Here is a 144,179-nt window from a genome sequence, read left to right on the forward strand (position 1 = left end):
TCGCGGAGCTGGATACTTATCTTCTGAGACATATCTGTGTGTGTGTGTGTTTTCGGGATGATTATGTAAAAGAAAACTCGAGCTCGGCTTAGCAGGATTCCGAAGAGGAAAGCAGATAGCAGAGGTCTTACAGATCAGTCGAACGATTCAACAATCATTATATAGAGAAAGAGAGCGGCAGCTTCATTCAACGATCATAAGGTGCGGTGGAGCTTCAGTGCTTCTCAAGCTTCTAGAGGAAACTACAGCAGAAGCTCGTCTCGTGTGCACTGCGATCGCTTGTGGTCTCGTTGAACCTACAGATAACCTGCAATAAGGAAGGCCTCCAGCTTGGTCTCGTTGAACCTGCAATAAGGAAGGCCTCCATGGTCTCGTTGAACCTGCTATAAGGAAGGCTTCCTTGGTCGGTTTTAGGTAGATTTCGGGGAACCTACACCCGTGGGTGTCCGCTGGCTGTGGCCCCGGTCAAATGGGGTGCCACGTATTGAGGCACCCCCAAATCTACCAGGTACCCCGAAATCTACCTAGAGCCTCCTTGGTCTCGCTGAAGCCACAAGAAACGTAGCTTGTGAAGCGAGTAGCGTAGAGAGCCGGCAATCGCAATGCCGACCTCCTCAAGAGGTCCTTCAAGAGGTCGCGTTTTCATGAGTGAGTGGAAGCTTGTCAAACTTGATCATGTCACGATGTTGCGGCCTTGCTTCTATGGATTTTCATCAAGCTTTCCTACAAGCCTTCACTAACGCCACATATTTGTTTCAGTCCTAAAGTCTTAATGTGGTGTTTCATCAAAGTTTCTTGACAAACGCCATATTTTATTTTTTAGTCGTAAAATTAAACAGAAATACATGCAATTAAAAAAATACAGCGGAATTACAAACATTTGTCAACAAAAAAATTATACATTTACATTAAATTGTCATACAAGGCAATGGATGGATAATTTTTACGGACCCTTCATTGGGTGTAGATAAGTGTATGCTTTGACCTTTTTTGAATACGAAAGTTACGTATAAGTGTCCTTTTTCATTTAACGCTATTTATATGTATATATACTATGTGCATTGTTGGGAATGCCCTAGTGTGTTCCATTTTCCAACGTATCGTGGTATATCCAAGCTACATTCACTCCTTATGGTGGCATTTATTATTATTTTTAAACCAAATATCTTGATGTGGGAACAATAAGCGTTAAGACGAATAAGCACTAGTGTAGAAATTTATGGGAACACAATGTACCACAATGTAGATGTGTGTGTATATGTATGTATGTGTGTATGTGTATACATATATATACATAAGTCTTTTTTGGATTAACTAGACACTATGTACCATAGATGAGAGTGAGGAATAAATTGTCATGAAAAGGCACTATAAAAGTTGTAGTCTTTATGAAAAAGTTGGCCACACAAAAACTCAAAGAGTTAACTTAGGGTATTTGGGATTAATTTGAACAAGAAAAGAAAATAAAACTATCCAAGTGTGTGGGACCATTCAGAGTTGTAGAGATTACTTCTCACAAGGCGGCTCGATGAGAATTGAGACCCTTAATGGTGTTGAATTAAAAGGATACATAAATGGGAGTAAGTGAAAAAGGTCCTTTATTCTTTTCAAAAGTTCTCCCTCTCCTTTCTCCACGTAAAGTATTAGGTTTATTTTTGTTACTTAGAGGTTCATATTCACGTTCACGCTCCATGTGCAGGTTGTAAATGTCTCTTTTCTTTGTATTCCTCCTTGCTCTTGATCCCTCTGCCATCCTCTTGATCCTCTCCATGTTCCTCCTTGCTCTTGATTAGTAGGAAAATCTGAATGAAAAGAGAAATGTGCTAAAATAGTAAAAAGCAGTAAAGAGTCAAACTAATTTGCAAGAAAAACGTTGATTTTGAAGGTACTAATACCTACAAACTTTGATATGTGAAACCTTCGAAATTTGAGGTAAAGTTTCTAGCAGAGGGAACTTGAAAATCTTTAAAATTTGAGGTGAAATTTCTTTCAAGGAAGGAACTCGAACTATTTTTGGACGATCCTTGGTTTAAATTTCAAGAAATATTCTATTTGGCTTGTACATAGAGATTTTGAGATATAAGCCATTAAACCTGGAGAATTTACCAATTTATTATTCACGTAGTAGTACATATAGTACATGAACAGATTGAAGACTTCGAGAACTAGCAATATTCTATCATTTTTATGTACATTTAAAAATAGAAATATATCTATTATATGTCAAGAAAATACCAAGAGAAAATACGCCAAAATCAATTTCACCTTATTTCTTAGGCTTTTTGGATTATCTCTGTCTAAGCTTTGTTGGCTCTTCTTGGAGGGCCCAAAGTTCAGTCCAAAATTTCCCTAATGCTTAACCCAACCAAATGGTCAAGACGGTAAATGAAAACAGGACCGACATGGACACGAAGTTGTATTCAACATTATGGACATTGAGAAGAGCCTACAAGAATGCAACGGGACATATACCAATCAACATAGTGTATGGACTAGAAATAGTACTTAGTGTCCATGGAGTTCCTCAATCAAAGCCTCAAGAAAGTCGTGGCAAAAATACTCTCTCGTGAAGAGTCATAAGTGCACAGCATTGAGCAACTCCATCTTGATGAAAGGAGACTGCATAGTGCGTGGATGACCGAGATCGCGAAGATGAGAAAACTCTAGTTGGATAGATACAAAAAGTTTAAGATCTTTGAAGAAGGAGACGTAGTCCTGCTACTCTCGTCAAGCATGGGACCTCACCTAGGATAGATGAAGATGAGATGGACAAGCCCATTCAGAATTGTCAAGAAACCTTTGAGCTAGAAAGTCTAGACGGTGAAAGGCTAAAGAAACTAGTGACAAAATATAGGCTGATCCTCAGCAGGAAAAGCGTGTCCAGATCCGGAGAATGTCCAACAAGAAGAATCTGAGCTGTCACGATGAGGAATTAGAAGTGGGAAACAATTCTTGAGACAATGGAAATGGAAAAGAAAAAATTCTAAAAATAGGAATTGTCTATGTAAATATGATCTCAGTGCACACATAGAACAAGGAGCTAGCTGGCGACATGGAGGTGGCAAGAAATCGATGTCACCACCCCAAAACATGATGCATGGATGGAAAGAAAGAGGTGTCACATCACTTTCACCCCCCCTCAACCCGGCCACATTCATGACCTCGTGGCTTGTGCATTAGGCACACATAGATAGAATTTTAAAAGAATTAGAGAGAATCATGGAGTTTTGGCCGTACGAATGAGGGACATATGCCACGACAATGACAAAGCATCATCGCAATTTCTTTATCAAACGACTAATTCACATGTTTGTATTGTGCAAAAACTCTCTTCTACACTTCACTTCCAATTATCTGCTTGATAAGCTTAGTTGTCACCCTTACCTTTCGTCTCTCAACCCCAAATATCGTGTGTCTTAGAGGATGGTGAAATTTGAGTATCTCTCATCCACCCTGTATAAGGAGACAAATAAGCATGCCCACCAATAGATGGAGAGGATGGGATTGAAGCAATTCACGAAGCTACCCTGGGAGGAGCTCTAGTGCAATTTTAGAGTCGAGGACCAAATGGCACAGCTCCAAAATTGAACGTTATCACACTACCCTTAAGAGAATAAAGAAATCGGTCCTCTATATGTGTCTGAGTTGCAACTTGCTGGGGTGAGGGAGAAGTGGAGATCAATTTGATGGACGATGATGACTTGATCAAGGAATTGAGCCTGCTAGAGGGAAGAGTCAAGGTATATAAATTGCATGTCTAGAAAGACCTTTGGATGGTGAAAGGCGTTGAAGCTAGAACGAGGGTCGCCTGGGCTAAATGTTTGTGTCATAACCTAAAGGAACAGATACGAAAGCTCACCAGGCCTAATACAAAGAGGAAGATTGGCCCATACTTGGGTGACGAGTTTAGAGGACACCAAGAGCTAAGAAGGACAAGGACGAGGGCCCTAAGGGAGATGCACAAGAGAGAGCTCAGAAGGAGAAGTAGAAGGGTCCTAAGGGAGATGCACCAAGGAAGCTAGAAAGTTTAAAGCTCTCTAGAAAACCTTAGAAAGAGACCTCAGGACAAAGAAAGAACATAATATTTGAAGTTGGAGAGAAAAAGACTAGGAAAAAAAAGGGCAAAATTGCCAAAGAGGGAGCAAATGGAGCAACGGCAGAGTGCGAAGTAGCATACAACTAAAGGAGGACTTGGCCGACATGGGTAATTCATTATTTCCCTGGAAGCTAGAGAAGTAACAAACAGGAGGGTATCTTGACCATCAACCAATAGTTGGATACACAACCTTCACAACTAGGACACTTTGCACCCATGTCTGCCTAAACTTTGCAAATACAAGTAAGCTTTCCAAACACCACTGAAATAGAGTGGGTGCAAGGAGCCCTGCATTACGTTCAACGATGCACAAATGATGCACTTAAATATGGAGAAACTACAATCCATCATCAAGGAAAAGCACAGTACCCGGAGCTATGCATGAGAATAGTGGAAGCGGGATAACTGAAAAAAATGTAGAAATAGATCTAGTATCTCCAGCAGGCCAGTAAAAAAAATGAAGAAGAAATGGAGGAAATGAAGGAGACAATGGCCACCACGACAGACTAGGAGACTATGCAAATGTAGACAGAATTAAATAGGGACATAGAAAACCTAGCCAGAATAGAAGGGAAAGTCACCCTAATCTGAGAAGGAAATGAAGGAGACGATGGCCACCACGACAGACTAGGAGACTATGCAAATGTAGACAGAATTAAATAGGGACATAAAAAACCTAGCCAGAATAGAAGGGAAAGTCACCCTGATCTGAGAAGAACACATTAAAATATAAGAGATGTACAGAGGATAGGGCTAAGAGGGATAAAGTGGAGATGGTTAAGGGAGAAGCCAGACTGGCTATTCTCATAGAATGAGCGAATGGAGAAGTGGGAAGGTCATACAGTGGATGACCTTAATGAGGTGTGGGGAGATTATCTAGAAAAGCTAACATTAGGAATGCAAGCCCCCACACCTTCCTACAAATAATTTTCTCCCCTACTACACGAGTCAAGAGGTGGAAATCCAGATGGAGAGTCTAGAAATCCCGATCCACCCTGACAACAGGCCTAGAACCAACAAAAGATTTGGAAGCATCAGCCATCAATGGAGTAGGCAAAGAAGCTGAAAATAGCAAAGGAGACACCGGTAGAGAAGAGAAGTTGCACAAGGAAAATGAGTAGCTAAGGTAATAAATAGAAGCCTGGAAAGGATATTTGTAGTCTTGAAAGGAGAAGGGAAAAGCTGGGGGCACAACCAAAAGGGAAGGGAAAGGAAATTGTTTTATATATTGCATCAATGATAGATCTCATCCCCAAAATGAATTAAAGAATCATGCATGGGTAGCCACAAAGAAGATGGAAGAAAGTCGAGATAGCCATGCAGCTTCTCTTAGAGTCCAGATAGAAGAGCTAGATGTTTATAATAAATAAAAATATGGCAAGACCATCGAGGGGTGGTTGCAGGATCAGGGTGCCTTGTTTTGTCCACTCAGGCACCCTCTAAACAGTCAAAAAACAGGCATTTGTTTACCTTTAGTGGCTAATCTCTCCTATAGCTAACGAAGGAGTTTCCTTTCAAGTTTTTTTGTTGGAACATCACATGCAAGGTTGGGAATATAGTTGTATAATATGATTAAGCATTAGATAGTTAAAAGTAATTATTTCCTTAGGTACAAAGTCAATATATACACCCCATCCCAAATTTGGACCGATTCAATAAAATGCTAATATCTTTTACATATAAACTCATATGAGATTCCCACTTTGGACCTTAGATCTTCACATATTTTAGAGCTTAACTTGATTTTTTGAGAAAAGTTCAAGCTATTTGTCTATTTTCTTTAAATATTTCAAAGTCTTTAAAGTGTTATAATATATGCCACTTTTCGTACCCACAATAACGACCACTTAAAAAGCTCAATCTTATAGATCAAAAGAGTGGTAGGTAGTGAGGCATTAGTCGAATGTGGTGGTTAGTTAAAATTGCAAATCCAATGGTTAGATTTTTAATGATCTCATTTCCAAAATTCTTCCAAGCTGTCAGAAGGCCTGCAAATATTAATAATCTAATTAGTAAAATTACATTTTTGATGTAAATCATCTAAAAACTATAGGAAGTAGTGTACTTGTTATGGTGCATCTATGGAAAACAAAATGGATTAATTGAAGTATGGAAATATTATTTTTTAGCCATTTTATTATATTTTTAATTAATTTAGATTAATTAGACTAATTTATATTAATTTATGTTATATTGGATTAATTTAAGTGCATGTGTATTTCCATTAGTTGCTTGATCTCATTTGAAGTACCTTGCCCTCCCAAATTTTCTCTCCAATCATTGTCCCAGTCTAGCATAAACTCAACAAAACTGGACACCCTGATCTTGCAACAACCCCGAGGCTCTAAAAAGGGAGATCGAAGAAGCCACACCCACAAGGGTGACTAGATCCAAAGGTCGCAAGATGACCATAAATGATTTGAATGTCACTTTGATGACAACAAATGCTGACCTTAGGAGAAAAACATATTAGAGGGAGGGTATAAAGAAAGCCCATGCTACGAAAGTGCAATTCAAGGACAAAATGCTTCAAGAATTTCAAAGTTGTTGGGCCAAAAGACAAAAAAGGGCAAGGGAGGACATGCGAGAGGATATGCAAAGGTAATTGCAAGAAGAAATATTAGGACATAGGTAAGTCATTATTTTCCCAGAGGAGGCTAGAGAAGCAACTAACAGGAGGGCACCTTAACCACCAACCTACAGTTGGATATGCAACCTCCACATGTCTGCCTAAACTTTGTAAGGACAAGCAAGCTTTACAAAGACCATTGAAATGCAGTGGGTGCAGGGAGCCCAATATTGCGTTCAACGATGCTACACAAATGATGGACTCAAATATGAGGAAGCTACAATCCATCATCAAGGAAAAGGACGTTGCCATACAAATAGTGATAAGCGAGCAAGAACCCCTACAAGAGGAGCTACACATGAGAATAATGGAAGCGGGCTGACTTAATAAAATGTAGAAATAGATCTAGTAGCTCCAATAGGCCAGTAAAAAAATGAAGAAGGAGATGGAGGAAATGAAGGAGACGATGGCCAAGAAAGACTAGGAGACTATGCAAATGGAGAAGGAATTAAACAGGGACATAAAAAATCTAGCCAGAATAGACACCCTAATCTGAGAGGAGCACATCAAAATCATAAGAGATGTCCATGATATGGCTAATAGGGAAAAGTGGAGCTGGTGAAGGTAGAAGCTAGATTGGCACTTCTAGATGCGTAAGAATTTGTAGAATTGTACGTGCTCGACGTGGAGAGAATGGAGCAGTGGAAAGGTGTGGGGAGATGCACAAGAAAGAGCTCAGAAGGACAAGGAGAAGGGACCTAAGGGAGATGCACCAGGGAAGCTAGAAAGTTCAAAACTCTCTAGAAAGTCTTAGGAATAGGCCTCGGGACAAAGAAAGAAGATAATATTTGAATTTGTAGAGAAAAAGACCATGAAAAAAAAGGGGACTTCAGATAATATTTGAATTTGGAGAGAAAAAGACTATGAAAAAAAAGGGGAAGATTGCCAAGGATGGAGACAATGGGGCAAGGATAGTGCGAAGCGGCATACAACTCAAGGAGGACCTGGCCGACATAGGTAAGTCATTATTTTCCTAGAAGCTTGAGAAGCAACAAATAGGAGGGCACCTTGACCACCAACCTATAGTTTGACATGTAACCTCCACAGCTAGGACACTTTGCACCCGTGTCTGCCTAAACTTTTCAAGCACAAGTGAGCTTTCCAAACACCATTGAAATGGAGTGGGTGCAGGGAGCCTTGCATTATGTTCAATGATGCACTCAAATATGAGGAAGCTACAATCCATCAAGAAGGAAAAGCACGCTGCCCTATAAATAGTGATAAGCCAACAAGAACCCCTACTGGAGGAGCTACACATGAGAATAATGGAAGAAGGCTAACTAAATAAAATTCAAAAATAGATCTAGTAGCTCCAACAAGCCAGTAAAAAAATGAATAAGGAGATGGAGGAAATGAAGGAGACGATGGCCAAGAAACACTAGGAGACTTTGCAAATGTAGACAGAATTAACTAAGAACATAGAAAACCTAGCCATAATAGAAGGGCAAGTCACCCCCTGATCTGAGAGGAGCACATCAAAATCCTAAGAGATGTACAGGATAGGGCATATAGGGATAAAGTGGAGATGGTGAAGGTAGAAGCCAGACTCGCAGTTCTTGTAGAATTGTACATGCTAGACATGGAGAGATTGGAGCAATGGGAAGGTCATACGGTGGATGACCTTAAGGAGGTGTGGGGAGATTATCTAGAAAAGCTAACATCAGTAATGCAAGCCCCCACACCTTCCTACAAACAATTGTCTCCCCACTAGTCAAGAGGTGGAAATCTAGATGGAGGGTCCGGAAATCTCGATCTAACCCTGACAACAGGACTAGAACCAGCAAAAGATTTGGAAGCACCAACCATTAATGGAGTAGGGAAAGAAGTTCAACATAGCAAAGGAGGCACCGGTAGAGAAGAGGAGTTGCATAAGGAAAATGAGCAGCTTAGGCAATAAATGGGATTTGTAGTCTTGAAAGTAGAAGGGAAAAAGCTAGGGGCGCAACCAGAAGGGAGATTGTTTTATATATTGCATCAACGATGAGTGTCTAGTTAATCCAAAATAGACTTATGTATATATATGTATACACCCACATACGTACATACACACAGACAGGCTTCCACGGTGACCTGTTGAAGGACGGCAAAGTTACCCTGTGGAGGTCGGCGTTGCGATTGCCGGCTCTCTACGCTACTCGCTTCATAGGCGACGTTTCTTGTGGCTTCCGCGAGACCAAGGAGGTCTTCCTTATAGCACCTTCTCTGTAGGTTCAACAAAACCAAGCTGGAGGCCTTCCTTATTGCAGGTTCAACGAGAACACAAGCGATCGCAGTGCACACGAGAAGAGCTTCTGCTGTAGTTTCCTCTAGAAGCTTGAGAAGCACTCAAGCTCCACCGCTCTCTTTCTCTTTATAATGATCGTTGAATCGTTCGAGTGATGTGCAAGACCTCTGCTATCTGCTTTCCTCTTCGGAATCCTGCTAAGCCAACCTCGAGTTTTCTTTTACATAATCATTCGGAACACACACACACACGCACAGATATGTCTCAGAAGATAAGTATCCGCAACAGCAACTCCGCGAGCATTGAAGTAAAGGCGAAGACGCATGGCGTCATCAATGACTCTCCCAGCATCTCACCGGGAGGGCAGGAGAGCATGGTCGTGAAGGATTTTTCTCCCACGCTCAAGGTACTGGCGGCCAACAGACAAGTGCTGAGCATTGGGAGCACGGTTATTAGCAAGTATTGAGAGATCTCTGTCTCCGGCTCACGCGAAGCAGGCTTCACATACTCCGAGACAACCCTACGACGCTAAGAAGCATAAGTCTGCCTCATAATTCTTTTGTCAAGACTCGATAAAGTTATTACATATTCTATCACCACTGATATCATTCTAAAACTATCCAGATCATGTCAATGGAACAAACAAATAGGTAGTGGCCTTTCAATCATTAGCTCTTTCCTAGCTTCTCCTGTTTACATAGGATAAATATGGTATCCTTTACATTTTGTATGTGGGTAAAATTTTCCTTTTACATTAGGTTTTAATATACGAAAACAGTATGTAGCATTTTATCTCAAGAGTAAACAATACTATCTATTTTTGCTAACTATGTGTAAAAGTGCAATTTCCTCCATATGTTTCTCTACTCCGATCTCTCTCAATATATTGCTAGGAAAAAGCGACATGCTATCCCCTTCCTCCATGTATCCACTTCCACTTTATTATATCAGCTCGTCATCCTCTCTTGTCTAACCTTTTAGCCTCCACCCCTCCACTCAAAAAATGTAACATACTCATATGTACATATTTTTGCGTCCAGTTGACCTGGTGATTTTTAGCATCTATATTTAATGTTTAAAAGTGAGATATACTTGGAGGACATAAAAGATTAATTTTGGCCAAAAATTGAGTGATTTTAGAGATGCCAATTTTTGGTCAATTTTGGGGTTTTCGTGTTGTCATTTGTAAGTGATTTCTATAGCATACCTAACCATGTTAGATAATGTATAATAGGATCACATTGGGTAGTTTAGATTAAAGGAAACTCATATAGGGGTTTACATAGTAAGTATAGCCACAATAGGTGCCAAAAACAGGGCCCTCACACCAAATTGACCCTTAATTTTTGGTAATGGCTTCGCATGAGGGTGTAGATAACTTTATTTTTTAGAGAGAAGAATCAAAAAAAGATAGATCATCATAAGAGCAACAAAGTGTCGTACCATTTGAAGATTTCGCATGGTTTGGCCGGAATTCGCGAAATGAATCTGATACGACTTTCCAGTGTTTTTAAAAAAAGATTGATATCTTTATCATTTTCATACATGGTCATTTAACTTACTCTCGTGGGATGGTTTTTCGGCTATTCTTTCAAAGCCTCGAGGTGATTCTATGCAAGAAGCGAGAGAGAGATTTTGAGATTCGGGCCGATCGGTATTGTCTACCTGCTAGGCATATAGGATACATTACAAATAAATTACCCTAAGACCTATCCTGACCATCTAAGTTTCTTGTCTTGTCTCTCTAACCTTGGCCTTAGCCTCTCTTCTATTGCATTTGAGCCTCCACATTTTCAACGTGTCATCTAACAAGGACCCAAGATACATTGGGAGCTAAAAGATACAAAGGTGTGGTGACATGCATCTCTTGGTGAAAGAGTCTTTTTGTCTTTATCCAAACCCATGCACCTCCCCACCTTGTGTTTAAAAGATTCAAAAAGATCCTATATTATGGATGCATCCTTTTAAAAGATTAAAAAAGATCCTATATTATAGATGCATCCTTTTAACCCATTCAATACCATCTCGCATCCTATATTGTATATTTTAGATGCATGTACATACCATTAAGAAGAAGAAGATTCATGTTATGTTTCTTCTTCTTCTTTTTCTTCATATTCACATAAAACTTTGCAACAAGAAGAAAATTACAAAAAAGAAGTGGTCTTATTCTTGGTCTTCTTCTTAAAATAAGACAAAGAATAAGTGAACTTCTTCTTCATATTTATGTCAACCTTCTTCATGTGCATGCAAAGAATATTAACAAATCCTTTTTATAAGCTTTATGTCTAGAATATTGAGCACACTTGGGGCATCCACAAAAAAAAAATGCAAGGTAGCACAAGAGTTCATTAGAACATAAGAATAAAAAGCATAAATACATGAGGATTGTAATGTTGTAAAAGATACACAAGGAGTGTATGTAGTTATTAAAGACAGAGAAACATCAGGAGCATGATGTAGTATAATGTTGTAAAAGGATACACGAGTAGTGTATCTAGTTATTAAAAACATAGATATAGTATAATGTTGTAAAAGGATACACGAGTAGTGTATCTAGTTATTAAAAACATAGATATAGTATAATGTTGTAAAAACAGTTATTAAAAACATAGATATAGTTATTAACTAGATACACGAGTAGTGTATCTAGATATTAAAAACATAGATATAGTATAATGTTGTAAAAGGATACACGAGTAGTGTATCTAGTTATTAAAAACATAGATATAGTATAATGTTGTAAAAGGATACATGAGTAGTGTATCTAGTTATTAAAACATAGATACATCAGGAGTGTATCTAGTTATCAAAAACATAGATACATAGGAAGTGTAGCTAGGATTGGAGTGTATGTAGAATTGGAATGTTTTAAAGGAGAGTATCTAGAATTGGAAAATCTACAACTAAGGGGATTTTATAAAGTACCCTTAGATACATGTTCTATAGAAGATTTTAAAATAGTCACCCCTCACCATCTCCCCATATGATTTAGCATGAATGTTAACAAAGTGACAAGTAAAGAGAATCAAATACGAGAAAGAAGAAGAATGCAAAGAGATTCTTTTTCCTCTTCTTCATAATCACATCAAGTTTATGTTACCGTAAAAGAAAAAGAAGAAGAGCCCGAGTTCTTCTCCTCCTCCTCCTCCTTCTTTTTCTTCTTCTTATTTTCCAAACTTATGTCAAGATTCTTTACATCAATGTCACGAAAGAAGTAATACAAGGGCCCCACTTCATTATTGTTTTTGCATTCTTTATATTCTTCTTCTTCTTTTAGCTTGTAAAAATAAGTGTTCTCAAATTACAAACATTTAACAAGATTTGCATGGACACCCCGAAATACGAGAAATCTATGACACCCCTAAATAGTACACAACTATTACGATATGCAAATATATAACTAGAATCCACAACATTCATGGAAGTTGTTTTTGTCACTTCAGGCTATGTTTCTAGCATCAATTTGTTTGGAGGGAGAATCTTCTTCAAAACCTAGTTAGAATTAGTTGATACATAAACACCATTGGAAATCAAAGGGATCATTACAATCATTTCTCCTTAAAGATTCCTAACAATATCCCTAAAAGGAGGTTTTCTTAGAAAAACAATATAAATAAGCAATAGAGAAAATAAAGAATGTCATTTTTAAGCTTGATTTTAACTTTCCAAATCTTTTTTGAATGAAGTAATCTTTAGAAAACCAAGAAAAGTAGCCTTTTGTGGAGAAGAAGCTTCATTTCAAATATTTGGTGGTATATGAAACCTTTTAAAACCAATTAAACCAGCAAGTTAGGTAAAATCATATTACAAATCACTGTATTACACATGTAAATCCTATAGAGCTTATCTCACAATTTCACATTTTTTAAATTTAGCTTTTATTTTAATATTTATGCCAAATTTTAAGGTTTATTATGAATTTATGAAAAAATTTAATTTATTTTTAGTACTGGTAACACGTGAATATGTTACTAAGCCTAAAGGGAGTGTGGGAATCCATAAAAGTGAATAGAGTTAACAAATAGATCAAATTAGGAATGAGAATGTGAAACGTATCCATATTTTGTTCCATGATCTAACACAAAATTTCTCAAAACTTACAAAAAAACTGCACATACTTCAGAAAACAAAGAGATTTTCAAGAAACCATAATCGTTTATAAATCCAAAGTAACAATAATATTCATCAATACAAAATCTCTAAATCAGAGAGAGAATCACCAACAAAAGATCTAGCCAATCTAGGGATTTCTCCCCGTCCACCTAACCTCCACACACTGGATATCGCAGCTATCCCGAGTATGCCTCTTTCTGAATCTCATCCTCTCTAGGTTCTACCAAATGGCTCCCAAAAGGCATAAATCTTGTTCTCTATCCGGTGTTCCCTGTCTAGGTCGGCGGCCTGAATCTCGAAATCTCATGTTGAGTCTCATCATACACATGCATATCAATCAGTCATACGCGTGCATATCAATCATCCATCTCAAGACAAAGTAATCATAACTTATACATATCATCTCACACTCATCTCTAGTCCATAATGTTTCAAGGCATGCATATTCAAATCAGTCACAATCAATTTCTAGTATAAAACAAGCTTTTAATTTAAACACTCTTTACCTTCTCTTTATCTTTTAAGTCACATGGGAATCCTTGTTTTTAACATAATCAATTATCATGTTCTAACAAGAGAGGTCTTCTCTAGTCCCTATAGCAAAGTCTTAACTATGCTTATGCTTTAGTCCATCCGATGTATATAGATAAGATAGTCAATCTTCATAGCAATTTCTAAGGCGAAGCCGAATAACCGGTCTCTTCGGGAGAGTAATATCTTCCAATCTATTTCGAATAAGAGAAAAATCAAAACTACAAAATTGTAGGACTTTTAATGCTCTATAAAGCATGTCTCAGTGATGGTTCTACGGTCTCTTTGAGAGCATTCAAAATAGCCAAAGTTGTGTTTTCAGCATAAAACTATCAAAAATAGTAAGTGCTCAACTTTGCACTCTAATACCTTAAAAATAAAAGAGATTTGGCTTTCTATAGTCTCTTACACTCTTGTAGAGTTTCTTATCCACTAAAACTTTTGTGTTTATCTCAAAATTTGATTCTAAACACACGGTTAGATAAGCTCTTTGCAAAATAGCCCCTAATGAAGGTTATAATTTCATCTGGCTCATGAATTTAGCAATGTCATCCCAATTGGAAGGCCTCATGGTACCCACCTCTACTATGCCATTCTGGATGAGATTTTGCATACATCTCAACGCGGTCTTCTTCCAAATATTTAATCTTTTATGTCCTAAAATTTCTTCTTGCACTTACCTTTGCATGTCCTCCCTTGCCCCTTCTTCTCTTTTGGCCCACCAACTTTGAAATTCTTGAAGCATTTTGTCCTTGAATTGCACTTTCATAGCACTTCCCCCTGATGCTCTATTGCTGCATAGATCTGTCCTTTCTCTTCCTCTACTTCCTCAGCTATGGTGACTGATCTGGCTACTGCAGTCTGAGAGACGGAACTCTCTCTCTTTGGTTATTCAAGTTCTGGGAGGGAGTTCGGAGACTGCTTTGCATGGAGGTCATAGGCTGAGTTGGCACTCTTCTTGGGTTACCGAGATTCTTGCGCAGGGGACCCTGATTGCACTGAAATGAAGGAGTCAGTCTCTCTGAACTCTTAGACCCTGGCTTCCTTGGCCCACCAAAGGAGATGGGCAATCCTTGAGCTGGTGCCCAAATCCCTGACATCCGAAGCATTTGAAAATCTTCATTTCTGAAGCTTCTCGTCTCCACATTCTCATTAGGACCTTGGTGTCTCTTTGGAGGCAAAAAGTTGGAAGAACTTCCCGGTGTCTGAAATCTTTTAAAGGATGAGGGAGCTGGCTTTGGCAGGACTTTCATGATGAAGGCTTTGGCAAAGTCCTTCGCCATTCTCACAGCTTCAGCCATGGACACTGGCTTGGCATTCTTGACCAGTGTGTCTAAGGGCTTGTTCATTCCCCGAATGAACCTAGCCATGAGTTGCTCTTCATCTAGAGGTGGTGAATATTTTAGTAGAAGAGCGAAGGTCTAGTGATATTCCTCGATGGTTTTGCTCCCCTGCTTTAGCTCTAAGAATTTGTTTATTTTGGTTTCCAAAAACCCAGGGGGACAAAATCTCTTCCTCAAATAGGTTTTAAGGTAGTATTCCTATGCACGCTTGGTGTCACAATGGTTCCTCCATGCCACCCTGGCTGTTTCCACTATTTTTAGCCTGGCGAGAGCCATTTTGCTTTTCTCATTATGACGTCAAAATATTCTTCCATAGCTTCCATCCATTTCTTCATAGCCTCACCCAAGTTCTCCCCTTCTCCTTTTTGAAGGGTCTTGGCTGAGTTCTATGAAGAGCCTTGCGAATGTCGGGGTCAAGCTTATCATCTTCCGAGAGAGGGTCTGGCTAACGGCCACGGTTTCCTCGTCTCATGATTCTGCCAAAAATGATATATTATTAAATTCCTATTTTGATATCATCCAGAGATCCTAAGACTTAAGGGATTCGGAGAACAATTTCTTAAAAAGGATAAATGATCTTATTGGAGATCTATGACATATGTCTGGTAACAAATTTTTCTTTATCAGTTCGTCCATAAATATTCACTTATACAATAGGGAATCTTTCTCCAGAAAACATTTCTTTATTTATATGAAAGTTGCAATATGTACATAGAGTAGCACGGCTCCAGAAATCAAAATCTCCTCTAGAGACGCATAAGACGGTGGTACTGGGCCATAGCCATGCCCTGATACAACCGTTCTCTTATTGCCAAGGGAGCTATTATCTTCTCCTTAGAGGAATAAAGTGACTAAGGAGTGTAGATTATGCATGAAAGTTTGAAATTCCGAGGCGTTGAATGATCTAGAATGACGCCACGTACCACTATGAGCTTTATTAGAATCATGGCCAATGAGAGGTTCAACCTCAGCGTTGCACACCGGTTGCAAGAGGTGTGGACATACTGCCCTGTAAACCACTTATGCTGCCGTCTCTCCCGCTACGTCAGGAAAATATAAATCCTCGAAATGGTGTGCGAGTCTAACTCGGCTTGTTCGAGTTGTAGCGAAAATAAAACTTTGCAACAAGAAGAACATTTCAAAGAAGAAGTGGTCTTATTCTTGGTCTTCTTCTTAATAAGACAAAGAATAAGTGAACTTCTTCTTCATATTTATGTAAACCTTCTTCATGTGCACGCAAAGAATATTAACAAATCCTTTTTATAAGCTTCATGTCTAGAATATTGAGTACACTTGGGGCATCCGCAAAAAAGAATGCAAGGTAGCACAAGATTTCATTAGAACATAGGAATAAAAAGCATAGATACATGAGGATTGTAATGTTGTAAAAGATACGTGAGGAGTGTATGTAGTTATGAAAGACATAGAAACATCAGGAGCATGATGTAGCATAATGTTGTAAAGGATACACGAGGAGTGTATCTAGTTTTTGAAAACATAGATACATCAGGAGTGTATCTAGTTATCAAAAACATAGATACATAAGAAGTGTATCTAGGATTGGAGCATATGTAGAATTGGAATGTGATCTATTTGTTAATTCTATCCTCTTTTATGGATTCCCACACTCCCGTTAGGCTTAGCAACGTATTCACGGGCTCCCATCAATTTACAAAATATAAAAAATTATGTACTAAAAATAAATTATTTTTTTCCATAAATGGATAATAAACTTTAAAATTTTGCATAAATATTTAAATAAAAGCTAAATTTGGAAAACGTTAAATTGTGTAGATAACCTTTATAGGATTTACATGTGTAATAGAGTGATTTAAATAAAAGCTAAATTTGGAAAACGTTAAATTGTGTAGATAAGCTTTATAGAGTGTAATATGATTTTACCTAATTTACTAATTTAGTTGGTTTTTAAAGATTTCATATACCACCAAATATTTGGAATCAAGATTCTTCCACAAAAGGCTACTTTTCCTGGTTTTCTAAAGATTACTTCATTTAAAAAAATGGAAAGTTAAAATCAAGCTTAAAAATGACATTCTTCATTTTCTCTATTGGTTATTTATATTGTTTTTCTAAAAAACCTCCTTTGTGGGATATTGTTAGGAATCTCTAAGGAGAAATTATTGCAATGATCCATTTGATTTCCAATAGTGCTTATGTATCAACTATTTCTCACTAGGTTTATGAAGAAGATTCTCCCTCCAAAAAACTTAATGCTAGAAACATAGGCTGAAGTGACAAAAATAACTTCCATGAATGTTGTGGATTCTAGTTATATAGATGCATATCGTAATAGTTGCGACATAAACAATACAAAAACAATAATGAAGTGGGGCCCTTGTTTTACTTCTTCACATTGATGTAAATAATCTTGACATAAATTAAGAAAATAAGAAGGAGAAGGAGAAGGAGAAGAATTCGGGCTCTTCTTCTTTTTCTTTACAGTAATGTAAACTTGACGTGATTATGAAGAAGAAGAACAAGAATCTCTTTGCATTCTTCTTCTTTCTCTTATTTGATTCTCTTTAATTTTCACTTTGTTAACATTCATGCTAATTCATAGAGAGAGAGGGTGAGGGGGTGACTATTTTAAAATCTCGTTTAGAGCATGTATAAAAATCCCCTTAGTTGTAGATTTTTCAATTTTACATACGCTCCATTCCTAGATACACTTCTTATATATCTATGTTTTTGATAACTAGATACACTCATGATGTATCTATGTTTTTAATAACTAGATACACTCCTCGTGTATCCTTTAAACATTGGCGGGAAGATGTGACTATAGGAGAGTGAAGGCAAGCAACGAGGATTGGAATGAGGAGAAGCAAAAGCATGCTCAAAATCCCCAATGCTACAAGCAACAAGAGATGCGGCCAAAGCCCGAATGGAGAGCGTAGGAAGCTCTCACCTTGGAAGCTGGTGGTTGGGATGCATTCCATGTCTACTTTATAGGTATCAACATTTATCTTGTATGTTTCATTTGATGTTATGTCTGCTTTGTAAGTATCAACACTTATCTTGTTGTTGTTATGGTACTTTTAGAATCAAGTGGTTGGTTGGCCAGCAACGGGAGAAGAGGAGGACATTGCTCGCTGTGCCATAACACATACTTTCTTTTGGAGAAGCTTAAGCGAGAACGTGCCAACCTCAATTGGGGACGCATTATAGATATGGTGAGTGCGGCAAGCCTTAACCTTATGATTTGTATACTTGCTTTGCCTTGTCATGTTAGATCGTTGTTTTGGTATACCAAAGAAAGCGTCTTGTATGGTTTTTATAGGGAACCATTGCCTGATCTTGAGTGAGGGCTCCGTATAGAGTGGTCTTGCCCATGTCTTTCCCCTTGTACATACACATTTTTGTCAGCTCACATCTTTGTTTGAGCTTGTATAGATTGTATGCAAATTTTGGCTTATCTCATCAGAGCTTGATATGTAAATTTCACATCTTGCAATATACTTTGGCCATTGTTTGCACTTGTGTGAATTGTGTACCTACTTTGTAATGTCGAAAACGTTATGGCACTGTCTCTAACTTTTTCAAAAAATTCGCTTCGATCTTCACATCAGAGTACAGTTGCCTTTGGTACTCTATAAATTTGGCATAATGGTGCATCCAATTACAAGACTGCAGAACTGGATGCACCATTATGCCAAAAAATTTAATACCTACATGCGTCGAAATAAGCGTCGAAATTAGCATCGAAATAGCAGTCAAAATAATCGTCGAAATAGTAGTCGGAATGTTAGTCAAAATAATCAGTGAAAAGGGCATCGAAAAATGTGTGGTAAAATTACTTTTTTCGACTCTTGTTTCGACGCTTATTTCGGCGTCTATTTCGACTCTTGTTTCGATGCTTTTTTTGACGAGTATTTCGACATTTAGGGGATTTTAAGCTTAGTCCTAAAGTGTGGAAAAAAGCATGGATAATGGCTCCACCTCTTGTAGTGTTTACAACATCACGCTCCTAATGTTTCTATGTATTTAATAACTACATATGCTCCTCGTGTATCTTTTACAACATTACACTCCTCATGTATCTATGCTTTTTATTCTTATGTTCCAATGAAATATTGTGCTACCTTGCTTTTTGTTTTTTGCAAATGCCCCAAGTGTACTCAATCTTCTAGACATGAAGCTTACAAAAAGGATTTGTTAATATTATTTACATGCACATGAAGAAGGTAGACATAAATATGAAGAAGAAGTTCACTTATTCTTTGTCTTAAGAAGAAGACAAAGAATAATACCACTTCTTCTTTGTAATTTTCTTCTTATTGTAAATTTTTATGTGAATATGAAGAAAAAGAAACATAACATGAATCTTCTTCTTCTTAATCTCGGGGGGTTCATTATATGTAAACACTCTACAACACATGCGTTCAAGGCCTTATTTAAAAACCCCTTCTCTGCAAATTTTTTATGAATAAAACACACCCTTTTTTCATTCAATGTGTAAATATGACCTTTAAATCGTACCCTTATGTGTGTAAAAAATGTGTTAAAAAAAGGAATTTTATAAACCCCTTCGGTTGAGTTCACGTGCTACGCTTACATATTTATGAGTGACCCCCCCTCCCCCCTCCCCCCCCCCAAGTTCGTAATGGTATGTACATGCATCTAAAACACATAATATAGGATAGGAGATGGTATTGAATACGTTAAAACGATGCATCTATAATATAGGATTTTTTTTTAGCTTTTAAACATAAGGTGGGGAGGTGAAAAGCTTTGGATAAAGACAAAAATAGTCTTTCACCAAGGGATGCATGTCACCACACCTTTGTACTTGTAGCTCCCAATGTAGCTTGGGTCCTTGTTAGATGACCCGTTGAAAATGTGGAGGCCTAAATGCAGTAGAAGAGAGGCCAAGGCCCAGGTTGGGAGACAAGATAAGAAACTTGGAATATAGTCGGGATTGATCTTAGGGCAAGTTTGTTTGTAATCTGCCCTGTATTATGTTCCATTTAATTAATCATAAATATTCACAATATTTCTCAAGTTTTTTAAAAATCCCAACACACTTAAAGAGAAAGATGATATTTTTAATAAATATAATCGTTTTCCAAGTTTGACAATCCAAAAACACATAATAATCGCCAATACAATTACTCAAAATCAGAGAGATAATCACCAACAGAAAATCTAGCCAATCTAAGACTTTTCCTCGACGCCCATATGCCTGGCCGCGCGGATAGACAATACCGATTGGCCCGAAACTCAAAATCTCTCTCTGTCTCTCTCTGTCTCTGTCTCTCTCTCTCTCTCTTTGCATAGAATCACCTTGAGGCTCAGAAAGAATATCCCAAAAACCATCCCACGAGAGTAAGTTAGATTACCATGTACAAAAATGATAAAGATATCAATCTTTTTTTTTAAACACTGGAAGGTTGTATCAGATTCATTTCACGAATTCCAAATGGTCCAAACGTGGACTTTGTTGCTCTTATGATGATCTATCTTTAAATAATTCTTCTCTCTAAAAAAAAAAAGTTATCTACACCCTCATGCGGAGCTGTTACCAAAAATGAAGGTCCAAATTGGTGTCTGGGCCCTGTTTCCGGTGCCTATTGCAGCTATACTTACTATGTAAACCCCTATATGAGTTTCCTTTAATCTAAACTACCCAATGTGACCCTATTATACATTATCTAACATGGGTAGTTATGCTATAGAAATCACTTACAAATGACAACATGAAAACCCCAAAATTGACATCTCTAAAATCACTCAATTTGTGGCCAAAATTAATCTTTTATGTCCTCCAAGTATATCCCACTTTTAAACATTAAATATAGATGCTAAAAATCACTAAGTCAAGTGGACCCAAAAATATGTACATATGAGTATGTTACATTTTTTTGAGTGGAGGTGTGGAGGCTTAAAGGTTAGACAAGAGATAGGATGACGAGCTGATCTAATAAAGTGGAAGTGGATACATGGGAGGAAGGGGATAACATGTCGCTTTTTCCTAGCAATATATTGAGAGAGATCGGAGTAGAGAAACATAGGGAGGAAATTGCACTTATACACATAGTTAGCAAAAAATAGATAGTATTGTTTACTGTTGAGATGAAATGCTACATACTATTTTTTGTATATTAAAACCTAATGTAAAAAGAAAATTTTGCCGACATACAAAAATGTAAGGGATACTATATTTATCCTATGTAAACAAGAGAAGCTAGGAAAGAGCCAATGATTGAAAGGCCAGTACCTATTTGTTTGTTCCATTGACATGATCTCGATAGTTTTAGAATGATATCGCCCTACTGATAGAATACGTAATAACTTTATTGAGTCTTGACAAAAGATTCAATAACTAAGTCCACTGAGGCAGACTTATGCTGCTTACCGTCGGAGGGTTGTCCCGGAGTAAGTGAAGCCTGCTTCGCGGGAGCCGGAGACGGAGATCTCAGCACTTGTCTGTTGGCCTCCTACAGTACCTCGAGCGTGGGAGAGAAATCCTTCACGACCACGCTCTTCTGCCCTCCCGGTGAGATGCTGCGAGAGTCATTGCCGACGCCATGCGTCTTCGCCTTTACTTCAATGCTCGCGGAGCTGCTGTTGCGGATACTTATCTTCTGACACATATCTGTGTGTGTGTGTTTTCTCCGGATGATTAAGTAAAAGAAAACTCGAGCTTGGCTTAGCAGGATTCCGAATAGGAAAGCAGATAGCAGAGGTCTTGCACATCAGTCGAACGATTCAACGATCATTCTATAGAGAAAGAGAGCGGCAGCTTCATTCAACGATCATAAGGTGCGGTGGAGCTTGAGTGCTTCTCAAGCTTCTAGAGGAAACTACAGCAGAAGCTCGTCTCGTGTGCACTGCGATCGCTTGTGGTCTCGTTGAACCTACAGAGAACATGCAATAAGAAAGGCCTCCAGCTTGGTCACCTACAGAGAACCTACAGAGAAGCTTCTATAAGGAAGGCCTCAAGAAACGTCGCCTGTGAAGCGAGTAGCGTAGAGAGCCGGCAATCGCAACGCCGACCTCCACAGGCCGTCCTTCAACAGGTCGCGTTTTCATGGGAGGAAAGCCTGTCAAACGTGATGCTGCAGCCTTGCTTCTGTGGAGTTTCATGAAGCTTTCCTACAAGTCTTGACTAGCGCCACATATTTGTTTCATGAAGCTTTCCTACAATCCTAATGTGGTGTTTCATCAAAGTTTCTTGACAAACGCCATATTTTATTTTTTAGTCCTAAAATTAAACAGAAATACACGCAATCAAAAAATTACACATTTACAATAAATTATCGTATGGATCATTGGTACGGACCCTTCATTGGGTGTAGATAAGTGTATGCTTTGACCTTTTTTTAAATACGGAAGTTACATATAAGTTTTCTTTTTTCATTTAACGCTATTTATATGTATATATACTATGCGCATTCTTGGGGATGCCTTAGTGTGTTCCATTTTCCAAGGTATCGTGGTATATCCAAGCTACATTCACTCCTTATGGTGGCATTTATTATTATTTTAAAACCAAATATCTTGATGTGGGAACATTAAGCGTTAAGACGAATAAGCACTAGTGTAAGAATTTATGGGAACACAATGGACCACGATGTATATGTCTGTGTATATTTATGTATGTGTGTGTGTATACATAAGTCTATTTTGGGTTAACTTGACACTGTCTACCATAGATGAGAGTGAGGAATAACCGCTTTATGAGAAAGTTGGCCACCCAAAAACTCAAAGAGTTAACTTAGTGTATTCGAGGTTAATTTGAACAAGAACAGAAAATAAAACTATCCAGGTGTGTGGGACCATTCAGAGTTGTAGAGATTACTTCGCAAGGCTCGGTGAGAATTGAGACCCTTAATGGTGTTGAATTGAAAGGATACATCAATGGGAGTAAGTGGAAAAGGTACTATGGACCCCTAACCCAAGATATACTAGTCAACATACATAGGAAATATCAAGATAGTAAAAAGGGATAGTCCAAAAATAAGCTGAGATGAAGGTAAATCCTATAATGCCAAGATTAAACTATGGCTTCAAAATAAAATTTTATATATGAGCTTGCATGTACTGACTATTAAAGAAGACGAGGACTTGGGCATCAAACAATTATGGTCAAGGTTCAAATCCCCAACTCTATGAAACCAAGCTTCTAGCATTTCATAACTTGCTTTCATATGAGACATGGAAAACTTTGGATAAAGTACAAGCATAAAGTCATGTTTGGTGCACGCTGAAGGGTTTTTAAAAGTTATTATCTCTATAAAAAATTATCCATTGAACAGAAAAGGTATTTGTGATGTCTACATGAACGACGATGGAAGAACATGTACTATTAGGATGAATCTAGATTAGTACAGCTAATTGCACCATCCAATGGGATGGTAATACTATAATTAACTCAAGAGGCATGATCACACAATCACAATACCAACCTGGAGCCCCATAAAAACCATGGAGCAAGTCATCTGAAACATTACAAGGTAACTATTTCTTCCCAATTCTCCCCACGACGCTCAAGAAATACAAGGGGAACCACTCCCAAGCTTCCTCTGATAAGCCAACACACTCTAGATCCAAATCTTGAAACATCTGAAAGCAATGGGTTGGAGAAAATGTTCTTCAATCTAAAGGGAACTAGAATGAGGAAAGAAGATGTGGATACAAAAACAAGAAGTCATCTCAAACTAGAGAAAAAATAGTAATGAATATAGCAAGCCACAATATCGAGGACCAAACCTACAAAACCAGCCACAAACATTAACCGCACCCCTTAATAAGAATAATTCAAGGTGTATTAAGTACTATTGAGTGCCAATAAAATGGTACCACCATCTCAAGGCCTCTATGAAGGTGTTTTTCACATCTACATACCTAAAAAGGATACCTAGATAAAAAGAAAATCAGATAAGTAGTTGTTCTTGATTCCCCTATATATAAAATGTATAACTAAGGGAAGGGGGATCAAAAACCAACCCGAATGAAAGAATCAGTGATGGAAAGAAGCCTAAAGAATATTAAAAAATATGGAATACAAAACACAAAAATCTTCTTGTATAAATAGCACTAATCTAGAATCAACTATTGTACAACAAGTAATACCTTTAATTGCCTGCTCTGAGGAAAAAAAAAGGTAGCAGAACCATAAGAAACTATTCTCAACAAATGGATGGAACTATAAGAATATGCTAGTACAATCTCTTTGGACATACTTGAACACTAGAGGGTATAAGAACTATATTGTTTATAGTTCTTATAAACAAATGGAACTATAAGAATATGCTAGTACAATCTCTTTGGACATACTTGAACACTAGAGGGTATAAGAACTATATTGTTTATAGAATGAGTGAAAAAGTTGTGGACTACATCTACCATGGAAAATCAAGGTATGATTTGTTGGTACAACTAAGAAAATAAGGAATATTTGTGTATGCTCTCAAAGTTGAAAGTAAGTGTTATCCTACACACCTCAATAAAAATATCTAAACACATAACCATCAAATTTTAAATAAAATAGCACACATCACAAATAAGTATCCACCCCTCTCCATGGTAAGCCTCCTCCACAAATCTAAGGTACAAGCATCCTTGTTTAAGTTACTTCTCACTATTCTAGCTATGTGCCAAACAGCCTAGCACTTTTCTCTATACCATAGGCAAGATGAACATTTTGGAGCATGTGAGAGTAGATGTTCAAGGAACTCACTTCTTTCTAGATTTTGTGGTGATCAAGCTACCACATATTTGGGTTTCTTACTCCCATTTGATTGGAAATCTATGGTTGAGGCAAGATTGAGTGTTGTGTATGATTGGAAAGTAATGTGGGGGAGAGGAAGAGCTTGAGTTCCTTGCAAGAAAAGCACACATACACAAAAGGGAACAAGACACAAGAGAGATAGATGGCTAAGTTTTCTTTTATCTTCTTCTCTTCTTTACAACGGTAACAATACATACTATAAGGGAAAGTTCTCTCCTACTACTATTGCATATAATGGCTTGTCCATAGTGTGAACCTGACTACATAAGCTAGAGTTATAGCATATAAAGGTTGGGTCCATAGTGTGAACCCAACTATACGAGCTGACACTATAACTATGCCATAACTATATGAGCAGAAAGATATAAGAGAGAGATGGATGGATGAATTTTCTTCTATCTTCTTCTCTTATCTTGCAAGCAAACCACACATACAGAGAAGAGATCAAGACATAGATAGTGATGGATGGCAAAATTTTCTTCTATCTTTTTCTCTTCTCTATAACTATTAACATAAAAGAGATAAGAGTCTAGTACTCCAAAGTAGCTATTACACAACCTGTTACATCCACCACTGGCCACAAAATTTTCTTCTCTCTTTTTCTCTTCTCTAAAACTATTAACATAAAAGAGATAAGAGTCTAGTACTCCAAAGTAGATATCACACAACCTGTTATATCCACCACTGGCCTCATATCAACCATAATCTCACCAACTATGTCAGTAGTATAAGTGTGAAAGCTATCATGCAAGTGAGTCATCAATGTCCACAGCACTAGTTGGTCTTGATATTGCAACACTTCGGCTCGAGCTCAAGTCCACAAGTTATACTCCAAGTAACCTCCCAAACCTATGGAAGTTCACTATGCCCAATGCCGTCATGAAGATGTCAACCACTTTATCCTCTATGCTGACATATATCAAATCTATATCACATGCTAATACTTTCTCTCTTATAAAGTGATAATGCACATAGATGTCCTTCCTTCTAGCATGGTATACCAGGTCATTAGCTAGCTATATTCTACTCATATTGTCACACTAAATGATAACAACCCGATCATAGGTTCATGCATGTCACCAAAAATATTCTAAATATAAGTTACCTTACAAGTTACCATGGCATCACTCTTGTACTCTACCTCTATACTCGATAAGGCAACTATTGACTCCAACTAACAGGGGCACTAAAATATAAACATAAAGCCACTGGTAGATCTCTTGTTTGTGATACTAGCCGAGCACAACTAGCATGCGTGTACCCATGTGGATTTATCTCTATACCACCTAGGAGAAACATCCTAATCAATTCTAGACTATATGTACTTTAGAATCCGTTAAGCCACATACAAGTGTGGCTACCTAGGAGCTTATATAAATTGATCACAATCCCAATAGCATAGCTCAATTCTACTAATGGTCATGTAGATTAAGCTATCTAGTATGCATCTAGACATAGTGGGATCCTCCAAAATCTCACCTAGATCTATGAAAAGATTTGTGTTATGCTCCAACGGCAGTGTAATAAGCTTAGAGCCCATCATAACATACTTGGATAACATATCCAAGACATATTTCCTCTTTAATAAAAGGCTACGTGGTGATCACGTTGACAAAGTGATGATTTGTACAACCACAATGTGTATATGTGACATTGGTGGTCTTGTGGTTGGTCTCGTATTATATTGAGAGAAACCATATTCTTCATCATATAATCTGGCAAAAGAATCAGATTTATAATGTCCATTTTTTTGACAATAATTACAATACATGCTAGAACCATATTGTTGATTATAGTGTCCTCCCACGAGAAAAGCGATTTCCACCGTGAGGGAAACCATGAAAAGGGGTGCTTTTTGGAGATAAGAAGAGCAATCTCAGAAGAATATGAGTGGTGTAAGAAGAGCATTTGTAGATGGCTCTGTATGTCATTCATGATGCTGTGAATATTCAATAAGAGATATGGAAGAACTATCAAAATCAATACTATCTTTGTTAGAAAGAATCAAAATAATATTATCATATTTATAATCTTTGATAGTGTGAAGAGCTGGGCAAGAGGTTGAGTTCATGCAATACGAGCACCAGCACCACCAGTAAGTTGATTAACAATTTTTTTTAATTCATAGAGGTAGAAACTTTGTAATCCAACCCATCCAACATATTACGCAGATGAAGAATTTTGGTGATAGCTTTCTTCTCAAAAGTAAAAATAAGATGTTTCCAAATATCATTGGAAGTAGGAAGATTAAATACATTTGACCTAAGAGAATCATGAAGGGTAAAGAAATTATATCATCGAGCAACCTTATCTTTCTTTATCTATTTGGCTGAAAGTATTTGACAATCAATTAATAATTTTCCATCAGTAAAATAAGTGAAGCAGCAACATCATTAGGTTGGCTACGGACATAGAGAATTTCAATTTACAAGGTTAGAAAGATCCTCACCTTGAAGAATTAAAGTAATCTTTGCCTTCTAGCCACAAAAACCATGGCATTAAAAAATAAGAATATAGCATAACCATTAATAAGAATCAAAGTACTCATTTCGGTATGGGTTCAGTGGTACAACCAGGTGCGGATGTCTCTAGAGGATAAGAAGAAAACAACCTTCATGATAGAATGAGGGGCCTTCACCTCCAATGTGATAACTTTTGGGTTGAAGAATGCTCTAGCCACGTTCCAAAGGATGGTTCAAGAAATATTCTATGAATATTTAACCACCTTCATGAGGGTCTTCGTGGATGATTTCAGTGTGTTTGGAAAGAAAGAAGAGCACATAAAGCACCTTAGGTTGTATGAAATCTTTAAAAACCAACTAAATCAATAAATTAGGTAAAATCATATTGCAAATCACTCTATTACACATGTAAATCCTATAAATCTTTCCGGCCTGTTTCATACTCCCTGATTAATTTTGATTTGCATGGTGCACACTTGAAGGAGCTAGCACATGTACATAAGCTGCTTTGAACATCTTCTACTTTTGAAAAAACTCCTTTTGATCAGTTCAACAAGTTGAATGTGCTCACTTTGTGGATAGCATGAGGCTCTTAAGAGAGTCAGATAGACCCACACCTGTCCACCATCAAAACTTCAAAGACACTGTAAGATGAGATGAAGGTAGTTGTCCACAAGCCCTGTACGCAGCTACAGGAATGCTTCAAATTTCTGAGAAGGGCTGCTCATAGAGGGTAAGCCTTACCATCAATCACAAGACACACACAGAGACATGAAGTCGCCATGGAAGCTTGTTCACAGCAGAGAGAGAGAGAGAGAGAGAGAGAGAGAGGACGTGGGGAGTGGTTGACCATAACCGAAAAACGGTTCTTTTTCTTTTTTTAAACAACCCACTTTTTGCTTTGTATTAGATGTTTACTATCAGTGTACTAGCTGTGTCTCGGACATAGGTATTAAGTCCGCCTATTTATGCATACACCCTTTAATGAAATCCAACGGACCACTCTGCCAATCTTGTACATTGTATCCCTTATGTTGTCGGTTAGACAACCTTTTATGGCCACCATAAGTAAGACAAATTGCAAGAACTTGTGCCAATCATTTGATTTTAAGTTGGATAGCTCATTATCCTTTGTAAATGCCCCCTTTAGGCAGTGCATACATCTAGTCAGAGTACGAAACTCCAAAATGCACTTCTTATCTTAAGCTTTATCTTCTTTCGTCAATACCTAAGGAGCTTTATGTAGTAGCAACTTAGCATCACCTATGGTTCATGGCCATAAGCGTCACATATGATCACTTATTTGTAAATCCTCCCTTTGGCCCTTTCTCTCTATGAACCCATTAATACTCTTCCAAAGCACTATGGCTATATTTTAAAAATATGCATAGGGTCAAGCAAATGGTTAATTACAAGACCTTTCCAATATGGTAGTCGGTAAAATGTGGATAGCCTCTTCATTCCAACAGGTGTGGAGACCCTTTGTTGTCCTCCCATCCTCTCTTCTAATCACTTTCCTTTAGTGTAGGAGGAGGCCAACACAAATAGCCATCACGTAGCTCATGGTCCTCTGGTAGATACTTCTTGTGACCCTCATACACCATCTTTCTCAAGCCTCTTGAATAATAAGAATCTAGTCTAGGTCGACACAAAGGGCATTTATTGTATCTAGAGATTGACAATCTTGTAAAATAATATTACCCAACCATCCATATATATATCAATAGCTGTTACATAGTAACAAAATATCTTACCATTGCATTCTCCATAGCCTAGCCAATCATATATAGTCCACATTAGTATTCCTCGTAATAAGAACTCCTTTTGTCCAAACCTCTTTAAAATTTCATGAACATCAATTCCTTTCCACAAACTTTGTAGCTCCTCGATTAACAGGGCTAAGTACACATCCATGTTGGCTACCTTGTACTTCTCAAGGACTATTAATGAGAGAGAAAGATGTCCCTTCTTTATTGCTAACCACGGTGGAAGATTGTAGTTCACAAGACAAACTGGCCATGTGCTCCATGTTGAACTTTTAAGACCAAACGGGTTCACACCATCCGCAGCTAGCTCGAGGCGAATATTACGAGGGTCCTCATTAAAGTTTGGCCATTAATAGTCAATCTGTCTCCATACAGGGAAATCAATGGGCACATGCATAACATCATCTGTGGATCTAGTGGTTCGATGCCACGACATCATAGACACCATGGATTTACACTTGAACATGGTATGAATCCATGAAATGATAGGGAAGTACCTAAGTACTTCAATAGGAACTCTTTCTCCTTGAACATCTTTCCTATACCTCGATTCTCCACATTGTGGACATTGTACAATGCTTGCGTGCTCGTGCAGATGGAGAACACAATCATTTGGATAATCATGGTAATAATTGTAGTCCATACTAATGTATTGTAATATGGATTTTGCATGCATATGGTCCACAGGTATCTCATTGCCTTCTGGTAATATTTGATCTCTCAATGACCTATCATATTGAAAACGATGATTCAAAAAAGGTAAAAAGAAATATATTAAAAATGGAAAGGGTGATAAGTACTTATGTAACAAGTTTTGATACGCTAGTGTTGGACCATCCAAATATTGATTGCAAGTTTAGCATTGTGAGGCATGTACGCAAAAAAATATATATGTGCATCATGATACAGAGGCGTACGAGCCAGCCTACGCAACTCTTGCTCTTCTCTTGAGGCCTTCTCCATACATTGATGGACATCGCCCATCTCTTGTGTTATTTCTCGCTCAATATCCCATGCGTCATGTAGGGCATCTATTATGTCATCCATGTCTTGGTACAAATACGTAAGAGTCTCCACCGTAGTTTCTTCTTTAACATGAGACTGATTAGTACTTTCTTGTGTCATTATCTGTCTAGTACTCCGGTTGGGTTAAAGGCCTAAGAAATTGATATGTTGCTCATTTTTTAGGACCAGGGATTAAATATTCACATGATCACAAGATTTTTTGTGATAATAACACATGTGAACAAGTTATTCACATGTTCTCATGTTACCGTTCACAAAATAACAGGTCACTTGCCATTTGGGAACCAATTAAAAGCTTGGCTACACATGGGAATAAGCTATTCACATGTTTTCATGTTACCATCTTCACATAATAGCACGTTAGTGGCCACCTAAGAAGATTTTTAATGCCCGACAAATATAAAATTTTTAGGCCCTTGTGAAAGCTTTGTGAATATAACATGTGATCACAAGATTTTTTGTGTTATTAACATGTTCACATGTTCTCGTTTATGTCAGTGAAATCCCTGTTGAGGACACACATTTGCAACACCAAGTAATGCATTTAGATGCTCAACTAGAAATATACCGTTTTTCATTACCTGGTCATTGCAAACTCTTCATCATTCAGAGATTTGGTACCCACGTCGTTTGCAAGGGCAACAAACATTTGTCCTCTATGTTCTGGCATTCAGGCGTGTTTGTAGTGTTCGCAGCATCCATGATTGTAAATTTATGTTTTTTGGGAGGGGAGGAATGGCCCTTTATATATTAGGCCATAGTCTAGTCGATCAAAGTTTAAATTCTAATGGGAAAGGTATCGAGGTAGGAAATTTCAAAGGTTATATACATTTTTGCTATATAATATCTTTCGTTGTCGAAAATATTGTCAGTATAGTCTCAGAAACATAAGTTTTGGACACACTGTTCGACTATCATTGCGACATTATTATAGACAATTATACCGACACTTTTATCAGTGTTTTTTCCAATGACTATTTGGACATTGGGAAAAATTACAAAGCTAAAACGTGAACTCTATTTTTCTCATTTTATATTGTCTTCTTTGTGTACACCGGTAAGTTCATCTCCCACTACCCCCTTTTACATGTACTCTCTCTCTCTCTCTCCCTCTCCTAAATCACTACACTCTCCTACGCTACCATCTTGGTTCCTTTGATGATTTGTTGTTATAAATTCAGTGTTCTAATCTCTTTTTTGGGGATTTCTCTCTCTCTCTCTCTCTCTCTCTCTCTCTCTCTCTCTCTCTCCTGCATGTCTGCACTCTCCTACACCACCGTCTTTCTTGCTTTCATGTTTTCTTACACATGCATAGTGTTCTAATCTTTTTTTTAAAGGTTTTTGTTTGTAAATTGTATATCTCTATAATGTATCTCTAATCTCTTAGAGGTAGGCCCCTTTTTTCTCTCCCTAATCTCTCCATATTAATTTGATATTATGCTTTTAAACTGTAGTGGATTAGTGTGGGTTTTATGTTTTTGTGATGCAGGATCTCTAACAACTAATCTCAGAGGTAAGACTTCTTCTAGCCTCTCATTTTAAAAAAAATATATTTGTCACATGTCACATGTTCATATGCTACTGCTTATAACTTGGATATCCACTTGCATAACCATATCCATGCACACATACAGATAGAGGACCATACATATAGTTTAAAAATCAACCCCAACATTACCCCCAACCAAATGTCCCACCTACTCCATGTGTCATGAGCCCTGATGAATTTTTTAACTTCATTGTACAAGCCACTCCTGAGCAAGAAGCCATGGCTAAAGCCTCGTTTACCCATGGCAAGCCCGTGGAGGCCCATCCTCCACCATGACCACAGTCACACCCACACCCATACCATCCTCTATTGAAACCCGCCCACCCTCGGGTTGTTTCTTCAACCGCAATCGCGGTACGCGTCATAGGGGTGGTGGTGGTGGTTGTTGGCGGTAGTGCCACGGATGCATTTACCCCTCCACGAGAGCATCCACCCATACAAAGTGTGGACAACACCCCCATCTCATTGTGTCAATCTAGTTAAACATTTTGGTAGTAGCCCTCCTTAATGCAGATCAACATCTTTACACGGTGTGGGAAGGGAAGGTCATTCTTGATGATGTTGGTCAGGAGATGCAGAGTCGTGTAAGGGAGATATGTAAAATAGTATTTGCCCATGAAACTCTCACCAAATGTCTCCACCTCCCATTGAAGAAGAAAACAAGAATTTTTAATCAACTCAAGCCTATCTTGTAGGCAGCAAGAAAGTACCTAACAAGTGGATCTACGATCTCATTAGAGATTGTATGAAACACAGGAGCTTCAATGTCACCTAAGCGATGAAAACGGGGGGACAAAAGCCTTGGTTCATTGACCAACAGAGATGGGATGAGGATGTGAGGAAAGTTGGGGAGCTCGCACCTTGGGAGCGGTGGATGGGAGTATTTTGTAAGTACCCATGGTTTCTGTATCCTGTCGTTTGTATGTCAACTAGTGTATAGTTGTATGTTTTTATGTTTTGTTTTCATGTATGCAGGAGAGGGTGGTGGACACCAGGATACCGAGATGGAGGACTGCTATATGCATTCAAGCATGGCATTTACGCCTTGCTTGAGCGCATTCAGCACGATGGCAAAAATACAGATTGGACCGATGTGGTTTGGTTAAGTACGTCGTATCATATGCCATTTTGAGGTTTTGGTAAGTTTGTATATGCTAATTCGTGGGGTGGGTATTGAATTGTTTTTTGTAGAGAGCAATACCTAAGCCTCCCCGTTCAGGTTAGCTTGCAGATTGGACACCCACTTTAGCTCGCATAGTTTTAGAATTGTATAGATCTTTTTGGAATTGTACAAATCGTTTTGACACCCCTTTGGGCATGTATAGTTCGCTCGCATATGCGGCAACTTTTTTGTATAAACATTTATCGTATAAGTATTGATATCATGCAATTTGGATCAATGTCTCACTGCGGCTTGACATCAAGTAATGAAACCTGATTTTGTACATCAATGTATCTTTGTTTGTGTTGATTCTTTAAGTGTGAAATTTCACTTCAATGCAATAAAGTCTTTAGATATTTGGCATAATCGTGTATCCAGGTGTAGAACTCTACCTGTATGCACTATTATGCCAGAAAACAATCAAACCTACATCGGTTGGTGTTTTTGTCTGTATGAACATTGGAAATTCCTTACATCCATCGATATAAGCATCAGAAATTCTCTTCATCCATCTGTATTTTTGTGGGTAAATTCTTGCATCCATCAGTATTTCTGTCAGTATACTTGTCGATATATGCATCCAAAAAAGTGGGAAATAAGAGTAATATCGATGTAATTAGCGATAGTTTTTGCTATGTCATTATGGATGGTGTTATCGACGATATTATAGAGGCCAGTTTTGACGTTTTTGTAGCGACGGTTTTTTCAACATGAATATAGACAATCATTGATTTTACAATGCAATTATTTTACGTCAAAAAAAACGTCGATATTTTATTGTCCTCTAGTAGTGGAAATTACACCACATAATCATTTACTTAATCTAATCATCACAACTCATAGTAGTTATAATCAAATATTCAAAAACTTAGATTTCACTTAACCATCAACATAACATTCATTTAACTCATAAAAACGACTCTATTTTACAAGTATACACAAATGAAATCTATCACATTCCATATTTCATATACACACTCTTCTCATTGAAAAAAATTAACTTTCTCTATTCTAATCATACCCAAATTCCTCTTATTTCTTTGTTTGTTAACGCTCCAAATAATTTTTAATTAACCCCATAATAAAGAAAGTATAATCGAAATTCGAGTATTGTTAGAAATCTTTAATATAGTAAAACTTCGTAAAAAGTAAATTGTCACTACTAGACCTTTAGGGCATACCGACGTTAAAATACCGACGCAAATGTCGAACGTCGGTATGCCCGTCGTAATCTTGGAGGAGACAAGTCGGGCAGGCTAATTTCAAATTTTTGTATACCGACGCGTATACCGACGGGTATACCGACGCTTTTACCGTTGCTTATACCGATGCATATACCGAGGTATATACCGGTGCTTTTACCGATGCACATACCGACGCTCGTAAGTTTTTTACAACCGAGAGCATATTGTTCTCTGTTTTCCGTGGCGTTGCAAAGAAGGTATGCGTTTCAGCATCTCCTTCCTTTTTTCCTCTTTTCTCCTCTTCTCCTTCTCCACTTTAACTTATATGCTCTTGCTTTTACTAATATGCTCTTGCTTTTGCTTTTTAATTTAGGATATAGGACCTTTAGGGTTTTGTGTTTTTTTTGACTCTCTATGCATGTTGAGAGCTCTCTATGTATGCATAGATCTCCTAATGCATGCATAGAGCTTTTAGGGTTTTGTATTGCTTTGTATTAGTTCTTATTCTTATGTTTAATTTACTAATTACTTTGTTTAATATTTTGTTTTGCAGCTCTTTCACCAATCTTTCACCAATCCTCTCCTTGAGCTTCGCAAAAAAGAGGTAGACTCTCTTTCGATTTTCCTTGTTTATGCTTTTTTCTACGTATTATTAGACCCCTGTTTTATGGTTTAGGATTAGTTTAGGGTTCTTGCAAGCTTATACATAGGATTATTGCAAGATCTATGCATAAAACCTATCATAAGCTTGCAATCTCTATGCATAGCCTTCTTGCAAGCTTTATGCATTACCTCTATTCATAGAGCTTGCGAGCTTGTGAAATCTCTATGCATAAGCTCTATGCATAGGCTTTATGCATAGAGTTTACAAGCTTATAAAATCTCTATGCATAGGTTTCTTGAAAGCTTGCATGGACATTGTACATAGAGCTTGCATAGCCTTCTTGTTGAAAGCTCTATGCATAGCCTTCTTGTAAAAGCTTAATGCATAAGCTCTATGTATAGGCTTTATACATAGAGGTTGTAAGATTATGAAAGCTCTATACATAGGGCTTGTAAGCTTATGCAAGATCTATACATAGAGTTTATGCATAGAGCTATATGAATCTAGCTGAATGCATGAATTAAGATCTATGCATAAAGCTTAATACATAATGTTTTATGTATAAATCTTATGGATGAGCTTTATGCATAAGGCTTCACATGCTTTATGTTTTTATGCATAAAGCCTTTTTTTATGTAGAGTGCCTTGCATGGATGGAGAGCATAAGCTTTTTGAATGTTTATACTCTCTTATACATATAACATATATTTCTTATGCTCTGTTTTTCTATGCATAAGGTATTCTCTTTATTCATAGAGTTTATATATGTTATCAAGGTAAGATCTCTTATCCATGTAAGACAAGATCATGTTTATTACACCATTGGGTGAGGTTGTTGCAAGATCAGGGTATCCAGTTTTGTCCAGTTTATGCAGAACTGGGACATAGCTTGGAGAGCAAATTTTGGGGGACAAGGTACTTAAAATTAGATCAAGTAAATAATAAAAAATACACTTGTCCTTAAATTAACCTAATATAACTTAAATTAATATAAATTAGTCTAATTAATCAAAATTAATCAAAAATATGATGAAATAATAAACAAATGATCTTTCCATACTTAGAGTGATCCAATTTATTTTTCCATAGATGCACCATTACAAGTACACTAATCCCTATAGGTTTTAGATGATTCACATCAAAAATGTAATTTTACTAATTAGATTATTAATATTTGCAGGCCTTCTGATAGTTTGGAAGAATTTTGAAAAAGAGATCATTAAAAATCCAACCATTGGATTTGTAATTTTTACTAACCACCACATTCTACTAATGTCTCAGTATCTACCCACTCTTTTGATCTACAAGATTGAGGATTTTAAGTGGTAGCTATTGTGGGTACAAAAACAGGCGTATATTATAACACTTTAGAGACCTTGAAATATTTAAAGAAAATAGACAAATATCTTAAAATTTTCTTAAAAAATCAAGTTAAGCTCCATATAATGTGAAGATCTAAGGTACAAAGTGGGAATCTCATATGAGTTTATATGTAAAAGATATTAGCATTTTATGGAATCAGTTCAAATTTGGGACAGGGTGTATACATTGACTTTGTACCTAAGAAAATGAGGACTTTTGACCGTCTAATGCTTAATCAAATTATGCAACTATATTTCCAACTTTGAATATGATGTTCCAAGAAAAGAACTTGAAACGAAATTCTTTCATTTACTAGGAGAGATTAGCCACTAAAGGTAAACAAATGCCTGTTTTTTACTGTTTACAGGGTGCCTGAGTGGACAAAACTGGGCACCCTGATCTTGCAACCACCCGGTGATGGGATTAAGGGTTAGCATAGTGCATAAGGCTTATAGCATAGAGCTTATGCATAAGACTTATGCATATGGCTTATGCATAGAGCTTTTGCATAAGTCTTGCAGCCTTATTATGGAAGCTTATACTTAAGGCTTGCAAGCCTTACTATGCATATGAATGCATAAACCTTATTCATAAAGCTTGCATAAGACTTATGTATAGAGCATTACACATAAGCTTATGTATAGATCATTATGCATAGGCTTTATGCATAAGGCTCTATGCGTTAAGCTTTAGGTGTAGGCTTCTATGCATAGAGCTCAATGTGTAGGCTCTATTTACAGAATCTATGCATATAGATTTTTGCATAAGGCCTTTATAAATAGCTATTTATGAATAGAGATAGTCTCTCTCTCCATCCTTGTTCTAATTACCTTCTTAATTTTGTATGGAGAGAAGATAAGCTAATGTATAAGCTATTTTTAAAATCTCCCTCAACGGCTGGGGAAAAGAAGCCCGTTTGACGCTTTTTTTAATATTTTTAAAGTTTCCCTCAACGGCTGGGAAAAAGAAGCCCGTTTGACGCTTTAAATGTTATTTTTAAAATCTCCCTCAACGGCTGGGGAAAAGAAGCCCTGTTTTATGGTTTACATAATGCTTTGTGTAATGCATAATGATTTGTATTTAATGAGCTACATATACATGTTATCCTGCTAGATGGAGCCTCTCAATCTTGAAGAGAGAATAACGTGTCCATGCATGCGATGTAAGTACCAAATCTTTCGAAAACGATGTAAGTGCCTTGCATGGATGAAGAGCAACCTTTGATTGTGGTGTCACAGCACAGTTTGTTCAAGAAAGTCGTGCAAGTGCAAGTGATGACACAATTACTGGAATGCTTGATTACTTTGGAACCATTCAAGATATATTAAAGGTTGGCTTCAGAAGTTTTGAGTTGTTTATCTTTGATATGAAGTGGTTCAAGGTAATCACGAATGGGACACATGCAACTGTACGTAGAGACAAGAGTGGCCTCATCCAAGTGGACTCCACAAAGGTATGGACCGATCAGCACGATACTTTTGTGCACCCAGAGCATTGTGAGCAGGTTGTCTTTATAGCGGATCCAAAAGATCCACGCTGGCTATTTGTGGTTCAAGTCGCCTCCCGCAGTAAGCAAATTTTTGAAGAATTTGAGCTACAACAGGGTGATGTGGATGCATAGGGTGGTGGAGAGCAGCAAGAACAAGCCGATATCAACAATGAAGAGGAGCAAGCAAATGAAGAGGAGAAACTAGAGCAAGATCCAAATGAAGAGGTGCAAACCAATTTAGAAGCTGAAAAACATGTTGAGGAAGAAGACATAGATGATGAGGACATCCTTCATCATGGGACTTTTAATGATGAGGATGCTGAAATGTACATAGACATAGATCTCTTTGGGGCTACTGATCTTAATGAGGATGATAGAATAGATAATGATTTTTAAAATGATATATCTTAATGATTATGCAAATAGTTATGACATATTTGTAATGATTTTATGACATTGAAGGTCATTGTTTACCATTGTTAATGTTTACCATCATAATCACTACTATAGGTGCAAGTTGATATAGTTTTACCATTGTTGTTTATCATTGTTAATGTTTGTCATATGGTTCTTTCATTGTTTACCGTGTAATTTTCATTTCGCACAAGTTTGTCATATGGTTTTTTGTCCAACAGGCCATGGGTGATGACTCACTGCTGCTCGACTATAATCCTAATTTCTCATTTAATCCTACACCGCAGGGCATGAGTCCCCAGCAGTTATATGGTTTTCTTTCGTCCATGACTCCAAAGCAAAGAGCCATGGCTCAGAGTTATTGGGATTCTGGAGCAGGGACATCCTGCCTCATCATCTGGCTTCCCGACGCGAGTTCCCACACCCGTAGGTACGACAGCAGCTCCCACACCTCATACCACACAGCCTTCCACTCCTCTTACAGCTCGATCTACCACCTCTTCACATAGACGTCGCTCATGTAGTAGGTCTTCAGGGGGAGGTTGTTGTGGTGGTAGTGCCACAGATGATGTGACACCACCACCACGTGAGCGTCGTCCTTCACTCTCATCTGTTGATAGCACATCCATAGGTTCACCTTCCACTCCCTGGGGTGCACATGACCATGACAACAGCAAGATATACACAATTAGGGATGGGGCACCAATAATGAATAGTGCAGGGAAGGCAATGAACACGCATTCGACAATTGTGCACTATACAGTTTCATGACTCTGTCATGAGACTAAATGGGATCAACAAGATAAGGGGAAGAAAAATTATATAAATACAAAGATGAAGCAAGAGTTTCAGCCATCTGACCCTATGAATGTCGTCTCTAATGAGTGGATACAGTATACAGCTCGCATTTTGATGGGGCATCGTAAGTCAGAGGCGAGGGATACATTTAGAGAGGGGAAAGAGAAACCTGTTTGGCTAGATGACAAGGAGTGGGAAGCCATTGCTCAGGAGCTCACAGAGACACCAGAGAGGTTTCAACAACAAAGAGAGGCGGCAAGGGAAAGACTCCAAACAATAGGGGCTTCTCATCTTGGGAGTGGTGGTTTACGAAACCATGAGCCATGAATTCGTAAGTATTTGCAGCAATTTTATTTATGTAAATGTATGTATGTGGGCTAAATGTTGATTTCTAAAAGTTATAATTGTTAATCGTTTGTGTAGGAGTTGGCCATGAATCGCCCACCAAGTAGGCGAGAGGAGAAGTACGCTCACAAACATGGCCTTGTGGCCTTATTTGAGATGCTTGAAGAAGAAGGAGAGACCGTCAATTGGGAGACGTTACCATGATGTAAGATGACCTTCAAACTAATGGTATATAATCAAAAGATTCTTGAGTATTAATGTTTAATTTAATTTTTTGTTTATCGATCTGAAAAATTAAAAAACGAGCACGATTGTTTTTGTGCTCTATTTTAGATAGAATGGTGCTGCCTGTTTGCTGTTGTTGATCTTGTTCATTGCAGGTAGCCAGGTAACAGCCAGGCAACACTATTCTGTCCAAAAAAAAATTCTGCTACAGCATCGGTATATTCCCCGGTATAGACGCTGGTATAGTGACCGGTATATGTGCTCGTATACAGGCCGGTATACATGCCGGTATTATCGTCGGTATAGACGTCGATGAAACGTCAGTATAGACACAGGTATACACCCCGGTATAAGTGCTGGTATAGTGCCTGGTATAAACTCGGGTATAGGCATCGTCGGTATAGGCGTTGGTATTGTTCCCCGACGCTTATACCGACGTCGTCGTTCCGGTGCATATATCGACGTTTATACCGATGACAGAGCTTTTTTAGACCCCGTTCAATGACGTCGGTATAAGCGCCGGTATTAGGCTACCATGTAGTAGTGTGTACTTTTTTGTGAACTTGTCATAAACTTCATTAAAATAAACCATCGTTTTCGTGAACTATCCTCAAACTCATTAATAATTTTGAGTTATTAATGTCCTAAAAAGCATATGAAACAATAACCAAACTTCATATGATTTATTAAAAAAACATATTTTGCACTTCAACAACTTGATCATCATGGTGATATTTCATGACCCGAAACCATACTCTTAATTGTTTTGTATTTGTTTTAACATTATTTACTAATTATTAATACTTATTCAAAATATTTAGAGCTCTCTTAAAATGAGGTAGAACCCTAACTAACAGCACCATACAACAACTAAATATCTTCAAAAAAATTACAATGTTAAAACATGTTTAGTTACATTACTAACCCATTCCAATATTGCTAAATCTTTCATAAACATACTTTCTTTCAAATATTTTTAGCTTCGCTATAGATTTTAAAAATTAAATTAGATACACTCATCCATAATTATAAAAAAATATCATAGCACTCTCTTAACATATTGGTTTTCTATTTGATAATATAGTTAACAAATGACATATAAATGACATTGTCTTCATTGAACACCATGTAATCATAATTAAGAAAAGTGATTAAAATATCCATTAATTATGTGTAATTTTGGACGTACTCAAAAAATTATAGCAAGTTGCATCTCTCTTAATCATCATCAAGCTTTTAATTATACATGAAAACTATTAATATTTCTTAATTATTATTATTTATGCTCATTAACACAATGCATTACCTCAACATAGCAATTGATTTGAACACAAAGGACTCAAGAAATGGACTGATTCAACACTTTAGACTCCCAATCTTCAACTTCTTGCCCCTAATCTATCCTTAATTGCCTAAATACTTAATCACTCATCTCATGAACTCTCTAATTATCCTTAATTAAAATGCTAATAGTGCATAGATTCAACTTCTTACCCCTAATCTATCCTTAATTGCCTAAATACTTAATCACTCATCTCATGAACCCTCTAATTATCCTTAATTAAAATGCTAATAGTGCATAGATTAGGACATAAATATGACAAAAAGTAGTAGCAATCAACTATTCCATCAAGGAAGCAAGAAGGACACACCAAATACTACCCAAAAACTATCCCTTCACATGATTTTTTAGGCTCCTTCACACTCCAGGTCACATGTCTAAGCACCCAAAAATAGACATTTTAGAGTTATCTTGTAACATGCCTATGAGATTAGCCAAGTTATGACTAAAAATAATCTTAATTTTTGGACGCTATACAGATTTCAATAATGAATTCTATTAGGTTTTCAGCAATTTTTTCTAGAGCATGCAAAAATTCCAAGTGTTAAAATTGAGTGAATGTTGCCATATATATAGGTAGTGATGTGTGTGAACACACTTAGGACCGCTGGGGTACTTTTTTTCTCTTTAGGAGGTTTTTTCCCCCGGCTTGTATATACGCCCATCATTCTAGGGCTAACTTATCTTTTGTATATTGATACAATCTAATACTTTGTGTTGTGTGCATTCTTGCTTCTTCTTCTCCAAGCTTTGTGTGCTTTCTTGCAACCCTAATTCCAACAATTGGTATCAGAGCAAGCATCGACTCCCAAGGCTACGCCGCGAGCACCCTCCGACTCACGTTCTCCGATTGAGGTGAGCTTTCACGAGTGCTTCGAGGTCCCTATACTCTACAAATCAGCCCATAGGATTACGAGTTCTCAGAAATCGCATCTGAGGTCATTTCGGGCTCCGTTTTTGCATTTCAAGTTCTACACAGGTGTTTTCGTCATTTTCTGTAAAAATTTCGACAGTGCAGTTTTCTGCAAAAAAACAGGCATACGTACTCTATTATGGACCGTGCTACATAGCACGAGTTGTTTTCTGTTCAGTCTTTGCTTCATTATAGGTAGCTTTTGTATCAGTTTCAGTCAGTGGCCATAGCTGATAACAACAATGATGTATTTCGCATGTTATCTGCTGATGACAAATTGGATGGAGACAGCAACTACCCACTTTGGGCATACATGATGCAGCATGTTTTGGTTGCAAAAGGAGTGTGGAACATTGTGCAGGGTATGGATGTATGTCCAGGTTCTGTGGATATAGGATCTCTTGAGGATGTTGCAGGTTGTAGTAGCTCTACTGTTGCTGCTGTTTTACATTACCCACTGCTGAACAAGCTCGTTGGGATGGTAAAGATGCGCAGGCTCATGCCTTGATTGCACTTTCTATCAAACGTAACATCACCCCATATATTCGTTTAGCTAAAACAGCAAAACAGGCTTGGGATATTCTAGCTGGTTTGTATGCAGGTCGTAAAACGAGGCAAAAATCGCTTACCTGCGTAAAGAGCTAGAATTGAAGATTATGCAAGAAGATGATGACATGAATGTTTTTCTTGCTGAGATTAAAGATCTCAAAGAAAAGTTGATTTCTGTAGGTGAGATTATTCCTGATCATTCTCTTGTGCAGACTGTTCTTGATGCTTTACCTGAGACATATCAGACTTTTGCTTCCACGTGGAGACTTCTTAATGAGGACAGACCTGATGCTGTCAAGTATGATACTTTAGTCAACAAGCTCTTGCAAGAAGCATAGTCCAGGCAAAACAGGGCTAGGCAGCGTGTAGTTGATCAAGCATTTATTGCTGCCCAGCAGAGAAGAAGTGGTAAGGCAGCCCCTTCCACTGTTTCTTCTCCTATTAGTAGGTCTGCAACAACTTCTTCTCCTTCCACAGGTAGCAACAATAAGTCTGAGAAGGCTCTTGATAAAGGTAAGAAAAAGACCAGGTGCAACTATTGTAAGGCAAATGATCATGTCATTAAGAATTGCCCTAGGCTAAAGGCTAAAGAGGCAAAGAAGAAAGAGTCAAATGCAGCCACAATAGCGGATGCTTCTACAAATGCAGATTCTGCAAATGTTGTGCAGGATACAAAATGGACGTTTAGCGTGTATTGCCAGTATGACCCATCTGTACATGATGCATGTTTGGCAGTTTCTGTTGACTCTAATGTATGGTATTTTGACAGTGGTGCTACAAAGCACATTACCTCGCATCGTGATATGCTCACTTGTCTTGAGGCTGTCTCTAATGTGGAATACTGTCACATGTGCCAATAATGCTTCTTACCCAGTGAAGGGCATTGTTAAAATTATGCTTACTATTGCAAATGGCAACGCTTTCACACTTTTAGATGCTTTGTATGTGCAAGGATAAAGAAGAATCTATTGTCTATCTCTGCGCTTGCTAGACTTGGATTTGTAGTCAAATTTGTGGATGACAGATGTACTGTTCATGATTTAACTTTTCTGGTGTGCATCTGGCACCTTGTTTCGTGGGCTGTATAGGCTCAATTCTTATGACAAGTGTGTGGAAGATTCAGCAAATGCAAGGCAGTTTCAGATGCAAAACTATGGCATGCTCGTTTTGGTCATATGAACTTTGCTAGTTTGCTACGTTTGCAGAAATTTGATATGGTTGCTTCATTGCCCCCTCTTGAGGCACCATTGAAACATGTTTGTGAAGGCTGTATTTTGGGCAAAATGCAGCGTTCTGTGTTTCCAAAGGATGGTTCTGTGCGGGCCACTCACAAATTGCAACTTGTACAAAGTGATGTATGTGGGTCTATGCAAACTCTGTCATTTGGTAAACACTTGTACTTCGTGACTTTCATTGATGATTACTCGAGGCATGCATGGGTATATCCACTGAAGGCAAAGTCCGAAGTGTTTTTGTGCTTCAAACAGTTTTTTCTTATGGTTGAAAATGTATCCAATTGTACTGTGGGCACCCTCCGTTCTGATCGAGGGGGGGGAGTACTTGTCTAAAGAGTTTGATGCATTTTTGACTAGTCGTGGGATAAAACACCAATGTACAGTGCCGTATACCCCTCAACAAAATGGTGCTGCTGAGAGGAAAAACAGGTCACTTATGGAGATGGCACGATGTATGGTCAAGAGCCAAGCTTTGCCACATGCGTTTTGGCTTGAGGCCGTCATGTGTGCTACATATGTACTCAACAGGTGACCCACTAAGGCCTTGCAGTCTATTACTTTATACGAAGCTTGGCATGGCAGGAAGCCTTCTATTGGTCACTTACGTGTCTTTGGTTGCTTGGCCTATGCTTTTTTGCCTGTGCAACAACGCAAAAAATTGGATGATAAGGCTGTCAAATGCATTTTTGTTGGTTACAGTGCTAAGAGCAAAGGTTACAGATTGTATCATCCATAGTCAAAGTGTATCTTGATTAGTCGAGATGTTGTTTTTGTGGAAGATGCTGTGCAGCCTTTGTTATCATGTACCAAAGAGACAGGTGTGAGCTCACGGGATGTATTTGATACATTGTTGCCTCTCTTTACAGGTGGGAATTCAAATGTAAGTCCTAATAATGAGGCAAATATTCAGCCTATGCAGATTTCAAACGACATCATAGATCAGCCTATTTCTGATGCAAATTTACAGGATGTCATTCATGAGGATAGGGCTAAAAATGAGCAGGCTAGAGGTATGCCTAAATGGCTGGTGCAAATCTTGCGTGATAGTAAAATTGATGCACCTATGATTAGTCGTACTCATTTAGGTTTTCAGCATGCCTCTTATGCATCATATTGTTATGCTTTGGCTGTGTCTAGTATGTGTGAAGAGGAAGAACCTCTTTCATTTGATGAGGCACAAAAATCAAAAAAATTGGTTGGCTATAATGCAAAGTGAATATGATGCTATAATGAAGAATGGTACATGGTCTTTGTGTGATTTGCCTATTGGTAAAAAGGCCATTGGATGTAAGTGGGTTTTTTAGTTGAAACAAAAGCCAGATGGCAGTGTTGATCGGTATAAGGGTAGACTTATTGCAAAGGGTTATGCTCAAGAAAAGGGCATTGATTTTGATGAGACCTTTGCTCCCACTTGTCGTATGACTACCATTCGTAGCATTTGTGCATTGGCAGCTCATAATGGTTGGAATGTACATCAATTGGACATAAAGACTGCGTTCTTGAATGGAGATTTGCATGAGGAGGTGTATGTATCGCAGCCTCATGGTTTTGTTCAAAGAGGGCAGGAAAACAAAGTGTGCAGGTTGAAAAAGGCTTTATATGGTTTAAAGCAAGCTTCCACGAGCTACATGAAAAGATACATGCATATTTGACTGCACATGGTTTTCAGAATAGCCCAACAGAAAGTACCTTGTATGTTAAATATGTGGATGATGTACATCTAATCATTGCTCTCTATGTCGATGACATGCTGCTCACAGGACCAAATGAGAGTCATATTGCTAATTTAAGGCTGATTTGAATGCCTCTTTGGAGATGTCAGATTTGGGACATTTGCATCATTATTTGGGGATACAATTTAAGCAGTGTGATGGAGGTATTGCTTTGTGTCAGACAAAGTATATTGAGACATTGTTGCGGAGATTTGGCAGGCTTGAAGACTGCAAGCCTATTGCTACTCCAATGGAGATAGGTTTGAAGTTGAGTCTTCATGATGCTGGAGATCACTTTGATGTCACACTCTATCAGACAGCTATTGGTTGCCTCATTTATGTATGCATTACGAGGCCAGACATTCAGTTTGCAATCTCACAGGTGAGTAGGTTTATGCATTGCCCAGGGTCTCAACATTGGAAGGCAGTTAAACGCATCTTTTGCTACTTGAGTGGCACCATACATCTTGCGTTGTTTTATCCCAAGCGGGGATCGTTGCCACCAGATTTACATGCTTTTTCTTCAGACTCAGATTGGGCTGGTTGCTATGACACAAGAGTGTCCACAAGTGGTTTTTGTTTCATGCTCGGTAGCTCATGCATATCTTGGTTGAGCAAGAAGCAACCTATTGTGGCCACTTCTAGTTGTGAAGCTGAGTACAGGGCAGCTTTCAGAGCTACGGTTAAGTGTGTGTGGCTCAGACGGCTCATGGCTAACTTGGGTGTTTCTGCCACCTCTATCTTCACTAATAGTCAGAGTGCATTGGCGCTTGCGAGAAACCCAGTTTTTCATGCTCGCACAAAGCACATTGAGGTGCATTATCACTATGTCAGGGAGAGACTCTCACCAGGAGAGATCAGCTTGGCCTATGTGCCAACACAGGACAACCTCGCCGATCTTTTCACAAAGGCGCTTCCTTGTGAGAAGTTCGAAGCTTTCTGCAAAGCTTTGGGCTTTCTCCCCTTTGTGGATTGATCTACTTCGGGCATGGCACTCCCCTATACATGAGTGCTAGCTCTCGTTCACGCCATCACTCCAAGGGGAGATTTGTTGCCATATATATAGGCAGTGATGTGTGTGAACACACTTAGGACTGTCGGGGTACTTTTTTCCTCTTTAGGAGGTTTTTTCCCCCGGCTTGTATATACGCCCATCATTCTAGGGCTAACTTATCTTTTGTACATTGACACAATCTAATACTTTGTGTTGTGTGCATTCTTGCTTCTTCTTCTCCAAGATTTGTGTGCTTTCCTGCAACCCTAATTCCAACAGTGAAAATTCAAGATTGAGTTTTCAATTAGTTAGTGAGCTCAAAGGAAAATTTTAAGTGTGTATATAGACATGCAAATCAAAATTTGATAAAAAAGTAAAACGTGACCTACTTTGGGAGTCAACTTTCATATACAACTGATTTTGGTGATTCTGCTTGCGTTGGTTTGTAGACTGCACATGTTTTGGTAATTTTAAGTACCTACATGACTAGTTTCTGATAACCATGCGCGAAGTTATACCTATTGCAGGTTGCAGCTCTGATAGCAGATCTGAGAGGCTTGCCAAATCTACAAATAGCTCTATCACAACTTCTAGAGAGTAGACGTGGATTCCTAATCAATCAAGACATCATAAAATATATCAGGGAAGTACACACCACTCTTTCTATTATTTTACTTTAAATTCTCTGGATATGGAATAAATAAATCGAACAGTGTATATGAGAGAATCTGAGTCGATATAGAGCATACTTAGTTATGAGAAATTTTTAACTTTCTTAACTATACATGGTCATCCTGGTCTATGAGACTCATACAATAAACACTTTAGGTGGGTTAAAGAATTAGAAGATAGAATATTTGACTAGTTTATGACTAGATTCTATGAATAACCTTCATTAGGGACTAGAGTTTATCTAACCGTATGTTTAGAATCAAATTTTGAGATAAACAAGAAAGTTTTAGTGGATAAGAAACTCTACAAGAGTGTAAGAGGCTATAGAAAGCCAAATCCCTTTTATTTTTAAGTTATTCGAGTGCAAAGTAGAGCACTTACTATTTTTGGTAGTTTTATGTTGAAAACACAACTTTGGCTGTTTTGAATGCTCTCAAAGAGACCTTAGAACCATCACTAAGACATGCTTTATAGAGCATTAGAAGTCCTAAAATTTTATAGTTTTGATTTTTCTCTTATTCGAAATAGATTGGAAGATATTACTCTCCCGAAGAGACCGGTTATTAGGCTTTGCCTTAGAAATTGCTATCAAGATTGACTATCTTATCTATATACATCGAATGGACTAAAGCATAGGCATAGTTAAGACTTTGCTATAGGGACTAGAGATGACCTCTCTTGTTTAAAACATGATAAATGATTATGTTAAAAACAAGGATTCCCACGTGACTTAAAAGATAAAGAGAAGGTAAAGACTGTTTAAATTAAAAGCTTGTTTTATACTAGAAATTGATTGTGATTGATTGATTTGAATATGCATGCCTTGAAACATTATGGACTAGAGATGAGTGTGAGATGATATGTATAAGTTATGATTGCTTTGTCTTGAGATGGATGATTGATATGCACGCGTATGACTGATTGATATGCATGTGTATTATGAGACTCAACATGAGATTTTGAGATTCGGGCCGACCTAGACAGGAGGGAACACCAGATGGAGAACAAGATTTTTGCCCTCTCGGACTTATTTGGTAGAACCTAGAGAGGATGAGATCCAGAAAGAGGCATACTTGGGATAGCCACGATGTCCAGTGTTGGAGGTTGGGTGGACGGGCATCGAAGAAAGCCCTAGATTGACTAAATCTTTTGTTGGTGATTCTCTCTGATTTAGAGATTTTGTATTGACGAATATTATTGTTACTTTGGATTTATAAACGATTATGGTTTCTTAAAAATCTCTTTGTTTTCTGAAGTATGTGTGATTTTTTTGTAAGTTTTGAGAAATTTTGTGATGAATCATGGAACAAAATATGGGTATGTTTCACATTTTCATTCCTAATTTGATCTATTTGTTAATTCTATCCACTTTTATGGATTCCCACAGTCCCTTTAGGCTTAGTAACATATTCACGCACTACCGTCAATTAAAAAAATATCTAAAATTATGTACTAAAAATAAATTAATTTTTTCCATAAATGGATAATAAACCTTAAAGTTTGGCATAAATATTAAAATAAAAGCTAAATTTAAAAAATGTGAAATTGTGAGATAAGCTCTATAGGATTTACATGTGTAACAGAGTGATCTGTAATATGATTTTACCTAATTTGCTGATTTAATTGGTTTTTAAAGATTTCATATACCACCAAATATTTGGAATGAAGTTTCTTCCAGAAAAGGCTACTTTTCTTGGTTATGTAAAGATTACTTCATTCAAAAAAGATTTGGAAAGTTAAAATCAAGCTTAAAAATGACATTCTTTATTTTCTCTATTGCTTATTTATATTGTTTTTCCAAGAAAACCTCCTTTTAGGGATATTGTTAGGAATCTTTAAGGAGAAATGATTGTAATGATCCCTTTGATTTTCAATAGTGTTTATGTATCAACTAATTCTAACTAGGTTTATTAAGCAGGTTCTCCCTCCAAACAAATTGATGCTAGAAACATAGCCTGAAGTGATAAAAACAACTTCCATGAATGTTGTGGATTCTAGTTATATATATGCATATCCTAATAGTTGTGTACTACTTAGGGGTATCATAGCTTTCTTGTATTTAGGGGTGTCCATGCAAAGCTTGTTAAATGTTTGTAATTTGAGAACACTTATTTTTACAAGCTAAAAGAAGAAGACGAAAATAAAGAATACAAAAACAATAATAAAGTGGGCCCTTGTTTTACTTGTTCACATTGATGTAAAGAATCTTGACATAAGTTTGGAAAATAAGAAGAAGAAGAAGAAGGAGGAGGAGGAGGAGAAGAATTCGGGCTCTCTTCTTTTTCTTTACGGTAACGTAAACTTGATGTAATTATGAAGAAGAAGAACAAGAATCTCTTCGCATTCTTCTTCTTTCTCTTATTTGATTCTCTTTAATCTTCACTTTGTTAACATTCATGCTAATTCATAGAGGGATATGGTGAGGGGGTGACTATTTTAAAATCTTCTATAGAACATGTATCTAAGGGTACTTTATAAAATCCCCTCAGTTGTAGATTTTCCAATTCTAGATACTCTCCTTTAAAACAATCCAATTCTACATACAATCCAATCCTAGATACACTTCCTATGTATCTATGTTTTTGATAACTAGATACACTCCTGATGTATCTATGTTTTTAATAACTAGATACACTACCTCTGATTTTATATTCACGTGATCACAAAATTTTTTTTGTTAATAACATGTGTTAACATGTTATTAACATGTTCACATGTTAACATGTTCTCAAAAAAGCCGGTGGCAAGCGACCTGGTAACTGGAAAAAATCCCGCCGGGCTTTTTCTATACCCGACGGGCCCGTCGGGATAAAGCAAAGCCCGGCGGGTCCCTGCGGGGTCGTCATATAGCCCGGCGGGGTAAAATTTTCTATATATATGGGCCCGGGGGGCCCTTTGGGATTTCATTGCTGACAACATACACAGGTAATGAAAACTTGTGTGTGTGTGTGTATGTGGGTGTGTTCGTGCGGGCAGCCGCCCACTGTCGCAATGCGCGGCAGGATGTGGGTGGTCCGCCACACGAGGGATGTGTGTGTGGGTGAGTTCGTGCGGGCAGCCGCCCATTGTCGCAATGCGCGGCAGGATTTGGGTGGCCCGCCACACGACTGGTGTGTGTGTAAGGCCATTCTTCGGAATGGTGCTTACCCTGGGGCACTTAGTCGGTAACGTGGCTAGTCTGTGTCCTATGGTAAGTATGGCACGCCGTAGCGGTACTAGTCGGTAACGCGGCAAGCATAGTATCGTTATGGCGATGTCACCTTTCCTTCCCTTCCCTTTGTCAAATGCGGACATATGGTCGATAACGCGGCCAGTGTATGTTCGTATCCTATTGGTATTCCCATAGAATCGGGCGGCATTTTGTCGTTAACGCGCCAAGTTGGTGTCGTCCGCTAGTGCATAAAATGTTTTTTGCATATTGCGGCATTTGATCGTTAACGCGGTCGAAAAAGTGTCGTAAATTTGCTTGCATATTTCGGCATATGATCGTTAACGCGGTCGAATAAATGTCGTGAATTTGTTTGATTTGACTTGTATTGTTTTTATTGTGTTTGATCCATGCGATACTTGGTTGCTAACGCGGCATGAGTATTTCATGGATCAAAGTTTACATCATATTGTCTAAACGTTTTATTTTATAATATCGTGATTCGTAACTCGAAAAATATGAATCTCTCTCTTCTTACCCCCCTCTCTCTCTCATGATACACTTCACAACTCTTTCTCTATCTCTCTCATGATTCACTTCACAACACGATAGATATGAAGATAATGTTTTTTTTTATTTCTCTTAAAATATACATAATTCTTAATAATTTCTTTTTTCTCCCTCTATTTACTAAAAAATTAAAACAATACATTATTTTTCTCTTTAAGAACTCACAAAAACATTAAAAATGTCATCTAATGTTTCTTCTCTCTATCTGTCACAACTCTCTCTTCCTCTCCTCTCTCTCTCTCATGATACACTTCACAATTCTCTCTCTCTCTCTCGCAATGATACACTTCACAACTCTCTCTCTCTCTCTCTCATGATACACTTCACATCTCTCTCTCTATCACGATAGGTATGTAGATGAGGAGTGCTTTAGGATTACAAAACATTATTTTTCTCTCTTTAGGAACTCACAAAACTATAAAAAATGTCATTTAATTTTTCCTCTCTCTATCTGTCACACCTCTCTCTCTTCCTCCCTCCCCCTCTCTCTCTCTCATTCGATAATGTATACACTTCGTAAGTAATAATGCGCTTGTTGCAGTTGTCTCACGTTCGATAATGTATTGCATGATGTTGAGTTCAGTAATATTGTTTAATATATTCTGTTTTTGTTTGATCATTGATAAGTAATGATACACTTGTTGCTGTTCTCTCATGTTTGATGATGTATTGGATGATGTTGAGTTCATTAAAATTATTTGATATTCCGTTTTTGTATGAACATTGACGATATTGATATACTTATTGCTGTTCTCTCACGTTTGCTTGATGTCAGTATCAGTAATGTTTGATATTCTGTTTTTTTGTGTTTAGTGATATTTGCTAGATTTACGAAGACAAAAAAACATGCTTTCCCCCGAAGAGCATAAAATCGTTCTGCGAGCAATTCGCATTGAAGCGGTCATCACAGTGTCACAATGTACTGATGATGTCGTCAAAAAGATCAATGAGTCTGAGATACTCATGCGAGATCTAATAGACCAAATATGGGAAAATGCACAGCGTCGGCTTCGAAGCGGAGGCAACGCTAAGTTGCTTGATAGACAGAAGATAGCAGATTTCAACCATCAACACATAACACGAACCATTTTGGGGAGCATGCGTGTAGCATGCAGTGATCTTAGAGATGCTGCCCCGCCTAAAGCCAATATGCAACGTCTACAGTTATGGGACGTTGTATGGAGCGAGCAAAGAGCCAAGAGCAAGCGCATGAAGGACTTGCTCTCATGGTGGAGGGCGCTGGACTGGAGTTAAACCAGGTTAAAGAAAGCTTAGGGGCCCAGCTAGCAGAGAAGGAGAAAGAAGCTGACCGATTAACTCAAGCGTCAACTCCTCCCCCGGCCAATAGAGGGATTCAAGAGCAGCTAACAAAGATCAGCCAAGATGTACAGAGCATCTCTTCACGTATTGCTCCTGTGCGCCAAGGAAACCACATCTCTCATTTTTTGATACATCCTGATCTTGTGGGAGTTTCTGCTGAGGCTACAAGTTCCTCCACCCCCCAATGTCCTGTATGTTACAAAGTATTCGATGGGTGGAGCGGCCAGTATATACTACCATGTGGACACTACTACCACTTAATATGTTTAGTGAGACAAATGCAAAATACTTCCACATGTGCATTGTGCAATGTCCCAATAAATCAAGGTATTTATACAGTGTTCGGCATGGCTAGCGAATATAAACCACCAGGACCTTTAGATGCAACTCCTAGTGCAATTCGTAATTTATTTCAAGATGAGAGTTAAGAAAAACAAATCCTACTTTTGTATTGATAATTCCTCCAAATATGATCATTTGTACAAGTACTTTTTATTAAATTAATGAAGTGACTTCTTCCTCTATGTCAGTATCTTGCTCCAAAATTCTTTCACCGTTTACTCTCTCGTCTGCTAAATTAAGCTCATCTAAGTCAATGTCTAAATTGTCTTCTATCTCAAGGGTGGTGCACAACGTACGTCCAACATCAAAGCTCTCGTCTACTACATCATCACAATTGTACATCCATCTGGGCATATCTTCTTCATACTCTTCGCTTTCAATGTCTCGCAAGATCTTTTCATTGCAGTACATGTAAACAAGTTTATCTGCTCGATCTGCAAGAAGTCGATTGCGAATAGTACTATGAATATATTTATACATGCTCCAGTTTCTTTCTGAGCCTGAGTTTGAAGAGCACTGACTTAGAACCTTCATCGCAAGGTTGCGCAATAAAGCATAATGCTCACCACCATTCATCATCCACCACTTCCATGCAGGTTGCTCTTTAGTCATTTGTTGAACAAGGGAGTTGGAAAATAAACCTTCTTTCAACCGAAATGAGGTCATCTCCTTTATGCACTGTACACGATCATCATCATTATTATAGAAAGTGTTTACCACTTTATAAAAATCTTGCACCACCTCAACGTTGGACATCAAATCCATATTCCAATATTCAGGATCTAACATGTAAGCAGCACTGTGCAGTGGTGAATGCGCTCCAATCCATCTAGCATGAAAGTACTTCAACAGAACTTTTCTTTGTCTACTGGAGAATAGTACACGCCATTGCTTTTCCACCACTGAATGCTCTAATTTCTCAGGACACTCCAAACTCCGCTAGACAGTCCACCATTGCATCCATGCTTTTTCGAGATTAGGCGCTCTTTGATCAAGACTTCGTACAGCATACATAACAGGCATCATTACATGGTATGCATCCATCACACTATTCCACCAACTTCTTCTCGTAAGCGCTCCCTTCAAGACTTTGATTTTCTCTTTCACTTTTTCAAGTTGAGTGTTCTCCCAGTCATGAAATGCCATGCATGTAAATGTTTCACAAACTGCATCTTTATTTCTAAGAAGAGACTCAAAAGTGTAAAAGTGAGTGCAAAACCTAGTCTCCGCTGGGAAGCTTTAACATAACTGACATGCGAGGTCGAAACATATCTAAAACTCTCTGTCTCTTGAGCATGAATTTCACAAGCTGGCGAGCAGTGTCGACGATCGAGGCAAACCATTTGGTATCATCAGATTTATACCAATCTTTTAATACAAGATTCAAACTATGAGTATTACATCCTACCGAAAAAATATGTGGATATTGTCGCTGTAGGATTCTGGATGCATTTTTACAATTTTTTGCATTGTCCATGACGACTTGGACTACATTTTTGGCACCCACTTCCTCTATCACAGAGCTAATGACTTGAGCAATGTAAGCCCCAGTTTTGATTGAACCAGCTGAATCCACGGCACGGATGAAAGTCTCACCTCTAGGTGAAATAACCATTACATTAATTAATGGTTTTCTTTGCACATTAGACCATCCATCACTTACTATACTACATCCAGAAAGCTCTATATTGCTAAGAATTATTCTTTGTACACGTTCTTTTACCTGCGCATAACATTTCTCTAATAGATCATTTCGCATAGCATGGTACGTAGGCAGTGAAAACCCTGGTCCAAACTCACCAATTTTCTTCCATGCTCTCTTCCAATGCTCACTGTCCACCATCATCATAGCACTCCCAGAAAAGTAAATCGCTTCAGCAAGGACGAGTTGTGCATCATCGAGTCGACCTTGACGTAGGCTTTCTTGCAATGAAGTTTGACGCATGGGTATATTTCCTACGTCAAAGTTTCGCTTACAAGAAGATGCACTGGGTAGATTACTTTCTGGTTGCACATTGCCATTCGGGGTACAAGTAGGCGATGTAGCGGGAGTTTGATGATTAGAACAACAGTGTTCTTGCTGCCTTGATACATTAACGGTAGGAGTGTCATGTTTTCTTGAATCTTTCTTTTGAATTTCTTCTCTTATGCGTTTGGCCACTATAGGTGCAGAGGGATGGGTACATGACTTTTTCTTCGGTCCGCCTAAAAAGTGTTCTCTTAGTCGAGGAGCCCCACCTGATTTTACTGCATGGCATAGCTTACACTCCCAATCTATGAATCGATCACCAACGTTAATTGCATATTGCCACTTTATCCCAGGTGCCTTTTTTTTCCTACTATTTGAAATTTGGACTCTATTGGAGGTATCACTGGATCCAACATTGTCCTCCATCTCAACAAATAACCTATTCAACCAAGCATATAACAATGAATACACAAATGAAAAAACAACAAATCACTCACGTATAACAAAACATACATTAGCAGACAAAGTACTTCGAAACTATCTTGACAAATACAAAAGATCATCACATAACACAAAACTACTTCAAACTATCTTGCAAGGTCTTACTACAAAACTACTTCGAAACTATCATGCACATTGCACCCCCAATGAAGGATGCCTTTTGTACCCAATTAAGGATACTTTACACAATCAAAGATCTATGCTTGCCCAATACTCTAGTATAGGACAATAGACCTTCTCTAACATTCACAAAAAAAATCAAAGATCTATGCTTGCCCAATACTCTAGTATAGGACAATAGACCCTTGTCTACTCTAAACTATATCAAGTATCAAGAACCAATACAAGCCCCTAAGCAGGACTCTTGGCTCCATCAAACCATTCATAAAGCAGAATGAGGTAGATTACATACGTGGCTCAAATGCAAAGCTGAATGACTCCAAATTTATCCCTAAATCTCCGCAAGTATTAGCTACGAACCACACCCTGCCCCCAGTTCAAAGAACTAAGGACGAGTGGCTCAATAGCCTTAGGAGTGCCTACAAGGAAAGACGACAGTCCCTAAAATAAGGACGTTCCTCCCAAGAGGACACTTCTAGCAACTCGAGAGCTCTACAAGTACTTTGAGGAGAGATATCACGCCCCCAAAACAAGGACTATCTTCCCAAAAGTTGTACGATGGGTGTTGGGCAGTGTTTATATACAGAATAATACCCCGTCGTCGGTGTTCCTTCTTTTTCCCGGCGGGCCCGCTGGGCTTTTATCTTTCCCGGCGGGCCCGCCGAGAAAACTCTATACCCCGGCGGGCCCGCCGAGAAAGATAAAAGCCCGGAGGTGTTATTGGACTAGTGGGTTCCGGCAGGTCATTTCTCAGGTCATGTAAATATATAATGTGATCACAAGTTTTAATATGTTAACACTAGGTTTTGTTAACGTGATCACAAAATTGTGAAGACGTTAATGAAATCCCTGTACACTACTCGTGTATCCTTTTTTACAACATTATACTACATCATGCTCCTGATGTTTCTATGTCTTTAATAACTACATACACTCCTTGTGTATCTTTTACAACATTACACTCCTCATGTATCTATGATTTTTATTCTTATGCTCTAATGAACTCTTGTGCTACCTTGCATATTTTTTTTGTGGATGCCCCAAGTGTGCTCAATATTCTAGGCATGAAGCTTATAAAAAGGATTGGTTAATATTCTTTGCATGCACATGAAGAAGGTGGACATAAATATGAAGAAGTTCACTTATTCTTTGTCTTATTTTAAGAAGAAGACTAAGAATAAGACCACTTCTTCTCTGTAATTTTCTTCTTGTTGCAAAGTTTTATGTGAATATGAAGAAAAAGAAGAATAAGAAACATAACATGAATCTTCTTCTTCTTAATGGTATGTACATGCATCGCATGTGCCTATGCATCCCTTCCATCCCATCTCGTTTGAGTAGTAGTGGGAAGTAATGGTGGTGTATGTGGAGGAGCCATATCTGTATCAGATTCTTATACAATAAAGGATGCCAGATGGTATTGAATGGGTTAAAAGGATGCATCTATAATATAGGTTCTTTTTTAATCTTTTAAACACAAGGTGGGGAGGTGCATGGGTTTGGATAAAGATAAAAAGACTCTTTCACCAAGAGATGCATGTCATCACCACACCTTTGTATCTTTTAGTTCCCAATGTATCTTGGGTCCTTGTTAGATGACACATTGAAAATGTGGAGGCTCAAATGCAATAGAAGAGAGGCCAAGGCCAAGGTTAGAGAGATAAGACAAGAAACTTGATGGTCGGGATTGATCTTAGGGTAATTTTTTTGTAATGTATCCTATATTCTCTTCCATTTAATTAATCGTAAATATTCACAATATTTCTTAAGGTTTTTGAAAATCAGAATACACTTCAAGAGAAAGAAGATATTTTTAATAAATATATTCGTTCTCTAGGTTTGACAATCCAAAAACACATAATAATCACCAATACAATTACTCAAAATCAAAGAGAAAATCACCAATAGAAAATCTACCCAACTTAGGGCTTTTCCTCGATGCCCACATGCCTGGCAGGTAGACAATATCGATCGGCCCGAATCTCAAAATCTCTCTCTCTCTTCTTGCACAGAATCACCTTGAGGCTCTGAAAGAATAGCCCAAAAACCATCCCATGAGAGTAAGTTAGATTACCATGTACGAAAACGATAAAGATATCAATCTTTTTTTTTTCACATTGCAAAGTCGTATAAGATTCATTTCGAGAATTCCGGCCAAACCATGCGAAATCTCCAAATGGTACAAACATGGCCCTTGTTGCTCTTATGATGATCTATCTTTATTTAATTCTTCTCTCTAAAAAATAAAGTTATCTACACCCTCATGCGAAGCCATTACCAAAATTTAAGGGTCAATTTGGTGTGAGGGCCCTGTTTCAAGCACCTATTGCGGTTATACTTACTATGTAAACCCCTATATGAGTTTCCCTTTAATCTAAACTACCCAATGCAACCCCATTATACATTATCTAACATGGTTTAGGTATGCTAAAGAAATCACTTACAAATGACAACACGAAAATCCCAAAGTCGACCAAAAATTGACATCTCTAAAATTATTCAATTTGTGGCCAAAATTAATCTTTTATGTCCTCCAAGTATATCCTGCTTTTAAACATTAAATACAGATACTAAAAATCACCAAGTCAACTGGACCCAAAAATATGTACATATGAGTATGTTACATTTTTTCAAAAATATGTACATATGAGTATGTTACATTTTTTTGACTGGAGGGGTGGAGGCTAAAAGGCTAGACAAGAGAGGATGACAAGCTTATATAATAAAGTGAAAGTGGATACATGGAGGAAGGGGATAACATGTGCTTTTTCCTAGCAATATATTGAGAGAGATCGGAGTAGAGAAACATATGGAAGAAATTGCACTTATACACATAGTTAGCAAAAATAGATAGTATTGTTTACTCTTGAGATGAAATGCTACATACGAGATGAAATGCTACATACTATTTTTGTATATTAAGACCTAATGTAAAAGGAAAATTTTGCCCACATACAAGATGTAAAGGATACCATATTTATCCTATGTAAACAAGAGAAGCTAGGAAAGAGCCAATGATTGAAAGGCCCACAACCTATTTGTTTGTTCCATTGAAATGATCTGAATAGTTTTAGAATGATATCAGTGGTGCGCCCGAGTGATAGAATATGTAATAACTTTATTGAGTCTTGACAAAAGAATTATTAACTAAGTCCACTGAGGCAGACTTATGCTGCTTAGCGTCGCAGGGTTGTCCCGGAGTATGTGAAGCAGGAGACGGAGATCTCTCGATACTTGCCAATGCTCAGCACTTGTCTGTTGGCTGCCAGTACCTCGAGCGTGGGACAAAAATCCTTCACGACCACGCTCTCCGTGAAATGCTGCGAGAGTACGACACCACGCCTCTTCGCTTTTACTTCAATGCTCACGGAGCTGCTGTCGCGGATACTTATCTTCTGAGACATATCTTCTGAGACATATCTGTGTGTGTGTGTGTTTTCCGGATGATTATGTAAAAGAAAACTCGAGGTTGGCTTAGCAGGATTCCGAAGAGGAAAGCAGATAGCAGAGGTCTTGCACATCAGTCGAACGATTCAACGATCATTATATAGAGAGAGAGCGGTGGAGCTTGAGTGCTTCTCAAGCTTCTAGAGGAAACTACAGCAGAAGCTGTTCTCGTGTGCACTGCGATCGCTTGTGGTCTCGTTGAACCTACAGAGAACCTGCAATAAGGAAGGCCTCCAGCTTGGTCTCGTTGAACCTACAGAGAAGCTGCTATAAGGAAGGCCTCCTTGGTCTCGCGGAAGCCACAAGAAACGTCGCCTGTGAACCGAGTAGCGTAGAGAGCCGGCAATCGCAACGCCGACCTCCACAGGGTAACTTTGCCGTCCTTCAACAGGTCGCCGTGGAAGCCTGTGTGTGTGTGTGTACATATATATACATAAGTGGAAGCCTGTCAAACGTGATCATGTCACGATGCTGCGGCCTTGCTTCTATGGAGTTTCATCAAGCTTTCCTACAGAGAAGCTGCTATAAGGAAGCCACAAGAAACGTCGCCTGTGAAGCGAGTAGCGTAGAGAGCCGGCAATCGCAACGCCGACCTCCACAGGGTGACTTTGCCGTCGTTCAACAGGTCAAACGTGATCGTGTCACGATGCTGCGGCCTTGCTTCTATGGAGCTTTCCTACTAGCTTCATCAAATTTCGTAAAATTAAACAGAAATACACGCAAACAGAAATACACGCAAACATTTGTCAACCGAAAAATTGTACGTTTACATTAAATTGTCGTACAGGGCAATGGATGGATCATTGTTACGGACCCTTCTGGTTGTAGATAAGTGTTTTGAATACGAAAGTTACATATAAGTGTCCTTTTTCATTTAACGCTATTTATATGTATATATATCCTAGTGTGTTCCATTTTCCAAGGTATCGTGGTATATCCAAGCTACATTCACTCCTTATCGTGGCATTTAAAAAAAAAAACCAAATATCTTGATGTGGGCACATTAAGCGTTAGGACTAATAAGCCCTAGTGTAAGAATGTATGGGAACACAATGTATATGTGTATATATGTATGTGTGTGTGTGTATACATATATATACATAAGTCTATTTTGGATTAACTAGACACTCATCATTGATGCAATATATAAAAGAATCTCCTTCCCCTTCCCTTTTGGTTGCGCCCCTAGCTTTTTCCCTTCTACTTTCAAGACTACAAATCCCTTTTCGAGGCTTCTATTTATTGCCTAAGCTGCTCACTTTCTTTATGCAACTCCTCTTCTCTACCAGTGCCTCCTCTGCTATGTTCAACTTCTTTCCCTAGTCCATTAATGGCTGGTGCTTCCAAATCTTTTGCTGGTTCTAGGCCTGTTGTTGTTAAGGCTAGATCGGGATTTCCAGACCCTCCATCTGGATTTCCACCTCTTGACTAGTGGGAAGACAATTGTTTGTAGGAAGGTGTGGGGGCTTGCATTACTGATGTTAGCTTTTCCATATAATCTCCCCACACCTCCTTAAGGGTATCCACCGTATGACCTTTCCATTGCTCCATCCTCTCAATAATGGAAGCGGGCTGACTTAATAAAATGCAAAAATAGATCTAGTAGCTCTAATAGGCCAGTAAAAAAATGAAGAAGGCCATGGAGGAAATGAAGGAGACGATGGCCAAGAAAGACTAGGAGACTATGCAAATGGAGAAGGAATTAAACAGGGACATAAAAAATCTAGCCACAATAGAAGGCCAAGTCACCCTAAGCTGAGAGGAGCACATCAAAATCATAAGAGATGTCCATGATATGGCTAATAGGGAAAAGTGGAGCTAGTGAAGGTAGAAGCCAAATTGGCACTTCTAGATGCGTAAGAATTTGTAGAATTGTACGTGCTGGGATGTGGAGAGAATGGAACAGTGGAAAGGTGTGGGGAGATGCACAAGAAAGAGCTCAAAAGGACAAGGAGAAGGGACCTAAAGGAGATGCACCAGGGAAGCTAGAAAGTTCAAAACTCTCTAGAAAACCTTAGGAATAGGCCTCGGGACAAAGAAAGAAGATAATATTTGAATTTGCAGAGAAAAGACTATGAAAAAAAAGGGGAAGATAATATTTGAATTTGGAGAGAAAAAGACTATGAAAAAAAGGGGAAGATTGCCAAGGATGGAGTCAATGGGGCAAGGACAATGCAAAGTGGCATACAACTCAAGGAAGACCTGGCCGACATAGGTAAGTCATTATTTTCCTAGAAGCTTGAGAAGCAACAAATAGGAGGGCACCTTGACCACCAACCTACAGTTGGACATGCAACCTCCACAGCTAGGACACTTTGCACCCATGTCTGCCTAAACTTTTCAAGCACAAGTAAGCTTTCCAAACACCATTGAAATGGAGTGGGTGCAGGGAGCCTTGCATTACGTTCAATGATGCACTCAAATACGAGGAAGCTACAATCCATCAAGAAGGAAAAGCACGCTGCCCTATAAATAGTGATAAGCCAACACGAACCCCTACTGGAGGAGCTACACATGAGAATAATGGAAGAAGGCTAACTAAATAAAATTCAAAAATAGATCTAGTAGCTCCAATAGGCCAGTAAAAAAATGAAGAAGGAGATGGAGGAAATGAAGGAGACGATGGCCAAGAAACACTAGGAGACTATGCAAATGTAGACAGAATTAACTAAGAACATAGAAAACCTAGCCATAATAGAAGGGCAAGTCACCCCCTGATCTGAGAGGAGCACATCAAAATCCTAAGAGATGTACAGGATAGGGCTTACGGGGATAAAGTGGAGATGGTGAAGGTAGAACCAGACTCGTAGTTCTTGTAGAATTGTATGTGCTAGACATGGAGAGATTGGAGCAATGGGAAGGTCATACGGTGGATGACCTTAAGGAGGTGTGGGGAGATTATCTCGAAAAGCTAACATCAGTAATGCAAGCCCCCACACCTTCCTACAAACAATTGCCTCCCCACTAGTCAAGAGGTGGAAATCTAGATGGAGGGTCCGGAAATCTCGATCTAGCCTTACAACAGGCCTAGAACCAGCAAAAGATTTGGAAGCACCAGCCATTAATGGAGTAGGGAAAGAAGTTCAACATAGCAAAGGAGGCACCGGTAGAGAAGAGGAGTTGCATAAGGAAAATGAGCAGCTTAGGCAATAAATGGGATTTGTAGTCTTGAAAGTAGAAGGGAAAAAGCTAGGGGCACAACTAGAAGGGAAGGGGAAGGAGATTGTTTTATATATTGCATCAACGATGAGTGTCTAGTTAATCCAAAATAGACTTATGTATATATATGTATACACACATACGTATATACACACAGACAAGCTTCCACGGCGACCTGTTGAAGGACGGCAAAGTTACCCTGTGGAGGTCGGCGTTGCGATTGCCAGCTCTCTACGCTACTCGCTTCACAAGCGACGTTTCTTGTGGCTTCCGCGAGACCAAGGAGGCCTTCCTTATAGCACCTTCTCTGTAGGTTCAACAAAACCAAGCTGGAGGCCTTCCTTATTGCAGGTTCAACGAGAACACAAGCGATCACAGTGCACACGAGAAGAGCTTCTGGTGTAGTTTCCTCTAGAAGCTTGAGAAGCACTCAAGCTCCACCGCTCTCTTTCTCTATATAATGATCGTTGAATCGTTCGACTGATGTGCAAGACCTCTGCTATCTGCTTTCCTCTTCGAAATCCTGCTAAGCCAACCTCGAGTTTTCTTTTCAATAATCATTCGGAAAACACACACACACACAGATATGTCTCAGAAGATAAGTATCTGCAACAGTAGCTCCTCCAGCATTGAAGTAAAGGCGAAGACGCATGGCCTCGTCAATGACTCTCCCAGCATCTCACCGAGAGGGCAGGAGAGCGTGGTCGTGAAGGATTTTTCTCCCACGCTCAAGGTACTAGCGGCCAACAGACAAGTGCTGAGCATTGGGAGCACGGCTATTAGCAAGTATCGAGAGATCTCCGTCTTCGGCTCACGCGAAGCAGGCTTCACATACTCCGGGACAACCCTACGATGCTAAGAAGCATAAGTCTGCCTCAGTGGACTTAGCTAATAATTCTTTTGTCAAGACTCGATAAAGTTATTACATATGCTATCACTAGGGTGCACCACTGATATCATTCTAAAACTATCCAGATCATGTCAATGGAACAAACAAATAGGTAGTGGCCTTTCAATCATTGGCTCTTTCCTAGCTTCTCCTATTTACATAGGATGAATATGGTATCCTTTACATTTTGTATGTCGGCAAAATTTTCCTTTTACATTAGGTTTTAATATACGAAAATAGTATGTAGCATTTCATCTCAAGAGTAAACAATACTATCTATTTTTGCTAACTATGTGTATAAGTGAAATTTCCTCCATATGTTTCTCTACTCCGATCTCTCTCAATATATTGCTAGGAAAAAGCGACATGTCATCCCCTTCCTCCATGTATCCACTTCCACTTTATTATATCAGCTCGTCATCCTCTCTTGTCTAACCTTTTAGCCTCCACCCCTCCACTCAAAAAAAAATGTAACATACTCATATGTACATATTTTTGCGTCCAGTTGACCTGGTGATTTTTAGCATCTATATTTAATGTTTAAAAGTGAGATATACTTGGAGGACATAAAAGATTAATTTTGGCCACAAATTGAGTGATTTTAGAGATGTCAATTTTTGGTCAATTTTGGGGTTTTTGTGGTCATTTGTAAGTGATTTCTATAGCATACCTAACCATGTTAGATAATATATAATAGGGTCACATTGGGTAGTTTAGATTAAAGGAAACTCATATAGGGGTTTATATAGTAAGTATAGCCACAATAGGTGCCAAAAATAGGGCCCTCACAGACCCTTAATTTTTGGTAATGGCTTCGCATGAGGGTGTAGATAACTTTATTTTTTAGAGAGAAGAATTAAAAAAAAGATAGATCATCATAAGAGCAACAAAGTCCATGTTCATACCATTTGAAGATTTTGCATGGTTTGCCCGGAATTTGTGAAATGAATCTGATACGACTTTCCAGTGTTTTAAAAAAAAGATTGATATCTTTATCATTTTCGTACATGGTCATTTAACTTACTCTCATGGGATGGTTTTTCGGCTATTCTTTCAGAGCCTCGAGGTGATTCTATGCAAGAAGAGAGAGAGAGATTTTGAGATTCGGGCCGATCGGTATTGTCTACCTGCCAGGCATATGGGAATCGAGGAAAAGCCCTAAATTGGCTAGATTTTCTATTGGTGATTTTCTCTTTGATTTTGAGTAATTGTATTGGCAATTATTATGTGTTTTTGGATTGTCAAACTTGGAAAACGATTATATCTATTGAAAATATCTTCTTTCTCTTGAAGTGTGTTGTGATTTTCAAAAACCTTGAGAAATATTGTGAATATTTATGATTAAATAAATGGAACAAAATATAGGATACATTACAAAAAAATTACCCTAAGACCAATCGCGACCATCCAAGTTTCTTGTCTTGTCTCTCTAACCTTGGCCTTGGCCTCTCTTCTATTGCATTTGAGCCTCCACATTTTCAACGTGTCATCTAACAAGGACCCAAGATACATTGGGAACTAAAACATACAAAGGTGTGGTGACATGCATCTCTTGGTGAAAGAGTCTTTTTGTCTTTATCCAAACCCATGCACCTCCCCACCTTGTGTTTAAAAGATTAAAAAAGATCCTATATTATAGATGCATCCTTTTAAAAGATTAAAAAAGATCCTATATTATAGATGCATGTACAATACCATCTCGCATCCTATATTGTATATTTTAGATGCATGTACATACCATTAAGAAGAAGAAGATTCATGTTATGTTTCTTCTTCTTCTTTTTCTTCATATTCACATAAAACTTTGCAACAAGAAGAAAATTACAAAGAAGAAGTGGTCTTATTCTTGGTCTTCTTCTTAAAATAAGACAAAGAATAATTGAACTTCTTCTTCATATTTATGTCAACCTTCTTCATGTGCATGCAAAGAATATTAACAAATCCTTTTTATAAGCTTTATGTCTAGAATATTGAGCACACTTGGGGCATCCGCAAAAAAAAATATGCAAGGTAGCACAAGAGTTCATTAGAACATAAGAATAAAAAGCATAGATACATGAGGATTGTAATGTTGTAAAAGATACACAAGGAGTGTATGTAGTTATTAAAGACATAGAAACATCAGGAGCATGATGTAGTATAATGTTGTAAAAGGATACACGAGTAGTGTATCTAGTTATTAAAAACATAGATACATCAAGAGTGTATCTAGTTATCAAAAACATAGATACATAGGAAGTGTAGCTAGGATTGGAGTGTATGTAGAATTGGAATGTTTTAAAGGAGAGTATCTAGAATTGGAAAATATACAACTAAGGGGATTTTATAAAGTACCCTTAGATACATGTTCTATAGAAGATTTTAAAATAGTCACCCCCTCACCATCTCCCTCTATGATTTAGCATGAATGTTAACAAAGTGACGATTAAAGAGAATCAAATAAGAGAAAGAAGAAGAATGCGAAGAGATTCTTGTTCCTCTTCTTCATAATCACATCAAGTTTACGTTATCGTAAAAGAAAAAGAAGAAGAGCCCGAATTCTCCTCCTCCTCCTCCTTCTTCTTCTTCTTCTTATTTTCCAAACTTATGTCAAGATTCTTTACATCAATGTGAAGAAGTAAAACAAGGGCCCCACTTCATTATTGTTTTTGCATTCTTTATATTCTTATTCTTCTTTTAGCTTGTAAAAATAAGTGTTCTCAAATTACAAACATTTAACAAGCTTTGTATGGACACCCCTAAATACGAGAAATCTATGACACCCCTAAATAGTACACAACTATTACGATATGCATATATATAACTTGAATCCACAACATTCATGGAAGTTGTTTTTGTCACTTCAGGCTATGTTTCTAGCATCAATTTGTTTGGAGGGAGAATCTTCTTCAAAACCTAGTTAGAATTAGTTGATACATAAACACCATTGGAAATTAAAGGGATCATTACAATCATTTCTCCTTAAAGATTCCTAACAATATCCCTAAAAGGAGGTTTTCTTAGAAAAACAATATAAATAAGCAATAGAGAAAATAAAGAATGTCATTTTTAAGCTTGATTTTAAGGGGTCGTTACAATCATTTCTCCTTAAAGATTCCTAACAATATCCCTAAAAAGAGGTTTTCTTAGAAAAACAATATAAATAAGCAATAGAGAAAATAAAGAATGTCATTTTTAAGCTTGATTTTAACTTTCCAAATCTTTTTTGAATGAGGTAATCTTTAGAAAACCAAGAAAAGTAGCCTTTTGTGGAAGAAGCTTCATTCCAAATATTTGGTGGTATATGAAATGTTTAAAAACCAATCAAATCAGCAAATTAGGTAAAATCATATTACAAATCACTCTATTACACATGTAAATCCTATAGAGCTTATCTCACAATTTCACATTTTTCAAATTTAGCTTTTATTTTAATATTTATGCCAAATTTTAAGATTTATTATCCATTTATGAAAAAATTGAATTTATTTTTAGTACTGGTAACGCGTGAATATGTTACTAACCCTAAAGGGAGTGTGGGAATCCATAGAAGTGGATAGAGTTAACAAATAGATCAAATTAGGAATGAAAATGTGAAACGTATCCATATTTTGTTCCATGATCTAACACAAAATTTCTCAAAACTTACAAATAAATTGCACATACTTCAGAAAACAAAGAGATTTTCAAGAAACCATAATCGTTTATAAATCCAAAGTAACAATAATATTCATCAATACAAAATCTCTAAATGAGAGAGAGAATCACCAACAAAAGATCTAGCCAATCTAGGGCTTTCTCCGATGCCCTTCCACCTAACCTCCACACACTGGACATCGCAGCTATCCTAAGTATGCCTCTTTCTGAATCTTATCCTCTCTAGGTTCTACCAAATGGCTCCCAAAAGGCATAAATCTTGTTCTCTATCCGGTGTTCCTTGTCTAGGTCGGTGGACTGAATCTCGAAATCTCATCTTTAGTCTCATTATACACATGCATATCAATCAGTCATACGCTGTCGTGACGTGGGTGATGTCGTTGGGAAAGTACGAGACTTCTAGCTGTGAGAGTAGCTTCTAATTCCCACAAGGAAACTCACACACATAACTCTCCAAGGATCATAGGACATCTCCATTTTTGATGACATAAACATGTTCCAATTCACCTCAATACATTCCCAAATTCAGCCTGATGGTTGCACATAAATTGTGTATCAAGTGCATGTCCCGTTCCAAGCATAGATTTACTGACTCCTTTTTCCAAATGCCTCAAACCATTCACATGTAGGCACAACATAATCTTCAAAAAATTCCCACATACATGTGGCCATTCACATCACATACATCAAGTGACTCCAAATCCATCATTTCAAGGTGTCTCTTTATCTCCTGAAAACCTGCTTTTCAATTCCAACAACTCACAAACAAAAGATGACATATGGCATATCTATAACATGCTCATGTGATTCTAAGAAACTCCATGACTTGCATTCCAAAATCCATTTGAGTAGAAAGCAAAATCCAATTTCCAGAAACCTTACTGTATTTTTGATGCTTTGATTCCACGTATTTTGGATGCTTTGATTCCACGACTCGTCAAATCCAAGTTCTTCTTAATTTACAAAACCTTTAAAGGTTTATAGGCTTTACCATTTTCCAAATGGTAGGTAGGTTAGTGAATAAAAATTAAAAAAAAACATCACTTATCTGAAAGTAAACAAGGCGAATTTTTCTTGATTTTTGCTAATTCCCATATGGTCGCTTCACTGACCGCACAAGGCAGAGAATAGGTATTATTTGAAAACCATCTCCTTGGATAGCACGCATTTTTCTCTTTAATTCTTACCCCAACATGCTTAATACAGCAGCTCCAGTTCTCATTTTTTTATTACTGGTAGAAAGCACCCCTGGTTATCATTTTTTGCACACCTCTTCTCTGCGCACGCCGCTTCTCTGGTTTTTCTCCCCTTTCCCGCAAGGAAATCGGGTGCACCCGCCTTTTGCAGCTATTTTCACATATTTCCCCAGTTCAAAAAAACTCATGCGCCACCTTTCTTTTTACATTGTTTTCGGATATTTCTTCTTTTGCTGCCACGCAAGCTGCCCTCATAAGCTTCAATACATATGATATGTCTATTTCTCATATGCAAAATGCTTGGACCAAAGCTACATCAAACATCATATACATGTCATAAGTCTACTAAAGCATGCCTCATGCTTGCACTCCCGTAAGAGGTATTCATTGACTCGGCCCATCGATACCATAGAGAAGCTACTACACATTATGCACATGGGTAGCCATTAACATCATTAACATATCCCTTTGGCGAGCCACTCATACCATCATTTATATAGCCACGCAGACCATGTATATAACTGAGTGTTTCCAACTTACCCATGAGGTCTGAGTAGCAGCAGAACCATCACCACCACACTCACATACAAAAGCTTCGAGACCTGACTCAGCCTCAGCTCGTCTTATTGAACCTCATTTACAATATGAACATATGTACATGGGCATCATATAATGACTCGTCATAGCACTTAATCCCATGCATCTAGATTTGCATTTAATAGTCTCATATGCATGGTTTCACACCATAGACGTGCTATGGCACGACATCCACCCCCTCTAAACCTGCACATCCTCTGGTATGTGCCAAATCATCATTAAGATCCACATATATCTGGATGTCGTCTTCATCTTCTACATTATTAGGGAAATCATCCTCTTCCTCTTCAGCCATATCCATGTTTTCACTATCAAGCCTCTCATCCTGAGTTCCCTGTGAATCAAAAGGATCTCTGTCAAGCCTTCTTTTAAACATCTTGATCCTTTTGCCTGCTACAAGATTCTTTATCTCTGTTCCATCAAGCTCACACAGGGTATACGTGGCATTTCCATGCACATGCTTGACAATGTAAGGGCCAAACCATCTTTTTGCAAATTTTCTTTGAACAGTGAATTGGTTGTCAAGGCTACTATCATACATTAGGACCCAATCACCTTCTTCAATAGGTTTTGGCCGGAGTCTGTGTCTTCTATCAAATCTTTCTTTATTTTTCAACCTTGCATCTTTCAAGCGAGCTTTAGCAAGCTCTACATCTTCAGGCCTCCTCTCCAACTGCAAGGAGGTCTTCCCTGCTCAATCCTCTCCAACTGCCTTTTTCGCAATGCAAGGAGGTCTTCCCTGCTCAATCCTTCCACCCAGGGCAATACATTCCAAGTTGGAACTACTTCTTCAACTGGCATTACTGGCTTCTGACCATACATTAATTCTGCAGGCATCTTTCAAGCAAGCTTTAGCAAGCTCTACCTTATTCGCAATGCAAGGAGGTCCTCCGTGCTCAATCCTTCCACCCAGGGCAATACATTCCAAGTTGGAACTACTTCTTCAACTGGCATTACTGGCTTCTGACCATACATTAATTCTGCAGGCATCTATCCTGTTCGCTGAGCTATGAGTTGTACGGTCAGCCCACAAAGCATATGGTAGCAGCCTTGGCCACTCTCGCATTCTTTCTCTGCATGCCTTAGCCAAAGCTTTAATGATTGGAGGATGTCCTCGCTCACTTTTACCATTGCCCTCAGGATTGTAAGCACATTTTAGGGACAGTTTGATGCCAATTCTAGAGAAGAATTCCCTTGCTTCTTCAACATCTAGCTCACCCCTATCAGCTGTTATTTTCCCAACACAACCATACCGGCAAATCACATCTTCCAAGAGAAATTTGCATATTGTTTCCGACTCTTTGTTCTAAGAGCACGTCCTTCTACCTGATTTGTCAAATCTTCCCTTGCAAGTGCTATGTACCGCATCTGCCAAATTCCCAAAGGCACTGTAACTAGATCCACTACCCATTTGTAGTGCATGGCAGGTAGGTAGGTTGGTTGCAAGCCATCACGATGTCACACATTTGAGTACATTTGACATACCATGCATGTTTCCACATATTGGGAAATATCCTTGTACATTCCTTTCCACCAATATTTTTCCTTTATTTTGGTAAAGGTGGCCCACACACTTCGATGTCCAGCCCAGAGACTCTCATGGAATTCTTTTACAAGCTTCCCTTGAGTCTCTTTATGACATATGACTCTCTGTGGCATAGCATTCCTCTGCTTAGGATGCTTCCAGAGGTACCCATCCTTTAGAAAATAACCATATGCTTTTCTGCGGATCCTCTTAAATTCTGAGTCAGACCAATTTTCCTGTCTTGTTAGAGTACTCAAGTATTGACCAATAAGCAACCAATCTCCTTCATACATTTCCTCAGTAAAAGACTCAAGTGCATTTGATAAGCAAGTATGGTCCCCTTTTGCATATGCAGTAGTGTAGAACTTTGTACCTACATCATCAATGTCACTAATCATCTCTTTTTCATCTTCATACCTGGCTCTTGATAGCATATCTGCAACTGGATTATCTTTTCCTACAATATGCTCAAACTCAAGATTTAGTGATTTGATATAGGCAATCCACCTAAGCATAGCAATATCCAGAGTGGTACAGCTTGCTATCATCCCAAGAAGTGGCAAGCAATCAGTTTCCACAAGTACAGATGCCCCAATAAGATATTCTTTTTCACATTTTAGAGCAATGACTATTCCCCATAACTCTCTCTTGACCTGCGGATATTTTCGTTGTCGAATGCTTAATACCTTTGCTCCAAATCTGATTACATACCTGTGATCATCCTCATCATCTTGCCCTACTGCCCATCCTATCCCAGTAGGACTAGTATCAACTCTAACAATCACAGGCCTACCACACTCATAATCTGCCTTCCTTAGAGTAGGTGATGATTGAAGCAGATATTTCAGCTTCCGCATAGCTTTAGTATGTGCTGCACTCCACAAAAATTTTTGATTTTTCCTCAAAAGTTGATAAAGAGGATCTGCTACATGTGCATAATGCGGAATCCATATAACATAAAAGACACATGCACCAAGAAATCTCCTCAGCTCTGTAACATTAATGCATATCTCTTTTATTCTTTGTATTGCATCTATCTTGGCTGGACAAGGTCGGCGTCCACTAGTACTACAAAGATGTCCCACTATTAGCACTTCACCAACCCCAAACACTGATTTCAGTCCAGATAAAGTAAGATTCACCTCTTCAAGCCTGGATAGAATCATATCACAATCCTTTATATGATTTGCCACAAACTTGCGGCACCCTTTTGAATCCAAATCCCCATCTTTGTCTTTCTCATCACAGCCTTTTATTGGCACATCATCCAGAAAAGGCATAGTTATTTGTGGTATGAAGTCTCACAAGACTTTATTCATTCCATTCATCATATGTGCCACTGAGTTGGTGGCTCCCTGTGGTAAGGCACACATCCTTACTAATCCCAAAGGAATTTTCATTGTGGTCGTCCCTGCTTTGTATATCCAGCTGGAACTGATCATATCCCGAATACAGATCACCCATAGAGTATATAGCTTTCCCTGCAAATGCTTCTGCAAACTCATCCAATCGGACCTGCTCCCACATTCCTGATTGTAACTTTGTTTACAGGTTGCATGTCTTGAATGAAGCGCAATGTTCCATTTTTCTTTGGCACGATAAACCATCTGTTGGAATATGGAGAGCATGATGGCTCCAAAATTCCCATCCTAATCTTTTCTTTTAGTAATTCCATCAGCTTTGGCAAGAGAGCCTTTGGTACTGGAATTGGCTGCAGGTTCCAGGGCACATGTGGAATAGTGAAGATCACCATTGGTGCTATTATGCTTGGATCAACACAGCCTATCTCATGTGGCTGAAAAGCAAAGGCCTTCCCATGTTTTACAAGCATCTCCTTAAAGCATTCCCTTTCAACTGGCAACAGAAAATCCTTTTCACCAATCTTCAGCTCTTTTAGGGTTTCCTGTGTAAACTTATGCCCAATTTTCTTTGGATCTCTGAGATTCGGTTGCATAGAGGCTTCATCTAATTTTTCCTTGCTTCCTGGTGGCAAGGGCAAGGCAACTGGTTTCACCTTCTTTGCAATTGTTTTATACTTTGTATCAACATGAGCATCCATCTCGCAATTCATGTTTTTACATTCCAACCCCTCAAATTCCCGGATTATATCATACATCTCCACAGATGACACCTCTATCATTTCATTTCCACCCTGTAAGCATGCTCTTCCCATATCAAAAAGCACATCCATAGTATCTACAAATGACACCTCATCAAGCACCCCCAAAATAAACTCATTCTTCTCCAAAAGACCACACTCCTCAAGACTTTTTTGTTCATTTTGTACATGTCTACGCATGCCACGCTTCAAATCCTTGCTTATTACAAAGATCAGTGACCCATAGCTAGAAAATCCCTGAAAATTTACTGAAAAGTTATTTACATTGATTGAGTCCTGCGAGAACTCATTTTCCTTTGTACCATTGGAATCCCGCTTTACAATGGCACCTGGCCAAAATCCCTCATCTCCCTGTAGTTCATGAATTCTCTATTTATCTTTGGGAGTGACTGTGCTCGAAGAGACTCACGGTTTCTTTCATGGTTAATGCAAACTGTCAAGAACTGAACAGCTTTCTTGCCATCTTTACTCCTTATTCTTGCATATGCCGAGCCATCATCCAAAACTTTTGTTTCCATCCTCATAGTTGTAATGTAGGGTTGCCCAAGGATGAGGGGATACGATGACATCTCCTGAACAAAGAAGTTCTGATCATCTTTCACATCCCCTATAGTTATCCTTACATTTGGACATGCTGCATAGAGCTCTCCAGATGAGTTATTAGCTGCTTTAATCATCCACCCATGATCTACATCCATTGGCCACTTACATTTGTTGTAGAGATTTTTAGCCATAAGATTTATTTCAGACCCATGGTCGATTAGAGCGACATACGGCTCTTCCAAGTCACCTATCTTGACAAGGGTTTCAGTGGTGGCCCTTGCCCAATGGCTCCTAGAGTAATGACTCTTTGTAAGAACTTATTTTTCATCATCCTCTTCCACAAAGTGCACTTGTCGTGCCCCATCAGCAGAGTGATTACATTCCACCACATCTTCTCTCTCTTCCTTTTGCTGTACCTGTACCCCATGAGCCTTGGAAGTGCTTGCCTCCCCTTGTGATGGAATAGATTCAATTATGGATTGCCTTTTCCTTCGTATAATATCAATTATCTCATCATGGAATTCTTTCTTTGCAATCCCCAAGACTTCCCCTAGTGTAAGTTCCACCCTGCTGTTTAGAATCCTCTCTTCAAGCACCTTTTTGAGATCTGTTGCGGCTTCAATATCAGATTGAAGCTTGTAGAGTGGACTTTTCCCTTTACCCTTCTCCTTCTCATGCTACATTTTTGCTGGCACTTCTTCCATTGATACTTCCTGTGGAGGTCTGCTATGCAGTGGAGACATATGTGATGGCCCAGGATCCTTCTTTTCACTACCACAAGTGACCCTTTTTGATGGCCCTCCTTCCTCATTTTCCCTTTTACGCTTCTCCTCTACCTGTGCCTCATTATTCTGGCATTTAGCAATGTAGGCATGAACAGATAAAGAATCCACAAGCTCCTCCCAGCCAGTCTCAAGACGTATACAGTCACCTGCCTCATGCAAAGCTTGCTTAGACACCTTCTTTGACGCAATTAATTCCATTGGTTGATGGCCAAAAATCTTCATTCTCATAATCTTCATCATTCTCAGATCCCTGCTTTGATTGATCAGCCTTTAATCCATAGGTTGCTGCCTCAACCATAGAGATGGCATGACTAGCAGCCATATCCTCAACCAGCTTTTTCATCCCTCCTTTCCCAAAGTTTGTACTTAATGGAAGACCAGTCTCTGTAAGGTGGATTTTCCCATCTTTGAAAAACACAAGTTGATTTTTGAGGGCTTCTTTATAGCTAGCACAATCTTTCTTTGCATGTTCTGGGTCATCACACCATATGCATCTGTATGTAAACCCTTCTTTGCTTTGAGGCCTTTGCATAGAAGCCTGACCTAATGGTAGCCCCTTTTCTTCAATCCTGGACATCTTCAATTTTAGGTCTCGCATGCCCTTAATAAGTTCTTCCATCAGCCCTTCTACCTTTGGGATTACAACAACTGGTTTTGGTAGATTCTCAGGGGTAACAGCAGTTATAGGGGTTGCCGAGCTCATCACCATTTTATCCCTCCTTCGTTGCCGCTTTGCTAGCATGGTGACCGCATCACTCTTTAGTCCCTGCTCTGTATCCTTATCCTCAAGGAGAATTTCCAGTTTTTCTTAGAGATCTTTCCCAGCTGCTTGTAAGAAGAGCTCTATTTTTTCTCTATCCAAAGTTGTGCGCTCTATCCTTGACAGCTGGGCATAGCGCTTCTCAAACTCTCTTAGCAACTCTGTGGCAGAAATTCCCATTTTGGGTTTTGTGACCCATTCCAAGAAAGTTCGTTTGGTCACTCGCTCAGAATCCTCCATGAAATATTCGTCCTTTAAAGCAAGCTTGAACTCCTCCCAATTTCTGCCACCATGTGCTGTCTGCAATCCTCTTATGCGCTCTCTTATTTCAGGAACACATACCAGCTCAAAGCTTCAAACCATATCCTCCTCAGTCACCCTGTTTAGCTCCATTTCCTTTATGTAATTGCGCAGGTACTTTGTGATATCCTTTCCATCAAATTGATCCACCTTTTTCACAATTGATTGCAGTGCTTTGGTTCTGGAAATCTGTCCCCTCTCAGCAGCTTGCTGCTGTTGCATATACATAGAAAACATCTGAAACATCTGCATAACCCCGGGGTCAAAATGAACCCCCTGACCCTCAGGATTCTCAGCCATAGCTTCCCTGTATATTTCACCACACTCTCACCCTAGCAGTTTCACGTCGGGTTCACCAAAAACTGTCGTGACGTGGGTGATGTCGCTGGGAAAGTACGAGACTTCTAGCTGTGAGAGTAGCTTCTGATTCCCACAAGGAAACTCACACACATAACTCTCCAAGGATCATAGGACATCTCCATTTTTGATGACATAAACATGTTCCAATTCACCTCAATACATTCCCAAATTCAGCCTGATGGTTGCACATAAATTGTGTATCAAGTGCATGTCCCGTTCCAAGCATAGATTTACTGACTCCTTTTTCCAAATGCCTCAAACCATTCACATGTAGGCACAACATAATCTTCAAAAAATTCCCACATACATGTGGCCATTCACATCACATACATCAAGTGACTCCAAATCCATCATTTCAAGGTGTCTCTTTATCTCCTGAAAACCTGCTTTTCAATTCCAACAACTCACAAACAAAAGATGACATATGGCATATCTATAACATGCTCATGTGATTCTAAGAAACTCCATGACTTGCATTCCAAAATCCATTTGAGTAGAAAGCAAAATCCAATTTCCAGAAACCTTACTGTATTTTTGATGCTTTGATTCCACGTATTTTTGATGCTTTGATTCCACGACTCTTCAAATCCAAGTTCTTCTTAATTTACAAAACCTTTAAAGGTTTATAGGCTTTACGATTTTCCAAATCGTAGGTAGGTTAGTGAATAAAAATAAATAAAAAACATCACTTATCTGAAAGTAAACAAGGCGAATTTTTCTTGATTTTTGCTAATTCCCATATGGTCGCTTCGCTGCAGACCGCACAAGGCAGAGAATAGGTATTATTTGAAAACCATCTCCTTGGATAGCACGCATTTTCTCTTTAATTCTAACCCCAACATGCTTAATACAGCAGCTGCAGTTCTCATTTTTTTATTACTGGTAGAAAGCACCCCTGGTTATCATTTTCTGCACACCTCTTCTCTGCGCATGCCGCTTCTCTAGTTTTTCTCCCCTTTCCCGCAAGGAAATCGGACGCACCCGCCTTTTGCAGCTATTTTCACGTATTTCCCCAGTTTGAAAAAACTCATGCGCCACCTTTCTTTTTACATTGTTTTCGGATATTTCTTCTTTTGCTGCCACGCAAGCTGCCCTCATAAGCTTCAATACATATGATATGTCTATTTCTCATATGCAAAATGCTTGGACCAAAGCTACATCAAACATCATATACATGTCATAAGTCTACTAAAGCATGCCTCATGCTTGCACTCCCGTAAGAGGTATTCATTGACTCGGCCCATCGATACCATAGAGAAGCTACTACACATTATGCACATGGGTAGCCATTAACATCATTGACATATCCCTTTGGCGAGCCACTCATACCATCATTTACATAGCCACGCAGACCATGTATATAACTGAGTGTTTCCAACTTACCCATGAGGTCTGAGTAACAGCAGAACCATCACCACCACACTCACATACAAAAGCTTTGAGACCTGACTCAGCCTCAGCTCGTCTTATTGAACCTCATTTACAATATGAACATATGTACATGGGCATCATATAATGACTCGTCATAGCACTTAATCCCATGCATCTAGATTTGCATTTAATAGTCTCGTATGCATGGTTTCACACCATAGACGTGCCATGGCACGACAACGCGTGCATATCAATCATCCATCTCAAGACAAAGTAATCATAACTTATACATATCATCTCACACTCATCTCTAGTCCATAATGTTTCAAGGCATGCATATTCAAATCAATCACAATCAATTTCTATAAAACAAGCTTTTAATTTAAACACTCTTTTCCTTCTCTTTATCTTTTAAGTCACAGTGGACTCCTTGTTTTTAACATAATCAATTATCATGTTCTAACAAGAGAGGTCTTCTCTAGTCCCTATAGCAAAGTCTTAACTTTGCTTATGCTTTAGTCCATCTGATGTATATAGATAAGATAGTCAATCTTGATAGCAATTTCTAAGGCGAAGCTGAATAACCGCTCTTCGGGAGAGTAATATCTTCCAATCTATTTTGAATGAGAGAAAAATCAAAACTACAAAATTTTAGGACTTCTAATGCTCTATAAAGCATGTCTCAGTGATGGTTCTAAGGTCTCTTTGAGAGCATTCAAAATAGCCAAAGTTGTGTTTTTAGCATAAAACTACCAAAAATAGTAAGTGCTCCACTTTGCACTCTAATAACTTAAAAATAAAAGGGATTTGGCTTTCTATAGTCTCTTGCACTCTTTTAGAGTTTCTTATCCACTAAAACTTTTGTGTTTATCTCAAAATTTGATTCTAAACACATAGTTAGATAAACTGTTTGCAAAATAGCCCCTAATGAAGGTTATAATTTCATCTAGCTCATGAATTTAGCAATGTCATCCCAATTGGAAGGCCTCATGGTACCCACCTCTGCTATGCCATTCTGGATGAGATTTTGCATACATCTAAACGCGGTCTTCTTCCAAACATTTAATCTTTTACGTCCTAAAATTTCTTCTTGCACTTACCTTTGCATGTCCTCCCTTGCTCCTTCTTCTCTTTTGGCCCACCAACTTTTAAATTCTTGAAGCATTTTGTACTTGAATTGCACTTTCATAGCATGGGCTTTCTTCATAGCCTCCATCTGATCTGTTTTTCTCCTAAGGTCAGCATTTGTTGTCATCAAAGTGACGTTCAACTCATTTATGGTCATCTTGCCACCTTTGGATCTAGTCACCCTTGTAGGTGTGGCTTCCTCGATCTCCCTTTTTAGAGCCTAGATGGTCTTGCCATCTTTTTATTTGTTATACATGTCTAGCTCTTCTATCTGGACTCTAAGAGAAGCTGCATGATTATCTCTTTCTTCTAGCTTCTTTCTGGCTACCCATGCATGATTCTTTAATTCATTTTTGGGAATGAGATCTATCAATGATGCAATATATAAAAAATTCTCCTTCCCCTTCCCTTCTGGTTGTGCCCCCAGCTTTTTCCGTTCTCCTTTCAAGACTACAAATCCCTTTTCTAGGCTTCTATTTATTGCCTAAGCTGCTCATTTTCCTTGTGCAACTCATCTTCTATACCGGTTCCTCCTCTGCTATGTTTAGCTTCTTACCTACTCCATTGGTGGTTGGTGCTTCCAAATCTTTTGTTGGTTCTAGGCCTGTTATCAGGGCTGGATTGGGATTTTTGGACGCTCCATCTGGATTTCCACCTCTTGACTGGTGGGGAGACAATTGTTTGTAGGAAGATGTGGGGGCTTGCATTACTGATGTTAGCTTTTCCAGATAATCTCCTCACACCTCCTTAACATCATCCAACTTCCCATTTCTCCATTCATTCCGCGTCTAGCACGTACAATTCTATGAGAACTACCAGTCTGGCTTCTAGCATCACCATCTCCATTTTATCCCTCTCAGCCCTATCTTGTACATCTCTTATGATTTTGATGTGCTCCTCTTAGATCAAGGTGACTTGCCCTTCTATTATGGCTAGGTACTCTATGTCCCTATTTAATTCTGTCTACATTTGCATAGTCTCCTAGTCTTTCTTGGTCATCGTCTCCTTCATTTCCTCCATCTTCTTCTTCATTTTTAACTGGCATGTTGGAGCTACTAGATCTATTTCTGCATTTTATTCAGTTAGCTTGCTTCCATTATTCTCATGTGTAGCTCCTCCAGTAGGGGTTCCTGTTGGCTTATCCTTGTAGGGCAACGTGCTTTTCCTTGATGATAGATTGTAGCTTCCTCATATTTGAGTGCATCATTTGTGCATCGTTGAACGTAAGGTAGGGCTCCCTGAACCCACTCCATTTCAATGGTGTTTGGAAAGCTTACTTGTGCTTGCAAAGTTTAGGTAGACATGGGTGCAAAGTGTCCTAGCTGTGGAGGTTGCATATCGAACTATATGTTGGTGGTCAAGGTGCCCTCCTATTTGTTGCTTCTCCAGCTTCTAGAAAAATAATGACTTACCTATGTTAGCTAGGTACTCCTTGAGTTGTATGCTGCTTAGCACTGCCGTTGCCCCATTGGCTCCCTCCTTGGCAATCTTCCCCTTTTTTTTCATGGTATTTTTCTCTCCAAATTCAAATATTATCTTCTTTCCTTGTCTCGAAGCCTATTCCTAAGGTTTTCTATAGAGCTTTAAGCTCGCTAGCTTCCTTGGTGCATCTCCCTTAGGTCCCTTCTCCTTGGTGCGTCTCCCTTAGGTCCCTTCTCCTTGTCCTTCTAAGCTCTTTCTTGTGCATCTCCCCACACCTTCCCACTGCTCCATTCTCTCCGCGTCTAGCACGTACAATTCTTACCATCTAGAAGTGCCAATTTGGCTTCTATCTTCACCACCTCCACTTTATCCCTGTTAGCCCTGGCTAAGACATCTCTTATGATTTTTATGTGCTCCTCTCAGATTAGGGTGACTTGACTTCTATTCTGGCTAGGTTTTCTATGTCCCTATTTAATTACTTCTCCATTTGCATAGTCTCCTAGTCTTTCTTGGACATCGCCTCCTTCAATTCCTCTATCTCCTTCTTCATTTTTTACTAGGCTGTTGGATCTACTAGATCTATTTCTACATTTTATTGAGTCAGTGCACTTCAATTATTCTCATGCGTAGCTCCTCTTGTAGGGGTTCTTGCTCGCTTATCACTATTTGTAGGGAAACCTCATTTTCCTTGATGATGGATTGTAGCTTCCTCATATTTGAGTGCATCATTGAACGTAATGTTGGGCTCCCTGCACCCATTGCATTTCAATGGTCTTTGGAAAGCTTCCCTTGTGCTTACAAAGTTTAGGCAGACATGGGTGCAGAGTGTCCTAGATGTGGAGGTTGTGTATCCAACTATAGGTTGGTGGTTAAGGTGCCCTCCTGTTTGTTGCTTCTCTAGCCTCTGCAAAAATAATGACTTACCTATGTCCCAATATTTCTTCTTGCACTAAGCTTTGCATGCCCTCCCTTCCCTTTTCTCTCTTTTGGCCCACCAACTTTGAAATTCTTGAAGCATTTTGTCCTTCAATTGCACTTTTGTAGCATGGTTTTCTTCATTGCCTCCATCTGATCTATTTTTCTCCTAAGGTTTTGTTGTCATCAAAGTGATGTTCAACTCACTTATGGTCATCTAGCCACCTTTGGATCCAATCACCCTTGTGGGTGTGCCTTCTTCGATCTCCCTTTTTAGAGCCTGGATCATCGTGCTATCTTTTTATTTGTTCTACACATCTAATTCTTCTATCTGGAATCTAAGAGAAGCTGCATGGATATCTCTTTTTTCCAACTTCTCTGTGGCTACCCATGTATGATTCTTTAATACATTTTTGGGGGATGAGATCTATCATTGATGCAATATATAAAACAATTTCCTTCCCCTTCCCTTCTAGTTGCACCCCCGGCTTTTCCCTTTTCCTTTAAAGACTACAAATATCTTTTCCAGGCTTCTATTTATTGCCTTATAGCTACTCATTTTCCTTGTGCAACTCCTCTTCTCTACTGGTGCGTCCTTTGCTATTTTCAGCTTCTTCGCCCACTCCATTGATGGTTGGTGCTTCCAAATCTTTTGCTGGTTCCAGTTTGGCTTCTACCTTCACCATCTCCACTTTATCCCTATTAGCCCTATCATGTATATCTCTTATGATTTTAATGTGCTCCTCTCAGATCAAGGTGACTTCCCTTCTATTGTGGCTAGGTTTTCTATGTCCCTATTTAATTATGTATACATTTGCATAGTCTTCTAGTCTCTCTTGGCCATCATCTCCATTTCATCCATCTTCTTCTTCATTTAATTATGTATACATTTGCATAGTCTTCTAGTCTCTCTTGGCCATCATCTCCATTTCATCCATCTTCTTCTTCATTTTTTAACTAGCCTGTTGGAGCTACTAGATCTATTTCTGCATTTTATCCGGCTTCCATTATTCTCATGCGTAGCTCCTCCAGTAGGGGTTCCTGTTGGCTTATCACTATTTGTAGGGTAGTGTGCTTTTCCTTGATGATGGATTGTAGCTTCCCCATATTTGAGTGCATCATTTGTGCATCGTTGTGCACCCACTCCATTTCAATGGTGTTTGGAAAGCTTACTTGTGCTTGCAAAGTTTAGGTAGACATGGGTACAAAGTTTCCTAGCTGTGGAGGTTGTGTATCCAACTATAGGTTGGTGGTCAAGGTGCCCTCTAGCTTCTAGGAAAATAATGACTTACCTATGTTGACGAGGTCCTCTTTCATTTGTATGCCGCTTCGCACTGCCTTGCCCCTGAAAAGATGCAGGGGGGAAGAGAGCTTGAGCTCTTGCAAGCGCACACACACACACTCAGAAAACCCTAATAGAGAACACACCAGGTGAGAGGCTGAAAATCTTCTTCTTCTCTACTCAACACATCATATACAAGAATAAGAGTACTCATAATATGAAAGGTACTCAACCAATACATACACGGGTTCTCTATAGTGTGAACCTGACTAAATGAGCTGGCGCTATAACTATGCCAGTCTCTAGAATGGCTGTCACACAGCCTGTCATCCCACTGGCCGCATATCACCCAAGATCTCACCAACCATGCCAGTGGTGTAAGTGTGGGGCCTATCCCCCAGGCGGGTCATCAGTGGCCACCGCCTCACTAGAGGAGCTCGATATCTCAACACTCCCCCTCGAGCTCAACTCCATCTCATGTACACCAAGCGAAGCCCTGAATCTGAGGAGCTTCTCTGTACCCAATGCTTTGGTAAAGATGTCAGCTACCTGATCCTCTGTGCTGACATAAACAAGGTCAAGATCTCCTGCCAAGAGCTTCTCTCTCTGACGAAGTGGTAGTGGACCTCTATGTGCTTTGTACGAGCATGAAAGACTGGGTTCCTGGCCAACTGTATACTGCTAATGTTGTCACAGAAAATGACAACTTGTCTATCCACTGATAGACCCAAATCTGCAAGTAGCTTTCTCAACCAAGCTACCTCACATGCTGCCATAGTAGCTCCTCTGTACTCGGCCTCTGTACTCGATAGAGCAACCATAGGCTGCTTCTTGCAGCTCCAAGTCACAGCACCACTCCCCAAAGAAAACATAAAGCCACTGGTAGATCTTCTGTCTGAGATACTACTAGCCCAATCAGCATCTGTGTACCCATGTACACATATCTCTGTCCCAGTCTCATAGAATAGTCCACAATGCAAAGTAGACTTCATATACCTCAGTATGCGTCTCACTGCATCCAAATGTGGTTTCCGTGGAACCTGCATAAACTGACTCACCAACCCAACAGCATAGCTCAAATCTGGTCTGGTGATCGTCATGTAGATCAAACTTCCTACTATGCGTCTGTACATAGTAGGATCCTCCAAGATCTCTCTTGAATCTGCACTCAACTTGCTATTCTGATCCAATGGCACGGAAATAGGCTTACAGCCTGTCATACCATACTTGGACAACATGTCCAAGACATACTGTCTCTGGAGTAATCCAATACCATGTGGTGACCTAATCACCTCAATGCCCAAGAAATATCTGAGCTCCCCCAGATCCTTTATCTCAAACTTCTATCTTAGCAAGATCTTTACATCAAAGATCTCTGCATCATGGTCCCCCATAATGATCAAGTCATCTACATAGATGACAACAAGCACAACCCCTCTATCACCATGTCTCACATACAGCGAGAAATCTGCATTGAATACATGAAAGCCAATAGTGACAAGATATTCAGAAATCTTGTCAGACCATGCTCTTGGTGCTTGTTTTAAGCCATACAAGGCTTTCTTCAACCTGCAAACATGCTCGAGGTGACCCACATCCTCATATCCAGGTGGCTGCAGCATATACACCTCTTCTTGCAAATCCCCATGCAAGAATGCATTCTTGAAGAAAGCCATACAAGGCTTTCTTCAACCTGCAAACATGCTCGAGGTGACCCATATCCTCATATCCAGGTGGCTGCAGCATATACACCTCTTCTTGCAAATCCCCATGCAAGAATGCATTCTTTACATCCATCTGATGTAAAGACCATTGCTTTGACGCAGCCACTGCTATCACAACTCTCACCGTTGCCATCTTGGCAAATGGGCTGAAAGTTTCCTCATAATCAATCCCATATGTCTGCACATATCCTTTGGCTACCAATCTAGCCTTGTACCTGTTTATGCTCCCATCACTGTTATGTTTAACTTTGTACACCCACTTGCATCCAATGGTTTTCTTGCCTTCAGGCAATTGCACTAAATCCCAAGTCTCATTTCCATATAGTGCATCCATCTCCTCATCCATAGCTTTCTCCCAACACACATTTCCAATAGCCTCATCAATGCATGTGGGCTCAACAACCTGCACAACCTTTGCCATATATGTATAGTGATGTGCCACATAACCATCATATGTAAATCTCTGCACAGGGTTCTTCACTCTCCCTGATCTTCGCAGCTTTTCATTCATGGCTTCCATAGCCTTCTTTACACTAGGTGTTCTCATAGCTGGGATCCCAAGCTCCTCATCAAGGCTCATATCTGAGAGAGCCACTAGACTCTCCATCAACATGAGAATGCCCTGCAGAAATGTCAGGCATACCAAGGGGCTCAACCACTTTCTCTTTTCCTTTACGTGATGTACTAATCACATTTGCAAGACTGGTATTATGACGCAACCTGCCACTCCATGGTCTATCAACAGACCCACTAGATGAGGACTCTCCTGGTCCACTCAAAGACTGTGATTGCTGACCTACATTCTGTGCAACCACACTTCCACTCACATCATCCCCAACAGCTTCTTTTTCAGTAGCATACCAGCTGCTCATCTCATCAAAGACAACATCCCTGCTTACCCTCAACTCACGTGTAGCAGGGTTATAACACCTGTATCCCTTTTGCTCAAGGGAATATCCAATAAACACACATTTTTCAGCTTTCGGATCCAGCTTAGTTCTCAGCTCATCTGGCACATGCACATATGCAATGCATCCAAAGACTTTCAGATGAGACAAATCTGGTTTTCTGCCAGTAAACCTCTCCTCTGGAGTTACATCATGTATGGCTGCAGTTGGAGTCCTGTTCATGATGTATACTACTGTAGAAACAGCCTCAGCCCAATAGCAATGCGGCATATTCTTCTCTTCCATCAATGCTCGCGCAATCTCTGCAATGTGCCTGTTTTTCCGCTCAGCAACTCCATTTTGTTGTGGAGTGTATCTACATGTAAACTGTCTCCGAATACCATTCTTCTTCAAAAATTCAGAGAACTCATTGGAGAAGTACTCTCCCCCTCCATCTGACCTTAGGCACTTTACATATTTCCCTGTTTGCTTTTCAACCAAAACTCTGAAATTCTGAAAGCGAGTGAACAGCTCACTCTTCTCCTTCATGAAATATACCCACACTTTCCTTGTGTGGTCATCAATGAAAGTCACATAATACCTGCAGCCTCCCATAGATATGGTCTTTGTAGGACCCCATACATCTGAATGCACAATATCTAGTGCATTTCTGCTCACATATCTGTTACGTGGAAACACATGCTTTGTTTGCTTCCCAAATTGGCATGCTTCACATATTTTCTGCATACCTTCCACTTTAAATTTTGGCAGTCCTATCACAATTCCTTTTGTTTGCATAGACTTCAATCTTTGCACATTTACATGTCCAATCCTTTTATGCCAAATGTCTGTGTCTGCAACAATTCCTGAACCATTTGCAAACATCACAGCACTCATTTCAGGCATGTCTACATTTAACGTAAACATTCTGTCCACTCTGTTACCTTTTGCAACCAACCTGCACTTGTCTTTGAAATCTTCAACATAACACCCATCAGGGTTAAACCGAACCTGCAAACCCTGCTCAATCATCTGGCCAACTAAAACCAGATTCTTTGTTATGTTTGGTATATGAAGTACATCTGCAAGGTACTTCACTTTGCCATCCTGCATAGACAATGGCACATCTCCAACGTGGGCAATTGGATGAGCAGTGTCATCCCCTGTTTCCACAAAACCTGGTCTTTCCAGGTTTTTCATCTCCTTGAACCACTCCCCATGACTCGTCATGTGGTTTGAAGCGCCTGAATCCACATACCATACATTATCTTTTTGTGCTGCATCAACATTTTCAGACATGGCATTCACGACATGCTGCATAACAAACAACCTTTTATTATTCTCATTATTTCTGCTTGAGGACGCATAGTTGTTTTGCTGCACTTTCCCATTTTGCATGTCAGCCTGCTTCTTATAACATTCTGCCTGCACATGTCTAGGCTTACCACAATAATAGCATTCACGTGCATCATTATATTGTCTTTGCCAATTTCCACAGCCTCTTTGACTCCCCCTGCCTCTGAATTTGCCTCTTCCACCTGCGTGTTGTTGTTGTTGTTGTTGATTCTGGGACTATTGTTGTTGCTGCTGCTACTGGCCATAATTCTGATTACCTGTTCGACCACCTCCTTGACCGCGTCCATGGCCTCCTCTACCTCGTCCTCTTCCTGAACTCGTGTAGAAGGCCTGTTGCTCTGAACTGTTTTTGCTTTGTGAAGACTGTTGGTCTTCACCCAAGCTCTTCTCTTCGATAATCAGCATAGACACCAAATCTGTAAACTTGGGAATGTTTTTCTGAGTCTGAATGGACGTGTTGAACGCCTTGTATTGTGGCCGGAGACCACGTAGACAGACTTCCACCTTATCATCATCATCTACTGACACACCAATAGATGCAAGGGATTCCACAATACCCTTTATCTTCAGCGCATAGTCATTCACAGACATGCTCTTTTTCTCCACAGTATGAAGTTCATTCTTCAACTGTATCTTACGTGCCTTGGTATTTGTTTCATAGAGCTTTACCAAGGTGTCCCACGCCTCCTTGGGGGACTTGGCATCCTGAATGTGCCCAATCATGGTGTCCTGTATACTAATGAATAGCCAATACATAATCTTCCTAGCTCCTTGGTTCCAGTCTTTAAACTCTTTCACATCTGCAGAGCAGTCGGATTTATATCCGGTATCTCCGGTGCCTCTTCATGCTCACCTTCTATGTAGTCCCAATAGCCTTTTCCCATCAGGAAATTTGTCAACCTGAACCTCCAAGCATGAAAGTTATTTTTATCCAACTTCTTAGCCACAATCTGTGTTATGCCATCATTAGACATCTTGCCAAACACACAATTTTACCAGAAACTGCACTCTGGTTTTTCCTGCACAAATGCTGTATTTTCTACAGCGGTACTGTAGTACTCTCAAATGTCACAACCAGTGACTTCAATGTGCATACATACACCCAATGGCAACTGTAGACCTCTTTGCAGCACCCACAGTGTCTGCACAGTCAATCTGTCTTCGTGCATTTCTTAAAACAGAGTTCTGCAGAGAATCGATGACTTACCCGCAGTGCTCGAAATCGCCTGCTTTTTGAAAAACAGAGGTCCAGACGCGCCCGAAACGCGTTTTTGGCCCAAAATTTAGTCTAATAGGACTGTATAGTTGCCCTATAGCTTTACTCCCGCGAAGAAAGCTCCTCAATCAGAGACCGTTTGACGGTGCCTCCCGTAGAGTTCCCGACAAGGGTGTAGTCACCAACACAATAGGGAAGAGTAGTTGAAGCTCTTACCCTAGTACCGCTTCCTGTGGTTCTCTTGCTTTGCAGCTCAGCCCTTAGCATGAACCAAGCTCTGATACCATGAAAAGATGCAGGGGGGAAGAGAGCTTGAGCTCTTGCAAGCACACACACACACTCACAAAACCCTAATAGAGAACACACAAGGTGAGAGGCTGAAAATCTTCTTCTTCTCTACTCAACACTCAACACACCATATACAAGAATAAGAGTACTCATAATATGAAAGGTACTCAACCAATACATACACGGGTTCTCTATAGTGTGAACCCAACTAAATGAGCTGGCGCAATAACTATGCCAGTCTCTAGAATGGCTGTCACACAGCCTGTCATCCCACTGGCTGCATATCACCCAAGATCTCACCAACCATGCCAGTGGTGTAAGTGTGGGGCCTATCCCCCAGGCGGGTCATCAGTGGCCACCGCCTCACTAGACGAGCTCGATATCTCAACAGCCCCATTGGCTCCCTCCTTAGCAATCTTCCCCTTTTTTCCCTGGTCTTTTTCCCTCCAACTTCAAATATTATCTTCTTTCCTTGTCCCGAGGCCTATTTTTGAGGTTTTCTAGAGAGCTTTAAACTTTCTAGCTGCCCTGGTGCATCTCCCTTATGTCCCTTCTCCTTATCCTTCTGAGCTCTTTCTTGTGCATCTCCCTTAGGGCCCTCGTCCTTGTCCTTCTTAGATCTTGCTTCCCTCTAAACAACTCATCCAACTATGGGCCAATCTTAATCTTTGTATTGGGCCTGGTGAGCTTTCGTATCTATTTCTTTAGCTTATGAAGACAAAAACATTTAGCCCAGGTGACCCTCATTCTAGCTTCAATATCTTTCACCATCCAAAGATCTTTCTAGACATGCAATTTATATTCCTTGGCTCTTCCCTCTAGCAGGCTAAATTCCTTGATCAAGTCATCATCACAGCAGTAGATTGATTTCCACTTCTCCCTCACCCCAACAATTTTAACCCTCAGACACATATAGAGGATGGATTTCTTTATTCTCTCGAGGGTAGTGTGATAATGTTCAATTTTTGCAGTTGTTTTGTCCCCAACTCTAAAATTGCACTAGAGCTCCTCCCAAGGCAGATCCGTGAATTGCTTCAGTCCCATCCTCTCCATCTATTAGGCATGCTTATCTATCTCCTTATATAGGGTGGACGAGAGATATTCAAATTGCACCATCCTCTAAGACACGTGATATTTGAAGTTGAGAGACGAAAGGTAAGGGTGACAACTAAGCTTACAGGAGATAATTGGAAGCAAAGTGTAGAATAGAGTTTTTGCACGATACAAACATGTAAATTAATCATTCGATAGAGAAATTTTGATGATTTTTAGTCATTGTCGTGGCATATGTCCCTCCTTGGTACGACCAAAACTCCATGATTCTCTCTAATTCTTTTAAAATTCTATCTATGTGTGCCTATTGCACAAGCCACAAGGTCATGAATGTGGCCAGGTTGAGGTGGGGTGAAAGTGATGTGACACCTCTTTCTTTTCATCCATGCATCGTGTTTCAGGGTGGTAACATCGATTTTCCTACCACCTCCATGCCGCCAACTAGCTTCTCATTCTGTGTGTGCACTGAAATCATATTTACATAGACAATTCCTATTTTTAGATTTTTTTCTTTTCCATTTCCATTCTCGCAAGAATTGTTTCCCACTTATGATTCCTGATCCTAACTCACCTCGGATTCTTCTTGTTGGAAATTCTCCGAATTTGGATACACTTTTCCTAGTCGAGATCAGCCTATATCTGTTCACTAGTTTATTTAGCCTTTCACCATCTAGACTTTCTAGCTCAAAGGTTCCCATTTTCATTTTCCTGACAATTCTGAATGGGCTTGTCCATCTCATATCCATCTTTCCTAGGTGAGGTCCCATGCTTCACGAGAGTAGCAAGACTACGTCTCCTTCGAAGATCTTAAAATTTTTGTTTCTATCCACCTAGAGCTTTCTTCTCTTCTTTAGAATCTCGGTCATCCACGCACTATGCAGTCTCCTTTCATCGAGACGAAGGAGTTGTTCAATGCTATGCACTTATGACTGTTCAGGAGAAAGTCTTTCTACAGGACTATCCCGAGGCTTTGATCAAGGAACTCCATGGGCACTAAGTACTACTTCTAGTCCATACACTATGTTGAATGGCGTATGTCCTGTTGCATTCTTGTAGGCTGTTCTGAACGTCCATAATGTTGAGAAAATTAATATTTTTCTCTCTTTTTCAACTAGTCCTCTGTACCCCCAACTAGTGGAGGAGCTCTATCTCCCATCATACATCAAATTAGCTCAAGCCACTTTAGGCAAACCTAGCTAACATCTTTGTGCTCCAGTCCATCCAAACAGAAGCTCAAACTGCCAGCGCATGCTGCAGTTCTAAACATTTTTGCAAGCACCATTTTTTTTGAAGAAAATCTGAGATTTTTACTTAATCAATTGCAATGGCTCTAATTCCTCTTGGCCCCAGGGGTTTTCAAGCATGCACTACAAGGTGGTGAAGTCAGAATTTGACTTGATCGTCTATAGTGAGATCCAAGCTCTTCATCAAATCTGCAGGTGACATTGGTAAAACAGAGATTAAGCATTCAATGTTTGATCAAATCTTGTGTTTCTTGGCTTAATCCTCTACTAGACTAATTGCTTTTGATGGCCTTGAAAAGATTTGAGCTCATTTAAACTCTAAGGCCTCAGATCTGGGCTCCCCACATACTCTCTTTTTTGCACACAAAACAGAGGATTAATTTTCTAATCAGTGCTAATCACTTTATTTTGGTGCAATTGAGGGTTCAAATTAACCATTAGGTATCTGATACAGATTTCTATAACTTCACATTGCAGTTCGGAGATAGTTTGGTACTCCAACCATTCTGTACAAATTGGTTATCCTTCATTTAATGTAATTTTTGGTGATTTTATGCTGATAAATCTGTTGTAATCATCTCTTAAACACCACATTGAGTTGTAAAAGGGTAGACACTGCCCTTGAATCTTGAAATTGGATCGAGGTAAGACCCCCTTCACATCATCATGAGTACAGCACAAGAGATAGCCAAATTTAATGGGGGGAGCAGTTTTACACATGGCAGACAAAAACCATGTATCTGCTCATGAGGAAACATTGTGGGGGCTAGTTGAGGGAAGAGATGAATGCCTAGAGGTGAGAGGGAAAAATGAGTGGGAGAGGAGGAATAAAAAAGCATTAGGACTTATTGCACTCAGTTTAAATGATGATGAAATCATTCATCACATCACAGGGATACAATGGGCAAAAGATGCATGGGATGAACTCAATAAATTATTTGGCACATAAGCTAAAAATTCAAAGATAAATCTGTTAATGCGATTCTACAAATTGGATATGAAGGAAAGTGAACCTTTAATCACACACTTGAATAGATATAAAAGCATTAAGCAACAACTGGCAGCTATTGGCAAAAAGGTAGAAGATGATGAGGCACTAGCTGTGCTTCTGAAGAGTGTGGACAAAGGTGAATATGAAAAATATTGTAGCAACACTAAAGAATTTACCTAAATTGACTAGATAGAAGGAGCTCTACTAGAGCAAGAGAGCAGAGGCAAAGAGAAGAAATGGCTTGACTCAACAGCAGGAGAAGAAAAAGCATTCTTCACCTGAGGAGGATTCTCTCGAGGACGAGGACGAGGAAGAGGCAGAGTAGGAGGAAGGGCCTTCACTTGCCACAAGTGTGTAAATCCAGGACACATGGTAAGAGACTGCTACAGCAAACCCAGTGGAGAAGGAACGACATCGACAAACTTCATGGAGACTCCGAAGGAAGTGGAGTCGGATCATCTTTTCTGAGAGAGAGAGAGAGAGAGACACCCCACAACCCAATGTAACCTGCCCCAACAAAGTAAAACCACCTCTGAGCCACCAAAGATGTAGGCCATGTGGTCGATGTATGTGTGAGCACTTTAGTCAAGGTCATGGGCACTTATAGTAGCCTTGGACACAAAGAGAGAGAGTGTCAAGGACTATGAGTTTAGGGACTTGAGGCACTGGTCGTGGCTATCAAGTAAGAGGGAAACTTGGTATAGGGTCCAGGTGTGCTAGGAGTATTCACTTGAGAGGAGGTGTTGAAATATACAAGTGAATAGGGTGTGTGCGGGAAAAAGCCCTTGTCTAGAGGCTGTAAAAGAGAATCTGTAAATGTGAGAGAACCTGTGAAAAGGTGAGAAGAATCTACTAGGAGAGAATAAAGGGTAGCATGAGGAGATTTAGGAGGTGTGGAGATAATCTGGGAGAGAATAAAGGGTAGCATGAGGAGATTTAGGAGGTGTGGAGATAATCTGGGAGAGGTGGAGAGAATCAAGCAAAAGAGGTGGAGTGAATCAGGGAGAAATCAATGGGATTTAAAGATGCTTGGATGTAAACTCTATAAATTGAGGCATTGGCCTAACGAGAATTTGCTGGTTTTTGATATTGACACTATATTATCTAACAAGGATGGAATTGACACTATATTATCTAACAAGGATGGAATTGACTTTGAGTATACATGTATTTCTCTGATTGAATATTCTCAACGTCATGTTCGGTAATTCATGAAACGATCATGATTGCCGAAGAGTACACAGAATGAGAGAGCCTTTGCTGTCCAGAGACGTCCATTTCAGCAACACCCTTCTTCCTCCTCCTAATTTACATTTCGTGGCTTCCAGAGAGGAGGTAATTCTTCTCATTTGAGATTTCCTCAAAAGCATTCTTATTGTGACAAAACTGGTCACTTGGTATCTGAATGTTGGGCACGAGAGTACGATGAAGAACACGGTATTACAAATAAGTAACCTCGTTTATCACGGGGTTCTTCCTCTTCTTCTGCAACCTATGAATATTGTGGGAGCACAAGGCATTCATCCAGTCGATGCTTCAAGAGGCATTATGATGAAGCTCGAAATCAAGCTTATGCTACTCAACAAAATCCTCATGAGATGAAGACAATGTTCATCATCAAGAGGCTAATTTGGTTCATTATAATGTCTCTCCAGAAAACGTACTACATGTTCGTGATGGTTCTCTCTTTATTGTTTCTCGTGCTACTGTGGCAACATGACATATCAATCGCAATGGCTACACAATTATCATCAAATTCCTATCAAGAAAGTGGCTTATCTTGCTGATAACACAACTTGCTAAGTAATGGATATTGGCGACTTGTATTTGGGAACTTCTTCCTCCTCAACCAAACTACTGCGAGGAGTTTTATATGTTCTTGATTTACAAAGAAACTTACTTTCTGTTGCGTAGCTTGTGGATCTTGGTCTATTTGTTGGATTTGATAATACAAAGTGTCGCATCGAAAAGGATGGCACCACCATTGCGGCTGCTCCTCAACATTGTAATCTCTTTGAACTTTCATTGATGAGGATGTTGTAAACACCATATTGGGGAATATGGGAATTTTCCACAACTTTGGGACACGTGGTCAAAAGTTTGGATTAACCATAACTTGAACACCACTAATCCAAAATGAGCGCTTTATAGCTCTTTAGATTCCATTTTTCAAGCGCTTTCCAACGATAGGTCATATGATAGGGTTTTGAGAAACTTACAAACATGTTATCCATGTCTCCTTTTTTAAGTATTCAAAAATGGGAATTGGGAAATTCCCAAATTCACTAATATGGTGTTTGTAAATGTTGTTACAGCTCTAGGAGATCTGGATTGTAAGCTATGGCATCATCGGTTTGCTCACTCAAATTTCTCAAAGCTTCTTGATATTCGTCGTCATGATCTTGTGAGAGGTATGAAACTCAAATCTCACCCGCATATGGGGATATGTGAATATTGTGCTCTAGGAAAACATCATCGTAAGCAATTTCCAATGTCTACAAATATTCATTCAAATAATCTTTTGGATCTCATTCATATTGATATTTGTGGACCCTTTCCTCCATCCAAGTCTTGCTACCGTTACTTCATTACTTTTCTTGATGACTATTCATGGTATACAAATTTCTTTTTGCTACGACATAAATCAAAAGCATTGGACACATTTAAGAGGTACCAAAAATCTCTCGAGAATCACACTGATCAAAGAGTCAAAATTCTTTAAAGTGATAAGGGTGGTGAATATATTTCCAACTTATTTCATGATCATTGCATCAACCACGGCATCCACCACATGAGTATACCATTCCATATTCTCCCCAACAGAATGGAGTTTCAGAGCGAAAGAATCATACAATTTTGAATGCAATCAAATCCATGTTTATTCATTCTAGATTATCTTGCTCTTTTTGGGTAGAAGAAGTATTGACAGCCATTTTTGTTTAAAATCATCTTCCAACTACTGCACCTTCTGGTAAGATTCCAATCACATCTTGGATAGGCCAAACTCCTTCTGTTGCACATTTCAAAGTCTTTGGGTGTATTGCTTAGTCATGTTCCAAAAGAGACACGACACAAGCTAGAACCTTCAGGTTTGAAGGTTATTTTTATTGGTTATTATGACAACTCAAAGGGTTACAAGTTTTACAATCCAAGTTCTCAAAAGGCAATTTTTAGTCGAGATGCGATGGGAGGTTCATGGTCCATAGATGATGCTGATGATACAAAAACATTACTCACTTCTTTTCCTTTTCTACTTTTGGACAATGATTTGCATGATGACAACACTCTTTTGATAGATATTGGAGACTATTGATGTTCATCCTACGGTTTCAAAGGAGACTGGTATAGATCTTGATATCTATGTTGATCTTTTATTGAGCTTGAGCACGGTGCAAATCATGTATATGATGATGATCTTGAAACGTTTAATCACGTATTGGTTGTTTGTGAAGATCCTTCAACTTATGCAGAAGCCATGTTCTCTCCACAAAAGGAAAAATGGAAGGAAGCCATGGAAGCTGAATATGAGTCTTTGATCTCGAAAGGTACATGGGTTCTTACCAATCTACCTTCTGATCGTACTCCTATCAAATGTAAGTGGGTTTACAAGAATAAAACAAAGGCAGATGGATCCTTTGATAAATTCAAAGCTCGTTTAGTTGCAAAGGGATACAAATTGCAAGGATTGACTATCATGACACTTTTTCACCCGTAGTTTGTAGTACAAGCATTCGAGTACTACTAGCTTTTGCAACTCAGTTTAATTTGGAAATACATCAAATGGATATTAAGACGGCTTTTCTTAATGGAGATTTAAAGGAGGAAATATATATGGAGCAACCTGAAGGATTTACAATTCCCAGAAAGAAACATCTAGTATGCCAACTCCACCGTGCTTTGTATAGACTAAACAAGCTTCACGATCATGGTACATCAAGATTGATCAATTTCTCACATTTCAAGGGTTTGTTTCTTGCTTCTCTTATCCAAATCTTTATATCAACAAGCGCAATGTGGATAACCATTTTGTGATATTGGCCCTTTATGTTGATGACACTATACTTGTGTCTAGTAATCTATCTTTCATGCAACAAGTAACAAAGGTTTTATCCTCAGCCTTTGATATGGTGGATCTTGGGGACATCCATTTATGCCTTGGTATTCAAGTTCAAAGGTATCGTCACAATGGTATTTTGCTTCTTTTTCAAACAAAGTTTATCCAAGATATTGTTTAAAAGTTTGGATTGACTACTACACATTCGGCAAACACTCCTTGTATTGCAAGCTCTACTAGGAGTACTTCTGCAAATATTGAGGCTGAATCATTAGCTTTAAATCAACCCTATGCTAATCTTGTTGGTTGTCTTCAATTTGTGGGCATGAGCACTCATCCTGATATTCTGTTTGCAGCAAATCTGTTAGGACAATACTTGTCCTCTCCATCTACAAGACATTGGTCTCAGGCTAAACGTGTTTTGAAGTACTTGAAGGGCAATGCAGATTTTGGACTTGTATATCACCGTCAAGAAGACATATCTTCATCAACTTCTCTTAATCTTTTGGATTATTGAGATGCTGATTGGGCAAGCTCTATGCGATCCACCAATGGTAATTACTTCTTTATCAATGGCTGTTTGGTATCTTGGGCTAGCAAGAAACAACGCTGTATTGCAGTTTCTACTACAGAGTGTGAATATGTACCTGCATCTTTAGTAGCTCGTGAGTTGGTTTGGCTTCGACAATTGCTTGCTGATATTGCTCATTCTCCTTCCTCAAGCACTCCTCTTAGATGTGACAACCAAAGTGCTATTAGTCTAGCCAAGGACTATGTGCAACATAGCAAGTCCAAGCTTATTACAGTTCATTATCACTATGTTCGCACATGAAGTAAGGAAAGGAGAAATAATGGTAGAACATTGTCCAATTGATCAAATGATTGCAGACATTCTCACCAAAGGACTCCATGAAGCTCAGTCTACACTTTTTCGATCACAACTTGGAGTTGCAGTGGCCTCTCTTTTTGGAGATTAGCACATCTCATGTCATGTCAATTTTGTTTAGAGTTGTACATAGCCTATAGACTTTTGGACACCTTACACATTACCTCACATCATGCATATTTATTCTTTGTACTTTGTATATAGAAGCACATTGCATATGGACTTTAAGGTGGCATTGTACATTTATATGTAGGAGCTCGGGTTCACAGCTGGAGACCTTTATTTGAGTGGGGGTGTTGGAGCTATATATAGCTAGCCCTAACTCACTCTAGGTCTTGCCTATATATATGTGACTTGTGAGTAATATGATTCATTCTTATGGAGCCTATGTGGTGTCTCTTGTCTCTTGTGACTAACACTCTGCTGGAGTCTGGAGGACTGAGAACTCACAGTTCTTTCCCTGATGCTCTATTGCTCCATAGATCTGTCCTTTCTCTTCCTCTACTTCCTCAGCTACGGTGACTGATCTGGCTTCTGCTGCAGTCTGAGGTGGAACTCTCTCTCTTTGGTTATTCGAGTTCTAGGAGGGAGTTCGAAGACTGCTTTGCATGGAGGTCGCAGGCTGAGTTGGCACTCTTCTTGGGTTACCGAGATTCTTGCGTGGGGGACCCTGATTGCACTGAAATGAAGGAGTCAGACTCTCTTAACTCTGGGACCCTGGCTTCCTTGGCCCACCAAAGGAGATGGGCAATCCTTGAGCTGGTGCCCAAATCCCTGACATTCGAAGCATTTGTTCTCGCTTCGAAGCTTTTTCCTTTGCATTTTGGAGAGAGCCGGAGTTCCTGAGAATGTACTTCGGGGGAAAAATCTTCATTTCTGAAGCTTCCCGTCTCCACATTCTCGTTAGGACCTTGGTGTCTCTTTGGAGACGGAAAGTTGGAAGAACTTCCTGGTGTCTGAAATCTTTTAAAGGATGAGGGAGCTGGCTTTGGCGAGACTTTCATGATGAAGGCTTTGGCAAAGTCCTTCACCATTCTCACAGCTTTAGCCATGGACACTGGCTTGGCATTCTTGACCAGTGTGTCCAAGGGTCCGTTCACTCCCCGAATGAACCTAGCCATGAGTTGCTCTTCATCTAGAGGTGGTGAATATTTGAGTAGAAGTGCAAAGGTCTGGTGATATTCCTCGATGGTTTTGCTCCCCTACTTTAGCTCTAAGAATTCGTTTATTTTGGTTTCCAAAAACCCAAGGGGACAAAATCTCTTCCTCAAATAGGTTTTAAGGTAGTCTTTCTATCCAGACGGTTGGTGTCACAATGGTTCCTCCATGCCACCCTGGCTGTTTCCACTATTTTTAGTCTGACAAGAGCCATTTTGCTTTGCTCATTGTGACGTCAAAATATTCTTCCATAGCTTCCACCCATTTCTCCATAGCCTTGCCCAGGTTCTCCCCTTCTCCTTTTTGAAAGGGTCTTGGCTGAATTCTATGAAGAGCCTTGCGAATGTCACAGTCAAGCTCATCATCTTCAGAGAGAGGGTCTGGCTAACGGCCACGGTTTCCCCGTCTCATGATTCATCCACAAGATCCTAAGACTTAAGGGATTCGGAGAACAATTTCTTAAAAAGGATAAATGATCTTATTGGAGATCTATGACATATGTCTGGTAACAGATTTTTCTTAATCAGTTCGTCCATAAATATTCACTTATACAACAGGGAATCTTTATCCAAAAAACATTTCTTTATTTATATAAAAGTTGCAATATGTACATAGAGTAGCACGGCTCCAGAAATCAAAATCTCCTCTAGAGACGCATAAGACGGTGGTATTGGGCCATAGCCATGCCCTGATACAACCGTTCTCTTATTGCCAAGGGAGCTATTATCTTCTCCTTCTTAGAGAGGAATAAAGTGACTAAGCAGTCTATAGATTTGGCACGAAAGTCTAAAATTTCGAGGCGTTGAATGATATAGAATGACGCCATGTACCACTTTGAGCTTTATTAGAATCATGGCCAATGAGAGGTTCAGCCTCACCGTTGCACACCAGTTGCAAGAGGCATGGACATACTGCCCTGTAAACCACTTATGCTGCCGTCTCTTTCTCTTCTGCTGGGTCAGGAAAATATAAATCCTCGAAATGGTGTGCGAGTCTAACTGGGCTTATTCGAGTTGTAGCGGAAATAAAACTTTGCAACAAGAAGAACATTACAAAGAAGAAGTGAGCATACTGCCCTGCAAACCACTTATGCTGCCGTCTCTTCTGCTGGGTTAGGAAAGAACATTGCAAGAGGCGTGAACATACTGCCCTGTAAACCACTTATGCTATCGTCTCTTCTGCTGGGTCAGGAAAATATAAATCCTCGAAATGGTGTGCGAGTCTGACTGGGCTTATTCAAGTTGCAGTGGAAATAAAACTTTGCAACAAGAAGAACATTACAAAGAAGAAGTGGTCTTATTCTTGGTCTTCTTCTTAATAAGACAAAGAATAAGTGGACTTCTTCTTCATATTTATGTAAACCTTCTTCATGTGCACGCAAAGAATATTAACAAATCCTTTTTATAAGCTTCATGTCTAGAATATTGAGTACAATTGGGGCATCCGCAAAAAAAATATGCAAGGTAGCACAAGATTTCATTAGAACATAGGAATAAAAAGCAAAGTTACATGAGGATTGTAATGTTGTAAAAGATACGCGAGGAGTGTATGTAGTTATGAAAGACATAGAAACATCAAGAGCTGCATGATGTAGCATAATGTTGTAAAGGATACACGAGGAGTGTATCTAGTTATTAAAAACATAGATACATCAGGAGTGTATCTAGTTATCAAAAACATAGATAATAAGAAGTGTATCTAGGATTGGAGCATATGTAGAATTGGAATGTGATCTATTTGTTAATTCTATCCTCTTTTATGGATTCCCACACTCCCGTTAGGCTTAGCAACATATTCACGGGCTCCCATCAATTTACAAAATATAAAAAAGTATGTACTAAAAATAAATTAAGTTTTTTCCATAAATGGATAATAAACTTTAAAATTTGGCATAAATATTTAAATAAAAGCTAAATTTGGAAAACATTAAATTGTGTAGATAAGCTTTATAGGATTTACAAGTGTAATAGAGTGATTTAAATAAAAGCTAAATTTGGAAGACGTTAAATTGTGTAGATAAGCTTTATAGAGTGTAATATGATTTTACCTAATTTACTGATTTAGTTGGTTTTTAAAGATTTCATATACCACCAAATATTTGGAATCGAGATTCTTCCACAAAAGGCTACTTTTCCTGGTTTTCTAAAGATTACTTCATTTATAAAAAAAATGGAAAGTTAAAATCAAGCTTAAAAATGACATTCTTCATTTTCTCTATTGGTTATTTATATTGTTTTTCTAAAAAACCTCCTTTGTGGGATATTGTTAGGAATCTCTAAGGAGAAATTATTGCAATGATCCATTTGATTTCCAATAGTGCTTATGTATCAACTATTATTTCTCACTAGGCTTATGAAGAAGATTCTCCCTCCAAAAAACTTAATGCTAGAAACATAGGCTGAAGTGACAAAAATAACTTCCATGAATGTTGTGGATTCTAGTTATATAGATGCATATCGTAATAGTTGCGTATTATTTAGGGGTATCCATGTAAAGCTTGTAAAATGTTTGGAATTTGAGGATACTTATTTTTACAAGCTTAAAAAAAGAAGAACATAAAGAATACAAAAACAATAATGAAGTGGGGCCCTTGTTTTACTTCTTCACATTGATGTAAATAATCTTGACATGAATTAAGAAAATAAGAAGAAGAAAAATAAGGAGAAGGAGAAGAATTCGGGCTCTTCTTCTTTTTCTTTACAGTAACGTAAACTTGACGTGATTATGAAGAAGAAGAACAAGAATCTCTTTGCATTCTTCTTCTTTCTCTTATTTGATTCTCTTTAATTTTCACTTTGTTAACATTCATGCTAATTCATAGAGAGAGAGGGTGAGGGGGTGACTATTTTAAAATCTCGTATAGAGCATGTATAAAAATCCCCTTAGTTGTAGATTTTTCAATTTTACATACACTCCAATCCTAGATACACTTCTTATATATCTATGTTTTTGATAACTAGATACACTCATGATGTATCTATGTTTTTAATAACTAGATACACTCCTTGTGTATCCTTTAAACATTGACGGGGAGATGTGACTATAGGAGAGTGAAGGCATGGGGTGAGAAGCCTTGGTACATGAGCAACGAGGATTGGAATGAGGAGAAGCAAAAGCATGCTCAAAATCCCCAACGCTACAAGCAATAAGAGATGCGGCCAAAGCCCGAATGGAGAGCGTAGGAAGCTCTCACCTTAGAAGCGACGGTTGGGATGCATTCCATGTCTACTTTGTAGGTATCAACATTTATCTTGTATGTTTCATTTGATGTTATGTCTACTTTGTAAGTATCAACACTTATCTTGTTGTTGTTATGGTACTTTTAGAATCAAGTGGTTGGTTGGCCGGCAACGGGAGAAGAGGAGGACATTGCTCGCTACCATAACACATACTTTCTTTTGGAGAAGCTTAAGCGAGAATGTGCCAACCTCAATTGGGGGTGCATTGTAGATATGGTAAGTGCGGCAAGCCTTAACCTTATGATTTGTATACTTACTTTGCCTTGTCATGTTAGATCGTTGTTTTGGTATACCAAAGAAAGCGTCTTGTATGGTTTTTATAGGGAACCATTGCCTGATCTTGAGTTAGGGCTCCGCATAGAGTGGTCTTGCCCATGTCTTTCCCCTTTTATATACACATTTTAGTCAGCTCACATCTTTTTTTGAGCTTATATAGATTGTATGCAAATTTTGGCTTATCTCGTCAGAGCTTGATATGTAAATTTCACATCTTGCAATATACTTTGGCCATTGTTTGCACTTGTGTGAATTGTGTACCTACTTTATAATGTCGAAAACGTTATGGCACTGTCTCTAACTTTTTCAACAAATTCACTTCGATCTTCACATCAGAGTACAGTTGCCTTTGGTACTCTATAAATTTGGCATAATGGTGCATCCAATTACAAGACTGCAGAACTGGATGCACCATTATGCCAAAAAATTTAATACCTACATGCGTCGAAACAAGCGTTGAAATTAGCATCGAAATAATCGTCGAAATAGTAGTCGAAATGTTAGTCGAAATAATCGTTGAAAAGGGCATCGAAAAATGTGTGGTAAATTTACTTTTTTCGACTCTTGTTTTGACGCTTATTTCGGCCTTATTTCGGCGTCTATTTCGACTCTTGTTTTGATGCTTCTATTTCGACGCTTTTTTGGACGAGTATTTTGACGTTTAGGGGATTTTAAGCTTAGTTCTAAAGTGTGGAAAAAAGCATGGATAATGGCTCCGCCTCTTGTAGTGTTTACAACATCATGCTCCTAATGTTTCTATGTATTTAATAACTACATACGCTCCTCGTGTATCTTTCACAACATTACACTCCTCATGTATCTATGCTTTTTATTCTTATGTTCCAATGAACTATTGTGCTACCTTGCTTTTTGTTTTTTGCAGATGCCCCAAGTGTACTCAATCTTCTAGACATGAAGCTCACAAAAAGGATTTGTTAATATTATTTACATGCACATGAAGAAGGTAGACATAAATATGAAGAAGAAGTTCACTTATTCTTTGTCTTATTAAGAAGAAGACAAAGAATAATACCACTTCTTCTTTGTAATTTTCTTCTTATTGTAAATTTTTATGTGAATATGAAGAAAAAGAAACATAACATGAATCTTCTTCTTCTTAATCTCGGGGGGTTCACTATATGTAAACACTCTACAACACGTGCGTTCAAGTCCTTATTTAAAAACCCCTTATCTGTAAATTTTTTATGAATAAAACACATCCTTTTTCCATTCAATGTGTAAATATGACCTTTAAATCATACCCTTATGTGTGTAAAAAATGTGTTAAAAAAAAGGGATTTGATAAACCCCTTCGGTTGAGCCCACGTGCTACACTTACATATTTATGAGTGATTCCCCCTCCCCCTCGAGTTCTTAATGGTATGTACATGCATCTAAAACACATAATATAGGATGGGAGATGGTATTGAATAGGTTAAAATGATGCATCTATAATATAGGATTTTTTTTAAGCTTTTAAACACAAGGTGAGGGTGAAAAGCTTTGGATAAAGATAAAAATAATCTTTCACAAAGGGATGCATGTCACCACACCTTTGTACTTGTAGTTCCCAATGTAGCTTGGGTCCCTATTAGATGACCCGTTGAAAATGTGGAGGCCTAAATGTAGTAGAAGAGAGGTCAAGGCCCAGGTTTGGAGACAAGATAAGAAACTTGGAATATAGTTGGGATTGATCTTAGGGCAAGTTTGTTTGTAATGTGCCCTGTATTATGTTCCATTTAATTAATCATAAATATTCACAATATTTCTCAAGTTTTTTAAAAATCCCAACACACTTAAAGAGAAAGATGATATTTTTAATAAATATAATCGTTTTCCAAGTTTGATAATCCAAAAACACATAATAATCACCAATACAATTACTCAAAATCAGAGAGATAATCACCAACAAAAAATCTAGCCAATCTAGGACTTTTTCTCGATGGCCATATGCCTGGCGGATAGACAATACCGATTGGCCTGAAACTCAAAATCTCTCTCTCTCTCTCTCTCTCTCTCTCTTCTTGCACAGAATCACATTGAGGCTCAAAAAGAATATCCCAAAAACCATCCCACGAGAGTAAGTTAGACTACCATGTATGAAAATGATAAAGATATCATTCTTTTTTTTTAAACACTGGAAGGTTGTATCAGATTCATTTCGCGAATTCCAAATGGTCCGAACGTGGACTTTGTTGCTCTTATGAGATTATCTATCTTTAAATAAATCTTCTCTCTAAAAAATAAAGTTATCTACACCCTCATGCGGAGCTGTTACCAAAAATGAAAGGTCAATTTGGTGTCTGGGCTCTGTTTCCGGTGCCTATTGCAGCTATACTTACTATGTAAACCCCTATATGAGTTTCTTTTAATCTAAACTACCCAATGTGACCCTATTATACATTATCTAACATGGATAGGTATGCTATAGAAATCACTTACAAATGACAACACGAAAACCCCAAAATTGACATCTCTAAAATCACTCAATTTGTGGCCAAAATTAATCTTTTATGTACTCCAAGTATATCCCACTTTTAAACATTAAATATAGATGCTAAAAATCACCAAGTCAAGTGGACCCAAAAATATGTATATATGAGTATGTTACATTTTTTTGAGTGGAGGTGTGGAGGCCACATATTTGTTTCAGTCTTAAAGTCCTAATGTGGTGTTTCATCAAAGTTTCTTGACAAACGCCATATTTTATTTTTTAGTCCTAAAATTAAACAGAAATACACGCAATCAAAAAATTACACATTTACATTAAATTATCGTACAAGGCAAAGGATGGATCATTGGTACGGACCCTTCATTGGGTGTAGATACGGATATAAGTGTCCTTTTTCATTTAACGCTATTTATATGTATATATACTATGCGCATTCTTGGGGATGCCTTAGCGTGTTCCATTTTCCAAGGTATTGTGGTATATCCAAGCTACATTCACTCCTTATGGTGGCATTTATTATTATTTTAAAACCAAATATCTTGATGTGGGAACATTAAGCATTAAGACGAATAAGCACTAGTGTAAGAATTTATGGGAACACAATGTACCACAATGTATATATCTATGTATATGTATGTATGTGTGTGTGTATACATAAGTCTATTTTGGGTTAACTAGACACTGTCTACCATAGATGAGAGTGAGGAATAACCGCTTTATGAGAAAGTTGGCCACCCAAAAACTCAAAGAGTTAACTTAGGGTATTCGGGGTTAATTTGAACAAGAACAGAAAATAAAACTATCCAGGTGTGTGGGACCATTCAAAGTTGTAGAGATTACTTCACAAGGCTCGGTGAGAATGGAGACCCTTAATGGTGTTCAATTGAAAGGATACATCAATGGGAGTAAGTGGAAAAGATACTATGGACCCCTGACCCAAGATATACTAGTCAACATACATAGGAAATATCAAGATAGTAAAAAGGGACAGTCCAAAAATAAGCTGAGATGAAGGTAAATCCTATAATGCCAAGATTAAACTATGGCTTCAAAATAAAATTTTATATATGAGCTTGCATGTACTGACTATTAAAGAAGACGAGGACTTGGGCATCGAACAATTAGGGTCAAGGTTCAAATCTCCAACTCTATGAAACCAAGCTTTTAGCATTTCATAACTTGCTTTCATATGAGACATGGAAAACTTTGGATAAAGTACAAGCATAAAGTCATGTTTGGTGCATGCTGAAGGGTTTTTAAAAGTTATTATCTCTATAAAAAATTATCCATTGAACAGAAAGGTATTTGTGATGTCTACATGAACGATGATGGAAGAACATGTACTATTAGGATGAATCTAGATTAGTACAGCGAATTGCACCATCCAATGGGATGGTAATACTATAATCAACTCAAGAGGTATGATCACACAATCACAATACCAATCTGGAGCCCCATAAAAACCATGGAGCAAGTCATCTCAAACATTGCAAGGTAACTATTTCTTCCCAATCCTCCCCACGACGCTCAAGAAATACAAGTGGAACCACTCCCAAGCTTCCTCTGATAAACCAACACACTCTAGATCCAAATCTTGAAACATCTGAAAGCAATGGGTTAGAGAAAATGTTCTTCAATCTAAAGGGAACTAGAATGAGGAAAGAAGATGTGGATACAAAAACAAGAAGTCATCTCAAACTAGAGAAAAAATAGTAATGAATATAGCAAGCCACAATATCGAGGACCAAACCTACAAAACTAGCCACAAACATTAACCGCACCCCTTAAGAAGAATAACTCAAGGTGTATTAAGTACTGTTGAGTGCCAATAAAATGGTACCACCATCTCAAGGCTTCTATGAAGGTGTTTTTCACATCTACATACCTAAAAAGAATACCTAGATAAAAAGAAAATAAGATAAGTAGTTGTTCTTGATTCCCCTATATATAAAATGTATAACTAAGGGAAGGGGGATCAAAAACCAACCCGAATGAAAGAATCAGTGATGGAAAGAAGCCTAAAGAATATAAAAAAATATGGAATACAAAGCACAAAAATCTTCTTATATAAATAGCACTAATCTAGAATCAAGTATTGTACTAAAACAAGTAATACCTTTAATTGCCTGCTCTGAGGGAAAAAAAAAGGTAGCAAAACCATAAGAAACTATTCTCAACAAATGGATGGAACTATAAGAATATGCTACAATCTCTTTGGACATACTTGAACACTAGAGGGTATAAGAACTATATTGTTTATAGAATGAGTGGAAAAGTTGTGGACTACATCTACCATGGAAAATCAAGGTATGATTTGTTGGTACAACTAAGAAAAACAAGGAATTGTGTATGCTCTCAAAGTTGAAAGAAGCAAGTGTTATCCTACATACCTCAATAAAAATATCTAAACACATAACCATCAAATTTTAAATAAAATAGCACACATCACAAATAAGTATCCACCCCTCTCCATGGTAAGCCTCCTCCCACCGTAATCTAAGGTACAGGCATCCTTGTTTAAGTTACTTCTCACTATTCTAGCTATGTGCCAAACAACTCAGCACTTTTCTCTATACCATAGCCAAGATGGACATTCTGGAGCATGTGAGAGTAGATGTTCAAGGAACTTACTTCTTTCTAGATTTTGTGGTGATCAAGCTACCACATATTTGGGTTTCTTACTCCCATTTGATTGGAAATCTATGGTTGAGGCAAGATTGAGTGTTGTGTATGATTAGAAAGTAATGTGGGGGAGAGGAAGAGCTTGAGTTCCTTGCAAGAAAAGCACACATACACAAAAGGGAACAAGACACAAGAGAGATAGATGGCTAAGTTTTCTTTTATCTTCTTCTCTTCTTTACAACGGTAACAATACATACTATAAGGGAAAGTTCTCTCCTACTACTATTGCATATAATGGCTTGTCCATAGTGTGAACCTGACTACATGAGCTAGAGTTATAGCATATAAAGGTTGGGTCCATAGTGTGAACCCAACTATACGAGCTGACACTATAACTATGCCATAACTATATGAGTAGAAAGATATCAGAGAGAGATGGATGGATGAATTTTCTTCTATCGTCTTCTCTTATCTTGCAAGCAAACCACACATACACAAAAGAGATCAAGACATAGAGAGTGATGGATGGCAAAATTCTCTTCTATCTTTTTCTCTTCTCTATAACTATTAACATAAAAGAGATAAGAGTAGTACTCCAAAGTAGCTATCACACAACCTGTTATATCCACCACTGGCCTCATATCAACCATAATCTCACCAACTATGTCAATAGTATGTGTGAAAGCTATCATGCAGGTGAGTCATCAATGTCCACAGCACTAGTTGGTCTTGATATTGCAACACTCCGGCTCGAGCTCAAGTCCACAAGTTATACTCCAAGTAACCTCCCAAACTTTTGGAGGTTCACTATGCCCAATGTCGTCATGAAGATAGCCACTTTATCCTCTATGCTGACATATATCAAATCTATATCACATGCTAATACTTTCTCTCTTATAATGTGATAATGCACATAGATGTCCTTCCTTCTAGCATGGTATACCAGGTCATTAGCTAGCTATATTCTACTCATATTGTCACACTAAATGATAACAACCCGATCATAGGTCCATGCATGTCACCAAAAATATTCTAAATATAAGTTACCTTACAAGTCACCATGGCATCACTCTTGTACTCTACCTCTATACTCGATAAGGCAACTATTGACTCCAACAACTAACAGGGGCACTAAAAAATAAACATAAAGCCACTGGTAGATCTCTTGTTTGTGATACTAGCCGAGCGTAACTAGCATGCGTGTACCCATGTGGATTTATCTCTATACCAACCTAGGAGAAACATCCATAATCAATTCTAGACTATATGTACTTTCGAATCCGTTAAGCCACATACAAGTGTGGCTACCTAGGAGCTTATATAAATTGATCACAATCCCAATAGCATAGCTCAATTCTAGTAATGGTCATGTAGATTAAGCTATCTAGTATGCATCTAGACATAGTGGGATCCTCCAAAATCTCACCTAGATCTATGAAAAGATTTGTGTTATGCTCCAACGGCAATGTAATAAGCTTAGAGCCCATCATTACATACTTGGATAACATATCCAAGACATATTTCCTCTCTAATAAAAGGCTACGTGGTGATCACGTTGACAAAGTGATGATTTGTACAATCACAATGTGTACATGACATAGGTGGTCTTGTGGTTGGTCTCATATTATATTGAGAGAAACCATATTCTTCATCATATAATCTGGCAAAAGAATCATATTATAATGTCCATTTTTTTGACAATAATTACGATACATGCTAGAACCATATTGTTAATTATAGTGTCCTCCCATTAGAAAAACAATTTCCACCGTGAGGGAAACCATGACAAGGGGTGCTTTTTGGAGATAAGAAGAGCAGTCTCAGAAGAATATGAGTGATGTGTAAGAATAGCATTTGTAGAGGGCTCTGTGTGTCATTCATGATGCTGTGAATATTCAATAAGAGATATGGAAGAACTCTCAAAATCAATACTATCTTTGTTAGAAAGAATCATGATAATATTATCATATTTATAATCTTTGACAGTGTGAAGAGCTGGGCAAGAAGTTGAGTTCGTGCAATAGGAGCACCAGCACCACCAACAAGTTGATTAACAATTTTTTTTAATTCATAGAGGTAGAAACTTTGTAATCCAACCCATCCAACACATTACGCAGATGAAGAATTTTGGTGATAGCTTTCTTCTCAAAAGTTAAAATAAGATGTTTCCAAATATCATTGGAAGTAGGAAGATTAAATACATCTGACCTAAGAGAATCATGAAGGGTAAAGAAATTATATCGTCGAGCAACCTTATCTTTCTTTATCTATTTGGATGAAAGTATTTGACAATCAATAAATAATTTTCCATCAGTAAAATAAGTGAAGCAACAACATCATTAGCTTGGCTACTACGGACATAGAGAATTTCAATATACAATGTTAGAAAGATCCTCACCTTGAAGAATTAAAGTAATCTTTGCCTTCTAGCCAGGAAAACCATGGCATTGAAAAATAAGAATATAGCATAACCATTAATAAGAATCAAAGTACTCATTTCTGTATGGGTTCAGTCGGTACAACCAGGTGCAAATGTCTCTAGAGGATGAGAAGAAAACAACCTTCATGATAGAATGAGGGGCCTTCACCTCCAATGTGATGACTTTTGGGTTGAAGAATGCTCTAGCCACGTTCCAAAAAGGATGGTTCAAGAAATATTCTATGAATATTTAACCACCTTCATGAGGGTCTTCGTGGATGATTTCAGTGTGTTTAGCAAGAAAGAAGAGCACATAAAGCACCTTAGGTTGTGTTTGAAAAAGTGCAAAACTACCAGATTGAGCCTTAACCCAACCAAATGGTTAAGACGGTACATGAAAATAGGACCGACATGGACACGAAGCTGTATTCAACATTATGAAAGCTCAGAAGATCCTACAAGAATGCAACGGGACACATGCCATGTAACATAGTTTATGGACTAGAAGCACTACTTAGTGCCCATGGAGTTCCTCAATCAAAGCCGCAGGATAGTCATGGGTAGAAAGACTCTCTTGTGAAGAGTCATAAGTGCATATCATTGAGCAACTCCTTCGTCTCAATGAAAGGAGACTGCATAGTGCATGGATGGCCGAGATCGTGAAGAAGAGGAGAAAGCTCTAGGTGGATAGAAACAAAAAGTTCAAGATCTTCAAAGAAGGAGACGTAAACCTACTACTCTCAATGAAAGGAGACTGCATAGTGCATGGATGGCCGAGATCGTGAAGAAGAGGAGAAAGCTCTAGGTGGATAGAAACAAAAAGTTCAAGAGCTTCGAAGAAGGAGATGTAAACCTACTACTCTCATCAAGCATGGGACCTCACCTAGGAAAGATGAAGATGAGATAGACAAGCCCATTCAGAATTGTCATGAAAATGAAAATGGGAACCTTTGAGCTAGAAAGTCTGGATGGTTCAAAGGCTAAAGAAACTAGTGAGGATAATCCCTAAAAGCGTGTCCAGATCCGGAGAATGTTCAACAAGAAGAATCTGAGCTGAGTCAGGATGATGAGGAATCAGAAGTGGGAAACAATCATTGAGACAATGGAAATGGAAAAGAAAAAAAATCTAAAAATAGGAATTGTCTATATAAATATGATCTCAGTGCACACACAGAACGAGGAGCTAGCTGGCGGCATGGAGGTGGTAGGAAAATCGATGTTACCACCCTGAAACACGATGCATGGATGGAAAGAAAGAGGTGTCACATCACTTTCACCCACCCTCAACCTGGTCACATTCATGACCTCGTGGCTTGTGCATTAGGCACACATAGATAGAATTAGAGAGAATCGTGGAGTTTTGGCCATACCAAGGAGGGACATATCCCACAATAATGACTAAAAATCATCACAATTTTTCTATCAAACGAATAATTTACATGTTTGTATTGTGCAAAAACTCTCTTCTACACTTCACTTCCAATTATCTCCTTGATAAGCTTAGTTGTCGCCCTTACCTTTCGTCTCTCAACCCCAAATATCGCGTGTCTTAGAGGATGGTAAAATTTGAGTATCTCTCGTCCACCCTATATAAGGAGATAGATAAGCATGCCCAATAGATGGAGAGGATGGGACTGAAGCAATTCACGATGCTGCCCTAGGAGGAGTTCTCTAGTGCAATTTTAGAGTCAGGGACCAAATGGTGTAGCTCCAAAAATTGAACGTTATCACACTACCCTACAGAGAATAAAGAAATCAGTCCTCTATATGTGTCCGAGGTGCAACTTGCTGGGGTGAGGGAGAAGTGGACATCAATTTGCTGGTGGACGATGATGACTTGATCAAGGAATTCAGCCTATTGGAGGGAAGAGCCAAGGCATATAAATTGCATGTCTAGAGAAAGACCTTTGGATGGTGAAAGACGTTGAAGCTAGAACGAGGGTCGCCTAGGCTAAATGTTTGTGTCGTAACCTAAAGGAACAGATACGAAAGCTCGCCAGGCATAATACAAAGAGGAAGATTGGCCCATACTTGGGTGACTTGTTTAGAGGGAAGCAAGAGCTAAGAAGGACAAGGACGAGGGCCCTAAGGGAGATGCACAAGAAAGAGCTCAGAAGGAAAAGGAGAATGAACCTAAAGGAGATGCATCAGGGAAGCTAGAAAGTTTAAAGCTCTCTAAAAAACCTTAGAAATAGGCCTATAGCCTGCTAGAATTTGGCCAAATTGCATTAATTGATGATGAATCTTCATTACTTAATTATGCATCTAAATTATGATTAGAAATCCATTTGGTTTCAAAAGCACCGCATATAGGGTGTGGCTAGTTGTGTTGGTGAATTACAACCTTCCACCATCAATGGCAATCAAGAAGGGACATCTTATGTTATCGCTTCTAATTCCAGGGAAACATAAAGTCAAGCATATGGATGTTTATCTCGATACGTTGATTGATGAGTTGGAGGAACTATGGAGAGGTGTTTCGGTGGTGGACATTAGTAGGCCTCCCTCCTCTCGACACTTCGACTTAAAAGCAGTGTTGATGTAGATAATGCATGACTTTTCAGGATACAGCGATTGTTCTAGTAAGAATTCTAATTACCTCCCTACTCTAATACTATTGGCTATATTAAATATTGACTTTATTATTCTAACTTTTATTTATATTTTAAAGTCTAGCGATTGTTCTAGTAAGAATTCTAAATACCTCCCTACTCTAATACTATTGGCTATATTAATTATAAATATTGACTTTATTATTCTAACTTTTATTTATATTTTAACAGGTTTGAAAACATCGGGTCAACATGCATGTCCTGTTTGTGGCCCTTCGTTAGTACATGAGTATGCTGACGGTTTGTGTAAGACCATATTCGATTCATCATCGATTTCTCCCCTCAGATCATCCTAAATATGTTGCTAGTAAGAGTAACATTCCTCCACAAATAATTCGTGCATGACCTCTATTGTGCCTCAAGGAAAAGGACAGAGTAAAGTAATTGACAGAACATTGATTGATGATCTCAATTTCACTTGCATCCTTAATAGTGATGTGATGAGTAGATGAGTTACAAGATATGAGGATGCAAAGACAAAAAGGCAAGCAGAAAGAGCTCTCTTTCGGAGGTAACATGGCTCTCGTAAGGCGTACCCTAAGCATATAGCTACACTCTCGAATGATATCCATGTTGATTGGTTGCATGAGGAAATGGAGAGTGCAGAGAGCGACGAGGGGCTGCATATCATGGCGGAAGAATGGGAGTATGCACGAGGATGCATGTTAAAGGTACATAGAACTAATGTTTTGCTTACACAAATATTGCTTCTATTTTGGTCCAGTGTACTATGTTCAATGCTATATGGTGTGAAGGCAAGCATTTTCGAACACAAAGAATTGATGAAAAGAGGAATACACAAGATTGAGGTGTCATTAGTAGCTTTGAGGGAGCTAATGAAAAAATGGATGATTATTGTGGCACAATCCAAGACATATTTAGACTTGACTTTCGTCGCTTCTTTGTGTATGTTTTGGATGTCAAATGGCAAATGAACGTGGTGAAAAAAGGGCCTAATGCAACGATAAAACACCATGCAAGTAGCTATGTAACTATATTGACTCTACAAAGTTTTGGCAAACAAAGAAAGATAGGCTCGTATTGCCACAACAATGTGAGCAGGTTTGCATTTTTTTACTAATGTGTTTCATGTACATATATATCTAACCTCACGTACCCCTTGACTTTTGATATGCTAATTAATTATTGCAATATGTGTATTTGAGTAGGTTATCTATCTACCAATGGTGCATGACATTAAATGGTGGTACGTCATCCCTATTGCACCATGTTCCAAAGTGATGTATAATACATTCACTGATATGGAGCATATGGAGGATGTAACAAGCCGCAATGAAGATGATGTCGAACATGCCAATGAAGATGTTGTGAATGATGATCAAGAAATAAGAGATGATCATGATAATGAGGATGAGCATGCCATTTCTCATGATCATGAGAATGATCCTACCATTGAGGATGATGGTGATGTTGATGAGGATGATCAGGACATCGATACCATTATCAATGGACAAAATATCGATAGTGGAATAAATTTAATCGTAGCCTTACAAATTGATCAAATGGATATTGATGTTGATCGTTTGGCAAGGATGGATCTTATTGAAGATGAGATCGAACCCTAACCAATTCGTCACTATATCGTTCTAAATTGATGACATTTCTATTGTATGTGTTGTCTTTTAATTATCATCTCATGATTTATTTTTGAATATATTTCATTATTGTAAATGCATGTAGTGGGATTGTGTAATGATATATACTGTAATGTACTATGAGATGGTTTAAAGAAAATAGTTTTTAATTTTGTAAAGGAATTCAGTTTTTCTTAATAAAGCGTGTATTGATGCGTGTATTAGTGCGTGTATTGATGCGTGTATTATTGCATGTATATACACGTGCTGATAGATGCCAATATACACGCAAATTGAAATGCCAAAATACACGCACCCGATTCTATTCAAATACATGCGGCGACCATACACGCACCCGTAATTTTCGCGTGTATGAAATGCGTGTATGGCAGCATTGTCTTGTAGTGGTCTAGCTTCTTCGTGGCTGCCCATGTATGATTCTTTAATTCATTTTTGGGGATGAGATCCATCGTTGATGCAATATATAAAACAATCTCTTTCCCCTTCACTTCTGGTTGCGCCCCCAGCTTTTTCCCTTCTCCTTTCAAGACTACAAATCCCTTTTCCAGGCCTAAGCTTCTCATTTTCCTTGTGCACCTCCTCTTCTCTACCGGTGCCTCCTCTGCTATGTTCAACTGGTGTTTCCAAATCTTTTGTTGGTTCTAGGCCTGTTGGATAAGGATTTGTGGACCCTCCATCTAGATTTCCACCTCTTGACTGGTGGGGAGACAATTGTTTGTAAGAAGGTGTGGGGGCTTGCATTACAGATGTTAGCTTTTCTAGATGATCTCCCCACACCTCCTTAAGGTCATCCACTGTATGACCTTCCCACAGCTCCATTCTCCCTACATCTACACGTACAAATCTACGGGAACCGCCAGTCTAGCTTCTACCTTCACCATCTCCACTTTATCCCTGTCAGCCCTATCCTTTACACCTCTTATGATTTGATGTGCTCCTCTCAGATCAGGGTGACTTGCCCTTTTTTTATGGCTAAGTTTTCTATGTCCCTATTTAATGCCATCTACATTTGCATAGTCTCCTAGTCTTTCTTGGCCATCTTTTCCTTCATTTCCTCCATCTCCTTCTTCATTTTTTTACTGACCTGTTGGAGCTACTAGATCTATTTTTGTATTTTATTCAGTTATCCTGCTTCCATTATTCTCATGCGTAGCTCCTCCAGTAGGGGTTCCTATTGGCTTATCACTATTTGTAGGGCAACGTGCTTTTCCTTGATGATGGATTGTAGCTTCCTCATATTTCCTCATATTTGAGTGCATCATTTGTTCATCGTTAAATGTAATGTAGGGCTCCTTGCACCCACTCCATTTCAATGGTGTTTGGAAAGCTTACTTGTTCTTGCAAAGTTTAGGCAGACATGGGTGCAAAGTGTCCTAGTTGTTGTGGAGGTTGCATATCCAATTGTAGGTTGGTGGTCAAGGTGCCCTCCTGTTTGTTGCTTCTCCAGCTTCTAGAAAAATTATAACTTAACTATGTCAGCCAAATCCTCCTTCGGTTGTATGCTGCTTCGCACTGTCGTTGCCCCGTTGGCTCCCTCCTTGGAAATCTTCCCTTTTTTTTCCGTGGTCTTTTTCTCTCCAACTTCAACTATTATCTTCTTTCCTTGTATTGAGGCCTATTTCTAAGGTTTTCTAGAGAGCTTTAAACTTTCTAGCTTCCCTGGTGCATCTCCCTTAGGCCCCTTCTGCTTGTCCTTTTGAGCTCTTTCTTGTGCATCTCCCTTAGGGCCCTCGTCCTTGTCCTTCTTAGCTCTTGCTTCCCTCTAAACAAGTCACCCAAGTATGGGCCAATCTTTCTCTTTGTATTGGGCCTGCTGAGCTTTCATATCTGTTCCTTTAGGTTATGACACAAACATTTAGCCCAGGCTGTTAGAGCTATATATAGCTTGCCCAACCTAACCCTAGGTCTCACCTATATATACCTAACCTCGGTGTGCTTTTCACACACTTTTGGGAGCTATCTTTGGTGTATCGTATCTCCCTTTCTCCTTTCTTCAACATGGCATTAGAGTGTAGTCGTGCCCGTTGTGCGCACAAAAAAATCTGCACGCACTGTCGTGCCATGGCACGTCTATGATGTTAAACCGTGCATGTGAGGTCATCAAATACACATCCAGATACATGGGGTTAAGTGCCATGACGAGTCATTATATGATGCCTGAGTATATATGTTCATATTGTAGATAAGGTTCAATAAGATGAGCTGAGGCTGAGCCAGGTTTCGAAGCCTTTGACAGTGTGGTGTGAATTGTGGAGGATTTTTTTTTATGCTTATGGAGAATTTCAGAGCTAGCAGATACCTTGTGCCTTGATAGGACTGGATTATGCTTGTGGTTCGACTACTTTATTGATTCCATGAGATGGTGAATTGCTCATAAGCTGTGCCTATCATGGTTGAGTTGATATTAGCACTGAGACAGAGAACTTTATGGTACATAATGGTTGGGGTCTTGATCGTATGCTTTAGATGGCAAAAATCATATGTGCAATAAGGATGCCAAATGGAGCTTCTTTTGATGAGGCGTGAGAAAAACCCTTAGCAAGGTTATGGTGAAAAGGAGTTTGATTTTATATATATATATATATGGTCAACACTCCAAAATAAAGGAAAAAGGTCACACTCCAAAACAAAGGAAAAAGGAAATGGTAGGCGCAGTGAGGAAAATTAAAATGGGAAATGCGCGATTTCAGCTGCAAAAGGGCGTGGGCGCCGACTTCCTCGCGGGAATGACCAGAAAAAACTAGGGAATTGCGTGCGGTGCTTATCAGAAGAAGTCTGCAGAAAAAAAAAAACCAGGTGACAGAGGCGACACAACCAGAGAGATTCATTTCATGCATTTAGCGACTGTTTATGGAGTGTTGGGGCTTGAATTAGAGAGCTGAGCTGCTACTATCTAATGATATGCTTACTACAAATTCACAAAAACCAGCTATGCGCCGGTTGTACGCTGCGTGCAGTGAAGTGTGGGAAGAATTTTTTTCAAAGAAATTCGAATGAATCGTTTTTTCCCGCCTTCAGATAAGTAAAGCTTGATAAAATTTCTTTATTTTTCCTACCTACCACTTGTAAATACACGATGCCAACAAACCTTCAAAGGTTTTGTAAAAAAATAAAGGGTGGATTTTGATATGAAGATATGTGAGGATATTTCAACAAGGGACATGGAATCAAAGAGTCAGAAATACAGCAACGACTCTAGTGAGAATTGATTTTGATTCTATCTTAGTGGAACTAAATGCAGGCCATGGATTTCTTTTAAAATCATGTGAATATGTTAAAGTTATGCCATATATCATTTTGTGTTTGTGAGTTGTTGGAATTTTAAGCCAGATTTTCAGGTGATAAAGAACATTATGAGATGTTGGGAATGGTGACAGTGGATGTATGGAATGAAAGGGGTCACATGTATGTTGGAAATACTTAAAGGTTATGTTTTGCCTACATGTGATTAGCTGGAAAGTTTTGGAAAAAGAAGCCAGTGAATCTATGCTTGGAAAGGGATAAGCAATTGGAACACGAATTCAAGGATGGATTTGTCCTATGCTTTTTGGGAAATTTTGAATGTGAGTTTCCTTGTTAGGTTTGGCACCAACTCTCACAGCTAGAAGTCTCGTACTTTCCTGGCTACTCCGCACACGTCACGACAGCTCTTTGGTGAACCCGACGTGAAACTGCTGGGGTGAGAGTGTGGTGAAATATACAGGGAAGCTATGGCTGAGAATTCTGAGGGTCAGGGGGTTCATTTTGACCCCGGAGTTATGCAGATGTTTCAGATGTTGACCATGTACATGCAACAACAACAAGTTGCTGAAAGAGGACAAATTTCCATGACCAATGCATTACAATCAATTGTGAAAAAGATGGATCAATTTGATGGGAAGGACATTACAAAGTACCTGCGCAATTATATAAAGGAGATGGAGCTAAACAGGGTGACTGAGGAAGATATGGTTCGAAGTTTCGAGCTGGTATGTGTTCCTGAAATAAGAGAACGCATAAGAGGATTGCAGACAGCACATGGTGGCAGAAATTGGGAGGAGTTCAAGCTTGCTTTAAAGGATGAATATTTTATGGAGGATTCTGAGCGAGTGACCAAACGAACTTTCTTGGAATGGGTCACAAAATCTAAAATGGGAATTTCTGCCACACAGAATTGCTAAGAGAGTTTGAGAAGCGTTATGCCCAGTTGTCAAGGATAGAGCGTGCAACTTTGGACAGAGAAAAGACAGAGCTCTTCTTACAAGCAGCTGGGAAAGATCTCCAGGAGAAATTGGAAATCCTCCTTGAGGATAAGGATACAGAGCAGGGATTAAAAAGTGATTGGAATGATGTTGAGGATGCAGTCACTATGTTAGCAAAGCGGCAGTGGAGGAGGGATAAAATGGTGATGGGCTCTGCAACCCCCATAACTGCTGTCACCCCTGAGAATCTATTCAAACCAGCTGCTACAATTCCAAAGATAGATGGGCCGATGGATGAGCTTATCAAGGGTATGCGTGACTTAAAATTGAAGATGTCTAGGATTGAGGAAAAAGGTCTACCATTGGGGTAGGCTTCTATGCAAAGGCCTCAAAGCAAAGAAGGGTTTACATATAGATGCATATGGTGTGATGACCCAGAGCATGCAAAGAAGGATTGTGCTAGCTATAAAGAAGCTCTTAAAAATCAACTTGTGTTTTTCAAAGATGGGAAAATCCATCTTACAGAGACTGGTCTTCCATTGAGTACAAACTTTGGGAAAGGAGGGATGAAAAAGCTGGTAGAGGATATGGCTGCTAGTCATGCCATTTCTATGGTTGAGGCAGCAACCTATGGATTAAAGGTTGGTCAACTAAAGCAGGGATTTGAGAATGATGAGGATTATGAGAATGAGGATTTTTGGCCATCAACAATGGAATTAATTGCGTCAAAGAAAGTGTCAAAGCAAGCTTTGCATGAGGCACGTGATTGTATACGTCTTGAGACTGGCTGGGAGGAGCCTGTGGATTCTTTATCCATTCATGCCTATATTGCCAAATGCCAAAATAATGAGGCACAGGTAGAGGAGAAGCGTAAAAGGGAAAATGAGGAAGGAGGGCCATCAAAAAGAGTTACACGTGGAAGTGAAAAGAAGGATCCTGGGCCATCACATATGCCTCCACAGCATAGCAGACCTCCACAGGATGTTTCAATGGAAGAAGTGCCAGCGAAAATGAAGGAGAAGGGTAAAGGGAAAAGTCCACTCTACAAGCTTCAATCTGATATTGAAGTTGCAACAGATCTCAAAAAGGTACTTGAAGAAAGGATTCTAAACAGCAGGGTGGAATTCACACTAGGGGAAGTCTTGGGGATTGCAAAGAAAGAATTTCATGATGAGATAATTGATATTATACGAAGAAAAAGGCAGTCCATAATTGAATCTATTCCATCACAAGGGGAGGCAAGCACTTCCAAGACTCATGGAGTATAGGTACAGAAAAAGGAAGAGAGAGAAAATGTGGTGGAATGTAATCACTCTGCTGATGGGGCACGACAAGTGCGCTTTGTGGAAGAGGATGATGAAAAAGAAGTTCTTACAAAGAGTCATTACTCCAGGAGCCATTGGGCAAGAGCAACCACTGAAACCCTTGTCAAGATAGGTGATTTGGAAGAGCCATATGTCGCTCTAATTGATCATGGGTCTGAAATAAATCTTATGGCTAAAAATCTCTACAACAAATGTAAGTGGCCAATGGATGTGGATCATGGGTGGATGATTAAAGCAGCTAATAACTCATCTGGAGAGCTTTATGCAGCATGTCCAAATGTAAGGGTAACTATAGGGGATGTGAAGGATGATCAGAATTTCTTTGTTCAGGAGATGTCATCGTATCCCCTCATTCTTGGGCAACCCTACATTACAGCTGTAAGGATGGAAACAAAGGTTTTGGATGATGGTTCAGCATATGCAAGAATAAGGAGTAAAGATGGCAAAAAAGCTGTTCAGTTTTTGACAGTTTGTATTAACCATGAAAGGAATCGTGAGTCACTTCGAGCACAGTCACTTCCAAAGATAAATAGAGAATTCATGAATTACAGGGAGATGAGGGATTTTGGCCAGGTGCCATTGTAAGGCGGGATTCCAATGGTACAAGGGGAAATGAGTTCTCGCAGGACTCAATCAATGTAAATAGTTTTTCAACAAATTTTTAGGGATTCTCCAGCTATGGGTCACTGGTTTTTGTAAAAAGCAAGGATTTGAAGCGTGGCATGCAAAAACATATACAAAATGAACAAAAAAGTTTTGAGCAATGTGGTCTTTTGGGGAAGAATGAGTTTATTTCAGGGGTGCTTGATGAGGTGTCATTTATAGATACTATGGATGTGCTTTTTGATATGGGAAGAGCATGCTTACAGGGTGGAAATGAAATGATAAAGGTGTCATCTGTGGAGATGTATGATATAATCCAGGAATTTGAGGGGGTGGAATGTAAAAACATGAATTGTGAGATGGATGCTCATGTTGATACAAAGTACAAAACGGTTGCAAAGAAGGTGAAACCAGTTGCCTTTCCCTTGCCACCGGGAAGCAAGGAGAAGATAGATGAAGCTTCTATGCAGCCAAATCTTAGAGATCCGAAGAAAATTGGGCATAAATTTACTCAAGAAACTCTAAAAGAGCTGAAGATTGGTGAGAAGGATTTTCTGTTGCCAGTTGAAAGGGAATGCTTTGAGGAGATGCTTGTAAAACATGGGAAAGCTTTTGCCTTTCAGCCGCATGAGATAGGCTGTGTTGATCCAAGTGTAACAGCACCAATGGTGATCTTTACTGTTCCACATGTGCCCTGGAACCTGCGGCCAATTCCAGTACCAAAGGCTCTCTTGCCAAAGTTGATGGAATTACTAAAGGAAAAGATCAGGATGGGAATCTTGGAGCCTTCATGTGCCCCATATTCCAACAGATGGTTTACTGTACCAAAGAAAAATGGGACATTGCGCTTTATTCAAGACATGCAACCTGTAAACAAAGTCACAATCAGGAATGTGGGAGCAGGTCCAATTGTGGATGAGTTTGCAGAAGCATTTGCAGGGAAAGCTATATACTCTATGGGTGATCTGTATTCGGGATATGATCAATTCCAGCTGGATATACAAAGCAGGGACTTGACCACAATGAGAACTCCTTTGGGATTAGTAAGGATGTGTACCTTACCACAGGGAGCCACTAACTCAGTGGCACATATGATGAATGGAATGAATAAAGTCTTACGAGACTTCATACCACAAAAAACTATGCCATTTCTGGATGATGTGCCAATAAAGGGCTGTGATGAGAAAGACAAAGATGGGGATTTGGATTCAAAAGGGTGCCGCAAGTTTGTGGCAAATCATATAAAGGATTGTGACATGATTCTATCCAGGCTTGAAGAAGTGAATCTTACTTTATCTGGGCTGAAATCAGTATTTGGAGTTGGTGAAGTGCTAATAGTGGGACATCTTTGTAGTACTAGTGGACGCCGACCTTGTCCAGCCAAAATAGATGCAATACAAAGAATGAAAGAGACATGCATTAATGTTACAGAGCTGAGGAGATTTCTTGGAGCATGTGTCTTTTATGTTATTTGGATCCCACATTATGCACATGTAGCAGATCCTCTTTATCAACTTTTGAGGAAAAATCAAAAAATTTTGTGGAGTGCAGTACATATTAAAGCTATGCGGAAGCTGAAATATTTGCTCCAATCATCACCCATTTTGAGAAAGGCAGATTATGAGTGTGGCAGGCCTGTGATTGTTACAGTTGATACTAGTCCTACTGGGATAGGATGGGCAGTAGGGCAAGATGATGAGGATGATCATAGGTATGTAATTAGATTTGGAGCAAAGGTATTAAGCTTTCGGCAACGAAAGTATCCACATATCAAGAGAGAATTATGGGGGATAGTCACTGCTCTAAAATGTGAAAAAGAATATCTTATTGGGGCATCTGTACTTGTGGAAACTGATTGCTTGCCACTTCTTGGGATGATAGCAAGTTGTACCACTCCAGATATTGCTATGCTTAGGTGGATTGCTTATATCAAGTCACTAAATCCTGAGTTTGAGCATATTGCGGGAAAAGATAATCCAGTTGCAGATATGCTATCAAGAGCCAGGTATGAAGATGAGAAAGAGATGATTAGTGACATTGATGATGTGGGTACAAAGTTCTATACTACAGCATATGCAAAAGGGGATCATATTTGCCTATCAAATGCACTTGAGTCTTTTATTGAGGAAATATATGAAGGAGATTGGTTGCTTATTGGTCAATATTTGAGTACTCTGACAAGGCAAGAAAATTGGTCTGACTCAGAATTTAAGAGGATCCGCAGAAAAGCATATGGTTATTTCCTAAAGGATGGGTATCTCTGGAAGCATCCTAAGCAGAGGAATGCTATGCCACAGAGAGTCATATGTGATAAAGAGACTCAAGGAAAGCTTGTGAAAGAATTCCATGAGAGTCTCTGGGCTGGGCATAGAAGTGTGTGGGCCACCTTTACCAAAATAAAGGAAAAATATTGGTGGAGAGGAATGTACAAGGATATTTCCCAATATGTGGAAACATGCATAGTATGCCAAATGTACTCAAATGTACGGCATCGTGATGGCTTGCAACCAACCTACCCACCTGCCATGCACTACAAATGGGTAGTGGATCTAGTTACAATGCCTTTGGGAATTTGGCAGATGCGGTATATAGCACTTGCAAGAGAAGATTTGACAAATCAGGTAGAAGGGCGTGCTCTTAGAACAAAGAGTACTGAAACAGTATGCAAATTTCTCTTGGAAGATGTGATCTGCCGATATGGTTGTGTTGGGAAAATAACAGCTGATAGGGGTGAGCTAGATGTTGAAGAAGCAAGGGAATTCTTCTCTAGAATTGGTATCAAACTGTCCCTAACATGTGCTTACAATCCTGAGGGCAATGGAAAAAGTGAGCGAGGACATCCTCCAATCATTAAAGCTTTGGCTAAGGCATGTAGAGAAAGAATGAGAGAGTGGCCAAAGCTGCTACCATATGCCTTGTGGGCTGACCGTACAACTCATAGCTCAGTGACAGGATACATGCCTGCAGAATTAATGTATGGTCAGAAGCCAGTGATTCCAGTTGAAGAAGTAGTTCCAACTTGGAATGTATTGCCCTGGGTGGAAGGATTGAGCAGAGATGACCTCCTTGCCTTGCGAATAAGACAGTTGGAGAGGAGGCCTGAAGATGTAGAGCTTGCTAAAGCTCGCTTGAAAGATGCAAGGCTGAAAAATAAAGAAAGATTTGATAGTAGACACAGACTCCGGCCAAAACCTATTGAAGAAGGTGATTGGGTTCTAATGTATGATAGTAGCCTTGACAACCAATTCACTGTTCAAAGAAAATTTGCAAAAAGATGGTTTGGCCCTTACATTGTCAAGCATGTGCATGGAAATGCCACGTATACTTTGTGTGAGCTTGATGGAACAGAAATAAAGAATCTTGTGGCAGGCAAAAGAATCAAGATATTTAAAAGAAGGCATGATAGTGATCCTTTTGATTCACAAGAGGCTCAGGATGAGAGGCTTGACAGTGGTAGTATGGATATGGTTGAAGAGGAAGAGGATGATCTTCCTGACAATGCAGAAGATGAAGACGACATCCAGCTATATGTAGATCTTGATGATGATTTGGCACATACCAGAGGATGTGCAGGTTTAGAGGGGGTGGATGTCGTGCCATGGCACGTCTATGATGTGAAACCGTGCATGTGAGGTCATCAAATACACATCCAGATGCATGGGGTAAGTGCCATGACGAGTCATTATATGATGCCTGAGTATATATGTTCATATTGTAGATAAGGTTCAATAAGATGAGCTGAGGCTGAGCCAGGTTTCGAAGCCTTTGACAGTGTGGTGTGAATTGTGGAGGATTTTTTTTTATGCTTATGGAGAATTTCGGAGCTAGCAGATACCTTGTGCCTTGATAGGACTGGATTATGCTTGTGGTTCGACTACTTTATTGATTCCATGAGATGGTGAATTGCTCATAAGCTGTGCCTATCATGGTTGAGTTGATATTAGCACTGAGACAGAGAACTTTATGGTACATAATGGTTGGGGTCTTGATCGTATGCTTTAGATGGCAAAAATCATATGTGCAATAAGGATGCCAAATGGAGCTTCTTTTGATGAGGCGTGAGAAAAACCCTTAGCAAGGTTATGGTGAAAAGGAGTTTGATTTTATATATATATATATATATATGGTCAACACTCCAAAATAAAGGAAAAAGGTCACACTCCAAAACAAAGGAAAAAGGAAATGGTAGGCGCAGTGAGGAAAATTAAATGGGAAATGCGCGATTTCAGCTGCAAAAGGGCGTGGGCGCCGACTTCCTCGCGGGAATGACCAGAAAAAACCAGGGAATTGCGTGCGGTGCTTATCAGAAGAAGTCTGCAGAAAAAAAAAAAACCAGGTGACAGAGGCGACACGACCAGAGAGATTCATTTCATGCATTTAGCGACTGTTTATGGCGTGTTGGGGCTTGAATTAGAGAGCTGAGCTGCTACTATCTAATGATATGCTTACTACAAATTCACAAAAACCAGCTATGCGCCGGCTGTACGCTGCGTGCAGTGAAGTGTGGGAAGAATTTTTTTCAAAGAAATTCGAATGAATCGTTTTTTCCCGCCTTCAGATAAGTAAAGCTTGATAAAATTTCTTTATTTTTCCTACCTACCACTTGTAAATACACGATGCCAACAAACCTTCAAAGGTTTTGTAAAAAAATAAAGGGTGGATTTTGATATGAAGATATGTGAGGATATTTCAACAAGGGACATGGAATCAAAGAGTCAGAAATACAGCAACGACTCTAGTGAGAATTGATTTTGATTCTATCTTAGTGGAACTAAATGCAGGCCATGGATTTCTTTTAAAATCATGTGAATATGTTAAAGTTATGCCATATATCATTTTGTGTTTGTGAGTTGTTGGAATTTTAAGCCAGATTTTCAGGTGATAAAGAACATTATGAGATGTTGGGAATGGTGACAGTGGATGTATGGAATGAAAGGGGTCACATGTATTTTGGAAATACTTAAAGGTTATGTTTTGCCTACATGTGATTAGCTGGAAAGTTTTGGAAAAAGAAGCCAGTGAATCTATGCTTGGAAAGGGATAAGCAATTGGAACACGAATTCAAGGATGGATTTGTCCTATGCTTTTTGGGAAATTTTGAATGTGAGTTTCCTTGTTAGGTTTGGCACCAACTCTCACAGCTAGAAGTCTCGTACTTTCCTGGCTACTCCGCACACGTCACGACAGCGCAGAAAATTCTATACTCTTCAAAAGCTTAAAACGATCATAATTTCTTTATAGGATATCAGAAGTTGATGATGTAAGAGTCATTTTTTTGGGTTTTAAGGCGTTTTGAGATTGCACGTCACATTAGATTTGTCAAATTCTATACAGAAAAACTTCTATAACAATACAACAGCTTTAATCACATAAAAGAATGCTTTATCGATGTGACCAATTGATGCATCTTGATTATCTCTTGTGTACGCTTCATGGCTTCATGCATAAAAATTGGATCTTCTCTTTGAGTTCTACGTGGATCTTGTCTTCAAGTTCTTGACTCCCGTTCTCCATCACATATTTCCAGGAGTGTTTCTCCTTCCCTAATTATTTCTAATTATATTCAAGTTTTGTTTTATATCATAGATTGGGATGCATGTTTTTCGTCCCCTCATATATCTACTCTGAGCTTATTCAATTCCTTATTGACTCTTAGGTTATTCAATTCTTTTCTATTGCATACTCACTATTTATGGAGATTATTGCTTCTATGTGATATTATTGCTACTCGCTCTAGAGATATGACATGTCTTGAGTTTTCATGGCTTCCTCTATTTTTTTATTTTCTAACAAGGTCTGATTGTGAGTGCACATGCACAAGGTAAGATATCAAGTCACTTTGTGCATGAAATAATTTGAAAGTTAATCTTTTTGTGAGTGCAAGTGCATGTCCAAGATTATGAGGAAGAGAAAAAAGTTACATGCAGGTAAATAAGCTTTGATCTAAGTTGCAAGCATATAAAGAAGTTTTGATTTTAGTTACATGAAAAGAAGCTTTGATCTAAGTTGCATGTAGAAAAAGAAACTTTGATCTAAGTTGCATCGGATAAGGAAGATTTGATTTAAGTTGCATGCGGGTAAAGAAGCTTTAATCTTTTTGACATTTTACCACTTTCTTAAGATTTAAAGCTAACAATTCTGTATTTTTATATGTGATAATAATTGCATATCATGCGGACACTTAAGCACTATGATTGGATATTGGCTTGCTATGCATCTTTTTCCAATTCTATGGTTTTGATCCATTTTTTACATACAGTTGAAGCTTGTTCACATTCTATGGGTTTTGATCATCATATCATGCTTTATACTTCTAGAACTAGTTTTGGCATGTATACATTACCTTACAATGTTTATAGGCTATGGATTTTGACGCGCGAAATACTAATCTCTTAAGCCTTTTGCAAATAATAGATAATTTTGGCATGTATACATTATCTTATATTGGGTAATATCTTTTTTTTTGCATGGATGGCGCAGGTATTTGTGATTGATGTAAAGACTTTACAACCTTGCATAGACTTTAAGATAAGTTCACTTTTATGTCATTTGGCCTTAAGATTTTGATAACCCGTTTGGCCTTATAATTTAGGTCGTTTGGCCTTATGCTTAATATTTTGATGAGTCGTTTAGCCATATAATATAGAATTTTAATGATTAATCATTGTTAACAAGTTTATGCAAGTTCTTTGATGGTTTATCTGGACCACCCTATCTTATCCTAATTGGAATTATACTATAGAAACGCAATTGGTACCAAAACTAATTGTTTTTGTTGTGTGCACAACGTCGCAAGCTTTCTATAGAGTCAATTGGTTTGTCAATCTGATATTCCTATCAAAATTTATGTCATTTCAGGTAAACAACACTTAAAATAGGGAAATAGGTAGCGTGCAACTTAAGCAGTAAATTTTGAATATTTGCGTAGCTTCATTATTGGAGTTTTGAAAGTTATGGTGTTTTTTGTGCAACTGACTTTTTCTCATCTTTCGTGTGCTACACACTTTTCATGTTTTAATCCAAAAATAGTCAATTTTTGGACTCGTCCACGTCTCAAAAAATAACAGTACTCCAATTGTTTTTGGAGTTACTCTCTTATTGCATATCCTTGCTTGCTTTTCGTAACTCGTAAATCATGTTCGATATTTGACAAGTTCATTGCCACTTGCTTTTCATGCATGTATCTCATATAACTTTCAGGGTCCTCCTTGTTTATGTTCTCGTTTTCATGGTTTATGTTCTCGTTATATACATATTCTCACAATCCGAGATGGTAGCTTCTATTCTTGTTAATAGTTTTCTATATGGTCAACGATCTGTTCCCCTATTTCAAGGCCAAGGATTTCCTAGATGGAAGGCCAACATGATGTTGATACTTGAAGGTGACAATCTTTCTGATATTTTTTTTGGGTAATCTTGTCCGTCCGTCTCAACCTATTGATGCAAAAGAGGATAACGCTCTTATTATTGTTGGTTCTATTTTTGAGCAATGGCAAACTGATTACTCGAATTGGATCCATCGTGATAAAGTTGTTCGTCTCGGCATATCGTATCTGCTCTTCATGATTCTCTTATGTTGGATGTATTCAATCTTCCTACTTCTCATGATATATGGCAGTATCTTCTTACTACTTTTGAGAAGAAATATGTTACATAGATTCTTTATCTTCGAATCTTCAAAGACATCGTCAATCAACTTGCTGCTGGTGCTCCTATTGCATGAAATCAATTGGTTACACATCTTCTTCATAGGGTCAAGGATCCTTCATATGTTAATATTTTCACTATTTTGTCTAAAAAGGATGGCATTGATTTTGACATTGCTTGTATTTCTCTCATTGAATATGCGACATGAACATCGTATAGAGAATTTTGACACTGTTTTGATTACACAAGAAGATGCATATTCTGAAATGGCTTGTGTTTCTCCTAAGCATCCCTTTTCCCGTTTTACTCATGGTGGTCACTCTTATCAAGGTGACAATTCTTCTCGACTTTCCTATCCAAATAAACATTGTTCCTATGGTCGCTCTTATCAAGGTGATAATTCTTCTCGACTTTTCTATCCAAATAAACATTGATTCTATTGTGATAAGAATGGTAATACTGTCTCTTTTTGTCGGGCACGTCAATATGATGAGGAACATGGCATTACCACCAAGCAACCTAGTTCGAATTCCTCCAAAAATTATACTCCTTGTGACTATTGTGGCTGTACAGATCATCCATCTCATCATTGTTTCAAAAGGTGATATGATCAAGATTGCAATCACGCATATGCTGCTCAACATACAAGTAGTGATGAATATAATCATCAGGAGGTAAATTGTGTTCATCATGATATTTCTCTTGGAAGAGTTCTTCTTGTTCAAGATGGTTCTCTTTTTATTTTTGATTATGGTGCTTTTGGTAATATGACTTACAAATCTCAATGGCTTCATAATTATAATGCTCTTCCAATTAAGAAATTGGTGTATCTTGTTGATGACACTACTCGTCAAGTCATGGGTGTTGGCGATCTTTATCTTGGCACCCTTTCCTCTCCCAGACTATTGCGAGGAGTTTTGTATGTTCCACATCTTCAAAGGAAACTTGGACCCTATGATACATTATCTAACTTGGTTAGGTATGCTATAAAAATCACTTACAAATGACAACACGAAAACCCCAAAATTGACCAAAAATTAACATCTCTAAAATCACTCAATTTGTGGCCAAAATTAATCTTTTACGTCCTCCAAGTATATCCCACTTTTAAACATTAAATATAGATGCTAAAAATCACCAGGTCAACTGGACCCAAAAATATGTACATATAAGTATGTTACATTTTTTTGAGTGTGGAGGTGTGGAGGCTAAAAGGTTAGACAAGAGAGGATGACGAGCTGATATCATAAAGTGGAAGTGGATACATTGAGGAAGGGGATAACATGTCGCTTTTTCCTATAGCAATATATTGAGAGAGATCGGAGTAGAGAAACATATGGAAGAAATTGCGCTTATACACATAGTTAGCAAAAATAGATAGTATTGTTTACTCTTGAGATGAAATGCTACATACTTTTTTTGTATATTAAAACCTAATGTGGGTGAAAAATTTTGCCCACATACAAAATGTAAAGGATTCCGTATTTATCCTAATATGTCAACAAGAGAAGCTAGGAAAGAGCCAATCATTGAAAGGCCACTACCTATTTGTTTGTTCTATTGACATGATCTGGATAGTTTTAGAATGATATCAGTGGTGCGCCCTAGTGATAGAATATGTAATAACTTTATTGAGTCTTGACAAAAGAATTATTAACTAAGTCCACTGAGGCAGACTTATGCTGCTTAGCGTCGCAGGGTTGTCCCGGAGGATGTGAAGCCTGCTTCGCGTGAGCCGGAGACGGAGATCTCTCGATACTTGCTAATAACCGTGCTCCCAATGCTCAGGACTTGTCTGTTGGCTGCCAGTACCTCGAGCGTGGGAGAAAAATCCTTCACGACCACGCTCTCCTGCCCTCCCGGTGAGATGCTGCGAGAGTCATTGACGACGCCATGCGTCCTCGCCTTTACTTCAATGCTCGCGGAGCTGCTGTTGCGGATACTTATCTTCTGAGACATATGTGTGTGTGTGTGTTTTCCGGATGATTCTGTAAAAGAAAACTCGAGGTTGGCTTAGCAGGATTCCGAAGAGGAAAGCAGATAGCAGAGGTCTTGCACATCAGTCGAACGATTCAACGATCATTATATAGAGAGAGAGCGGTGGAGCTTGAGTGCTTCTCAAGCTTCTAGAGGAAACTACAGCAGAAGCTGTTCTCGTGTGCACTGCGATCGCTTGTGGTCTCGTTGAACCTACAGAGAACCTGCAATAAGGAAGGCCTCCAGCTTGGTCTCGTTGAACCTACAGAGAAGCTGCTATAAGGAAGGCCTCCTTGGTCTCGCGGAAGCCACAAGAAACGTCGCCTGTGAACCGAGTAGCGTAGAGAGCCGCCAATCGCAACGCCGACCTCCACAGGGTAACTTTGCCGTCCTTCAACAGGTCGCCGTGGAAGCCTGTGTGTGTGTGTATACATATATATACATAAGTGGAAGCCTGTCAAACGTGATCATGTCACGATGCTGCGGCCTTGCTTCTATGGAGTTTCATCAAGCTTTCCTACAAGCCTTGACTAACGCCACATATTTGTTTCAGTCTTAAAGTCCTAATGTGGTGTTTCATCAAAGTTTCTTGACAAACGATATTTTATTTTTTAGTCGTAAAATTAAACAGAAATACACGCAATCAAAAGAATACAGTGGAGTTACAAACATTTGTCAACCGAAAAATTATACATTTACATTAAATTGTCGTACAAGGCAATGGATGGATCATTGTTACGGACCCTTCTGGGTGTAGATAAGTGTATGCTTTGACCTGTTTTGAATACGAAAGTTACATATAAGTGTCCTTTTTCATTTAACGTTATTTATATGTATATATACTATGCGCATTGTTGGGAATGCCCTAGTGTGTTCCCATTTTCCAAGGTATCGTGGTATATCCAAGCTACATTCACTCCTTATGGTGGAAACTTTTCACCCATGTCTGTGCAAGCACAAGTAAGCTTTCCAAACACCATTAAAATAGAGTGGGTGTAGGGAACCCTACATTACATTCAACGATGCACAAAAGATGTACTCAAATAGGGGGAAGCTACAATCCATCGTGAAGGACAAGCACACTACCCTACAAATAGTGATAAGCCAACAGGAACCCCTGCCAGAGGAGCTACGCATGAGAATAATGGAAGTGGGATAACTAAAAAAAAGCAAAAATAGATCTAGTAGCTCCAACAGGCGAGGAAAAAAATGAAGAAGAAGATGGAGGAAATGAAGGAGACGATGGCCATGCGAGACTAGGAGACTATGCAAATGTAGACGTAATTAAATAGGGACATAGAAAACCTAGCGAGAATAGAAGGGCAAGTCACCGTGATCTGAAAGCAGCATATCAAAATCATAAGAGATGTACAGGATAGGGCTAACAAGGATAAAGTGGAGATGGTGAAGGTAGAAGCCAGACTGTTAGTTATCGTAGAATTGTACGTGCTAGACACGGAGCGAATGGAGCACTCGGAAGGTCATATGGTGAATGACCTTAAGGAAGTGGGGAGATTATCTGGAAAAGCTAACATAAGGAATGCAAGCCCCCGCACCTTCCTACAAATAATTGTCTCCCTACCAGTCAAGAGGTGGAAATCCTAATCCAGCCTTGACAACAGGGCTAGAACCAGCAAAAGATTTGGAAGCACCAACCATCAATGGAGTAGGCAAAGAAGTTGAAAATAGCAAAGGAGGAACCAATAGAGAAGAGGAGTTGCACAAGGAAAATGAGTAGCTCCAGCAATAAATAGAAGCTTGGAAAAGATATTTGTAGTCTTGAAAGGAGAAGGGAAAAGCTAGGGGCGCAACTAGAAGGGAAGGGGAAGGAAATTGTTTTATATACTGCATCAATGATGGATCTCATCCCCAAAAATGAATTAAAGAATCATGCATGGGTAGCCACAAAGAAGCTGGAAGAAAGAGATAGCCATGCAGCTTCTCTTAGAGTCCATATAGAAGAACTAGATGTGTAGAACAAATAAAACGATAGCAAGACCATCCAAGCTCTAAAAAGGGAGATTGAAGAAGGCACAAGGGTGACTAGATCCAAAGGTGGCAAGATGACCATAAGTGAGTTGAATGTCACTTTGACAACAACAAATGCTGACCTCAGGAGAAAAATAGATTAGATGGAGGCTATGAAGAAAGCCCAGCTAACGAAAGTGCAATTCAAGGACAAAATGCTTCAAGAATTTCAAAGTTGGTGGGCCAAAAGAGAAAGAAGGGCAAGGGAGGACATGTAAAGGTAAGTGCAAGAAGAAATATTGGGACATAGGTAAGTCATTATTTTCCTAGAGGCTAGAGAAGCAACAAACAGGAGGGCACCTTAACCACCAACCTATAGCTGGATATGCAACCTCCACATCTAGGACACTCTGCACCCATGTCTGCCTAAACTTTGTAAGCACAAGGACAAAATGCTTCAAGAATTTCAAAGTTGGTGGGCCAAAAGAGAAAAAGGGGCAAGGGAGGACATATGGCATAGCAAAGGTGGGTACCATGAGGCCGTCCAACTGGGATGACATTGCTAAATTCATGAGCCAGATGGAAGTACCTAATGTGGTGGGACGCCGCTCACTACTACAAGCCATTGGGGGGTCTAGCGAGGGGGTTTAAATTACCTAGCGTCATTTATACGATGACGAATGCGTCTCTTAAGCGACGTCTAAATTTTTTTTAAAAAAAATTCATTGCTTATACGATGTTTTGGAGGCGTCGTTTAAGCTAATGTCTAAAACGATTGTTTTAGCGACATTTGCATACTGATATACGTCGCTTAAGCGACGGTGGCTAAAAAATTTATATCCCCGGCCTGACTGCAAGAGAGAGATTTGTTTCTGCGAGGTGCCTGCGGACAGAGAACAGGCGTGCCTATTCACCAAAGGATCAGGACAAAAGGAAGAAGGGGTTCGACATGCCCTACAGCAGAGGAAGGAGTGAGAGGAGGCCTGGAGGCGATGCAGAAAGAAGGTGCGACAAAGAGGCCTGAGCAACACAGAGAGAGAGAGTAAAGCTTGGTGGTGGAAGCCACCTTGGTTGACAGCTAGGGGCTACCCAGTGGAGAGCACCCTTGGGATCAGGATTATCAGCAAGGAGCATAGGTAAGTAATAGAGAACTCAGACAAGGTAAGGCGGTTCCGTTTTGGGAAGGTGTATAACTTGTTTTGGCTAAGAAGAGCCTGTATCGAATGAGTCAAAGGAGACTGCAGATATGTATATATTATGAACAGGAGCCTTCTTGTATTAATGAAATGATGGGGTGTACACTGTGGTGGCTGGAGTGAGAATAGGAGTGGAGTCTTGAGAGAAAGAGAGAGAAAGAGAGCAGTGTGATGACAATTTGAGTAAAGGGAGCCTGCGTGTATACAGCAGTAGTGTTGGGGGAATAGTGTGAGTGTGTTGGTGTTGAATGAGGGAGAGATTGTGTCAGTGTGGCAACTGGTGTAGGGCCTACGTGGCTCAGTTCTGTGCTGAGGGATAAGGTGCGTGTGTGGGAGGTGGGGTCTTTTATCATGCACTTTGCTATCCCCTATGTTCAAAAGCTCTTTGAGGGTCCAGCTCTTCGTGCTTCTTCTAGCCCTCATGATAGTGCCCACATCTACTGCATGTAAAATTAAATAATATACTATCATTTTTAAAATTTATGTAAACTATTCATTAATGCTTTTTAGTTACCTTAATAAACATACCTAGGCCAAGTCTCAAGTTTCTAGGCTCTGTTTTAAAGCTAGGCCACTCATCTTCAATATGCTTCCAAGCAGGAGTGTCTGCAGGAATTCTCCACATGCCATCATCCGATCGATGTGAGGAATGCCATGACATGAGCTCTGTTATGGATTTGCACTTGAACACGTGTTTGATGCGAGGAATTATAGGAAAGTGTCGCAAGACTTTACGAGGTACATCAAAACTCTTCACATCTGTTCTATACCTTGCTTCACGACAAGTGGGACAATGTCGAGCAAGGATTTCACTGACGTAAACGAAAACCTGTGAACATGTTAATAACATATGTTAATAACACAAAAAATCTTGTGATCACATGTTATATTCACAAAGCTTTCACAAGGGCCTAAAAAAATTATCTTTGTCGGGCATAAAAAATCTTCTTAGGTGGCCACTGACCTGCTATTATGTGAAGATAGTAACATGAGAACATGCGAATAGCTTATTCCCATGTGTAGCCAAGGTTTTAAGGGCAAGTGACCTGTTATTTTGTGAACGGTAACATGAGAACATGTGAATAACTTGTTCACATGTGTTATTATCACAAAAAATCTTGTGATCACGTGAATATTAAATCCCTGACGTTGAGCCTCCTTATTCGTCCCACGAAAGAGAATGCAATCATTGACGCATGCATATATGCGATCATAAGCCAATCCTCCAAGAGATGTCACATAGCACCTCGCTATGTCTCTTGAGGTGGGTAGTCTATTTCCCTTTGGAAGCATGTTTGATAATAGCCTGCATCCAATATCATCAATTAGTCCTAAATCCTAAACCTTAAACCACTAATTCAAATTTGCAAGTTAGAATGCTTACTTCAATAATGCGTCAAGACTTGCATTGCTCCATCCATAAACTGTTTGTATATTGAGTAGTTCAAGTAAAGCATGTAAAATAGAGAATGTGCACCCTTCAAAAACCGATGTCGATGAAGCCTTGTAAAGATGCTCTTGTTCCATATCATCGTCGTCCATACCTTTGGGATCATCCTTAAAAAGATTCCGCACCATATCATCAAACACTTCCTCTTCCACAACTTCGTGGGGTGCAGGGCTACTGTCATCCCTTTCCCGCTTATCTCTCACAATAGATCCCGAAGCTCCAGCATCATCTCGTTGACGCTTTGCGTGCTCTCGCCGCATGTAGGGCACCATGTTAGGGTGTTGTACTGCATCCTGCTTCAATTAGAGTTTATATATTACAACTCCATTAATTTAATTTGGATACCATGAGTCATTTGAATTCCATCAATTTACATCTACTTACCTCTAAACCTGTTTGATTCCATTCTCCATACATGGAGATGTGATTCAAGGTAATTCGACGTGCTCGTACAGTGCATCCTTGACATCGATTACACATACACTTGATCCTTTGTCCTAACCACACATCCCGATTACGATGACGCATTGTCTCATCTTCACCAGAACTGCTTGAGGAGGTTGATGACATCCTATGTACAAACCAGAAAACACAAAATCATAACATGTTTTTAATGAAAGTATAAAAATCGCGTGTATTAACGCGGTAACATCCTAAAAATTACATGTATTAAAGTGGCTATTTCCTAAAAATTGGGTGTATTAACACGACTACTTCCTAAAAATCGCGTGTATTAACGTAGCTACTTCTTGAAAATCCCGTGTATAAACGCGGCTAGATCCTTAAAATCGCGTGTATAAACACGGCTAATTTATCATACATGCAAAAATACACGCGTTTCTACACGTGACGACCAGTTTGAACTAAAAATAACCCGCCTTTCCCAAATAAACATTTTGAACTAACATGTCTGCTCTCTTTCGATTTTGCCTCTTCCAAGAGACACTAAACCTAAGTGCAAGGAGCAGAGAAGGAGCACACACGGGTGAAAGAAACCGACCAAAAAAGAAGACTCACTTTTTCAGAGGTGAGTCAGTTTGTCCTTTGCCTTGTCTCTTTCCTCAGATTTGTTTATGCTATTTTCTCTTTGCTTTTTGGGTTTGTCTCCATCCTTCACCTTCACTGGTGAACAATTCTAACAGGGGCGACAGTGTGCCTTTTATAAGGACACATTGTCAGAGATCGGTCGATTTCAAAAAAGATTTTGCACAGGTCGCGTGTAAAAACGCGTGTATGTCTGCGTGTATCCTATCTGCACAGACTGTTCATGCGCATATAAACGCATTTTGGGATGGGTGTATACACGCATTTCTAGACGGGTGTATACACGAGACTGTGTTTCCTGTTTCTATTGTTTGCAGGCTGATAGGTGGCTTGGATGATGGATGATGATATTTGTGTAAGTCAAGAGATAGCCCATGATGTACATGAGGATTATTTTTGCAGATTCTTTATGGATATTCCAGATTCTTCATCTGATCCATTTGCGTACAGCAATCGGCTGATGGAGATGCTAAATCGTTTTGGGCGCCATCTTGGTCCAGTTGAGCTTACAGAGTACATGTATGCCCATCTCCCTCCTTCCATGCCTAGTGTCTATACCCCTACCACGAGTATCCAGGGCACTCCACTGCCATCTATGCCTACGAGTCCGACGAGACGGCATGCAGCTTCTCCTCTTCCACGCCCACCGAGAGGAGACATACCTCGTCCCAGACACACTCACGCACACCCTCCCAAGCACCGTCACATCAGGGCTCACAGCCACCATCACGTACTCCCTAAGAGCCACCATCACGTCAAGGCTCAAAAGCCACCGTCACCACGTAGACAATCCCCCAGTCGTGACTCCACCCGAAGCAGTAGGAAGAGTGGGAGTGGAGGATGCGGCGGGTGCTTTGGTGGGGGAGGTAGTAGGGCACGCGGTGAGAGAGGAGATAGAGGGAGAAGAGTTAGAGGAGACAATTCGGAAGAGGAGGAGATGAGAGAGGTGGAGGGAGTGATCTGCTATGATGTGATGGATAGGGGCGGGATAGTGATGGATGCGAGGGGGAAAGAGGTAATGGAGTACATGCATGGAGTAGTATCAAACTTGTATAGAAATTGTTTTATTAAATTTAAAGATCAAAATAGCCGATTAGTTGGGGAGGTGATAGAGGCTGTACATAGTCGGTACCCCAATCCCCCACATGCTACATTCTCGGATGTATGGGGAAGGACGCAAATAAGGGAGATCTTAAGTAATAAAAGATCTCACCTTAAGAAACTCGCGTATGATGATGGGCTAAATGTAGCTGCGAGTGGCTATCCTGCCGAGAAACCTGCCACTGCACACAAACGCGAGTGGAAGGAGGCAAAGAAATGAGCAGAGGGTGGCGTGAAGAGCAGGCAGCATGTGGAGGCACGACGAATCCAGATGGAGACCATTGGATCTTTGCATTTCGGATCTGGCGGCGTCGAGTCATGGGAGACAGAGTTCGTAAGTATCTTGCCACTTTGTTTGATTGTTTACCTAATTCATTGATTCTATGATTGTTTTAATCTTACAAATTGTGTTGATTATGATACAGCGACGGGTTATGGGGAGGAAGCCCACAGCCCACGATACTGGGTATGCTCGCCGGCATAGCAGACGTGACACGTGGGCCATCTTCAGAGCCGAGGGACGTATTACGGATGCGCAGTTTGAGATGGCCATGGGACCATACGGTCGATAGGTACTTGAAAACTCTAAACGAATGATTTTGGTTTATTGAATTACATATATATACTTATATACTATATATTACTTGAACAGGCACAAGCTGCTGATGATCCACCCGCCGCCACTGCGAAGGGTGGACATGAGCACTACTCATCGGACATTCCGACCGATGTGAGCTCATATGAGCATGGAGGGAGCACCGAGTCATCATCTGGGTCTGAGTAGTACTCAAACTTATAGTATCACATTCCATATTGAGGATGTGATTGTATATATTTTTTTGTAAACTGAAGCCATGGGCTACTTCGACATATGGACTCCCTTGTATATATGTGTGAAATTTTGATAGTAATATTGAATCGTGAATCGATAGTATTGCATTCATGTCTGTCTTGAATCGTGTATTAGCTAGATGTGTATAACAAATCAGAAGATGGAAAGACCATCCAGGATCTAAAAAGGGAGATCAAAGAAGCCACACCCACAAGGGTGACTAGATCCAAAGGTAGCAAGATGACCATAAATGAGTTGAACGTCACTTTGATGACAACAAATGTTGACCTTAGGAGAAAAATAGATCAGATGGAGGCGATGAAGAAAGCCCATCTACGAAAGTGCAATTCAAGGAAGAAATTCTTCAAGAATTTAAAAGTTAATGGGCCAAAAGAGAAAAAGGGGCAAGGGAGGACATGTAAAGGTAAGTGCAAGAAGACATTTTGGGATAGAAAACATTAAGTGTTTGGAAGGAGACCGCGTTGAGATGTATGAAAAATCTCATCTAGATGGCATAGCAGAAGTGGGTACCATGAGGCCTTCCAACTGGGATGACATTGCTAAATTTATGAGCCAGATGGAAGTACCTAAGGTGGTGGGATGGGGCCAAAGCAGCTCCTAGGCATAGCAGAAATGAGTTGGGCAGGATGAAACCCCTCGCTCGGATCTAGAGCGGTGTGGAGAAGAAATGGGCTCTTATGACTTGTGGATCTAGATGAGGAGGCAACAACACATGCAAATTAAACAGCAACACATCTAGTGCCGCTCGCCAATGGAGTCACCTATAAAAAATAGGAAGGGGGCTGCAACAGTTAGAATAGTTAGGCATACCACTCTATGGATGGAAATGGAGTCAAGGCGGGAGTAGAAGGACAAGACAGTAGGAAGAGACTATTTTTGAAGAAGATATTATCACTCTAGAACAAATAGATACCCACCCCTTTGCACCCGGCATGGCCACAGACACAATAAAAAGGACCAAGGCGATGTACCCAACGGCGTGTCCCATATATGTGCAGTTTAGACATGCTGATGAAAGGAAAGGGTTGGGGCATGCTTGGGTGAGTAACAAGAATAGATCCTGTGATTCCAGGTATGCCTTGAACCGCTCGGTCAAGTTTGTCTCAGGCAGCATCATAATAGAAGAAGAACTAGAAGAAGGCCAGATGGAACATGTCATAATCGTCTAGACTGCAAGGTCTAGATTCAGAGGTAATCTAGATGCCAAAAAAATCTAGAGAAACAAAATTCGTGGACTTCCTTGCTGGCGTTGCGTCCACCATGATTGTCAAGTGTTGGTGGGGCCAACCACCCCATTTGGTTACCATAGGGGTTGCCACCCAAACTGTCTTGTTGTGTAAAAAACTATTATGTTTTGAGCTTCTTGCTTTGTAACAAATTTTTAGCGATTTCTTGGAAACAGGTAGTACTCCGATTGATTTAAGAGGCAAAGGATAAGGAATTGAGGAGATAGTTGTGAGTATAGTATGGATGAGTTGAACTTTTGACAATGTACTCCATTGTATTGATCAAGGTAAACCTAAACAATGTTACAGGGGTTAGTCTCTAACTTTTCTCTAATCTATTCTGCATCCATTCCATGTTAAGTGCATTCATGTCTGGACATGAACTCCAGTCCAAAATCATGTCAAGCCTAGGAACTAACTTGCTTGCAGTCACGATTAACTCCCCTAGATTAAGAAAAGGAGTAGCTCATTGTGCTAGTGATTGCCTATTGCATTGGGAACATGGCATTAGTATTAGCTCTTTAGGAACTGACTAGGTGGTCTAGAACAATGTAAGTGCCGAGTCTTGAAAGCTAGGAGCTCTTGCTAGTTAGAGTATCCCACGAGGCATGCAAAATTTTTAGTGCACCTATAGTAGTTTGGGTTTCCCAAGTAATCTAAGAGGATATGATGGTTCACCCTTAGATAGTATGTCTGTAGGAGTCACAAAGAATAGTAGGAAGAAACCATAACATATTACACTTAAGCCACATTCATGCTTCTCTCAATCCCTTGTCCTTGTGGTTGTTATCCAACAACCCTATCATCCTCTTCCATTGACCATAGTTTATGTATTTCAGGCTCTATGGTACTAAGAGACTATGTGATGTACATGAAGGATTCTTGAACAAGCCATCCCATTGCCATACTTCCTTCTGGGCGAGCTCTTTGTTTGGCAAACAAACCCTTTTAGAGTCTCCATGAACCTCTCCAAAAACATCCAATGTGAATGGACAACCCCTGCCACAACCAATTCATCCACAACATGAACTAGAAGATGCATTTGTATGGTTAAGATGTTGGTTGTGAGAAAATTCTCCACCAATGTAATTTCTTCTATGGCATTTAAACGTGCTACCACAATGCCAATCTTGTACATTGTAGCCCTTATGTTATTGGTTAGGCAACCTTTTACGGCCACACGCAAGACAAATTGCAAGAACTTGTGCCAATCATGTGATTTTAAGCTGGACAACTCGTTATCCTTTGTAAAGGACCCCTTTAGGCAGTGCATACATCGAGTCCAGAGCACGAAACTCCAAAATGCACTTTTTGTCTTGAGCTTTATCTTCTTTTGTCAATACCCAAGGAGCTTTAGGTAGTAGCAATTTACCATCACCTCTGGTTCACGGACATAAGTGTCGCATATGATCACTTATTTGTAAATCCTCCCTTTGACCCTTTCTCTCTATGAACCTGTTAATAGTCTTCCAAAGCAGCACTATGGCTATATTTTTTAAAATATGCATAGGGTAAAGAAAATGGTTAATTACAAGACCTTTCCAATATGGTAGTCAATAAAATATGGATAAGCGCTTCATTCGAGTGGGCGGATACCCTTTGTTTTCCTCCCATGCTCTCTTTCCCAACAATCGCTTGCCTTTAGTGTATGAGGAGGCCAACCCAAATAGTCGTCACATAGCTCATGGTCCTCTGGTAGATACTTCTTGTGACCTTCATACACCATCTTTCTCAAGCCTCTTGAGTGACAAGAATCTAGTCTAGGTCAACACAAAGGGCATGCATTGTATCCAAACAGTGACAATCTTGTATTAAAACAAATAATATTACACAACCATCCACATATATATCAATAGTTGTTACATAATAACAAAATATCTTGCCACTGCATTCTCCGTAGCCTAGCCAATCATGCATAGTCTACATTAGTATTCCTCATAATAAGAAATCCCTTTGTCCAAACCTCTTTGACATGTCATGTGAACATGAATTCCTTTTCACAAACTTTATAGATCCTCTATTAATGGAGCTAGGTACACATCCATTGTACTTCTCAAGGACTATTAATGAGAGAGAAACATGTCCCTTCTTTACTGGTAACCACAGTGGAAGATTGTAGTTCACAAGACAAACTGCCCATGTGCTTCATGTTGAACTTTTAAGACCAAACAGGTTCACACCATCCACAGTTAGCCCGAGGTGAATAAATAGAGGTTCCTCATTAAAGTTTGGCCATTAATAGTCAATCTTTCTCCATACAGGGAAATCAATGGGCACACGCATAACATCATCTATGGATCTAGTGGTTCGATTCCAAGACATCATAGACACCATGGATTTACAATTGAACATGGTACGAATCCATGAAATGATAAGGAATGTGCAATGCATGCATGCTCGTGCCGATAGAGAACACAATCATTTGGACAAGCATGGTAAGAATTGTAGTCCATACCAATCTATTGTAATATGGATTTTGCACACGTACGGTCTGCATGTATCTCATTGCTTTTCTGGCAATATTTGGTCTCTCCCCATGACCTATCATATTGAAAACGATGACTTAAAAAAGGTAAAAGAAAGATATTAAAAATGGAAAGGGTGATAATTACTTGTGTAACAAGTTTTGATACACTAGTATTGGACCATCCAAATATTGATTGCAAGTTTAGCATTGTGGAGCATGTACACAAAAAAGATATATGTGCATCATGATACACAAGCGTATGAGCCAACCTACACAACTCTTTCTCTACTCTTGAGGCCTTATCCATACATCGATGGACATCGTCCATCTTGTGTGTTATTTCTTGCTCAACATCCCATGCGTCATGTAGGGCATCTATTATGTCATCCACGTCTTGCTCCAAATACATAAGAGTCTACACCATAGTTTTTTCTTCAACATGAGACTGATTAGTACTTGCTTGCATCGTTATCCATCTAGTAATCCGCTTGGGTTAAAGGCCTAAGAAATTGATCTGTTGCTCTTTTTTTAGGACACACATTCACAACACCAAGTAATGCATTTAGATGCTCAACTAGAAATATGCCGTTTTTCATTACCTGGTCATTGCAAATTCTTTATCGTCCAGAGATTCGGTACTTGCATATCAATTGCAAGGGCAACAAGCATTTGTCCTCTATGTTCTGGCATTCAGGCTTGTTTGTAGTGTTCACACTATCCATGACTGTAAATTTGTGTTTTCTGGGAGGGGAGGAATGGCCCTTTATATATTAGGCCATAATCTTGTCTATCAAAGTTAAATTCTAATGGGAAAGGTGTCGGGGTAGGAAATCTCAAAGGTTGTATACATTTTTGCTATATAATATCTTTCGTTGTCGAAAATATTATCGGTATAGTTGTCAAAAATAATGTCGCAAAAAGTGTCAGAAACATATGTTTTGGACACACTGTTAGGCTATCATAGCGACATTTTAATAGACAGTTATACCGATGTTTTTTCCTACGACTATTTTGACATTGGGAAAAATTACAAAGCTGAAATGTGGACTCTATTTTTCTCATTTTAGATTGCCTCCTTTGTGCACCGGTAAGTTCATCTCCCACCGCCCCCTTTTGCATGTCCTCTCTCTCTCTCTCTCTCCTACATCCCTACACTCTCCTACACTACCATCTTGATTCCTTTCATGATTTGTTACAAATTCAGTGTTCTAATCTCTTTTTTTGGGGTTTCTCTCTCTCTCTCTCTCTCTCTCTCTCTCTCTCTCTCTCTCTCTCTCTCTCCTACATCTCTGCACTCTCCTACACCACCATCTTTCTTGCTTTCATGTTTTCTTACACATGCATAGTGTTCTAATCTTTTTTTTAAAGGTTTTTTTTTGAAAGTTGTATATCTCTATAATGTATCTCTAATCTATTAGAGGTAAGCCCCTTTTTTCTCTCCCCAATCTCTCTATATTAATTTGATATTATGCTTTTAAAATGTAGCAGATTAGTGTGGGTTTTATGTTTTTGTGATACAGGATCTCTAACAACTAATCTCAGAGGTAAGACTTCTTCTAGCCTCTCAAAAAAAAAATTGTCACATGTCACATGTTCATATGCTACTGCTGCTCATAACTAGCATATCCACCTGCATAACCATATCCATGCACATATGCAGATGGAGGACCATACATATAGTCCAAAATAAACCCCGACATTACCCCCCAACCAACTATCCCACCTACTCCACGTGTCATGAACCCGGGAGAATTTTTTACCTTCATTGTACAAGCCACCCCTAAGCAAGAAGCCATGGCTAGAGCCTATTTTACCCATAAGTCAATACTAGGTAATATGGAAAAAATCTCACATTTTGGGAATCAATTACTCCATATAGTTTTGGACATATCTTAAACATACTAACTCCAAATTTGTCGAAGATCATAGATTTAGATTCTACTCTTCAAGATCTTTCCGATGATATGTCACATGAGGGGGTTTTGACAAACTTTTGGACAAGTTCACCATGCTCCCATTTTTCAAATGGGAATGGGATTTTTCCCAAATTATCTAATATGGTGTTCCATGGCAAGCCGGTGTGCAGGCCCATCGTCCACACCACCAACACCCACACCCACACCCACACACATACCATCCCCTATTGAAACCTGCCCACCCTCCGGCGGTTCCCTCAACCGTAGTCGTGATACGCGTCGTAGGGGTGGTGGTGGTTGTTGTGGCGCTAGTGCCACGGATGCATTTACCCCTCCATGAGAGCGTCCACCCATACAAAGTGTGGCCGACACCCCCATCTCATTGCATCAATTTAGTTAACGTTTTGATAGTAGCCCTCCTTAATGTAGATCAGTATCTTTACATGGTGTGGGAAGGGAAGGTCGTTCTTGTTGATGTTGGTCAAGAGATGCAGAGTCATGTAAGGGAGATATGTAAAATAGTATTTACCCATGAAACTCTCACCAAATTCCTCCACCTCCCATCGAAGAAGAAAACAAGAATTTTTAATCGACTCAAGAGGCGAGCTCAAGCCTATCCCAGGTAGTGACGAGAAAGTACCTAACAAGTGGATCTACGATCTCATGAGAGATTGTATGAGACACAGGAGGTTCAATGTCACCCAAGCGATGAAAACGCAAGGACAAAAGCTTTGGTTCATTGACCAAGAGAGATGGGATGAGGAGGTGAGTGAAAATCCTTGATGATACTCGCCAACAAGAGGGAGCACTTGGCAGAGTGACTAGAGAGCATGGGGAGCTCACACCTCGGGAGCAGTGGATGGGACTTATTTTATGAGTATTTTGTAAGTACCCATGGTTTCTGTATCCTCTCGTTTGTATGTCAACTAGTGTATAGTTGTATGTTTTTATGTTTTGTTTTCATGTATGCAGGAGAGGGTGGTTGGATGCCAGAATACCGAGATGGAGGATCGCTATGCATTCAAGCAGCATGGCATTTATGGCTTGCTTAAGCGCATTGAGCACGATGGAAAAAATATAGATTGGACCGATGTGGTTTGGTTAAGTACATCGTACCATATGCCAATTTGAGGTTTTGGTAAGTTTGTATATGCTAATTCCTGGGTATTGAATTGTTTTTGCAGTTTTTGTAGAGAGCAATACCTGAGCCTCCCTGTTTAGGCTATAGCTCGTAGGCTAGCTCGCAGATTGGACACCCACTTTAGCTGGCATAGCTTTACAATTGTATAGATCTTTTTGGAATTGTACAGATATTTTTTACACCCCTTTTGGGCATGTATAGTTTGCTCGCATATGCGATAACTTTTTTGTATAAACACTTATCGTATAAGTATTGATATCATGTAATTTGAATAAATCTCTCAATGTGGTTTTGCTTCAAGTAATGAAACCTGATTTTGTACATCAATGTATCTTTGTTTGTGTTGATTCTTTAAGTGTGTGAAATTTCACTTGAATGCAATATAGTCTTTAGATATTTGGCATAATCGTGTATCCAGGTGTAGAACTTTACTTGTATGCACTATTATTGAAAAAAAAAAATCAAACCTGCATCCGTTGGTGTTTTTGTCGATATGGATGTTGAAAATTCCTTGCATCCATCGGTATAAGCGTCAGAAATTCCCTTCCTCTGTCTGTATTTTTGTCGGTAAATTCCTACGTCCATCGGTATTTCTGTCGATATACTTGTTGATATATGTGTCCAAAAAAAGTGGGAAATAAGAGTAATACCGATGTAATTAGCGACAGTTTTTGCGATGTCTTTATGGAGGGTGTTATCGACGATATTATAGACACCAGTTTTGACGTTTTCATAGTGATAGTTTTTTGACGTGAATATAGACAATCGTTGATTTTACAATGCAATTATTTTACGTCAAAAAAAACGTCGGTATTTTATTTGCTTTAAATTCTTTTCATATGAATAAATAAATCGATTAGTGTATACGAGAGGATCTGAGTCGATATAGGGTGTACTTAATGATGAGTAATTCTTAACTTTCTTAAATATACATGATCATCCTAGTCTATGAGACTCATACAATAAACACTTTTGGTGGGGTAAAGAATTAGAAGATAGAATATTTGACTAGTTTATGACTAGATTCTAGGAATAACCTTCATTAGGGGCTATTTTGCAAAGAGTTTATCTAACTGTGTGTTTAGAATCAAAATTTGAGATAAACACGAAAGTTTTAGTGGACAAGAAACTCTACAAGAGCGTAAGAGACTATAGAAAGCCAAATCCCTTTTATTTTTAAGTTATTCGAGTACAAAGTGGGATACTTACTATTTTTGGTAGTTTTATGCTGAAAACACAACTTTGGCTGTTTTGAATGCTCTCAAAGAGACCTTAGAACCCATTTTTAGAGAACCATCACCAAGACGTGCTTTATAGAGCATTAGAAGTCATAAAATTTTGTAGTTTTGATTTTTCTCTAATTCCAAATAGATTGGAAGATATTACTCTCCCAAAGCGACCAATGCTTTGCTTTAGAAATTGCTATCAAGATTGACTATCTTATCTATATAGACCGGATGGACTAACGCCAACATAAGCATAGTTAATACTTAGCTATAGTGACTAGAGATGACCTCGCTCGTTAGAACATGATAATTGATTATGTTAAAAACAAGGATTCCCATGTGACTTAAAAGATAAAGAGAAGGTAAAGAGTGTTTAAAATAAAAGCTTATTTTATAGTAGAAATTGATTGTGATTGATTTGAATATGCATGCCTTGAAACATTATGAACTAGATATGAGTGTGAGATGATATGTATGAGTTATGATTGCTTTGTTTTGAGATGAATGATTAATATTCATGCATATGACTGATTGATATGCATGTGTATGATGAGACTCGACATGAGATTTTGAGATTCCGGCCGGCCGGCTGACCATCCTTAGACAGGGAACACAGGATAGAGAACAAGATTTATGCCCTCTGGGAGCCATGTGGTAGAACCTAGAGAGGACGAGATTCGAAAAGAGGCATACTCGGGAAGGCGCGATGTGTCGAGTGTGGAGGTTGGGTGGACAGCATCAGAGAAAGCCCTAGATTGGCTAGACCTTTTGTTGGTGATTCTCTCTCTGATTTAGAGATTTTGTATTGATGAATATTATTGTTACTTTGGATTTATAAATGATTATGGTTTCTTGGAAATCTCTTCGTTTTCTGAAGTATGTGTAATTTTTTTGTAAGTTTTGAGAAATTTTGTGTTAGATCATGGAACAAAATATGGGTACGTTTCACATTTTCATTCCTAACTTGATCTATTTGTTAAGTCTTTCCACTTTTATGGATTTCCACACTCCCTTTAGGCTTAGTAACATATTCACGCGCACTACCGTCAATTTAAAAAATATATAAAATTGTATACTAAAAATAAATTAATTTTTTCCATAAATGGATAATAAACCTTAAAATTTGGCATAAATATTAAAATAAAAACTAAATTTGAAAATGTTAAACTATGTAGATAAGCTCTAGAAGATTTACATGTGTAATAGAGTGATTTGTAATATGAATTTACCTAATTTGCTGATTTAATTGGTTTTTAAAGATTTCGTATACCACCAAATATTTGGAATGAAGCCGCTTCTACAAAAGGCTACTTTTCTTGATTTTCTAAAGATTACTTCATTCAAAAAAATTTGGAAAGTAAAAATCAAGGTTAAAAATGACATTCTTCATTTTCTCTATTGCTTATTTATATTGTTTTTCTAAGAAAACCTCCTTTTTGGGATATTGTTAGGAATCTTTAGGAAGAAATGATTGTAATGATCCCTTTGATTTCCAATAGTGCTTATGTATCAACTAGTTCTAACTAGGTTTATGAAGAAGATTGTCCCTCCAAACAACTTGATGCTAGAAACATAGCCTAAAGTGACAAAAACAACTTCCATGAATGTTGTGGATTCTAGTTATATATATGCATATTGTAATAGTTGTGTACTATTTAGGGGTGTCCATGCGAAGCTTGTTAAATGTTTGTAACTTGAGAATAAAAGTTGAAGAAGAATATAAAGAATACAAAAACAATAATGAAGTGGGGCCCTCGTTTTACTTCTTCACATTGATAGAAAGAATCTTAACATAAGTTTGGAAAATAAGAAGAAGAAGAAGGAGGAGGAGGAGAAGAATTTGGGCTCTTCTTCTTTTTCTTTACAACAATAACATAAACTTGATGTGATTATCAAGAAGAAGAACAAGAATCTCTTCACATTCTTCTTCTTTCTCTTATTTGATTCTCTTTAATCATCACTTTTTTAACATTCATGCTAATTCATAGAGGGAGATGGTGAGGGGGTGACTATTTTAAAATCTTCTATAGAACATGTATCTAAGGGTACTTTATAAAAACCCCTTAGTTGTAGATTTTCCGATTCTAGATACTCTCCTTTAAAACATTCCAATTCTACATACACTCCAATCCTAGATACACTTCTTATGTATTTATGTTTTTGATAACTAGATACACTCCTGATGTATCTATATTTTTAATAACTAGATACACTCCTCATGTATCCTTTACAACATCTACATCATGCTCCTGATGTGTCTATGTCTTTAATAACTACATACACTCCTTGCGTATCTTTCCTTGTGTGTATCTTTTACAACATTACATTCCTCATGTATCTATGCTTTTTATTCTTATGTTCTAATGAACTCTTGTGCTACCTGGCATATTTTTTTTGCAGATGCCCCAAGTGTACTCATCAATATTCTAGACATGAAGCTTATAAAAAGGATTTGTTAATATTCGTTGCATGCACATGAAGAGGTTTGACATAAATATGAAGAAGAAGTTCACTTATTCTTTGTCTTATTATTTTAAGAAGAAGGACAAGAATAAGACCACTTCTTCTTTGTAATTTTCTTCTTGTTGCAAAGTTTTATTTGAATATGAAGAAAAAGAAGAAGAATAAACATAACATGAATCTTCTTCTTCTTAATGGTATGTACATGCATCTAAAATATACTTTTTTTATCTTTTAAACACAAGTTGGGGAGGTGCAGGGGTTAGGATAAAGACAAAAAGACTCTTTCACCAAGGGATGCATGTCACCACACCTTTGTATCTTTTAGTTCCCAATGTATCTTGGGTCCTTGTTAGATGACACGTTGAAAATGTGGAGACTCAAATGCAATAGAAGAGAGGCCAA

This window comes from Cibotium barometz, chromosome 15 (genome assembly GCF_041138505.1).
Source record: "Cibotium barometz isolate CiBa-2024 chromosome 15, ASM4113850v1, whole genome shotgun sequence".
Classification (NCBI taxonomy): Eukaryota; Viridiplantae; Streptophyta; class Polypodiopsida; order Cyatheales; family Cibotiaceae; genus Cibotium; species Cibotium barometz.